The sequence below is a fragment of the Saimiri boliviensis genome, chromosome 13 (assembly GCF_048565385.1).
Source record: "Saimiri boliviensis isolate mSaiBol1 chromosome 13, mSaiBol1.pri, whole genome shotgun sequence".
NCBI classification, from domain to species: domain Eukaryota; kingdom Metazoa; phylum Chordata; class Mammalia; order Primates; family Cebidae; genus Saimiri; species Saimiri boliviensis.
This window is the reverse complement of record NC_133461.1, coordinates 97,838,216-97,950,033: the sequence shown is the minus strand read 5'-3', so window position 1 is coordinate 97,950,033 and position 111,818 is coordinate 97,838,216. Positions and strand designations below refer to the sequence as shown.

Below are 111,818 nucleotides of genomic sequence, written 5' to 3'. Positions count from 1 at the left end.
TTCTCTCGAGGAAAATACATCCTCCACTTTCCTCTTGTGTCCGCATGTCCATTTTGCACCACTCACCTTGTTCCCCATGGTCTTTAGAAGCCTTTATCCCTTGAGGCTTGTTCTGGAGCTGTCTTTGGACAAGTCAGTGTTCTCTCCCTCCCCTTCTTCCTGCCTGCTCTCTTAAAAAAAAAACTTGCCTGGGTTCCTCTGCAGTGCATTTCACATAGGATCTGCCTCACCCAGGTTTAGGGGCTTGGTGTATAATGCTGTGTTATGTAAACGTCTCACCGGATTGTGACTGGGGTCTGTGTCTCGGACCCTGAGGGGCCGACCAGGTCAGCCACAAAGCAACAGAAATGCCATGTCCCTGCTCAGAAACTGCTCTTTGGCACCCCAGGTCACGCCCATCACAGAGAGAAATATGGGTGGTATTTCTGGTTGGCTACAGTTGCCAATAAGTCAAGGCCAGACCTGGGTGGAGGAGGTAGGCTGTGGCCCTAGAAAAGAATGTTTTTGAAGTGAGAGATGAAGAAGGAGAATGCAGTATGGAATCTTAAATTTTCCCACCCACACAGGCAGGGCCACTGGCTGCCATCTTGAATTCCCTTCTCTTATCTCACGAAACTTAAAATTTCAAACTGTGGCTTCAAAAGCCTTCTAGAAGTACCCTTCCTTTTCAGCAAAAGGAATCCAAGGTGGCAGAAGGGTCCGAACAATAGAAGATAGAATCCATCTCTTTGCTGAACTAGATAGTTCCTTTCAGATTTCTATGTGTTTTTCAAGTGACTAGTATGGGAGGAAAATACTGTCCCTGGGTGTCTTCATCGTCATCATCCAGCCCCACCTGCACCTTCTCCAATCAAACCAGGCCTTCAGTGTGATACTTTCATCAACAGTGTACTATGCTGCATGATTAATAAACTCACTATCCATTGGTGGATATTACTCAACCCAACCTGGTTCAACCACTGGGTTACTTGGCAATATGGCAGTCCGCCTGGCTGGCACCAACCCTGTGTGGTGTAATCACTGATTCACACTTTGTAGCTAGATAAGAGTGTCCCAGATAGCATCACACTGGGTTTTGTAAATATGGGGAGAGAAGACTCAACCCTGAAACTCAGGGATGAAGTAGGGAGAAGGTGGAGGGAAGGCCTAGATGGGGCTGTCACAGGAGGGAATCAGTAGAGACTTTGCAATGACCAGGCCCTGGGCCCTGGGGCAAAATCAGGCATCAAAGGATGGAAGGGATAGAGGCATAGCTCCTTCCAAGAACTCCTGGGGTGTTTGGGGGTGAATGAAAGGACACCCTACGCATGCACACACACACACACACACACGCACACGCACACACCCCTTGGGAGTGGTGTACTGACAGTGATGACTGCAAAATTGTACTTGGTGAACTGGGATTGAGTATCAGTGAGGTACTTGGAGAGAACATGGGGCAAGGCATGGCGTATGTTTTTGTGTGATGTGCGGTGGCAGTGGTGGTGGCGAGTGTGTAGATGTGTCTGTATTCACAAGCATATCAAAAAGAATAGCAAGGTGGATTCTGGTGAATGAAGGCGATAGCTCATGGCCAGCTGTTGTTGATCTCCTTTTTCTAATTCATAATTTGCTTGTCATAGATGAGGGCCTTGTGAGCTGCCTTCTCCTGGCCCTGATTGGCTCCCCTGGTGTTCTGGAACAATTCGCCTGGGGAAAGCAGGAGGCCTCTGTGTGTCCCGAGAGCTAGAAATCATACTGACAAAATCTTTAGGACAAACGGGAAATAACTGACTGTCTAAAAGGTGCCATGGGGTTTTAAAAATAGGCCATAGTCCCAGATCTATCCCAAAGGGTTCTTTTCAGAATAACTATTCTTTGTGTGGAGAGAGTTCCCCAGAGGAAGGGGCAGAAGGCCCTTGATCAGAGCAGTCCCCGGGTCAGCCCCGTGGACCACGCAGTCTTATGCACCCGTCAGACATTTGCACAGGCCAGAAGAACCCCTGGCCTGGGAGCCTTCTCCCAGTACATCGGTTCTTGAAGTGTCACCATTCTTTTGGCTTGAACGTTTCTGTCTGCTCCATCTCTAATATTTTTAAAAATTGGTCATTTTCCCAGCCCCATGCAAGAGCAGGAGTAGGCCAGGGTGGGAGGTAGTGTCATGAAGTGTTCTCCAATTTGCAATAAAGCCTCTGATGTGTCCCTGCCCAGGCCTGACAGGACCAGGCCCTGACTCTCCCTGCTCCGGAAGAGTCCTCCTCCCCATCACAGCTGGCTCATCTCTAGCCTGGAATTGGAGCGGTTCCTGCCACCACCTCTCCTGGCTACCAGCAGCCTCTGACCCCAGGCTGGAAACACAATTTCTTCCCCTCTAGCAAACACACAGATGCCCAGAAGGAAGTTTTCTGAGCAATTTTACCAAGGAGCTAATGCAAACAGAGCATGGCTACAGAGCCGCAAACAAGAAGAATGTCAACAAAAATGTTCTAACTCCTAGGATGGGTGGGGGGTCAGACTGTGATTCCATTCGGCTTCTTTCAAGCTGCCTATCTGTATCTGGGCCTTGCCTCCTCCAGGGAGGCCCCCAGTGCATTCTCTCAGGACATGTGTGGCTTCTCTGGTTTACTGAAGAGACCCTATTCTGTTTCTGGGGTCCCTGGATGAGAAAGGCCCTTTCTCTGGGCCTCAGAAATGCCTTCCTGGGCCCCCAGGCACTCCATGCTGCTCCTATCAGCCCCTCCTTCACCCCATTCCTGGGGAACTCTGGGGCTCCACACCCTCTAATCTTGTCCTTGCTCCAGTGGTGCCCCTGAGCCCCACTCATGCTGCTTGGAGCACGATGGCTGTCCTTTCCCTTCCCACCAGGCCTGCCCCCGGCCTGCAGCCTTCTCTGCTTGGGCCTTCTGTTGCGGCCTCATGACCCAACCAGACACAGACTGCTCAATGATTGACTCGCTTGGAGTTCCCTTTTGGGTCACTCACCAAGTTCCTAGCTAGAGTCTCAGGAATGCTTCCAGCTCTCTGTTCCCTGGAGGAATAGGGATGTCTGTCACCTTTGAGTCTGGGGACATCCAAAACCCTCTTTAGGGGAAGTTATCCTCGTCTGTGGGCCTGCATTCTCTGAAATGGCTCGCCCCAGGGGTGGCCATTCACTCACCTAGAACCCATCAGTACCCTGTTCTCACCAAAGAGAGAGAGGTTAGTGGCTGGAACAGAACTGAGCCTTTGAGCCCTTTGATATCTTCTCCGCAACAGGCTGTAAGATCTCTCACACTTTTTATTCCTTAACATCAACTCTTTCCGTTGTCCAGATGCCCGACAGTCTCCCACCCCTCTTCGTTCCCTTCTCTGCACTGCTTAGGAAGGTCAGGTTGGTCCAGCAGGAGGGACGGAAGAAAATTTCCAGTACCCGCAGGCCCCCAAGGTGCTAATGAAAGCCTTCTTTGGGGCACTTGTTACTTAGTTGGGTTTTAGTCCTAAAAATGAAGTGGCAGTTTGATAACCTGGCAGCTACTCTGGTTATTCCCCCAGGGCCCTTAACCCACTTTGGGACCATCACCTCCCTCCTACATCTGAATCTCAGCTCTGCCGCTTTCTGGCAATGTGACTCTCAGCAAGTTCTTAGTCTATCTGACCCTTGATTTCCTCTTGTCTTATCACTGCTGTCGTGGAGTTTAAATGAGATATTGTGTATGGTGCCTGGTTCATGATGGGTGCTCCATCAGTTTCATTTATCTTTCCTGTCCCTTACCCCTTCCCCATCCTCCAAACACAGTTGCAAGAAAACAGGCTCTGTCTCCACCATGGAGGGGTACATCAATTCAAACAGCCAGGGGGCCTCACAGTCCTTGCCACCACTCCCTGCCATCCACTGCGTATCTGTGTTCTGAAAATAGATCCTCTCCACCCTGCCCCCCAATCCACTCAGAGAAAACATGAGTCCTTTCCCCTCTTGGCCAGGGCCAAAGCTCATTGTTGTTATTTCCTGGCCCAATTCCTGACCCTTCCTCGGGTCCTTTTGTCCCATCTCTCTCTAAGACGGGTGGATGGGACACCTTCCTGATCCAGTATCATCTGCAAAGTTAATTAATGTGTCACTGCGCTGTTGCCTGCTTCCTGATCCTTATCAAGCATTTAAATAAAACGCAGCAGCCCCGGTTCTGCCCCGTCCATCTCTCGCCCTTGATCTCGCTCATCAGTCCTTGACCTCAGCCTTCTGGCTAGTCCTTAGCTTCCAGCTGCAGGCTTGTGGCCCTGCTTCTGCCCAGGCCTAGTCTAGGGGCAGAGGTGGCATACAGGGCTTTAATTCTGTGAGAGAATCACGGACATCAGGGTCCTTACCTCAAGGTCCCACTTCCTTGGGCAATTCCCTCTAAATTTTAGTCACAAGGGACCTTAAGATGCCATTTAATCCAACATGCTCCTTTTCGGATAAGGAAACAGAGGTCTAAAGAGGTTTGTGACTTGTCCAAGTTCATACATCTAGGAAGGGCAGAGCTGAGAATTCAGATCCCGACAATCAATGGAAAGTCCCACAGGAAGTTTAATTGCTTGTTTATTTCTTTAAATGTTTGCGAAGGGCCTGCCATGTGCAACACGTTCTTCTGGGCACTGGGGATACAGCAGTGAACAAAAAGGCCTGCATTCTCAGAGCTTATCTTCTCCAGGGCAGAAACAGATAAACGAGCAGATATGAATTGTGTCCAACTGTGATATGTGTTATGGAGAAAAATACAGAAGAGGAAGGAGAATGGGTAGTGTTGGAGGAAGAGGGTTACAATCACATACGGGTGATCAGGGGGAGGGACCTTTCAGCACAGGTCCAGGAAGTGATGGGATGGACCACGTGGCCATCTGAGGGAAGAGCTGTCCAGGCCGAGTGCAAAGGTCCTCATGAGATGTTGGTGTTCTTGGATGTCTGAGGAGTAATGTGGAGGCAGAGTGGTGGGACAGGAAGGGAGCTGACAATAGGAGACGAAGTCAGAGGGACAGTGTGGGACCAGGTCACAGGAGCGCTTTAAAGGAAATGAACGTGTCCAAAAGAAGCAAACAAACGCTGAAGGCTAATGGTGAGGGAAAGGCCTCATGACCCCTGAGCAGAGCCCCGACCTATACTAACTGGACTACCAGGCCAGCCAGCCCTGGGGTGCGGATACCCTGTCATTTCAGCCTCAGCACCCCCGGTCCTCTGCTTGGCCCTGTCATCCCCCGACTGCAGTCTCCTTAGCCTTTCTTTCACATCTGAGATGTCAAAGACCACCAATGACTCCTAAACTCCAGCCTGGCCAAGGAGAGACAGGGGTGCCTCCTTCAGGAACCGTAACCAAGAGCCTTTTCTCTTCCTGTTGACATTTGCCGTGGTGCCAAGTTCCTAATGAGATGAATGAGTCTTCCTGCTGCCCAGCCTAGGAGTGGGAATCTCCCTTGGCCTCATCTCTCAGAAATCGCTCCTGCAGAGCCAGCTGCCTCTTTTGTCTGTGGCTAGATTGACCATGATTTTCCCCCTGGCAAAATGCTGGTGGATGGTCAGGTTCTTCCAATATGGTCACATTCTCACCCATACCCTAGGCCCTGCCAGGCAAGACGGGATACCCTGAAAATCACTTGCTCTGCCATACCATTTGCCACACCCTCTCTATTTCCCTGGATTCTGGCAAATCTCCATCTCATAGCATCATCTCTATAGCCCAGTCTGGGCAGTTTCATGCCTCCTGAGAATAAAACGCTTCTTTCTCCCTCTTCCCACCTTTTTTGGTCTTGCATTTCATGCCTCTCCGAAAGCCCCCCTCGGCCCTTGGCTTTCCCTTGCAACTTGCCATCATCCAGAGCTTCTTCGCATCTCATTTGTTCATCCATGAATTTAACAAAACTATTAAGCCAGGTACAATGTTTGCCGTGGGGATGGGGTGGTCACACAGTCCAAAGATGAACAACACATCGTCCGTGAAGATATACTCTGTGGGGGAAGGCAGACACACAAACAGACAATTTCAATACACCGGAACTTGTGTCATTATAACGGGGCACTCTGATAGGAAGGCACCTAAATCGGAGTTTAGAGGGAAGCGGGGAAGATGGGGTGGGGAAGCTTCCTGAAGGATCTCAGTCCTCTTTCACGTTCCACATCAATAACAAAACCACTAAGCTGCTGAGGATCTCCTATGTGCCAAGTGCTGTGCTCAAGGCTGGACACGAATTATCCCATTGGACTCTAGGTAGAGTGGAACTACCCAAGGGTGTTCACCGGGCAGCCTGTGGGGCTGTTCACTCTTTGTCCTTTTCCTGGAGGAGGAAGAGAAAATCCCAGTGGCCCACAGGCCCCAGGAAACAACAGAGCAGCTTGGCATCTCTGGAGTATGCCCAGCTGGCTTAGTGGAAGTTGTCCAACCCAGATGACATGTCCCTGCGTTACATTCTGGTTGCTTCTCCTTGCTACAGAGCAGACTTTTCTGGGCTTTGGGAAGAGATTCGGGGGCAACCATCTTTGGATTCTTTTGGTTCAGGCACGACATCCTTCCAGGGGACCTCCACCTGCCCTGGCTCTGTAGGAGTCAGTTCCTCAACACGGACCTGAGGTGGCGAGCTGGGAGGAAACCCACCCTCCGTGCTCTTCTTCCTGGGGTGCTTGGAGTCAGGTGCCACAGTTCCAAGCATGACCAACGTCCACCTTTCCCGCTCTCAGCCCATCCACCTGCTTCTCCTTTGCTGCTGGTTGAAGAGCTTAGACAAAAGGCCAAGGCTGTGGCTCCAGTTCCAGCACTGCCTCTCTCTGTGCGATAGACCCTAAGTCAACTTCTTAATTTGGCTGAGCCTCCATTTTCCCATCTGTACCATGGGGACAATACCCTTCTTCACAGAGTTGTTGAGAGGATCTACTGGAATGTAAATTATGAAAAAGAGCTGTCCTTTCCAAAAAGCCAAAAGAAGACTGTTGGAGGAGGGAGGTGGGCGGTGCTCTTCTCCTTCAACAGGTAAATATATTCTGGGGAGATGTTTTTAGGTGGAGCTAGATGCCCAGTCTGAACTCCGTCACTGTTCTTAGTAGGTCAGGTGAGACGACCACACAGGATTCAGATGCCTCCAAGGCGACACGCTCAGGAATAATCCCTGCTTCATTGTTAGAAACTGTATTTTCTGGGTCTTAAGACGTGGAAATCTCCATCCAATGAGGATGTAGATCATTGAACAGATGTACACCCTCTGCACCGCACTGCACCAGGCGTCAGGAGACCTGGCTTCTAGTCCTGGCTCCAACATGAGGACAAAGCTCTATGAGGTCTGCAAAGTCACAGCCCTTCTCTGGGTCTTGAAGTCCCTGTGAGAACATCGAGTGGTCCCACTAGAGCATACATGATACCTTCAGCCCTAAAGTGCAGAAGCCCCAGGATTGTTCCCTCTGTGCAAGACCCTCCCCCTCCTCACAGCTGGGGGCCGAGCCAGGGCTCAGCAATGCTGGGATGAGACTCAGATGCAAAGATCCTGCTTCTCATTGCATTAAAGCACCAATTCTCTCTCTCCATCCTCCTGAGAACCTCCGAGGTGCCATTGGCTTCCTGGGGCTCCGAGTCCTCCAGCCTCTTTCCCTGACTGTAGTTCCTTCTGGCCTGAGCCGATGGGGGAATGTTCTGTGACTTCATTTGCATCTTGGATTGTATTTTTAAACCCATTTTCTCTCATATTTGCCTGAAAAATATACAGAAACTGTCATACAATGCAGTTCTCTGATTTGGGGTCCCATTCAACCCAATGCCAGAAATGCTTCGCAATGGTTTGCAGTAGTTGGATCACTTCCTCTCCATGGACTGGAAAGCCCCAGGGGGTGGTGGGCTCCTGAATGCAGCCCCTCCCCTAGTGAGGGAGCAGCAGGGGCCCCAGAAGGCTCCGAAACTCTGCCTTTGGGGCCCTCTTGAGAATTCCTACTGCTGGGAGTCCCCGTTTTGGGATTTTGGCCTTAAATCTACCATCTGAGCCACTGCCCCACCTGCTAGGTTTTCCTCCCAGATTACCACCGCAGGTCCCTCCTTCATCTCAGGAAAGGGCCCTCCAGTGCTCCTGGAAGCTCATCCCTCTTTTCATCCACAAAACCCGAGTGTGCCCCACCCCATCCTCCACCCAAACTCTGCCCGGAACCAGGAGCCCCTCCCTGCTGGCACACCCCCTTGCCCTTATCTCCAGCATCACCCATTTATTCCAATCCTCACCCCACTGGAGCGTCTGCTGGGTTACTCAACCTCCCCTAGGTCAAGCCTGTGTTGGATGAGTTGAGTCATTACCTCCATCTCCTCCCAGCCCTCCCGGGTCTCAGGAACCGGGCTAGTTTGGCAGGCTGGGAGGGAAGCCTCCGTTCGTTCCATGTAGGCAGCCTCCTGGGACCAGGATTTTCCTGGTGTAGAGCCTACCTTTGTCTTTCCCAGAACACCCTCTGTCACCAACTAGACCACCCAGTCACCCACCTGAGTTTGCTCTCTGCCCATCTCCCACACCAGCTCCTTCTGTAACCAGTCATGAAACTTGGACACAGCAATGAACCTCTCTGGGCCTCGGATGACACATCTGCAAAATGGGGGCTAATGATACCTTTCCTGCCCCAGAGGAGGACATGGGGCTGCTACCATCCCCTGGTCCTCCTGCAGCTCTCCGAGGCTATCATCTCAGCTCCCTCTCTCTTTCACTCTTAGGGCACCTCATCTGCAAGCGATTTGGATTCTTAGGTCACCATACAGCCTCGTCTCTGTGCAACCCGCTGTGCCCTGGGCTCCTACCTCTCTCCCATCCACATCCTCCCACCCTTGGGGTCTTGGCAAATGTGACTGCCACCAAACAGGCACTGCAGACACAGCCCCCAGAAGTTCAGGCCACCACTTCCTTCCCTGCTCCACCTCCCACTGTCCAAAGAAACCCAGAGGTTAGATAGCAAGGTCCAGATTCCCTCTAGGACCAGAAGCCAGGCTCTGTGCTCAGCTCACAAGGCATTCTGGAGCTGGCAGGACCCTGGACGATCCTGTGTGTACAGCCGGGCTCTGCGGCTCCCATCTTTGTGCACGCCCTGCACACAAATGCAGGCAGCGGCCCTACTCGATTCTCCCACAAAGCACACACTTTCCTGCTCTCCCTCCCCCCTCTATTTCTCTCTCTGAGCTGTGCTCCCAGAACACACCCTCCCAGCCCACCAATCCTACACACGCCACTGCGCTTTACAAGCATCAGCTCAAGAATCTCCCAGTTCCCCGCTTGCTCCCTCCACTCTATCTCTCCAACTCCTCCACCCGCAAAGGGTGGGCCCCTGTCTGCCCACAAGACGAAGATGCCTCAGCTTCTCCAGGTCTGCCTTTGCAGGAAGAGGACTTGCTGGCTTCTTGCAGCCCCTCACCTCCCTTTCCCTGCAGGCAAAAGCAGCCCAAGGCCCCCACAACCCAGGCAGCCCCTCCCCAGCATCTGGTGAGGGGACAAGAAGAAGGAAGAACTGTGGGTTCTTTTCCCTGAGACTCCTAGATTTTGTACCAAAATGCAGGGTGTGCTCCTGTTTGCATTTTTTTTTTTTGTTTCCTTTCTGAAAATAACCATGAAACTATCATTTCCTCCCACTGCCTTTTCCCTATCTTATTTGGATTAGCAGAGTTGCTGCAAGAGGTGGTTTGGAGCCACTGACAGCCTCCTTCCCTGACCTGGGTCCAGAGAACTCACAGGTGGCTTTGGAGCAGGTGCTGGGTCCTCTGGGGTAGAAGGAAGGGGTGCAGGTGCTGGGCACCATGGGGTCGCTGTGACCCCCTCAGTCAGAGACCCCTGGGAAACTGGGTTTGAACTTGCCTTGTGCCCACATTAGAAAACATCAGGAACAACCTCAGGCCTGGCTTTCTCTCTGTAGCTTTTCTGGAATGGGGGGCAGCAGCTCGGCCCCCTCCATTGGCTGACGGGTGAGGAAGTTGCAGTTGATACAGGCTCTCCACGTGGGAAGGGGTCAATCCAGAAGAACGGGTGCTTATACAAGAAGAAAAACGGGGTGCATGGCGAGAGGGGGTGCCTCTCTTCCTTTGTTTGTATCCAATGCTTCCTCCAACGCAACTGCTCCGGGCCTTCATGCTGCTCCCTGAGAAGCAACCTCGAAAGGAGCCAGCTTCAGGGTTGGGGGCAGTCAGAGAGACCCCCGAAGGAACCTGCCTCTCATGCCACCCCAGGACCTTCAGGGCACAGCCCACCGAAAACCACCACTTGCTTGAGAAACTGAGAACTTCCCTGTAATCTCAGCACTTTGGGAGGCCAAGGCAGGAGGATCGCCTGAGGCCAGGAGGTTGAGGCTGCAGTAAGGCTGAGACAGAGCAAGACTCTGTCTCAAAAATATAAAAAGAAAAACAAAAGAAAGAAAGAAATGAGGAGGCAGCAACCCAGGCCTCTGTGTCCCAAAGATGGTTCTTTCGCAAAGCCCCTGTCACAGGCCTTCAGCCTCTGAAGCCCACCGCTGCCTGACTTGTTTCTGGTTGAAGAGAACCCTGCGGGAGGGTCCTCTGCTGATGTTGCCGTCCCTGGGGTCTGGCCAGTTGCAGTTCCATGAAAAGCAAAGGATGGCTGACGCTGGAAGAGGGAACATGGACTAAAGTTGCCTGACCTGGCCTTCCTGGCAGAGGGAGTTGGGGCCCCCGGGACCCTTCCCACCCTTGTTTGGCCTCTCTTCCCTCCTGCTGTGTGCCTTCTTTGGGGATTCCTTCCTGATCAGTCCAGAGACACAACAGGCCAGGGCTGGGGGCTGGCAGCTGGCCTGGCCTCAGTGGCACCACTGTCTCCTCCTATCCATCAGTGAGGTTCTGTCCACATGCCCCTCATGCTGGGTACCACCTTTCACTGTGACCAGATTCAGTGGCATGTGCCCCATCTAACTTCTCTCTGCCGACCTGCTGCAGTGGGACCTATCCCTTTCTTTGAGGGTCCTGGCTTGCTCCGAGGGTGCAGGCCTTGGCATGAAATCCTCCCTAAGCCCCGCAGTCCTTCCTGACACATCCACACTATGCATCCCTCGGTTCTGCCTCTTCCTCCCCAGCGGGACCCTTCTCCTCCCTCAGGCTGAGCTGCTGGGCTATTTGGGGCACTGCTGGGCTTGTGGTGTAATCAGTGCCTAGAGATAATTGCCACCTGCCCTGCCGGTGTCTGGGGGCTGTCTCCACCACAGCAGCAGGGGGTGGACACTGGGCAGCCAGGCCAGCAGCAAGGTCAGGCTGGGGCAGTCCTGCCCTCTCACCAGGCCTGCTGCTCATGCGTGGGACTTGCAAGGATTCCCTAGCAAAGCCGTGAGTTCCTAGAAATTATGCCTACCTGGGACACTCTGTGGCTTCAGCTGGGGGTGGATGGCTATCCCAGCCAGGAGACAAAAGTCCTGAGGCTACTCTATGCTCCCACTCAGCCCAAACCCTGTTCTCCCATACTGCCTTCCAAGGTCAGGGGATACCCTGGGCTGTTGGCCTATGGACAGAACAACAGCCAAAGCAATAGGGACTTGGATTTGACCTTCAGCCCACCAGGCGTCATCATCCTCCTTCAGGGAGGCAGCGAGGGCTAACGAGACGACTGTGAGGGTGAGTCTACCCTAAATGTTAGCTCCCTTCCTTTTTGTTATCTTCTTTTCTGCTCCAAGGAAGCTTGGGTTTAGACAGCCTGGGTTTAAATGCCTGTCCTTTTCACTTAGCCGACTCTGTGACCTTGGGCAATTAGTCCAGCCTCAGTTTCCTCATCTATAAAAAGGAGATGATCAGAGGAGCTGCCTCACCAAGTTACTACAGAATACATGATCTAATACATGTAAAATGCTTTGCCCAGTGCCAACAAGACTCTACAATGCTGGGTATTATTATTGGGAACTGCAAAGGGCAGAGAATGGGGGTTGGGAGCATCCATATGCCAGCTCTAGAATGCCCAGGAAAGAAAAGCAGGGCTGAGGGGACAAACCTCAGTCAGCCCCAGGGCCGGACTATTGCAGCTAAGATCCTGGAGGATGGGGGTGGGGCATCTCACAGACCTTCACTGTCTAGGAGGACTCACTCCCACTCTTTTGACCTCATTTCCTGTAATGTGGTGTCATATAGGCTTTTTGAGGCCAGAGCACACCAAATACCTGTGGCTGCTTTATTTTCCGAAGAGAAAGTCAGCAGCAGCAACATCCAGATGAAGTACTCTGATCTTGAGAGATGCAGAAATGGAATTATATTTCTGTCTCTTTCTTTTGTGTTACAGTAAAAAGGTTATTTGTCCTAATACTTGAATTTCTTTACACAAATATTTGTGGGCCTGTCACTTGAAAGTCCACTCACATAAATAAATTTCTGCTTTCCAGAGTGAAGCATTTGGGGGTGGGTGGCAAATGGGCTGAAGGGCTGGGCCTAAAGACCAGGACTGACAGGGTCAGCCCACCCCCAAAGCAACCAAGCAACCCAGCACCATTTCTCCCTGCTTCAGTGCCTTCCCCAGCAGTGCCCAGAGCTCCCACTTCTGACACCTTGTATCAACAGGCCAGACCAGGACAGCACCTCAGCTCTCCAGCCCCACCATCACCAAAGTGGGAGCAAAGAGGGACAACTGGGTAGGAACATCAGCCAAAAGTACTAGATACTGCCCCATGGAGATGGAAAAGAAGGGAGAAGGCCAAAGTGTAGGGAGTGGGGCATGGGCACTAATCTCACCCACCAGGAATGTCTCAACCCCAGTTAGAGCCATGAGGGCCCCAGCTCAAGGCAGCAGCTCTTAGCCACACCACAGCCTGGCATGAGCCCCACATCACAGCCATCCTGAGCCCCATCTCAGGAGCAGTGTCTTCAGTGACTTCCTCTGACTTCCCCTTCCAGGTGTACCCTTCAGCTACCTGGAGGAACAGGCCACCCAGACCCAACTCAGAATCTTAGGAACCTTGGATGCAATGGTCCTCCTGCCAGTTCTCTCCAGCGGGCACCTCCTATTGTGAGTCTGGGGCCATCTTAGAGCCTACCTGTCGGGCGGCTGCCCAGCCTGGACAGCCCTTGGCGTGATGCCCAGGGAACATATCATCCTGGGGGAATTATTTTCCCTCCTGGTGCACTCTCCCTCACTCGCGTCTCCTCCCAGGTTCTGTGAGCTAATCAGAGAGAAGGAGGGGGAGGAGGGGGTGCTGCTTGCCTTCCCCGTTATCTGCAGCAATCCATGGTGACTAATGCTCCCAGTTGGTAAAAAGGCAGTGTAATCAAAACACTTTTTTTTTTTAGTCCTTAAAGTTAGTCATTCTCCCAGAGTGAGGAAAAAAAAAAAAAAAAAAAAACCCACAGCAGGCACCACGAGATGCAAGCTGAGAGGCCCACACTGATGGATGGAACCAAAGCATTGGCTGTGGCAGCTCCTGTGGGTCAGAGGCCAGGGCCCCTCCTCCTCTGGGCCCTTGGCTATCCTTCCTCCACACCTGCATTTGTTCTTGCTTTCCCCAACATCTGGGCCTTCTGATCCCTCAAGGACGACCATGTCAGGGGCTGCCCTCTGCTCTCACCCTGCCCGGTGCTGCCACCTGCTGGCCCGGCGACCTCCGTGCTGGAGGAAGCATATAAAATCTTGCAGGATGAGGCCGAGCCTGGCACCACTGTCAGTTGCCTGGTCCTAGGGTGGCCCTCCCTCCACCCACAACCAAGCCATTTAGTAGTGATGCTTCACCTGGCTCCATCTGCCTGCTGGCTTCCAACCTCACTGTGCCTTGACAGAACCATAGATTGTTGGAGGTGAAATGGCAAACTGTAGTGGCAACAACGTAAGGGTCAAAGTCAGGGTGCTCAGGTCAGAAACCCCACTTCACTGCTTCATGAAGCTGTACTATAGCTTCATGGCTATACTTCAGCTCCATCACCTGTGAAAAGATAATAATGACAGTATCTACCTTATAGGGTTGTGGCAAGAATTAAATGTGAACTGCTTAGAACAGTGCCTGTCGTGTCATGAGCACCCAGTTATTATTAACTTATAATAAAAATAAAAACAAATAATAAAGTGGAATATAAACCATCACATTACCCTTTCTTGTCCAAGGCAGATATGACTAATCAATCACAGAACTTCCCCATTGATGGCAGATTCCCCAGAATACTCAACACTGATTCTAGGCAGTTAATCCAAGCTGGAACATGAGATAATATCCATTCGCCATCCCAGATCTAACCTGGACCTTTCCCATTGTGATCAAGGAAGATGAGGCCCAGAGGAGGAACAAGACTCCCTCAAGCCACTTGGAGACAGAGCCATGGGTCAGACAGGCATTCCTGGTTCTGCCTGCTGCTTGCCGGCCTGGTTTCTGATGTGTCACTTCACCCTGACCTTTGAGCAGTCCATGTGGGCTTCCCACCACTGAAAATCTCATCCTGATTTCCTCCATCTTCTCCCACCCTTGCTCCTCCTCCTATGTCCTTGCCCAATGGCCCCAGGAAAGCTGTTGTTCTGAGAAGTCCTGCTGAGCAGGTGCAGAGCAGGGAGAAGTAGGTCAGTGAGGCCACGCAGAAACCTGAGGCCTGCGTCTGAATATCTGCAGGAGCCTCCCTGAGGCATCAAGACCTTTAGGGCTGCAAGTGAGCTGAGCCCACCAATTTGGCCCGATCACGTTCAGTTCTTCAGCCTCAGCCTGGTGCCCTAATGAAGCCCCTGATAGCCCAGGCCCAGGTTCTGGGAATGCTCACTCTTCACCAATGAGAGGTTGGCATTGTGAAAGACCCGGGGGCCAGCCCTAGACCTCCGTGTGGGAAAGGCTAGGAGAGAACAGGACATAACAACCCCAGAGATGAGGGTCATCAGTGATAAGTACCTGCTTACCAACTTCTGAGTAAAAAACTCCAAGAAAAAGTTGGGGGCTGATGGCAGAGCAGGTTCTGCAGCTGCTTTCCTCTGGTAAACAGCTTTTTCCCAGAAGTAGACCTCTGCCACCTGAACACTCCTTTAACTTCAGGCTCAGACTTCTGGGGAAGAATCAGTATTTACCAGGCTTGAAACCAGGAGCATCCATCCCTACCCAGAGCGCCTCCACTCTCAGCTTCTACTTAGAAACCCAATTTTCTCTTTTCTATTCCTTCCCTGCAGGGGCAGGATCAATCTGTATCATGCTGTCCCTTTAGTTATAAATAAGAAAGACACAGCTCCCGACCCTGCAGGCTGAGTTTTTCACAACAGTGGGAAGTGTTTATGGGTCCCCATGTTCAGCTCCCCGGGGATCAATGCCTCATGGCACAGGAGGCTCACGGAGAAACATAGGACAGCAGGGTGCCTGACTATGCCTCCTCAGCCCAGTGCCCCTCTAGCTGAGCGAATGAGCCACAGGTAAGGAGAGCAGGCAGGCACATTCCAGACAGACTCCTGCGAGGCCACCGTTCTTTTTAGTTACCTCAAAGATCCTGCTGGCTGCATTAAAGATCTGAGGCAACCTGTCAACAGCACAGCCCCAGAAAATTCTTATTTAGCTTTATCCCAAGATATCACCAGTTCCTCAGACCTGTCCACTTATCTGGGCTTGCCTCCCTGTTCACCTGCCTTTCCCATTCTCCTATTTCCCCAGGGCCTCCAGAGTCGACAAGACAGCTGACTTGGAACCTTGCAATGCTGGAGACTTTGGGGATGTTATCTATCCCCTCCATCTTATAGATTAGGAGACCAAGGCCACAAAGGGGATCTGAGGTCAGTTATGGTGTCAAAGATGGAACTGGAAATAGAGCCCCAGATTCCTTCAGACCTGCAATCCAGAACTCATCCATTCTAGTCTTGCAGGATGTGTCTGCTGCCCTCCAGCCATGAAACAGACTTCTCCTAGGATATGACAGTTACCTAGGCTAAAACATTTGGAAATATTTATCACTGTGGGGCAATAACGGAGGAAGGCAGAGTACGGGGAAGGGAGGAAGCAGGTGGGAGAACTATTCATAGGTACTAAATGCCAGAAGGCTCTTTGTTTTCAAAAGACAAAGAAAACCTCCTTCTCTTTTGGAAGGGGCCACAATAGCCCTTCAATCCATCACACTCTCTGCAAAGCAGCAAAATCTCTCTCTCCCTTCACATATACTCTCTGCCCAGGCTGCCCTTTGGTGAATTCTCCTCTTCCTCTTTACTCTTCAAGGCTGCTCTTGCGCTCATTTTGGCCTGTTTTCCAGGGAACAACGTTGTAGTAAAGCTGATCTGTGTGATGGCAACCCAACCTCCATTGGAGACGTCAACTGAGTCAAACTACGGACTCTCAAGAATGGAAACAGAACACACAAATGAGAGACTGCATCCTGTGGCCCACCCTCCTACCTCTCCTGCTAAAGCCCTCTACTCCACCCTAGGAGGTTAGAACAAATCATACACTACTTCTGCTCTAGGTCATTGGTTATATCTTTCACACTAGGTCATTGATTAGCAACTCCCTAAGCAGTCCCTGAAACATTCCCGGTCCATTTGAGGAAGGAGAATTCCCAGAGAGGTCACTGGGGGGCCAGCAGCACCTACGCGGGCCTTACTACCTGCTTGTCCCTCTTCTAAGGGAGGGAGGTACCTAGGGGTGAGGAAACCAAGTCAGCCCAGAACCCCATGCAACTTGTGAGCCACTAAGGCCTTGAATTCTGACTTTAGGAGACTGGAGGCAAGTCAGCTGCTTGCTTGTACCTGTCTGTGTCTTACCATGATAAGTTTCCTCCTCTTGGACCCTACTCACCCCTCATCTCAGATTCACCTGGCTAGCCCTGATTCTGCCTTCATGGCTTGGCTTACACAGGCTCCTCCTGGAAGCCTTCCCTAAAACCCCATGTGCTCCTTCAAGGTCTCCTTCCAGGCGGTCACTACATCTCATTCTATCCCATCATATAGCATCGTTGTAATTGCCTGCTTGTCTCTCCCTCCAGGAAAAGTAACTCTGGGAAGGAACAAGGGCAGAGTAGATACTTCTTTGGGATGGTTGTATCCTAAGATTGGCTCAGTACCTGACACTGTAGGAGTGCAACTAACATTAGTTAAATGAAGGAATAGAAAGAATGAGACAATTTACATCATTTGAGTCCTACAGAAGAGACCAAAGGGAAGGGCTGAAAGGCAGGCAGCAACCCATATTCTGCGTCTTCTTGCGTTGAGCAAATCTACAGAACATTCCAACCTGAAAAGCACCTATCTACTGATATTCAGAGCACTGTGCCATCTCGAAGGAGTGAAACGTCCCTTTGTTTGTAACAGGTAATGCATGTGTGGTGTGCAAACTGTAAAAGACAGGAAAGAGCATTCAGAGAATGTCAGTTTTCCACTCTCTTGGGCCCCAGGGGCTTCTTCTCCCATAGACAACTGCTGCCACTGTCTCTTGATTAAAAACCACTTTGATAGAGAGGACAGGCCAGCTAAGGACCCCACGTGGTAAGCAGAAGAGCTCTTTAGGAGTCAGTGTTGAAGGCAGAAAACGCCCCCAGAGGTCTCACTCTTCCTCTGCTGCAGCCTGAGTCTCTACGTGCTAGACCAGAGCCAGAGAGGGTCACCGGCAACGGAAACTCCGCAGCCAGCACGCGGCAGCGGAAGGGTTAACGCGCCGGGCTCCGCCCTCCCAACAGCCTCTTCCGGGCGGAGGGGCGGGATTACGTCACTTCCTGGAGACTGGCTGAATCCGGAAGTGATCCCAGAGGAACGAGTTGTGGCTGAGGACGCCGGCGGCTGGCCCACGTTCGGGACCATGAGCTGGTGAGTGAGGCCGGAGCGGCGGGAGCTGCTAGAGCCGCGGACTGGCAAGGTCCCTGGCCCTGCGTCAGTGCCGTGTCCCGGCGCCCGCCGGTCCCGCGCGACCCCTCTGCCCCAGAGCAAGGCCCGACAGCCCCTGTCCTAAGGTCGTTCCCTCGGTGCTTTCCCCAGTCGCCGTCTCTCAGCAGGAGTCCCAGGAAGACCGGCGGAGGGTCCTCTCAGCCTGGGACTCAGCGTCTGACTCCTGTTTTGCGAGACCTGTGTCCTCCTTGCTCCTTGAAGTGAGGGACTTCGTTGTTCCCTCCTTTTTAAAACTCCCATTGAGGTGCAGTGTCCTCTTTCTCTCTGTGGGCAACTCTGCCCCTCGCCAATCCCGCCAGAGCTGTGGCCTTCGCCGTGGCAGCCTGGACCCAGTTCACTGACCAAAACCCACTCGCTTTTGGGTAACTATCCTTCGCACGACTTAACAGCCTTCAAAACTCGGAGAAAACTCGGTTGTTTTTTGAAAGGGGCTAGAATTACACCCCGCACCCACCCTCCTACTGTGGGATTGGATTGGTTTTAATCATTCCAGGGTTAGTACCGCCTGCCTTCCCTCCAAGTAGGCGTATTAAACTTCTGGAAACTATCATGCCATGACAAAAGGAGCCAGGGAGTCTTCACGTAATCGAGTCACAACTCCAGTTGCTGCAGAACTACGTGATACTTGGCTCATAGTAGACGCTTGATAATGGTGTGTTTATTTTGTAATATTCCGTTGGCCCAAAAGGCAATCCCCATTTGTTGCTCTCGATTATTTATGTTCAAAGGAAAAAACTATGACTTGCGTGCCTTACTGGGGCTTTGTTAGAGAATGCCCATATGAAGGACCTTCCCTTACCATCAGGCCCAACGACCTGTATAGCCACAACCCTGGACCTCAGGGGATTCAACTATACTGTGTGAATAAATTGATGCCCCAGAGATGTACAAGATAAATCAGCCCACGGGCTTAGGAGACATATTTGCCGCTCTGTCCTCAGAGTCTAGTGTGTTTGTTTATGCAAAGTGCATGATAACTAGTTATAACAAACGAAGATAATAGAACATCTTTAGGAAGGCTTTTGCAGTCTAACTTTTGGCCATCAGTGGAGACTGCAAGCAGCTGATATCAGTCAGTGTGAGGCCTAGCTCTCAAGTAACATGTGAACCATCTGTCCCCTCCCCCACCTGTTTCTTAGACCAAGCTTGATGGACAAATGTCTGACAATCACTGCCAGCACGTGGAGGGAAGCCCGAAGCAATGTCGTAATAAGCCCCAGCAGGATCTGCTCCTTCTCCCTCCACCATTTGCTCCAGGAGGCCGATAGGGGGCTGGAGCCTTAAAAAGCTACCTTTCCTGTCTTGGTATAACCTAGTTACTGGTGGGCAAAGTGGCAGTGCTTCAGTTCCCTTTCCCAGAGGAATTATGTCCTCTCAGTGTCATTCTGGGTCCCCCAGTTTTGAGATATAGATGTCCTCTTAGCTGGTGCGTCTTGAATCTTGAGTATTCTTGCCTTATTTTTCAAAGTGAAAAGCAGACAGTACAGATGCTTTATATCGCTTAAATTGGCATTTACTGAATCAATCCTCACATGCTGGGAGAAGAGTAGAGCAGAAACTAATAAAGGTAAATTATTCTCTGGGTGATTTGAAGCAGATTGTTTCCACCTCTCTCACAGCTGCTCTTCCAGAAATCTAGTAGCCCTTTCTTTAAAGGTTAACCTGTTAGGTTGGAGAGAATTGAAATGGACAACTGTCTAACAAGAGCTGAGATTTTCATCTAGTAGCATTAATTGACCAGTACGTGCACCTCTTCGTACCTCCTTGGACTGAGAGTCAGCCAGAAGGGTGGCTTTGTCCTTAAAAGCTGAGATTCCTTTCTCTTCCTCCTTAAAGGGCTTCTACGTCATCTCTTGCGTGGACCCTGACCCTCTCTCTCAAAGAGGGGAACAGCACCGGCGCCTGGGCACACAATCACACTCAGTTCCTAGCTCAATGGCTGGCAAGGAGACTGGGGCTGGGTCCTTCTGATTCACTCCCTCAGTGGTTTTCCTGCCCCCAGAATGAATCCATCCATTCATGTGAAACTGGAATTCTCATTAGGGGAAGAGACCAGAGTGACGTAGAGCCATCATGGGAGGCTGATGCCCAAGGTCAGGTTCACCAAGTACATGGGCTGTGCCAAGCCATCATTAAATAAGGCCCAGGGGCACATGGCCCATGGTCTCCAGAGGGTAACCATTGTTCTGGGCTAGGCTGAGCTTTCAAAATGTCACAGTGAGAAATGTCCAACATTGATGCCCTTTGCACACTGTGGACTTTGCATGAAGAGTGAGAGGCCTTTGTTCTCTGCTTCCTCTGTGCAGGCAACCCGCCCACCCCCTGTTTGTTTAGTGAGTATCTGCTGCCTTCTTGCACTATCTACCCATCCACTCAGCCACTGCTCATACAGCCATCTGCCTTTCAGCAAGGTGACCCAGTGGTCTGTCCTACTAGGAAAAAGGCATTTAATATTGCCATCTCAGATCACAGATTCACTTCTCGGCCTCAAGCCAGAGGCTTCTCTCTATCCAGCTCTCTTGCTCGCGCTCTCTCTCTCTCTCTCTCTCTCTCTCTCTCTCTCTCTCCTGCCACCCCGCCAACACCTCTCCTTCGCATTTGTGCCCCCAACTTTCTCTCCTCCCATTCAGCCCCTCCCTCCCTCTTTGTCTCTCCCTTTCTCTCTTCCCCGTCTTCCAGTGTATACTCAGGTGGCTTTATTATGGTATGAAGAGAGAATGAAGTAGAATTAAGAACAGTGACCTTAATCTAGCTTAGCTGGCTCCAGGAATTGTAGCCTCCCATTTAACCATGCACCTTGATGATTTTAGGCTTAAACGATGAGAAAGAGAGTACTGAAAAAAAATCTCCCTATAACTAGGGGTCCAGTAGTTTGATGAGAAGGAAGGAAATTAGAGTCAGAGCAGACAAGTGTGAGTAGGAGTTAGGCTGCTGCGTTCAGGTTCTGGCTCAGTCACTCAGTGTGGCCTGGTCAAGCGTTGAACTGTTCTCTGTCTTGCTTTCTCCATCTATAGCATGGACTGGCCATTCCCACTGACACTTTTCCACCTGAAACTGCTGTGAAATGAGTGGAGAGAGATTTTTCTGACCCTTCCAGGGTCTTCTGTCTGCCCTTCACACTTTAGTATTCGTCATGTTTGATCCTTTTTGTTTCGTTTCTGTTCTCACCCTTTATACTCTTGCTGTCATCCTCAGGATAGAGGCCCAACTCTGGACCAGGGCTCCTGAGGCCTTCTGGGCCTGGCTGTCCCTCTTTACTCCGTGTATGCCATCCTCCAGGCTTCTGCTCTCTCATGTCCCTGTGCCTCTGGATAACTGTCCCTTCTGCCTGAAATGCTTCCCCTTCACTGTCACCCATTCCACCAGCCCAGCATCCACTCCTCCTTCAAGAGCCAAGCCACGCTTCACATCCTCTCAGGGTGTTCCCTGAATGGCCCCCCACACCCTGCCATGCTGCATTGGGTGCCCCTCCTCTGACCTTCTCTTCTGACCTTCTTCGGCATCTGCTCGGCTGGTCAGTTTACTTGTCTGTGAGTTCTTGAGTACGGGGACTGTCTTGTGGTCATCGCAATCCCTGGCACTGTTCCTGGCAGTCAGGAAATGTTTATTAAATATATGAAAGGGGCTTTTTTCCCCCATTTCCTAACTTGCCTGAGCTCAGGAAAAATTTTAAGATAAAAACGTGCAGAACTTACAAACCAGTTCCTAAAATGAAGAGCCTCTGAAAGTGCTATTGTTCAATTCACTGACACTAGTGGCTTCCAGGTCAGGCTGCCTCAGACTTCTCCTCCCCACTCCTCTCCTACCCACTTCACACTGCTTTGGTGGTTTCGTCTGTACTTCCATAGTGCTTCTCCTGTAGCACTTCTGCATGCTTCCAGGTATCACAGACATGTACCTCTCTCCCACGTCAACCCCATGAGGACAGGAGGTACATAACAGTTTCTTCATCTTTGTGTAAGCGTAGTGGGTATCTAACAGGTAATTGTTAAAGGAAATGAATGGGATGTAAAGAAAGAAGAAAAAAGGGTAAACTTCTGGGTCAAACAGCCATTACTCAGTTTTTTTCCTCGGTGAAGTCTTTCTCCCTGTGATTACCATTGCTCTCTCACATGTGTAGATTGCTTCTAACTTTGCAGAGGGCTTTCCCATCCTTTGTCTGACTTTGTGCTCGCGTCTGCGCAAGCAGTTCAGTTTCATTATCCCGCTTGGCAACTTTACTAGAATTCCCTTAGCCAGTACCTGACAGAACTGGAACTAAAACCTGTATCTCCTGAGTATTCTGTCCCCGTGATCAGGAATATTGGAAGAGTGGGAGGCCATTCCCAAGCTGATTGAATCGTGAAGGAGTTTCACTTTGCTAGGGTGTGTTGACACTAGCAGGTTGGTAGTGAATCACAGGGAGTTGTCAGTCTTCACACACAAGAGATAGAGGAAGTCCTTGTGCCCTGCAGACCTCTAGGTGTTCTGTAACAGGCTCAGCTGCTTCCACCTATGGGGCCCCTGCCTGGGACAGCCTCACCACTCATGTCCTCTGTGACTTTGGACACACCAAGCTTTTCCTCCTCACTGCAGAACATGGTAATGCCTTGAAGACAGGAGCCCCATAAAGAGGCTGTGAGATTCTGTGTGTGAGCTTGCTCCTACTTCAGGTATTTAATGAGGGGCGAAGGATGTCTTCCAGGTTTCAGAGCAGTCAGAGAGAGTCAAGTGTCTTGATTCCCACAGCTACTTAGTCAGAGGTGTTATACGTATTATACTCTTGAAGGAAATCTGTGCCGGTAATCTTTAGAGTTGGCTGTTAACCTGTTAGAGTTGTTTTCCCAAACCCATTATTTTGGTGGCTAACCCATCAACTAAGGCCCAGGATAGTGTGATGCACATACGTGGTGCTCAACAAATATTTGTTGATTTAATGCTTGTTAAACATTTATAACGTGCAAAGGTCTGTGCTAAATGTTGAGGGACATTTAAAAGACTTGCATGAGTCGGTCTCTGTCTTCAGCCAGTGTACAGAAAGTGCTAGGGATTCAAAAGGACAGCCGATCACTAAATGTCAGTTTGGCATCATCAAGAAAGACTTGAAGCAAGAGATGCAATTTTAACTGAACCTTGACTTAGCAAGTATGTGCTGTTTCAGTGGGAGTGCGAGAAGGATCCAGGTTAGAAGCATGGCATGAAAACGGTGTGTGGAGTTAGAATGCGTCAAGAGTGTTCGTGCGGACTGTCCTGAGGCCAGCTTGGAGGTGGTAAAAATAATGGTTTGGGTAGAGGCTACAATGGGGAGAATTGGCACTTCACCTTAGGGCCACGTTATATAGTGCTTTCAGTGCCATGCTGAGGACTTGAAATTGAGCCTAGGCTTTTGAAAATTGAAGGCTTTTGAGCAAGGAAGTGGCATGGCCAAACCAATGATTTAGTCAGATTGTTTTGGCAGTGGCCTGCAGGATAACTCAGAAAGAATGGAGCCAGGGACGCTAACTTCGACAGTCGTTTCTTTTCTTTTTTTTTTTTTTGGAGGCAGGGTCTCACTATTGCTCTGTTGCCTGGGCTGGAGTGCAGTGGTGCAATTACAGCTTACCACAGTCTCAAATTCCTGGGCCCAAACGATCCTCCTGCCTCAACCTCCTAGATGGCTGGGACAGTAGGTACTAGCCACCACACTCAGAGTAATTTCCAAAATTTTTTGACCACAACTCACAGTTAGAAATACCTTTGATAATACAACTCACACACACACACTTAACACTTGAAATAAGTTTCACACAGTATGTGCACAGTGCACTCTGATATTTTCTATTATGTTCTTATTTGTGGGTTTTTTGTTTGTTTGTTTGAGACAGGGTCTCCCCCTGTTGACCAGGCTGGAGTGCAGTCACACTATCTCAGCTCACTGGAACCTCCACTTCCTGGGTTGAAGGGATTCTTGTGCCTCAGCCTCCCACGTAGCTGGAATTAACAGGCATGCACCACCACTCCTGGCTGATTTTTGTGTGTTTCAGTAGAGACTGGTTTTCACTATGTTGGCCAGGCTGGTCTCAAACTTCTGGACTCAAGTGATCTGCCCGCCTCAACCTCCCAAAGTGCTGGGATTACAAGCATGAGCCACCACAGCCAGCCTTGTTTGTTTTTTCTTAAAGAATGACCCACCTCCATTGACTTTTTTTTTTTCTTTTTTCCTTCCCAAGGTGAGTGCATATAATTTTTTAATTTCATGAGTGATTTCGATTTGTGTGTGCAATGGGAGACTGTGTAGCAGGTTAAATGATCTTTGAGTGATAGGTGTTCTGCAAAGACCTCAGTTTGAAAACCACCTATTTAAGAATATCATTATGAATATCCAGACTATAAGCTCACACCTTTGACTCCAGCAACTGAAGACAGGGTTGCTTGTATATGTGGTTGTTTCACTGGGTTAATAAGAAATACAGAAGGGGCAGCGGTAAAGTACACTAAAAGCTCATTCCATAGATTTGAAAACTGTTGATCACTTTCTAGAAAAGAAAACCCAAGTGAACAAAAGCTCATACAGAGATGTTTGGTCTTATTAGTAATCAAAAAAAAAAAAAAAAAAAAAAAAACAGATTAAACCAAGAATGAGATGCCATTTCTCAGCCATCAGACCAGCAGAAATTTTGAAGCCTCACAATGCAAGTATCTGAGGGTGAAGAACAGTCAGAACTTACATACACTGCAGAAGGGGGTGTAAATTAGAGATTTTGCAGTTGAAACAGTAGCCGTCCCTGACCCCAGAGAAACTCCCGTACCTCCATACAACAGGGGACACATGTGGGAGTATGAGCTGCATCATCATGTGCAGATGCCCAGCCTCTGGAGAATGGGGAAATAAATTGTGATGTCTTTACATGATGAAATATGGGCCAGGCGCAGCGGCTCATGCCCTTTGGGAAGCCAAGGCAGGCAGATCACTTGAGGTCAGGAGTTCAAGACCAGCCTAACCAACATAGTGAAACCCCATCTCTACTAAACATTACAAAATGTAGCCAGGCGGTGGACACCTGTAATCCCAGCTACTCAGAACCTCAGGCAGGACAATCTTTGAACTTGGGAAGTGGAGGTTACGGTGAGCCAAGATTGCGCTACTGCACTCCATCCTGGGTGACAAAGTGAGACTTTGCCTCAAAAAGAAAAAATAAATAATATGTAGTAGTTAAAATGGGTAAAATAGAGCTGTGTGTACCGTTGTGGGCATATCTCAAGAATGTATTGCTGAATGTAAAAAGCTAGCTTCAGAATGATACATTCAAATAAATAAATAAGAATGATACATTCAACGTTGTAGACTGGGCGTGATGGCTCATGCCTATAATCCCAACACTTTGGGAGGCTGGGCAGGTGGATCACTTGAGGTCAGGAGTTCAAGACCAGCCTGGCCAGCATGGTGAAACCCCATCTCTGATAAAAATACAAAAATTAGTCAGGTACAGAGGTGCACACCTGTAATCCCAGCTACTAGGGAGGCTGAGGCAGAATCACTTGAGCCTGGGAGGTGGAGGTTGCAGTGAGCTGAGATTGCACCACTGCACTCCAGCCTGGGTAATAGAGTGAGACTCCGTCTCAAAAAGAAAAAAAAAAAAAAAAAAAAGATACATTCAACATTGTACTGTTTATGTAAGCATTAGACCTATAAGGCAATACTGTATTTTGCATATGGACTTAATATAGTACAAGTATGGGAATAATAAATACTAAAATCAGAATAGCGGTTACTCTAGGGTAACAAAGAGAAGGAAATGGAATTTCAGGGGCCAGGTGAGGTGGCTCACACCTATAATCCCAGCATCATGAGAGGCCAAGGCTGGAGGATCAGTTGAGTCCAGGAGTTAGAGACTAACCTGGACAGCATAGTGAGACCGTCGCGCCAAAAAAAAATTAAAAATTAGCCAGGGCTGGTGGTGCAAGCCTGTAATCTTAGGGTGTGATACTTAGGGCGCCTCAACAGTATCTGTACTATTGTGTTGTTTAAAGAATAATATCTAAATGAAGCATAGCTTCATTAGAATTTGACAAAGCCAGGTGGTGGATACATGAGTATTTATTATATATTCTCTGTATTCTTTGTGTATTTACAATATTTCATATTTTTTTAAATTTTTAAATCATTGCTGGGGCAGACCTCGCTTTCCATAGTAAGAGACTCTTTGCCTCTCCCCTCCCCCTACTGTGCAGGTTGGGATGATCTAGGGAGGGGGCCTACAAGTCATTTTCCATCCAGCCGTCTTCCTTCTACCTCTTGCTTTCTAGGGGCCAAACTTTTAGCAAAGAGGAAAAAGGTAGTGTGAGAGCTCTTTATAATTGCTAGTTGGTAAGAGACAGAACCAAAGTGAGATTAAAGATGGTACCTCAGAAACTAAACAGCCAGTCTGGTGCTCTCAGAGTCTAAGCCACCGCCAGCCCGTCGGAGTGGAGATGAGGCCAGTGGCAGTTCCTTCTGCTTGTAGCGTCTGCAGGACAAGCCTTTCACCTCCAAATGCAAACCATTTTCTACCCCTTCTTATCTCACAGATTAGAATGAGAATAAGTGATTACTTATCTGTTGGATATTAGGATCTTTTTAAGAGGCTGCAAAGAAAAAAAAATCCAAGCTGCCTCTTTGAGTTGCCTGTCTTCCTCTCTTAGGTGCTCCATCAGCCTCCACACTTTAGACAAAAATTCTTTTACTATATAGGGGTAAGTCGCCACCCAAAGTTAGGCAGACTTATCACTTGGACCTGGTGGTAGTGCATCACAGTATAGGACAGCTGCTTGCCCCCAAAACAAAAAGGTAATTTCAGGTTTCCTAACCATTCTTGGTTGGGGGTGAGGATACTTATCTCTGTAACTTCTTGCAAGTCGTCCCTTATGGACCTGGTTGGTTGTCATCATCAAAATACCACCGCCACCTTCTCAGCAAAAAGCAGACTGCTTACTGTATGTCAGCATCTGTTTTAAGCATTAAACTCGTGTAACCTTCACAGTGACCTTAGAAGATGAGTAGATTATTATCCTATTTTATAGACAAAGAGATGGAGGCACAGGGAGGTGAGGTCACTTGCCCAGACTCTCACAGCTGGTACCAGGCAGAGCCAGGGTTTGAACCCCAGCTGTCTGGCTCCAGGCCCCGATCTAGTGCACTGTCTGTCCTGTGAAGTGCATAAGTGGACACTTGAAATAAACTGATGTATCTGCAGCGCCTGTGCGGTCTGGCAATAGTAGATGCTTAATAAATGGTCGCTTTGATGAGATGATCTCCCAGCTCTTGGGTGACTTAACATTGTGTGCTTCATTCTGTCTTTACTTTTCAGAGATCAGCCTGGGGAGCGGTGGGAAAGGAGGGATCACAGCTGAGCTGGAGGATTGTTCTGGTCCAAGTCACAAATCCGCCAAGTCACAGTCATGCCTTTTATTTTTAAACACACGCATAACTCCTCGGACTGATGGCAGGTCGAGGTCAAGTTCTGTGTGTTCTGGTTGGATCAGGCTAACTTGGAGAAAGGACTGAGGCGGGGCTGGAGACAGTGGTCATAGGCACTGGAAAGGGCTGATTTCCACCTCAGTTCATGTCCCCCTCTGCTGGGGTCTCTCCCAGCCTTGCTTGGGCTGAACTTTCCTTGGCCTTTGGCACTGTAGCCAGCTGGCCCTTCAGACAGAGAGGGTGGCATCCAACCAGCAGCTGTTCTGCCGGACCTAGAGGGCTCTCGATAAGCCCTGTCCCGGCTCTGGCCCTCTGTTGTTTCTCTCCGACCATTAAGGTGGTGGTGGCCTTGTGGGGCCTCAGGCCAGACCAGGCAGCAACCCAAGGATAGAATAACAGAAGGCCGGGGGGAGGGGCTTGTCCTTCCAGTCTGCTGGAGCTGCTGCCTCTCGCCCACCTTCCTGCTCTTGCCGAGACAGTGACTCAGGCCTGGACCACTCCCCGGGGAGCCAGGATTTCAGCCACTATCAACCGCCACCGCCTACTCTGTGCTCAGCCCTCCCTCCATTCTCACCTCCCTTACCTCCCTTGCCCCCGGAACTGTGGGTCTCTCAATTTAGCTAGAGATAGCAGAAAGATACGGGGTGGGGCAGACTGAAACGTTTCAGGGTTCTTTCCACCCCCAAGCCAGGCCTAGGCTCATTCACGTTTAGTAGGATTCTGGAGGCCAAGGGAAGACCTAGGAAGCAGGTTTAGGGTTCAGCCTCTTTCCACTCTTTGTCGTCAAAGTAGGGCTCTCCAAAGAAGGCAGGGACGTGAACTCTGCTGGAGTGACCAGGGGATCCCCACCCAGCTGCCATCTGGGCCTGCCTTTTATCTCTGCCTCTGCAGAGGGGGTGAGGAAACAAAAGATGGAGAAACCTAGCAAATTGAAAATGCAAAAGAGCTGTTTTTGTAAATAGACATTACACAAGAGCAGGGGCTTTTTTGGAAAGGTTCTACTGAGACAGACAGAATTAGCCAACTGGCATCATGCTACTAATAGAGATATTTACTGTTTGAAAAAGTATATTTGTAGCTTTGGAGAACATCCTGTTGACTTTTTCTTTATTATGAAAGAAAATAGAATCTTTTCCCCTCTTTGCCCTTCGTACACACAGAACTTTTTTTTTTTTTTGAGGTGGGGCAGTTGGGGAGTGGAGAAGGGGAGGATTGAGAGAAATGTTTTCTCCATTTTGTTGCTGAGACTAAAATAACTCTTCTCCTGCCCTCTGGTGCTCATATTTGTGGAATGGGAAGCAGAACCATGCTAGGACTTCTACTCTGCAGGCAGAGAGCTCAGAACTCTCTTAATTTCTTCGAGAACTCAGAGATGCCCTGGGGAGCAGCCCTGTCTTCACTGTGGGCCTCTGCGCACGTTCCTAATTCCAAGGGGAGCAGTGAGGCAAGTGTGAGGAGGAGGGAGGAGAGTCCTGAAGCCTAGTGGGCCACCTGCCCTGGAGCACTGCCAACCTCGGGCTGGTGTGTCCTGGCAGTGCCAAGGCCACTGCTCTTAGCCTGTGATACTGTCACTCTTGCCCATGCCCTCCAAAGCAGCTGCTTCTCCTAAGGAAGTCCCCTATGCCTGCAGGGGAAGAGCCACAGGGATGAAATGGGGACTCAAGGGGAGAAGAGGCACAAGAGCCTGCTGAAGTGCAGCTGTGTTGCCCTTCCCACTCTCCCTTCCTTGCCACCTTTCACCACTTCCTGCAGGAATGCTCCGTTTCAGCGCAGGGAGAATCTGATCCATCAGGGCACCTGCCCAGTTTTCTGCCCATTTCTCTGGCAGAGTGGGCTGACATCTGCCATTTGGCAGCCTTGGTAGAAACCCAGGAGCCTCTTCTCCTCTCATATATCCTCTTAGGCTCTTTGTTTTCACTTGACCCATCGTACTCCAATAACTTGGTCAGGGTTTGCTTTCAAGGCCAAGGGCCCACTCCATTTTCTTGGTCTCCACTGAATGTACCTTTGCCGGACCCCAGCTCTAGATATTCTTTTTAGGCTTTTGTTTTGTTTTGTTTTGTTTTTTAGTTACCGAAGGATTGGGAGCCCAGAGACCATGATATTCCCTTTCTTTGTTCTTTGTATAGCATTATCTAAGAGTAGTTTTCTTCAGGAACCTTAAATCAGAGCATGGTATTTTACAGGGCCCTTGGGCAGTGCGCTTAAGTCATTCGTTTAATTAATCATCCAGTACTTACTATGTGCACAAAACTAGACTATAAGCTGCATGAGATCATAGAAGGAATCCGTCTCGTTCATCTTGATACCCCTAGAACCTAGCACAGTACTTGGAACAAAGGTGCCCCTTAATAAATATTTCCTCATTCAATGAAAAGTTGAAAATAGCATTGCGCCTAGTACAGTACTTACAAGGGTTGCCAAGAAGCATGACATTCAGTCATGGCCCTTGAGGTGTTACGTGTCATAATCAGAAAGCAAGACATTCACACATCAAAGTTAATTAGCCTGTACCCTTTACCAAGCAGAGTTTACTTAAGTAATGAAAGGATGGCTCAATATTAGCAAATATGTTTACACAGTTCAACTCAGTAATAGGTCATAGGAGAACAAACTGATCATCTAAATGCATGGTGAAAGGCATTGGTGGAATTCAAAAATCTAGTCTATGTAACTTTTACTAAACTAGGAACAGAAAGATGTTTTCTTACTATTAGGAACCTTCCTGGGTGAAATCAGGAATAGCTGCCTTCATATTTGATAGTGAGGGATCAGATGTAAAGCATTCTTACCAAAGTCGGAAACATTTTTTTGTAACTTCAAGCTAATGCAGTAACATAAGGCAAGAAATAGGTGTAAATATTGACAAAGAAAAGATAAATGTTACTGTATTTTCATACTCTGACAGTCTACCTGGAAAGCCTAATTAGTTATTTTTCTTCTTTTCAAATTGAATTTCTTGGGCTATAAATTAAGTATGTAGATATGGCAACTGGTTTCAGAGTAAATGTGCCAGGAAGATAATGTGAAAAAGAGAATCCCATTTACAACATAACCAAAAATAAAAAATTCCATGGAATGCACCTGAGACATGTATAGAGCTAAAACTTAACATGTAAGTGTTACTTTGGGATCTTAATATTTAACAAAATAAATAGAGACGATGGTTATGAAAAAAACTCAAGACTAATAAAAATAATCATAAGGCTAGAATGAATGAAGAAATATGGCTCTGAATAAGCAAACCAAAAATAGGATCTTGAAAAGTTAATCTATAAATATATTGCATTTCTGGTAATAATGTTATGAGGGGTTTTTAGGTATGGGTGGGGGTGACAGCATACAGCTGATGAAATTTATCTCAAATAATTAAAGCAGCCAAGAAATTACCTGAAAAAAATTTAATAAGGGATTTGCTTTGCCAAGTTGTAGGAACTTTTATACATCTTTATTTTACACAATAAAGCTGTGTTATTGTCAAAAGAGTAGATTACTCTGTTATGGAATAGTAGATGCATTTAATGCTTATAAAATAATTTTTCAAAGGTAGAATACTTTTAAAACTGTTAAAACATCTAAGGAGTCTACTCTCAAACTCTAAATGCAGCCATAATTTAAATAGTAAAAAAAAAAAAAAAAAAAAAAAAAAATCACTAAAAGTCATATGGAAAGGCTAGGGACACGGAACAGTCAAAACGATCTTGACAAAGAACAAAGCCTGAGAACTAATACTTCCCAGTCTTAATACTACAAAGCTACAATAATTAAGATCATGTGGTACTGTCATAAAGATAGACATGTAGATGAATGGAATAGAATTGAGAGTCCAGAAATAAACCCTTACATATTTGGACAGTTGATTTTTAACAAGGATGCCAGAACAGTTCAGTGGAAAAGAAATAATCTTTTCAACAGTGTTGGGACAAATGGATAGCCACATGTCAAAGAAAGAAGTTGGACCCCTACCTCACACCATATTTAAAAATTAACTCAAAATGGATCAGACCTAAATGTAAGAGCTAAACTATAAAACTTCTAGAAGAAAAGACAGGAATAAATCTTCGTGACCTTGGATATGTCAGAGGATTCTTAGGTATGACACCAAAAGCATGAACAACAAAAGAAAAAACAGATAAATTGGACTTCATCAAAATTTAAAATTTTTTCTTCAAAGGACACTATTAAGAAAGTGGAAACCCAGCTCATGATGAGAGAAAATATTTCTGATTATGGGGTAATACCCAGAATATACAAAGAACTCCTACAACTCAACAACAATAATAAAACAGTTTTAGAATGGGCAAGCAATTTGAATAGATGTTTCTCCAGAGATATACAAATGAACACATGAAAAGATGTTCAACATCAGTCATTAGAGAAATGCAAATCAGAAATATTACCTCATATCTACTAGGATGGCTAAAATGAAAAAGACATTAGTAAGTGTCAACAAGGATGTGGGGAAATTGGAACCCTCATATATACCGCTGATGGGAATGTAAAATGATACAGTTATCTTGAAAAACAGTCTGGCACATGCTCAAAGGTTAAACATAGAGTGACCATGTAACCCATCAGTTTTGCTCCTAGGTATATGCTGAAGAGAAATAAAAACATATCCACACAAAATCGTAAACATAATGTTTATTACAACATTCGTTAATACCCCAAAAGGGGAAACAGCCCAATTGTTTATGGATTTACATTTTGTTTATCCACTTATCATTTGATGATAAATCCATACACCAGACAAGTATCCAGTGATTAAAAAAAAATAAAAGAATGAAGTACTGATAGATGCTACGACATGCATGACCTTCAAAAACATTTTGCTAAGTGAAGGAGGCCACCACAAAAGGCCACATACAAATATGATTCTACTTCTGTGCAATGTCCAGAAAAGGCAAATCCGTGGAGACAAAGCAGAGTAATGGTTGCCAGGGCCTGGGGGAGGGGAGTTGTTTGCTAATAGGTGTGGGGTTTCTTTTTGGTATGATGAAAATGTTCCAAAATTAGATAGCAGTGATTTTTGCACACTTCTGGGAATATACTAAAAACCCCAAATTGTACACTTTAAAAGGGTGAATGTTATGGTATGTTATTTAAAAATAAACCAGATTCTGAGTAAAGATGACAGATTGAATACATACATCTAATTTATCTCCCTCACAAATCCTACAAAAAGCACAGTAAAGCAATTTTTTTAAGACATAAATCCATAGTTCAGGGAGACTAGACGAGACATCAACAACAAAATTTGGGAATTAGAATGCAGTTACATGAGGTAACTGACTTAGTTCCAAGGAAGTCAAATCCCAAACTGGCATTTGAGAAAACTGAGAGCCATCCCACCTTACGTCCTAGAATTCTCAAAGGTTTGGGAGTTGGTACTAAGTACCTCTAGAAGTTGGGTGAGGCCAAGGGCTAAGATAACAGGGTGATTGGTTGCAAACTCTATGAATGGCTTAGAGCCCTAACATCGCCTCCCTAACTCTGGGAGACTGTCCCCACCCCACCCTAGCAGAAGAATGAAGAGCCCTCCACCCCAACCCCCACCTCCAAAGAGTTTGTACCAGGGGACACAAAGTGTGAATTTAAGGTGTGAAACTTATAAAAGTCAAGCCTCAGGACCCCTGACTTAAATGGACCTTTCCAAGACCCTGAAAGGGACCCTAGGCATCCCTGTTTTGGTAAACTGACACATAAAGTATTTGTATTGCATTGAGTCAGGAAAACCTCTGTCTTCGTTCCTGCTTTTTGTTCTTTGTCCTACCACTCATGTCAGGCAGTCTTGGGGTAGCCGAGGCTTTTTGGGGGGATGGAACTCGGGGAGGGTGAATTAGGAGTATACTCTTTTAACTGTACTTTGTAAATACATCTTTGGAAAATGTTAATAAATCAAGAAGAAATTACAGACTCCTGAGTTGGAAGTCTGTGACGGTTACCTTTTTTGATCAATTTTAAATTTACTTAAAACCTAAGGAGAAAACTGGATTTAAAAATATTGAAACACAAAAATGGTAAGGTGAGTGCTTAAACCAATAGAAATCATTCTGAAATCAAGCAAAGCATAACAAAACATTTTCAAATTGTACCAAAAGTGAGTAATCCATTAAAAGAATGAGATCCATTTTAAATAGGGGTGATGATGGTTTGATAACTCAGTTAATGAAGAGGAGGAGGAAATCAGAGGAACACATTGATAAAACATTTAAATTTCTGATGGATTTAACATGAAAGACATAATGAAAACAAAACTCAAGATACACCCTCCTACAAAGACATTAGTGATGAACTGGTCACTGTCATTACTTCAAAGAACATGTAAGGTTAGTCACTGTACAAGAAATCTTGAAATGTGCCCTGACATCTTAGTTTATCTGCAGAGGAAACATGAGATTTTTCTAAGTTTTACAACAATCCTAAAATTTATATATTACCAGTAAGCTGAAAAAAGACTTTCTAAACCATCTAAAACAAATTTCTAGTAGAAAACAAATTTCAAACAACCATGCCAGAGGAAAGATGGAATTACCTTTTTTACTCTAAGAAAATGATGCTACCAACTCTTGTGTTACACAAAGAGGCAACCAAGCACTAAGCAGCCCAAAGTGTAGGGAGACAAGATAGAGGTGTGTTAGGCAGATGATGAACAAAAATACTCGATTATTTTCTGACGTTCGTGTCATTTGCTAGCTTTTAAAACTTGGCATTTGTTGTGCTCTTTTCTCTGCCTAATGTTCATTTTCATGCCTATTTGTGTATTTGTAATTTTATATTTTTTAAATAGGGCATACAAAATTGCAAAAACTTCAAACCCACCTCTGATAGGGCAGCAAGCACAGCTGAGGGTGGGACTGCCCTAGTGAAGTCAGGAGGATGAAGTGAATTCGCACGCTCAGGGTGCCACGGCACACCCCTTCCCCTCCCCACCACATAGGCACGCTTGTGCACACAAACATGCACATACAACCTCTTCCATTGCCAAGTTCCCACAATGGTAGGAGATCTTCTTTAAAGAATTTTACCCACCCAAGAGAAAAGACTAGAAAGATAGTGACATCAGGGAGTTCCCCACAAAACTGTTCAGCCAGATTGCAGATTGCCCTTCCTAGTAGATCAACATGGTTGGTGTGCTCAGAGCTTCTTGTCAGCTCTTTTTGTCTCCCAGTCATATATGAGAGTAGGCAACCAAGAATTACCACAAATCCAAGGAAAGCACTTAGTATGAAAAATAAAGACAAATGGGGGAAAAAAGCAACTTGGAGGAAAACTAAGACTATAAAGGGAAGAAGCAGCTTTTTAATTAAAGCTGTTAAGATGCTCAGAAAGATAAGGCATCCGTGAAGTAAAAACAGGATACCATTTTAAAAGGACATCCTGAAAATTTAAAGTGGCTCTTGGAAATTAAAAATCTGATAGCAAAAATGAAAAAGGGGGGAAAAAAAACTTGTTAGAAGCATTAGAAGATAAAATTTGAGACACGGAAATTAGAGAACCAGCCAAGGAGGGTCAACATTGAGATTGTAACGGTTTCAGAAGTAAGAAACAAAAAACAGAACAAATCAATGAAATTGTTTAATCCCAGAACTGAAGATTATAAATTGGCAAATTGAAGCAGTCCTATGAGTACCCAGCACAGTGGATGAAAATAGACCTTCATTGTTGTGAAATTATGCAACACTGGGACAAACATATATTCCTATAAGGTTGTATAAAAAATAAAAAACAGGTCATATATAAAGAATAAGAACCAGAGTGTCAGACTTCCCACAGCAGCGGTATTGGGAAGTTAGAAGACAGTGAAGCAACGCCTTTGAAATTCTGGCAGAAATTGTGTCCAGCCTTTAATTCTATACCCAGTCAAACTAGGCTGCAGGTAGAAGAAAAAGTTTTTAGGATATGCAAAGTCTCAAAAATGATCTCCCACATGCTTTGTTTCCACCCAAAATAAGGGGTAAACCAAGAAAGAGTAGGACCGGGGAAAAATCATGAGAGGTAAGTCAAAGGAATCCCAGAAAAGTTGGTGAAGGGAAAGCTGGGGCTGAGAGCCGCACAGCCAGGGAGCAGGCAGCCAGTCCAGGTTGGAGCAAGGCAGCAGCTACAGAGCAGACTGTTCCAGAAGATGCAAGGGAGAGAACACCCAATACAATGAATGTATCAAAATTAGAGTTAGACCACAGATTGAATTGGGGATAAATATGTAGACAATTAAGTAAATGAAAGAAAAGTGACAGTTATCGATTTTAGGGAAAGTGAAAAAGCATACATGTTATTAATTATGTTTTACTGCTGCATGACACGTTCTCCCACAACTTAGTGGCTGAAAACAACAATAAATAGTTTCTGTTGGTCAGGAATTTGGGAGTGGCATAGCTGGGGCTTTGACTTGGAAACTTTCATGAGTTTGTGACTCAGTACATGGGCTGGAACTGCAGTCTTCTAAAGCTTTGACTGAGGTGGAACAATCTGCCAGTTATCAAGGACAGTGGGGAAGAAAAATCATAATATCCTCCTAATAGTTGACTAAATAGTGAGCCAGCCAAGTTATAATGTAACTGTATTGAGAAGAGCTGCAGGTGTGGCTTCGTGAGGTGAGAGATGGAGATGGACACCCAGCAATATTTTGTTTAATTAAAGCCTCATCTTCCAGAGTAAAAATTCAATAGCTAACATAGCTGTTTAGTGCCTAAAAACCAAACAGTCTACAGCTAGCAATATAAGCATTTATCCTTAGACATGGAAAGGTAAATACCAGAAATTCAGTTGAGTTGAAAGTGGTCGATTCTGGCAAATGAGATTAGGGAGTCCCGGGAACGGGAACGTTTTACGTAAGAAATCTTGTTGCCTTATTAGACAATGCACACTATAATTTTGATACTAATAGAGTTTAGTTTAACAAAAGGAAGCCATGAAAGTAATAAAGTAAATATAGGTGAATAGTTGCAAGTTGATGGAAGCAGGTCATCCTTTTGATACCAAAAGAAAAAAATCACAAAAGAAAAGACAGATTTAGTAGATTTGATTGTGTACTAATCAAAAGCTTCTGTACATGAAACACAAACATGTACAAAAGTGAAAGGCAGACACTAATCCAGGAAAAAAACCCTGATACACAAACCAAAGGGTGGTTAGTGAAATGTAAACTGTTTCAATGTTTTCAAAAATATTAACTGTTTAAATCTGTCTGGAGGGCAGTTTGGCAAAATGTATCAAAGCCTTGAACACTATGCAGAATTGATCGCGTATGACTAATCCTTGGTGTGCACCAGGATTTAGCTATTAGAGCTTTTGTTCATAATAGAAAAATTTTGAAACAGTTGAAATGACCAGCAGTTAAGTGATGAAGTTGTAGAAATAAAACAAGTGGTACATTTTCATTATATACCTGAACCACTCATTTTACTTCTGTAGCTCTTAAAAATCAGGAGAGTGAAAATGACACATTCTCATATAAAACCATCCGTGATACATGTTTCATTTACTTTTTTAATTTAAAAGTTACACAAATATTTACACATACACATGCACACACGTGTACACACTGAATCGGTATTACTGTCAGTTTTTTCCTTGGGGGTGTATGTGTTGTCCTTTGTGTTTTTCTATGTCTTCCAAGTTTTTAACACTGATGAGGTGCTATTTTTGTAGTCAAGAAAAAAACAAGGTTTTTTTTTTGTTTGTTTTTTGTGTGTTTTTTTTTGTATTTGAAAAAAAAATACGGAAAGTACAAAGAAGAAAACAGTAATCATATTCTCACCACCCAAAATTAGCCACTACCAACATTTGGCATATTTGCTTCAGTTTTTCTTTCTGTCAATTTAAAAAATACAAATAACAACACTAAAACATGAACCTTGGCCATCTTTTAGATATGAAATTATGGCTGGGTTTTTTTTCCCCCTCATCTTTTCCTCCCTCATCCCCCCAAGTCACTCAGTCCCCTTTTATTTCTCAAGTTTTCTGCAGTGAGCATGTTTTTCTTTAATAATTGTTTTAAAGTTACTGTTTCTCATGAGAATACTTTTTTCTTTTCTTTTTTTGCCCACCTCCAACTGTCTTGATTGAGTTATAATACTTTTTAAAGGAATAAACTGTAATTAACTGTAAAGGGTAGAATTTTTAAAATGCTAAGTAAGTCATAGACATTTAAAAGACGGTGAGTTTTCCTGAGAGCAGAGAGAGCGTTCCTTGTGGGGCGGTAGCCATTTGTTCCAGTTGCCTTGGGCAGTCCAAATTGTCCTGATGACATGTGCTCCAAAATGTCCCAGTTTGGGACAGGAAGCCATAAAGAGTCTAGATTTAGGGGATTAGTGAACAGCCACTTGGCTTAATCATGGCAGTTGTACTGAGTGAATAGGAAGGGAGTTAAAGGTAAGGTTGAGACCATATTACAGAGATAAATTGAATACTTATGTAAGTTCTTCCACTGATTCGACGACTGGAACAGGAAATACATAAGATGCACTTGGTACATGTTGTAGTGCCAGAAAGTAAGGAAATAACATGCACACATACATACACACATACATACATACATACATACATACGTATGTTGATGTGGATATGTCAAAGGGACACAGGGGCCAACTGAAAAAGCTGCCAGTGGCCAAAGCTGGAACAGTTTGAGCATCAAAATAATGTATTAGGTTATAACCCAAAATATAAGATAAATATGAGTCCATACTGATACTGAATGGTTGAATAAATAAGATTTGGGGCTCTGTGTGATGGCTTCCTCCCAAGGAGTACAATAGGGAAAGGGGGAAGGGAGAGTAACTTTACAGTAGGAAGCTGGTGATCAAGGGTCTCATATCATCAGGGTAAGGCATGTTGACATCGTGGACCCTGGGTATGACTTAGGGAGAATGGCTCTTCTGCTCTGTGATCTTCTATCCCAAAAGCCGTAACTCCAGTCAGGAGAAGAACATCAGACAGATCCAAGTTGGCATTCTATAGCATGCCTGACCAGCACTTCTTAAAACTGGGATGAGGCTGGGCGCGGTGGCTCAAGCCTGTAATCCCAGCACTTTGAGAGGCCAAGGCGGGTGGATCACGAGGTCAAGAGATCGAGACCATCCTGGTCAACATGGTGAAACCCCGTCTCTACTAAAAATACAAAAAACTAGCTGGGCATGGTGGCGCGTGCCTGTAATCCCAGCTACTCAGGAGGCTGAGGCAGGAGAATTACCTGAACCCAGAAGGCGGAGGTTGCGGTGAGCCGAGATCGCGCCATTGCACTCCAGCCTGGGTAACAAGAGCGAAACTCCGTCTCAAAAAGAAAAAAAACAAAACTGGGATGGTCCTCAAAAGCAGGGAGAGATTGAGACACTCTCACAGCCAAGCAGAGCCTCAGGCACATAGCGACTGAAGGTGATGTAGTGACCTGGGTGGGAAGCTGGAACTGAGAAAGGGCATGGGGAAAACCGAGGAGCTCTGAAGAAAGGATAATCTTGACTCTATCACTGTTGGTTCATTGATTGTGATCAGCGAACCACACTAATGTCAGGTGTTAATAAAAGGGGAAACTGAGGGTGGGCCACATAGGAACTACACACTTTCTTCACAATTTTTCTTTAAAACTTTTTAGATGAAGGGTTTTTTTTAAAGTGTTCTAATAGGGCTTTTGAGCAGGTGAGTTGAAAAATAATCAGAACAGTATGATAATTCTCTGTGATTGTATCTGTGGTGAAAATACAAGGAGACACCTGTTCTATCTGCGCGGTGTACATAAACTCTCATTGTGCCAGAGCCCCCAGTTCAGCCCCTTTGAATTCCATAGGACTTCAAGACTAGGTATTTTGATCACATACTTTATAACATATTCATGTGGAAAGAGTATTGAGCAGTGGGTAGCAGAGAGAAAACTGGACTGGACACCAGGGGCCCTGGTTGCTTCTTCTGGTTCTCTGGTGACCCAGCAGAGTGACCCTGGGCTTGTCACTGAACCTCTCCGGATCTGCTTCCTCATCTACAAAAGGAGAGGGTTGAACTGGGGAAAAAATTTCTATGGTAACTTACAGTTCTAAAAATACTGTGCTACTAAATTAAGGTTTAGAGGGAGGCTGTAGCACCACAAATAATGGAATCTATGTTTCTGATTTCTTAGTCCCTTGTCTGCAGTACTAAACTCCAAGAATCATTTTGAAGACCACTCTGAGACTTCTTTAGAATTGTCATCCTACTCCCCATATTCTTGGAGTGGAGATGCAGTTTAGAATTCCAGTTTTAGATGAGCTGAAGGGATTCCAACTCCTTTGTTTCATAGTTTAAGAAACTGGGCTACAGAGAGATTGCGATTTGTTAAAATCACAAAATGAGTCGGAGGCAGAGGCCAGGTTTTCTGATATCTGGTCTAGAGCACTTTCCACTGCAGTGTCCTTCCCACAGAATACAGGCTGTCTTTTGCACTGCCACCGGGACCTCATTTGCTCTGTTTCCAGAATGGTCCTTGAGGGCAATTGCTCACTCTCCAAAAACTATCATGTCCATCAGCTCTAATCAGTAAGAATGGGAAAAGTAACCAGGGTGTGGGGACAGAACACATCTCCCCATGAACTTTTCTTCTTTAGGTCTGAGAAAGGAAAACAACAATTTCATTTTTTCTTTTCCTTTTCAGTCCCAGACCTTACCTTTCCTCCCTGGTTATTATGTAGCCAGAAATTATTTATTTACAGAAGCCATGCGAATCAGCCAGCCCTCAAAGGGTTAACACTCACAAATTATGGGGCTGGGTTAACAATAAACAGGATGTCCTCCAGAAATTAAATTTAAACCACTGTGACTCAGGCTGGCCCACCCCCTTTACTGGATTGCTGTCTGGGGTCATTATCGGTGGTTAATTATACCGTTGGGTTTAGCAACAGTGTGTTGGTCAGTTTGGGCCAAAGGAAAGCAGGCTCAGGGAGAAGGGGGTGTGGAGGGAAGGGTGGGGCCTGGACCTGGTGGAGCGGGTCTAGTGTGTTCTGGAAACGGGAGGTTTGAATGGAAGAGCCAAAAGGAGAGTGATGAGCATGGCTAGCTGAGAGCCCTCTGCCAGAGCTGATCCCAAGGATTCTCAACTCAATTCCTACCTGGGATCAAGAGCCTACCCTTTCCATAGCCCTTGGGATGCACTTTCTAGCCTGGCTGCTTTTATTCCTGGAGTCAGAATTGTAGAATGCTCAGTGCCTCAAGGAAGCTTCTAAATGACCTAGTTAATCCACTCATTTTATGGAGTAGGAAATAAGTCCCAGTGCAGTGGTTACCTGCCAAAGGGCAGCCTCCCCTCCCCTCCCCTCCCCTCCCCTCCCCTCCCCTCCCCTCCCCTCTCCTTTCCTCTCCTTCCCTTCCCTTCCCTTCCTTCCCTTCCCTTCCCCTCCCCGCCCCACCCCGCCCCTAGGTTTTTTTATTGTTTGTTGGTTGGTTGATTTTTGTTTTGTTTTTTGAGACAGAGTCTCGCTCTGTCAGCAGGGCTCTGTCAGCAGGCTCTGAATACCGTGGCTCAATTTTGGCTCACTGCAACCCCCACCTCCCAGGTTCAAGTGATTTTCCTGCTCCTGCATCAGCCTCCTGAACCCAGCTAATTTTGTATTTTTAGTAGAGACGGGGTTTCACCTTGTAGGCCAGGATGGTCTTGATGTCTTGACCTTGTGATCTTCCCGTCTCGACCTCCCAAAGTGCCCGGATTACAGGCACAAGCCACTGCACCCATTGATTGGTTTTTGAGATAGGGTCTTGCTGTATCACTTAGGCTAGAGTACAGTGGTGCAATTATAGCCCACTGTGGCCTCAAATTCCTTGCCCTCACCTTTTCATTGTCTTTAAATGACAGACTATCAGTAGGAAAGATGTTCTGAGGCAGAACAACCTGCATCTGACACTGTAGATGTTTGGACCTCTCTTTCTCAGAACCAAGCTCAGATGCTGACGGTTGCACGCCCACCAGGGCACATGGTCCAAGTACCAAGTAGCAGGCCATGGCCATGCTTCCTCACCCTCCTGGGGGAGGGTGGCCTGAACTGTACCGATACTTTCAGCTGCATCCTTCCCCACTTCTCACAATATCCCTCTTTATCTCTTTCTCTTGTAGGATTCCTTTTAAGATTGGGCAGCCCAAGAAACAGATTGTGCCCAAAACAGTGAGTAACCTGATTGTTTTGCTGTGAGATTCTGTTCTGTATCACATGGCCTTAGCATAGAACCAAAGCTTTGAATCAACACATCTTGGGGCTGGGAAGACAGCAACCTGGGCCTCTTTCCACTTACGCGGATCCACAACCTCGCATAGACTGGGGCTTAGAGGAGCCTTCTGTCCCGGGACATTTCCCACAGTAAGGTTAGCCTGGGCTCTTCACCGCCCTTGGGCAGGTGGAAGAGGTGGATTACCAAAAAGTAGAGAAAGATACTGCTTCAGAACAGTCCCCCTCTAGGGACTGGCTTGCGGTCTACATTTTTCCTAAGAGCGTTCCTGAAACAGAGCTCCCCCCACCAAAGATACTGCCCAGGCAGTTACCTCAGTTGCAGAAAAGACCAAGAAGCTTTTCCCAGTGCCCTCAGCCTGTTTCTCCCAACTTCCAAATGCATTCTTGGCCATGAGTCACTCAGCAGGAGGGGAAGATTGAATCCCCCCACCCTTTAACACCCCCCTCCCCTCCCTCCAATTTTTCATCCCTATTTTATCTCCAGAATGGGAAAGGAAAAGAATCATAGATTCTCAGGAAGTTAGAGCTGGAAGCTCATAGAGATCAACTAGTCCAACCTCCTGATTTTTCCTGATGAGGAAAACGAGGCCCATGGAAGGTTGCAGTGACTTTCTTAAGTTAAAAAAACCCCACACTGGCAAAGCTGGAGTTAGATCTCAGGTTTGAGCCTCTGGCCAATACTCTTTCCGTTGCCTTATGCTTCCCCGGGCTGTGTAGCCCTCCCAGTGTTTTGGAATCCCAGTGCAGAATAGCCTTTTCAACCCCCTGACCCACAAATCTGAATGGGTCTCTTGGTTTTAACATGGGAGACCACAACTGTAGTGCCTCTGTGACGTGACAGCTACAGAAAGTCCAGCGCTGTGCTGGCAGCAGAGGTCCTTGTCTGTCATCCCAGCCCCTCACAGTTCTCCTTGTCTTACTAGCTTTTTCCCCTCCTTGGCACAGCTCTCAGAAGCACAGGAAAGAGATTGCTTCAGTCTGGTGAGAAGTTTGGCACACATCTGACCAATGGCTCCATCTCCAGCAAATCCAAAGTTAGGTCGCTTGAAAGGAAACAGGCGCAAGTTAAAAGCTCCCTGACTGGGTGCAGTGGCTCGTGCCTGGAATCTCAACACTTTGGGAGGCCAGGGCGAGAGGATCATTTCAAACAAGGAGTTTGAGACCAGCCTGGGTAACAAAGTGAGACCCTGGCTCTACAAAAAAAAAAAAAAAAAAAAAAAAAAAAAAAAAAAAAGAGTGCCTGTAGTCCCAGCTACTTGGGAGGCTAAAGCAGGAGGATCACTTGAGCACAGGAGTTCAAGGCCACAGTGAGCTATAATTGCACCACTGCACTCCATCCTAGGTGATAGACTGAGACCCTCTCTATTTAAAAAAATGGGGGCCTCTCTGCTTCACGCAGAGGCAGGTTGCTGACCAACTCAGTGTTGATCACCCATGCAGAGGGACCATCTGTGGAGGCTCTCAGCTGAAGTCCAAAGAATCTGGGTGTGCACAGGTTGGGCTCTAGCCGGCTGCAGGAAGTGGGAAGGTGTGGCTTTGAGTCTCCAGAGTTTAATCCAGGACAGATCTGAAAGGGAAGTGGTTTCAAGAGGGGTCTTTTGTTCTGAATGCTTGCTACAAACAAGCAAACAAAAACCCTCCCGGCACCCCAACCTTTATCGAAGTGGACTTTGTTCTCCACAGAAAGTGTAGGCAAACAAGCTGCTTTGCCAGTTTGTTGGCGGCAGAATCTCTGGCTCCATCCATCTAAGGAGTGGCAAGGACTCGCGAGGAGGGCAGATGCACTCAGGGCGTCCCTCTTTCTTCCTCGCATCTGTCTCGCTGGAGATGGAATTGTGGTCCTCTGATTACCGTATCTGCTCTCCCACATAGGCTGGGGATCAGGTAGGGGTCAAGAAACAGGCTCAGGAGGCTGGCAGCCTGGGTCCCCTTCCTGGCTCTGTGTGTGCCGTCTGTGACCTTGGGCAAGTTCCTCAGCCTCTTCAGTCTTTGTTTTCTTATTTGTAAAGTGAGGATAATGACAGTACCTGTGTCACAGATGTTACTTGAGGCTCAGACAAGGTAGCACATTGAAAGCACCTAACACGGTGCCTGGCACAAAATAAACCCCCAATTAATATTAATGACATCATAGGAAGTTGGTTGACTTGACCCTCTTTATGAACCATCAAGGACTCAGCCTGTCCCAGGCAGCCGGATTTCACAACACAGCAAAGTTGGTGGGGCCTTTGATCTCTCACAAGGAATCACAGCTGAACTACAGCTTGGAGTAGAGTTATTTGCTTCCCTGGCCTATACCCCTCTGCTCCCCAGAGGCACTGAAGTCGAATTAGCAAGACCCTGCCTTTTCAGTCTCATTCCCCACCCACTACCTCCTTCCAGCCCCCAAAACAGGCCTGGGCTGTGCAGTTGTCTCAGCATCTCTGGCAGCTACCCTTCAACAGCAGTGACGCATTCTGTTGTTCTTGCCCAGGCACTTTCAGGGAGGGGAGCAGCTGTGGCTCTTTGGGTTATTGGAAGTCATGGAGCCCCTGTCATGGGAAGAAATGCTCATGTTATCTTCAGGGAGTTTCAGGAGGTTTTTGGCTCAAGGCACCCAACTGTCAGGCACAAAGAAAGCATTGTGTCCCTACCCTCAGTGTTCTCCTTTGCCCAGGTTATTCACACAAATTCCATTATTGTCAGGGCTTTGGCTGGAATAGCTTGTTCCTGCTGGGGCTGACCATTAGAACTGAGATGGAGGGAAAAAAGCTCCCCACTATCCCAATCCTAATCTTCCACCCAGTCCCCTCCTGCTCCCCAGGTCCCATAAAGTGGCTGGAGCATCTTGGCCTGGAAAGAAGCTGCCGTAACTTCCTGCATAACCAGGGAGGATGGAAGAGGTCTTTGAAGCTTTGCTGTTTGTGTCCCTCTGAATCAGGGGTTACTCTGGGTCTTAAACACAAGGAACACACACACCAAGGTTCCTAGCCAGGTGGATGCTCTGCGAAGTCAGGGCGAAGAGAATCTGGCCACACAAAGCCTCTCCACTGGAGAAGGATTTTCACCTGCCAGGCGGTAGGGCCCTCAGCCTCATTAATCCTGCTTAATCCTGCTAGAACATTCCTTCAGGGAGCCCACATTCCACCCAGAGCATCCCTTGAAGGAGGAGCTTCCCACAGTGCTGCGTTTCTGAGCTTCTAGATTCCGATCAGATGCACCTCAGCCCTGGGATCAGAGCCCCAGGCTTGCCTTCTGGTTTCCTTTTTCACTTCACCAGGAGCATAAGTTGGGTGGGAACTCAGCCTGTTCATTCACTTAGCAAATACTGGGTTTCCACTCTGTGCCAGGGCCTGACCTGGGCACTGCCAGTTGAGCAGGGAATAGCACAACCCCTTCCTCCCACCCTGGGCCTTGGAGAATGAATGCAGGACGTGGCCAAGGGTAGTCGTCTGGGCCTTGGTTCTCCCTACACTAACCTCGCCAGCCTGGCCCAGCCTGCCCTGATCCCCTGATGGTCCATGCACATGTGTTTACACTTGCATTGTTGACTGGGGTCCAGTTGCCTTTTTGGCAAAGGCATCAAGCATTCAAAGATGTTCAGATCTTTTCTGTTTGGCTCTTTTCCTCGGAATGAGGCTCCAGTGTGTCCCTTTAGTCCCTTAGCCATTATCCGAGAGGCTAGAATTCTGGCAGTGTCCCTGTGCATCTTTCCCCAATGGAGCAGAGAGCTCTCGGAGCAGTGAGCTAGAGAAGCCACCCACCCCGGCCGCTGGCAGCAGGGGAGGTGAGATGTTTCCGAACTCCTCTCAGGCTGTCAGATGGCCTTCAGTGGCACCGAGTAGCAAGAGCATACTCCCGCCCCTGACCTGCTCCTCAACTCCGTTGTTGAGACCTCAAGCTCCTCAGCTTCCAGAGTGATCCACCCTAGCTAAAAACCTGAAGTCCCTCCAGGTGCAAGTCCAAGCAGTCCCCAGCCAGGGAGACCAGGTGTTCTCTGACATCCCACACACCGGCACATTTGGGGGATTGCAAAAGAGAGGAAGGGAGCCAAAGACTGGGGCCCCAGGGTTCAGCAAACTCTCAGCTCCCCTCCCAGAGAGCACCTCCTGTGTGTTCTGGATCTCTAGATGAGCTTGGTTTGGGCCAAGTAGTGCTTCGTTTTAATTTTCTCTTTCTGGAAAGAAATACTTTTTATAAGTGAAGATGCTGCTCATCTGTCATATCCTGCAAGGTTAGACAAAAGATGTGTCGGCTGGGTGCGGTGGCTCATGCCTGTAATCCCAGCACTTTGGGAGGCCAAGGCAGGCAGATTACTTGAGCCAGGAGTTTAAGACCAGCCTAGACAATATGGTGAAACCCCATCTCTACCAAAAAAAAATTTTTTTCCAAAAATTATCCGGGTGTGGTGGCTCACTCCTGGAGTCCCAGCTACTTGGGAGGCTGAGGCATGAGAATTGCTTGAGCCTGGGAGGCAGAGGTTGCAGTGAGTCGAGATTGTGCTACTGCACTCTAGCCTGAGTAACAGAGTGAGACTCTATCTCAAAAAAAAAGAAGAAAGATGTGTTTAGCAAAGGGAGCTAGGGCACTGTCACAGCACCGAGGCATGGGCCTCCACCCTTAGCCAACATCAGGGTTTCCCTAGCTGCCAGTTTCCTAGGTGCTTGGGGCAGCTTCTCCTCTCTGCGAACAGGTTTATAGCCCAGTCTGCAGCCCCAGATTGCTCTGGTCTTCCCAGAACCCCAGTGAGCAGGAGAAAAACACGGAAACTAACATTTAGTGAGCACTGCCATGGGCCAGTCACCTGCAGTCTGTTCTAGGTACTCTGCCTCTTAATCCTCAGAAGGAGCCTCTGAGGTAGATATTATTGTCAACTATTTTCTTATAAGCCACCTAAAGTTGGCTGGGTGAGGTGGCTTACACCTGTAATCCCAGCACTTTGGGAGGCCAGTACAAAAGGATCACTTGGGGCCAGGAGTTCAAAACCAGCCTAAGCAATATAGTAAGATCCCGTCTCTACAAAAATTTAAAAATTAGCCAGGCATAGCGGCATATTCCCATAGACTCAGCTACACAGGAGGCTGAGACAGGAGTATTGCTTGAGCCCAGAAGGTCAAGGCTGCAGTGAGCTATGATGGCAACACCGCATTCCAGCCTGGACAATAGAGCAAAACGCTGTCTCAAAAAAAAAAAAAAGTCCGCAGTACTATCAAGGCTCCACAACTAGTATCAGAGTTCATATCTTAGCTATCTCTGCTCATGCCTCTAAACTGCATTATTCTGTGGCCCTGCTGGAGAAAACTAGGCTGACACCAAAGTACAGACTTTCAAGGGCCCTGGCAAGGCTCCTTCACACCAAAGCAGATTTCCACCTGCAGTCACTGCAGAGCCTTTCCCTTCCTTTAGCTGAGTTTTTTTTCCCCCCTGCTAACTGGAAACCCCCTGGGACAGGCAGCACTTTAAATGCTTATCAAGCATTTGTGCTTTAGTGGGAGTGAATTTTGAATTTTTTTCTTAAAAGTAGCTTTTGCTGGATCCTAAGGAAAGTAATGATAAAAATAATGGGTTGCTGGGTGGGGAAAGAGTCTGCTGAAAAGAGGAAGAAGGATTGTAGGATGGGAGGCTGGGGCACCCGTGGTGGATTTTACTTCACAGTGTTGTAGAAGGTACTAGATGCCACGATCATAAAGTAAGTAAAAGACCGTTTTTTCCCCTGCTTCCAGATTTTACAGTTGAAATGAGGAAGGCACAGCTATCTCCATGCAAGGGAGTCTGTTGTCATGCCCTGAGGGCGGGCCAGAGCTAAGCAGACTCTGTCCAACTCTCTCTGGCCTTATCGCTGCCATCCAAAAGGCCCATCAGCAGGCAGATTTGTATCTAGCCGTTGTTTATGTGCACCACCAGGGCCCATGTCTGTTTGAATCAACCAGGGTATCCCCAGGGCCTGGCAGAATGCATCCCACTTAATACGTGCTCAATACATGTTTGTAGGAATGAATATTGTTTACATTTGAAACAAAAAGAACCTGAACCAAGACTCTGGATTCTAGCCTTCCATTGCCACCAGAATGTCCCGCATCCTTAGCGAAGTCACTTCCCTTTCTGGGCTTCAGGCTCCTCATTTGTGACATGACTGCTATTTTGTCATTCCAGGGTTATGTTAAATTAATCTAAATCTAAATGTGCAGTGTTAAGGTTGATGAGCTCAGAACACACTCAGGTCATTGTTGCCGGATGGCAGTGATGGGAACAGCTTGGCTCTGACAGTTTCTGCAAATGTATACTGCCTGACCCTCAGCCTGTAGCGTAAGCAGAAGTCAGGATCTAGGGCTGTCAGGGGCAGAAGTCTCGGGGAGCAGCCAGGAAGACTGCTTTCTTAGGTCAAGGCTTTCATTCATCAGAAAATGCCTTCTAGGAGAGTGATGGTTACGAATGCAGGCCGTCGGGGCAGGCTGCCTGGGTTCCATTCCCACTGTGCTCAGCTCTGCCCTTCACCAATGCGATGACCTTGGCCAGGGTATATAACCTGGGTCTCGGTGACCACCTCAGTACTGTCACCTGATAGTCATGCCTGCCTCGGAGATGAGTGTAGAGAACTTTATTCTTGTAAAGCACACAGTGAGGGCTCTGTGAATGTGAGTTAGCAGTTTTGACTGCTCAGAGCACGAAGCCCAGAAGCTGGTCCCTGACGTCTACTGCTCTGGCCAGGGAGAGAAAGAAGGACTGGCCTCTAGCTTAGTCTCTGTCTTTGCCTCTTGATACCACTTACTTCCCATACCACGCCCATAAGAGACCCATGCTGAGGCCCCTTTTTACAGATAATGAAGTCTAGGCCTAGAAGAAAGTACTAGATCCCTTAACTTGCAAGTCCAGCCCCAGGTTCAGGACTCACCCATTTGGTTTCAGTGTTGCTGGCTCTCAAGAGTCGCTGTCTGGTTGGGAATGGAGAGAGCCTGCCTGAATAGTTGTAGTGTTGTAGTGTCTGTGTTTGATGCATCCCAGTCACAGAGCACAGGAGCATGCTTGTTCCTGACCCACCCCGAGCCCAGCAGGGGCAGGTGGCCCTGAGAGGAGGGCACGATAGGAGAGGAGGCGCTCTGCGTGGACCTGGAAACTAGGAAGAGCAGAGACAGCCCCCACCTCCAGACCCGCCCTCTCCTCCGCACCCTGCTGCCTCCCTGGATGGGATCCAGTCACATTCTGAGCACCCTGACCACCTCCAGCCTGGGGTGAGGAGGGCACGCAGTGAGTGCCTTGCTCCCAGCTGGAAAGAGCACAGCCATGGTCTGCTGCCACCTGCCTGGCCGGCCCCTCTGGGAGGGGAGCCTTCTTCCCTCAGTCAAACACTTAATTAACTTGGGAACACAAGAATACCATGTGAGGAGCGAGCTGTCGGTGCTTGTGTGAACCGGACCCTGTTGTTTTCTGCGGACTGGGGCAGGTGTGGAGAGAGTTTCAGGAGCCTGGGAGGTTTTTCCACCGTGCTGTCATTTCTCCAATAATTGAGTTCTCTCTCTCGTTGCAGGTGGAGAGAGACTTTGAAAGGGAGTATGGAAAACTCCAGCAGTGAGTGTCAACCCCAGAAGGCTGAGGTGGGAGGCAGGAGGGACAAGGGCCCTCTGCCAGGTCTCACCTGTCTGCCCACCGCCCTTCCCTGGGCTGCCCCTCTGCCCCTTGAGCACCCTAGAAGCAGAGGGCAGCTCAGGTCACCAGGCTGCTGGAATCGTTGCCCAGCAGTGGCCGCACGAGAGTCATTCACTCGAAGCCTTTGGGTGTAGCGGCACTTAAGACAGCGGGAAATGTCCCCATGGGGAAGGGCCCCTTCTCCTCCTCCCTGGCAGGCCCTCCAGAGTATCTGGGTTTCCCTCAGGGAAAGGGAAGGGGGATCCCCAGCAGCCTGTCCCCTGCCTTGCAGGCTGGAAGAGCAGACCCGGAGGCTGCAGAAAGACATGAAGAAGAGCACCGACGCCGACCTGGGTAGGTGGCTTTCCACCCGCACCACTGGCTAGGCAGGTGAGGCAGAGGTGGGCACCCTCCCTCAGCCCCCCCAAGGGCTAACTGACGTTGTTGCACTCAGAGGATGCGTACCCAGTGTCCCGAGAAGCAGCCTAAGGACGGACGGTCACTCACTAGTCAGATCCTACTTCCCACAGAGCTCGCACAACCCCACTTTGGATGTGTGTGCCGGGGCAAGGCTCTCCTGGGATTCTAGTCAGGGCAGTACTGCAGCTGGTGGAAGCTTCTGGTAGTAGATGTTTCCACTGCCTCAGAATCTGGTCCGCCAGCTGAGGCTGTCCAGAGAGAAAGGGAAGCACATTCCTTCCTGCAGAAACAAGACTCCCTGGCCGCTGGGCCAGGCACTTCAGTGGCAACAGGAATGGAAGCTGTGGTGTGTTAAAACAAGAGGTTGGGTTAAAGTGTAAGGCCAGAAATGCCCCAGATAATTCCGTCATAACAAAGGACACTGGGAGGTCCATGGGAGGTGGGGGCCAGCCGGTGCCGGAAAACAGCTCGGGCCCTTGGGGGAGGTTTCTTGGCTGGAGAGTTCTTGTTTGAAACAAGGAGGAACAAGGCCCAGGACACCAGAGCCACAGGCAGGTCTGGGATAAGGGAGCATCCAGAGCCCTTGTCACAGGTCATGTCCCAGGAAGGAGGCGACGAGCAGCCGGGAGAGGTGGAGAACTCCTTGAGGTTGTTTCTCCAAGGCCTTGACTTTTCCACCGCAGAGCAGCAAGCACTTGACCAAGGGTTGATCAGTGGCTTCAGCACTCCGTGTCCACCTCCGGACAGCCAGCTAAGCTCCACCTCAGTTCACTGACCCGGGAAGCAAGCACTGGGAATGCCAGCCCAAGTGGCACGGGCTGGTGTTGAAGATGAAGTCACCTGAGCAACATGAAGCACTGAGAACGGCCTGGCACAGGTCAGCTCTCGGGGGATGTCAGCTCCTGTTGTCACCATCATCATTGTTGGCAGCAAGGCTCCCTGACTCGTTGGACCTCCACTGCTCCTTCCCTGGGTTCAGTCGGAGGGACATGTCTATATACCACACTGGGATGGGGACTTGAAAGAGAGTTGGGTCTGGCCAGGACTGCTCACTTCCTCTCATTCAACAGATACTGAGAACCCACCTGTGCCAGGCACACTCAGTGCTAGAGAGTCAACAGCAAGACAGAATGAGAGCTTACATTCTAGGAGGAAGGCCCGCAAGAGATCCAAGAGAATAATTATAATGACATGTCATGGTGAGCACTGTCAAGAACAGTCAGGAGGTGGAAAGTGACCAGGTCCAGGGAGGCCTTTCTGGGGAGGTGTCCCTTGGGCAGAGTCCTAAAGGAATGAGTAACCCACACAAGTAGAGCCAAGGAAAGAGGGCCTGAAACACAGCAGACAGCAAGCGTGGAGGCCCAGAGGCCGGGGACAGCAAGCGTGGAGGCCCAGAGGCTGTGCACGCTGACCAGAGATGCAGAAGAGCCAGCAGGACGGGGGAGGAGCCATCTTCAGTCCCCTCAGCCACTCCAGCTGCTGAATAATGCTGTTACAGTTGTGAAGAAATTTTTACCTACGTGAGCTCTTCTGACCTTGAGATTGGCAGGGCACATGACACGCCCGTTTTATGAAAGAGGACACTGACATGTCCATTTGATGAAGGAGGAAGAGTTCAGCTCCTCTGCTCAAGCCCAGGGCCTTGTCTCCGCAGCGAAGCCTGCCCATGCCCCGGTCTTTCCTTTGCCATGCCACCCCAAACTAGAAACAGCCCCACTCCGGAACCCTGGCCCATCCACTCTTGGCTTGGCTGTCTGTGAGCCTAGTGCAAATGGGGGCAGTGTCACTGTCTCCTGACACCATTCAAAGGGCCATAGGGCAGTGTGCACCTGAGGGTGGAATTTGAGGACCAGCTGGCTCCTACTTGGTACTGCAGTTAAGAGGAAAACACTTGAAATATCCCTAATGGAGTTAGTTATTTGAATTTGTTCCCGTTTAATGCCAGTTCCTAAGCCTCAGCCAGTTACTGATGTGTAAACAAACACCTTTCCTACCAAGCACTGATCACAAAAGGAAAACACTCCTTCCCTGGGAGCCGCCGCCACCACTACCACCACCGTGCCCTGGTGAGTGCTGACTGCCTGTGCAGGGACTGTGCCCGTCTTGGCCTGTGCCATAAATTATCATGCCAGTGCTAATTCCTGGGCCGTGGGCTGGTCTGAACATGCACCTTGCTCCTGGGCCCTAGTGTTGCCAAACTGTCTGTGTCACAAGCCAAGGACCGGATTTGGGAGTTTGTGTGCAGTTGTTTGTTTTCTCGTTACTTCAGGTCTGAGTTACTTGGGTTGCATTTTTCTTGATCGGTCCCCACTGCCTTTCCAGTTCTGGAGCTGCTGTGACCCATTGCTTCCTTTCTTTCCTGCTTCTACAGACAGCTGCATTGTCAGAGCAGAAATGAAGCTAGGTTGTGCTGTGTTCACAGCGGCTTGCTCCAGAACCAAGGAGGGCATCAGGGGTCCATGAGGCGCCGTCTGTGGCTGTGGAAAACTTAGTTTTCCAGCAGAGAAACCAGGGTTCAGTGGGTGACTACGGAAGCTTAGGATTACTGTCCTCAGTCAGGAGTGGATGTGGGCAGAGACGGCACCTCTGGAGAGCAGTGGTGCTGGTTGCGGGGCGGAGGTGAGCCTGACAGCCACAGCAGTCTTCCGCACAGGGCGGGCGTCAGCGTTGTGGGTGGGTTTGCTGTTCTGCAGGCTGTGGGGCCACACCTCCAGCCTCGGATTCATGGGCTGGGCGAGACCTGAAAATGTGTGCCCCTGGAATTCCCAGATGATGCTGGAGACCCACACTGTGAGCACCACTGATCCGGACAATTGAGGGGAATGGAAGGTTGCCTTTCCTGAGTGTGGAATCTCCTGAGCTCCCCAGCAAGGTGGAAAATCCCCAGTTATTCTAAAAAAAGATGACCTTTCTTTCAGAAACTTAACATTACTTTCACAGTGCTCTGGTGGATCTTTGAATCTTACATTCCAGAGGCTGCATCAGGACTTCAGAGATCCAGATGGGATCCAAGACTCTTACTTTCTCTAAGGTTCAAAGATCACCAGCCTCCCGATGTGGGCCAGGCTGACTGTGCCCCTCTCCCAGTCCCTGCAGGGAACAATGAGGAGGGATATGTGCCAGAGCAGGGACCACAGGCCCAGTGGGGCATGGAGACCTGCTGTTTTTTGTTTTGAGGGGAAACACGGTCTTGCTATGTTGTCCAGGCTGGTCTCGAACTCCTGGGCTCAAGGGATCCTCCCGCTTCAGCTTTCCAAAGCACAGAGATTACAGGCATGAGGCATCACGCCCAGCCAAGGCCATGGTGTTCTTGGTGTCATGTACCCCAGCTCTGCTCTGCGCGCATGAATCAGGGGCATCACTGGGCAGGGATTCCAGACCCAGTTCTGCCCAGGGCCGGCCACTGAGTCCACTCAGTTCCATGACTTCATGACAATGCAACAGCTTTAGGAAAGAGTGGGGGAAGTGCGGCTGGGCCCTGTGACTCATGCATGTAATCTCAGCACTTTGGGAGGCCTAGACAGGTGAATCACCTGAGGTCAGGAATTTGAGACCAGCCTGATCAACATGGTGAAACACCGTCTCTACCGAAAATACAAAAATTAGCAGGCGCCTGTAATATTACCCAGCTACTTGGGAGGCTGAAGCAGGAGAATTGCTTGAACCCAGTAAGCAGAGGTTGCAGTGAGCCAAGATCGTGCCATTGCACTCCAGCCTGGGCGACGAGAGCAAAACTCCGTCTCAAAAAAAAAAAAAAGTGGGAAGAATGTCTCCTCTATCCTCTGGCTTTTTGGATTGTTTTCCTCAGATATTTTAAAAAGAATAGAAGACATTTTTCAGAAACATTTCCAGCTTTATCTAGAATTTTATTATCTTTCTATTATGCCATTATGTGATCATTTCATAATCAAATCAAGTTACACATTTGTTCCTAAACCTACAGTCACTTCACAGAATTTAAGAGGTGTCTGTTTTCCTCCATTTCCTCAGCATTTCTGGAAAGTTTACATTTCCAGCCTTCTCCCACAGTTTGCCCTTTTGCTGGGTGACTGTAGCACTCTCCTAAATTCCAGAAAAATCCCAGGAGGATGCTCCAGGCTGGCTAGTTGTCTACTCAGCGCTGCCTTGCTGGCTGGTGAAGGAGCCTGGGGGAGGTGGTCCCTTCCTCAGGGAGAGCACGGTCAGGGGTCGGGCTCCTGCCCTGGAGTGCTAGGCAAGGCCACATCTGTAATTAACTGGGAGGCGAACCTTATGTCATGGGTCAAGACAGTTTCCACAGTTAACATCTCTGAAATCAAAGTACTATAACACTTGAGAGTGTAGCCTGGTTTGACTGACAGCAGTTTTTTTTCTTAGTAGTTTTTAAAGTGAGTGTCTTATAACGAAGAGCATCTTAAATTCAGTAACGTGTAAATAAAAGAAATTCCCTTGCAGTGTGTCTTCTCTCCTGAGACCTGCCCCAGACACACTGACACTGGTACAGACAGCAACAGGCCAGCATGGCCCTTCTCCATGGCCTCTTCCTGCCCCTCTAGAATTTTGTTTCTAGACTCTAGAAATAATGGATGCCTGAAAACATGTTCAGGACCAAGAGCTCCAAAGCTGCCAGCAGGTCTCCAGCCCGCCTCTGAGCCGCCTGTGACTCCCAGGCTTTCCATCTGCCCAGCAGGGAATGTCAACACAGGAGGGAGGAGCACAGAGGGGTGGGTGGCACATTCGTGGGGACTGGGTACCAGGGCGCCTGAAACACATGAGTGGATGCCCCATCAGAGCCTCGTGGACCTGTCCGCCGGCTTCCTCCAGGCCAGATCACAAGGAGAGCAGTCAACAGGGAGGCAGCTGGCCAGGGTCAAGGGTCAAGGCCCAGCTGGCGCTCACAGCCATTTGACCTTGGAGACATTACAAACCCTTTTGTACCTGATTTGCCTCCTCTCTCAAATGGAACCAAAATAATTTCCCCTAGATGTTCCCTGGGTTGTTTGAGCTCTAAATGAGAGTGTATCCGAACCTTGACAGAATCCCAAGATGGGGACCTGCTGAAAGCTTTGGGGCTCCTTGTCCTGTACAAGTTCCCAGATCTCCATTATTTACAAACAAAATTCTGGAGGAGCAGGAAGACACCCTGGAGGAGGGCCATGCTGGCCCAGTGCCGTCTGTGCCAGCTGCAGAGTGTCCAGGCGAGTCTCAGGGGAAAACACGTTTTCCAGTGTATCTCGTCCTACTGGATATCCAGGAAACTAGGGGTTGGCAGGCTACAGCTGCTGGCCAAATCTGACCTAGTTTTGTCAATAAAGTTTTATTGAAACAGCCACATCCATTTTTTTTTTTAATGTGTTGTGGCTGGCTGTTTTCACAGCACAAGGCAGAGTTGAGAAGTTGAAGCAGAAATCATACGGCCCACAAAGCATGAACTGTTTACGGTTGGGCCTTTTGTAGTGAAAGCATGTGTAAACTGGAGTACTGTTACTCTTGTCCATGTGGGAGTCCCAAACCAGGCTTTACGTCCAAACCACCTGGAGATGCGGTTTTAAATGCATATTCTTGGGTTCCAGCTTTACTGAATTAGAATCTTTGGAGCCAGAAGCATTATATTATAGCCTCCCACCCAGATAGTCCTTTTCTAACCCAGGGTTTGGAGAACAGGTAAAGCTCCTCAAAAGAATCGCCCAGAACAGTGTCAGTATGGGGAATGAATATTAAACCAGGGGATCAGCAGCTCATGGCTGTGTGGCACTCTGCCATTCGGACAGCCGTGGTGGTGGGAAGAGGTCATCAGGGTGCAGGCCTCTGGCCATAGGAGGACAGGGTGCTGAAGAGAAGCCAGTGAAACCTGTCTCTTCACAGGCTCACTGAGCTTTGACTTTTTACAGCCCTGTCAAAATCTGCTGTGAAGATATCCGTGGATTTACTCTCCAATCCCCTCTGTGAACAAGACCAGGACCTTCTGAACATGGTGACAGCCCTGGATACTGCCATGAAGCGGATGGATGCCTTCAACCAGGAAAAGGTAGGTGACTGGGTCTTGGTTTGGGGTGGGCCTCTCCCTGGAGGGACTGTGTGGGGAGGCCTGAGTGGACTCCCTCTGCTCTCAGGGCACTTAGCCCTCCAGCCTCGTGTGCTGCACTGTGCCGCAGGCCCACGGGGCTCTTCCCAGACCGTTCTGCCCTGGCTCTCCCTGCTTCCTGAGGCTCCAAGAGCTCACATCACTCACTGTGAGGGTCGCCTATGGTGGTCCTGTTCATGCAGCCCCTGAGCCTTCTGTGGCTCAGGCCCAGGACAAGGAGAGTACCCTGTGGTCCTTGGGGCTTTTTGGTCCAGCAGTAGTTAGGGGCCCGGCCTTGCCTATTGTCCTCCCCTCCCCAGCGCCCCCAGTTGTAATGTCTTTGGGCTTTTCTTTTACAGGTGAACCAAATTCAGAAGACTGTGATCGAGCCCTTAAAAAAGTGAGTAAATGTTACCTGGGGGCCTCGCGGCACTTTCGGGAGAGGCAGGTCAGCGGCCACTTGGAGCTTGAACAGCATTTCTAACAGCCTGTCCCCAGATTCCCATGGGGACTAACAAGAAACTCTTGGGGACGTTAGCTCTGTGACCTGTGGCCTAAAGGTCTGTGCTACTGTGGGCTCTAGAGCACCTGCATGGCCCAGGTGAGCTCAGGTGACCCCTCCTCGCCACCCCCCACAAGCAATCGGCCACTGCTCCGGTGGCCATTTGATGGCTTCCTTTGGATTGAGAGCCAGTGGGGCCAGGCTTGCTGAATGGAGCTAGCAGAGATCTTGGCCAGCCCTCAGCGGACATGAGCAAGGCCTTTCATCTTGCCCTGCCGGATTGGGAGAGCAGCTGCCTGCAGCACTCGGCTTTAGAAATGTGGGGGTGGCCGCACACAGGGAGGGGTGCGGCAACAGGGTCTGGCCTGGGAAGGTCCCCTAGCTTGTGACCTATCAGGGTTAAGAATGCTTCTGTGAGACTCATCTTCTGTCAGGCAGGCCCTGGTCGGTGATCAGAGAGGCCTATTCCCTCGATCCCCAGGGCGGGGAACAGGCAGAGCCATGCCTTGAAGCCCCGAATCACTTCATCTTCCCTGGCCTCTCCCGAGCAGGCTGTGACCTAGAAAGCGCCTGCTTGCCCAGCTGCACTTCCTTGCCTCTTCTGTGGTGGTCCTGGGCAGTTGCCTTGCCAGGGCCGGGTAATGAGGCTCTGCCTAATTATCACTGGCCTGGCCCAGGGCCCAGAGGGCGATGAGGGGAGCAGTTTTGATCCTGCATCCCCTGGGGTTTGGGGTTGCTGAGCTGTTCGTCGACTGTGCAGGCCTGAAGTATGGGATTAGGAAAAGGCCCGCCTGTCACTAGCAAGCTGTTGTTGTTTTTTTTTTGAGACGGAGTTTCGCTCTTATTACCCAGGCTGGAGTGCAATGGCACGATCTCGGCTCACCGCAACCTCCACCTCCCGGATTCAGGCAATTCTCCTGCCTCAGCCTCCTGACTAGCTGGGATTACAGGCACGCGCCACCACGCCCAGCTAATGTTTTGTATTTTTAGTAGAGATGGGGTTTCACCGTGTTGACCAGGATGGTCTCAATCTCTTGACCAAGTGATCCACCCGCCTCGGCCTCCCAAAGTGCTGGGATTACAGGCTTGAACCACCGCGCCCGGCCAGCAAGCTCTTGTTTCTAAGCCAGTACTGTGGAGGCTCAGTGATGGCAGGGAGGGAAGGGGCTGCACCTCCCACTCTGGGCCTGGCCCCGCAGCCTCCTTAGAGGGTATCCACCACCCCCTGCCTGCTGGTGACTGGTGACAGTGCAGCCCTGTGCCACGGGGTTGTATAGGGAGCTTGGGTGCAGAAGGAGCTCCATGGCTGTGGTTTTCAGTCCTGGGCTTCAGGACAGACGGTTCAGGTCTGGTTGGGAAGGACGCAAGCCAAGAAGACCCTGCCCACAGAGGGCTCTTCTGTGCCAGGGCTGCAGGGGTCCCAGAGCCGGACACAGAGGCTGCCACAGGCACCCATGGCTGGCAGAGTGAGGCAGGGACACAGCTCAGAGAACTGGGGGACTGACTCCCACCTCGATTTCAGTGCCAACAAGGCGCCCTTGAAATCTGATCCCTGGCTTCTGGAGCCCAAATGGAGAGAAACCCCGGCCTCTTCCCAACACCCTGGTGGCCCACCACCTGCCAGGAAGGTGGGGGCGTGGCAGAGGGGGCGCACCATCTCCGCTGCAGATCCGCTGACCTCTGCGTGAGCCCTCAGGCCTGCCTGGCTGACTTCTCCCTGCATCCCCACAGCTGACATACGATCTCCCCCGACCACATAAAACCGCGCAGCCTGCAGCCTCCTCCCCATTGGCTTCCTCTTGCCAGAAGAGAAGCTCCCAGGGACCCCAGCACCAGAAACAGGAAACTGCAGCTTTCCTGTCCTCTGATGAAGATCATGGCCACATGGCCACCCCACCGCCCCCAGCCTCCCCGCAGGGGCTCGGCCTCTAATCCCATCTCTGGGCTGTGTTCACATGTCGGATGGGGATGCTTTCAATTTCCCTTTCCTGGTGGGTGGAAGCTCCCGGCCGCGTGGGCACAGACCAAGGCATGGCAGGCATTCCCCACCAGTGCTGGCTGCGCCCAGCCCACCTCCCAGCCGGCCTCCCTCTCCCTCCCTGTTCTGCTTCTCTTTGCCCCATGTATCCCCAGGGGAGTGAGTTTGATATTGAGCCTTAAGACAGGCAAGAATTGGCAGTGATCATGAGTGTTGCTTTGATCACTGGCCTGGGCCCAGCCTGGCCCTGTTATTTGAGGATAAATGTAAAGGAAACTTCAGGAGCTTACAGTGTAGTGGACAGCCACGATCTGTTCTCGAGTCAGCGGTGGGTGTGGCAGTGCCAGCGTGGTACAGTACTATGGAGGAAAGCATGCTGGGTGGCCTGTCCCACCTGCCCCCACCCAGCCTGGGAGTCTGTTTCCTCACATGTGGAAAGAGAGGGCCAAACTGACTTCTCAGAATGGGACAGTCAGCATCTAGGAGTAGGAGAGGAGGTTTTGGTGGGCTGAGGTGGGCAAGGAGAAAGGAGGGGTGAAGTGCGCTGGGACAGCAGAGTGAAGCCTGGGTCCTGGCCTTGCTCCTGGGGAGAGGTCCCCACCATGTGATTGGGTGGTGTCAGCAAGGCCTCTGTGGTGTCCCGGGGGCATATCTGAGAGGGGTCAGCACAGGGGCCTATCCTGTACGTGTCTCCACCTCCCCTGTCGGCACCCTGAGCCCTGAGCTGAGGTCCTGCGCAGCACCATGGCACATCCACCGTCCACCCCTGGGCTTTGGCAAAGTCTTCCATTGCTGAGAAGTAGAAAACAGACAGATGGGGCCTCAATAGGTCAGTGACCAGAGCAGATGTGACAGAGTCCTGGTCCCCCACGTTTCAACCACCTTGAGGCAGGCTTCACCCCACCCTGACTGATGTGAGTTTTCTCGGAATGTAGAAGGGTGTGACCCTTGTCTCTACCCCTAGGGAATCCCAATTCCAGGATCCAACCTCCCCTACCTCGGTGGTAATTTATCAGCCATCACCTCCAGTGGCCTGAGCAGGCAGAGCCTCTTGGTGACTGAGGGTGCTGTTGCTGTAGTCAGTGCTCCTGGTGGCTCTGACCCTGGCCCTGAAAATAGTAAGTCCCAGCTGTGGGAAGGGGGCTCTGAGAGGGCCGCAGGGATGTTGGGGGTTGGGCTGCTGGAGCAATGAGCATGCAGCTCCTCCCATCCTGCGCTGTGGAAGGTGCCTTGTGTACACGTGGCTTCATCCTGTGATGCCCTCCTTCCTGCGGATGTGAGCTCAGCGTGGTGGGATTGGGGCCAGGGCCAGAGTCCTCCACCTGCTGCCTCCTGCCTGCTTATGATCTTTGCCCTGTCCCGGTGCTAGCACCCAACCCGCAGCTCCCAGGCACCCACAGGGCCGAGGTACTGGGACCATGCAGGCAGCAGGTGGCTTCCAATACAAGGTCCAGGGTGAGGACTGGGGTGGCTGCCAGTGGTCCGTTGGCCATTTGGGGCGGAGGGAGAGGTGGCATGGTAGCCTTTGAGGCCAGCTGCACCTGCTGCCTGAACACGTGCCTCTCAGCTGCCCAGGAAGGGGGGCGGGGCGTCCCAGCAGCTGCAGATCCACAGCAGCTGCCCTGGGTGAAAGCATCAAGCCCAGCTCCTCCCTGCGGTCTCACTCCAGCCCACGCCATGGGTGGCCATGCGTCCTGGTGGTGTCTGCTTCCTCTCAGTTCCACAGTGCTGAGGGGGCCTGCGTTCTCCATGGGCAGTGCTGGGAGGCCCATGGCTTCTGCCTAGCAATTTGTTCAGATGCTGGTTTGATGACTGTGTCTAAGGGCATGGCTGAGGATTCAGGGCACTTTGGTGGCTTCACCCACTTAGCACTTTTTTAGGCAGGGAGCCCATGACGGATACTTGAGATGGAGGATTCATGTTAGTGGCCTTTCTTAGGGATAAGACCTTTGTTTCATCAAAGTCTACTCCCTGGGTCTGTGCTTTAGTTTGGGGCATTTAATGCTTTGGTAAAGTTTATATCTTACTCTCTGGCAAAATTGTTCATTACTCTTAACTCACCTGGACACTTGATTTGCTGAGGCTTTTTAAAACCAGGCTCATGACTGCAATCCCAGCACTTTGGGAGTTCGAGACCAGCCTGGCCAATACAGTGAAACCCTGTTTCTACTAAAAATACAAAAATTAGCTGGGCGCGGTGGTGCACACCTGTAATCCCAACTACTCGGGAAGCTGAGGCATAAGAATCACTGGAATCCAGGAGGCAGAGGCTGCAATGAGCAGAGATAATGCCCCTGCACTCCAGCCTGATGGAGAGAACAAGACTCCATCTCAAAATCAAATTCATGGTCATGTTCCTTTGAGAGGCAGATCTGAGAAGTCCTGCTCCGCCTTGTGTCTGAGCTCCTAGAAGCTGACAGTGAGCCTGCTGGCATCCTCTCAGCTCTGAGTGCCTGTGAGAGGCTGACCCCAGCCTCAGTAACTGCTTCCTGCCCTCATCTTTCCTCCTCTCTGGGTTCATGGTAAAAACCTCCAGGAGGAACCAACTCTTCTGGTACTGGCTCACCTCCAAATGGCCACGGAGTCACGGGCTCCCTGCGCTGCACAGCTGGACCCCGAGCACTCCTGGGACTCGGGCTTGCCCTGCTGTCACACTGAGGGCCAGCCCTCCAGCAGCAGCGAGAGCCTCAGGAGAGCAGTGCTCCTGGTCGCTAAAGGCCACATGGGTCACAGATGAGGCCCCTGGGGACCTGCAGTGCTGCATCGTCCACTGCTGCTGTCTCTGGGGGCCACTCCTCTGAGTCTCCCACGCGGTCCCTTCTAGTCATAGTGGGGTAGGAAGAGGTCCTCAGGGCATTTTCCTTAAGCAGCTGGTTGGCGCTTTGGCCATTCTAATCAGTGGCAGAACTATAGGACTTCTGCTTTTTTTTTCTGAGACAGAGTCTTGCTCTGTCGCCAAGCTGGAGTGCAGTGGCACAGTCTCAGCTCACTGCAATCTCCGCCTCCCAGGTTCAAGCGATTCCCCTGCCTCAGCCTCCCGAGTAGCTGGGACTACAGGCATGTGCCACCATACCCGGCTAGCTTTTTTTTTTTTTTTGTATTTTAGTAGAGACAGGATTTCACCATCTTGGCCAGGATGGTCATGATCTCCTGACCTTGTGATCCCCCCACCTCGGCCTCCCAGAGTACTGGGATTACAGGCTTGAGCCACCATGCCCGGCTCTGCTGCTTTCAAGTTGCCAAGGACGCCTTGAAGGAGAAGGTGCCCTGGGCCAGAGTAAGATTTGAGCTCTGTCACCTGCCATTGGAACTGTGAGGGCTGGAAAGGGTGCCACACAGAGAATGTGGACACCTGTGCTCTCTTCTGGACCTTCTCTGCCTCCTTGTGACCTTGATTGAGTTACATATCATCTCTGTCCTCAGTTTCCCTCCTTTTTAAAAGTGAAGTGTTGGCCAGATGACTTCAAAGCACCCTCCCCACCATCTTCTAGTCATTGTGTGGTGCAGCTCACAGGAGGTGGGGGTCAGGGCCCTATGCTGCCCGGCTCCCGGCACCTGGCCCACAGCCCTGCCTCCTCTCATCTGTCCTTAACTCCACGACATCCTCATTCGCACAAGCTGCAGGGGACAGAGCCTCATCTGTCTTGTTCACAGTGAACTCCCCAAGACCTAGAGCAGGGTCTGGCACTTAGTAGGTGCTCAGGACATATTTTTGAATAAGTGAGTGCTGGTCAGGCCACCCCTCCAAGAGCAGGCCCACCTCCAGCCAGCTCGTCCCACAGGTTTGGCAGCGTCTTCCCGAGCCTCAACATGGCTGTGAAGCGGCGGGAACAGGCCTTGCAGGACTACAGGAGGCTGCAGGCCAAGGTCGAGAAGTACGAGGAAAAGGAGAAGACGGGGCCAGTGCTGGCCAAGCTCCACCAGGTACCAGGGAGGGCAGGCAGGCAGCGGGTGGACGGACAGGCCTTCATGATCGCCTGTGGAAAGTCCCTTCTTTCACCTGGGGGCACCAGGACCGAGACTGCATGTCCCCACCCCACCCATCCTGTATCCTGCACCAGCAGAGATAGGGTCTTGTTCCCTAGGCACGAGAGGAGCTGCGGCCCGTGCGGGAGGACTTTGAAGCCAAGAACAGGCAGCTGCTGGAGGAGATGCCGCGCTTCTATGGCAGCCGCCTTGACTACTTCCAGCCCAGCTTTGAGTCCCTCATCCGAGCGCAGGTGAGGCTGCCGGGCTTGGTGGACGTATCTCGTGCCACTCCCTGTGACCCATGCTGGAAGGGTGGCTTAGTCATTCTCCACCCCAGGCATGGCCCCGAAGGAATTCATTCCAGTACCAGAGTGCCAGGCTTGGCAACTCAGGGGCCCTGACTCTCTGCTCTTTTGAGTTCTGACATTGCTCTCTGATGAATCCCAGACCAGGAATGGCTGAGGTACCCCTTTGCCTAGTCGTTCCTCCCTGGGTCTCCCTGCATTTCACTATAAGCACCCCCTCCGCCCCACACCCTCAGGTGGGCAGGCTCCTGGCCCAAGTGGTGCAGAGAAGGGATATGAAGGGTGGAGGCCTTTTCTGAGGACCCAGCTCCCTGCCCCGCCCACCCCTAGCATGTCCTCTTTTTAGCAGGAGATGGCAGAGTCCTGCCTTGGAGCCACCAGGGAAGGGGTCCCAGAACCCTGGGGAGAACCACACTCTGGGCTGCTGCTGGGAGCATGGGGCCACACCACTGGGGGTCAGACATGGGCCAGGCCCCAGCGTCTCCTTCCAGTTGGGGTGGGAGGACACAGAGTGGCAGCACCTGTGGCTTCTGCCCCCCTCACCCCCCCTACCCTGCTCCCCCTCCTCCCCCACTTCCCTCTCCTCCCCCTCCTCCCCCTCCTCCCCCTCCTCCCCCTCCTCCCCCTCTTCCCCCTCCTCCGTCTTCAAGCCTTTAGCAAGGATTGTTCCCCCAACTGGGAGGGTGGGCGCCCATGCCAAGAGCAGGTCCCTTCCACGCAGGACCCCACTGATGGCTTGTGCTAAGCGACAGCCTCGGGACGCCAGCACCTGTGGCACCCCTTGGTGCCAGATCCTCAAGCCACAGGCTCTGTGCCTCCCAGCCCCTGCGGTGTGAGCATGGCTGGGCGTCTGGCACCCTCCTGTGGCCGCGGCCATTCCTGCAGGCCCTGCTGGGCCAAATTCAGGGTGACCACCTGCCCCAATCAGGACGCCTGGGCAGGGTTCATGCCAGGGCTGGGCCTTGTCAGTTACCCACATCCTTGGTCCTGTGCCATCTCTAGGGGACAGTGAGAACTAGAGCCTCATGCAGGAGGGGTGAGGGACTTCTCCCAACACTTCCTCCTATAGTAAGGGCTCCCTCTCGCCACCCCGCTGGGTTCAGTGGAGACCTGGGCCTGCCCCTTCCTCACTGTCACCTGGGTGTTCCCCTGCACCCTCCCTCCTGTTGCCAACAGGGGGAAGCCACAAGGTGCCAGGCTCCCGCGTGCCCAGGTTGGAGAGGATGGGAGGCCAGGGATGCCCTGTAACCAGGCAGCATCACTGGGGGCTGTTGGCTGCCTCCCAGGCCCCAGCCTCCCCCTCACCCGCCCGGCTGCCATTAGTCATGAAGAAGTAAGCATTCCCAGTGACTCACCATGCAGTGGCTTGGGCAGGGAGTGGGGGTAGGGTGGCCCACCCCCAGCCCAGAGGTGACAGTAGTGTGTTGAGACCTGCTCACTTTAGCCCCACCTTGGCCAGTGGAAACTTCACTGTGGGGGTCACGGCCATGGGTCCCTGCCCCACCTGGCATTTCCCACAAGGTCCCCTCCTGTCTAGAGCACCTCGTGTGTAGAGTATAAAGCGTGGAAGCTTTCAGGAAAGTGCATGCTTTCATTGGTTCATGAGGTAGAAACTGAGGCAGTAGTAGCCCCTATTGTCCTTGGAAAAGCGCCTGGTCCTCAACCATCTGGGGATGCTGACGGGCTTCCCCATTCCTCTACCCACCCCACCCTCATTCCTGTGCCCCATCCCCCTGCCCCGTTTCTGGTGCCTCCCTAGAGGGACCCCTGGCAGTGAGCCTGGCCTCTGAGCTGTGCCCCTGGCCACGCAGCTCGGGCCATGAGCAAGGGTGGAATACGAGTTGGGAGGCAACGGAAGGCTGGAAGGGCATCCCCTTTCTCACCTGTGCTTCTAAAGCTGGCTTAGGGCTTTGGAAGCCACCAGCCTACCATGCCCTCGTTCTGCCATGGACAAAAAGCCTTGGATTTGGATTCTCCCTTAGCTTACAAAAAGCAGTAGAACTCCAGTCACGGTGCCCATCATTCCACAGCCACCCTAGGAGGCCAGTGCCTTCCTGCACTGCTGCTGGGGGAACCAGGAGCCCGAAGCAGGTGCGCCTCCATCTGCAGCCAGAGGCCCGGTTGCTCCCTGCCTCCTTTTGGTTCAGTCACAGCTAGTGCCTTTCCATGTCTTGCACATCCCCAAAGGCACGCTGCTGCGCAGCTCCAGATGGGTGAGAGTGGGCAGGAGTGGCAGCCTCTGGGACCCTGAAGCACGTGGTTCCCTGGAGGCAGCACATGCCAACCTGTCCCCTCCCCCAGGTGGTATACTACTCGGAAATGCACAAGATCTTTGGAGACCTGACCCAGCAGCTTGACCAGCCAGGCCACTCGGACGAGCAGCGGGAACGGGAGAACGAGGCCAAACTCAGTGAGCTGCGGGCCCTCTCCATTGTGGCTGATGACTGAAAACCCATCACTCGGAGGACTTCTGTGACACGGTCAGCCTTGCTCGTTCTTGCCCTTCTCAGGGCTAGGGTCCCACTCTTCCCACAGGCTGGGGACAGAGGTGGCCCTGGTTCACTTGCCAGCCCTTTGCAATGAGTGACTCTTCCCGAGCCCAGCATCAGAAGCCTTAGGCAGGCCGCCATCTCCCCATTCACAGCCCCAGCAGGTAAGCAGTGTAGACAAACCCTGGGGGCTTTCTTATTTGGAGAACCGTCCACTGTGCATCCCGGCTCATGGCCTGAGCAGGCGGCAGCCCTTCCAAGGGCATGGCCTTCGTTGGCTCAGGTGGGGGTCTTAGCCCTGCATGTGTGGTGGGGAGCAAATCTACCTCCAAAGGACTCATCCTGGGGAGCCTACTGGCCCCTTGTTGCCTTTTCACTTCAAAGCTGCTTTTTTCTGGGAGAGCCCCTGAGCCCTACCAGGGCGAGCTGGTCCTCCAGCCCTGGCAGGCCCTCAGCCAGCTTCCCAGCAAGACAAAAGCTACCCTCGTGGCTTTGGGACCCACGTCCCAAGTCCCTGGGGTTCCCAAGGTAACAGAACTGTTACCTCGGGAACTCAAACTGTCAGCGCAACTGTCCCATGTTAATTCTTAGGCCTCAAAGCAAGAACATTGGGTTTGTGTCTCACTGGAATATCTGGAATTTTATTTTTTCAAGTAAAGTTTTAAATGAAACGTCCACATGGTATTGTGCTGTTAACTTAGGGTGAGCAGAGGAAACCCTGTGGCCTCATGCAGGGACACCCTCCAGCCCAGCTATGCACACCTCCCCTGCCCTGCTCCACCTTCTGAGGCAAACTGCACCATGGTCCAGCAAAGACCCTGGGCGGGAGGACATGCAGGCAGGCCTGGAAGAGCTGTGGAGGACACGCTCAGTTTGTTTTTGACTTTGGTTTATTTAAAAAACGAAAAGCCAAAAAAAAAAAAAAAAAAAAAACCCAACTTTATATACAGAGTCAAACTGAAACCACGGATTATGGAAAGAGGCAAGAATTACGGGGAACAGGGGAGAAGGCTGGGCCAGAGCCAATACCACATTCTGAACACAGGAGCCGCGGGAAAGAAGTGCTGGTTTCTTCCGGTGAGTCTGGGGTGACTGGAACACAGTGTTCTATTGGCAAACAAAGCCCAACACTGAGTGCTTTCTAGCACGGACTCCATTCCCGGGATGGCCAAGGGAGACCCTTCCCCCCGAAGCCTGCGTCCGGAACTAGCAGGGCCTGTGCCATCCGGAGGAGGGGGCGCTTAGCCCCAACCAGGCTCCACATCTGTCTCTTCAGTTCAGTTCACTGACAGCAGACCTTGTCACACACTTGAAAAGCCTTTTTCTCCCCTGTCTTATTCTAAACTGGAAGAGGACAGGAGAAAGTCAGCACAAGACTAAAAGGGCCCCAGGAGAAATTCCAAGGTGGAGGGCAAAATGACATTCTAGGGGTGCAAAAGATGTTGTATTTAGTTGTAAGTGGAACCGGGATTCCTCACGCATCCATCCCACATAGCACAGCCCCCAGCCTGATGGCCTGCCGTCCCCTAGAGGCTGAGCGCAGGGTCAGCCACCCCTGCCCTGGCTCCTAGGTCTTGCTCCCGCTGCTTTCTGGTACCGCAAGGGCTCCAACTTTGCCAGGTGCCACCGCTGCCCTCACAGGATGGCAGTTCCACGCAAGGCCGTCAGTTGCTAGGTGCCGGCTCCTCCTTCTCTACCCAGCTGTCAGCCTGTTTGAAACAGATGTACCCAGAATTGGTCCTGGCAAGGCAATCTGAGGACTTCGTACTGCCTCCTGCTGGGAAGCTCCCCACTGCTGACTGCTCAGTTCTCAGAGAACCTGCAATCGGGGCCACACAGCCTGACAAGCAATGGAAGGAAGAAGCCGGTGCCTGCTGGCCCTCTGGTAACTCCGGACATGGTGGCAGGCGCCCTTCCGAGGGCTTTTGGAGCTCAGGTAAAGGAGCTACACTGCCTCCTGGTCCACCCCACCTTACCTTTTCCACTACCCGCTGCATTTCCAGCTGCAAGGGGGCCAGGCGCCTGCGGAGCTCCTGCAGCAGCCGCTGGAGCTGGCTCTTCTGTCGCTCTGCCATCCGGGCGGTCTCCTCGGCCTCCACCAGCCGGGCTCGCAGCTCCTGCATCTCTGCCGCCAGCGTCTTATTTGTAACTTCAGTGGCTGAGAAACGGTTATGGCTCTCCTCTGTGAGGTGGAGAAGGAAAATGGACACTGCTCGATCAAGTCCCAGAGCATAGGGCAGAGCCTAAGTGGTGGCTTCCCCACTGGTCTGCACGTGCCCCCGTGGTGGCCACAGCCCCAGGCCCTCACCCAGCTTCAGCTCCAGTGTGTGGATCTTGTTCTCCAGGTAGAGCCGCCCACTGTCCTGCTGCTCTGCACGCTGTAGCAGACTCCCCACATTGATCAGGCTGCCATTGTGGGACACCAAGGCTTTGTGTTCTGTGGGGGCGGCACCTGGCTTCGTGCTTTTCCCAGGAGGAGGCAGCAGATCCAGGTTTCCTAGAGGGAGCCATGCAAAAGATTTCAGGATGGGGCCTAGGAGGAGACGGCAGCCTGCCCTGCCAGTTCCCCAGGAAGGCTGCAGGACCCCAGGACATACCGAAGAGCACCTCCTCTGGAAGGCCACCATCCAGGCTCTCTTGGCGGCTGTACTGAAGGCTCCGGTACTGGCAGATGTTCTGGGTCACCACCCTACTGACCAGCTGCTTGGCCTGCAGAAAACACACCCTCAGATACCTGCCAATCAGAAGGCCTCATCTCTGACCCCAGCGGTGTGCAGGAACCTGGAGCAGGAGTAAGTGCAGGCCTGTGCCCGTGTGCTGGGGGCAGGAAAGAGAAAAAGGTACCTGCTCTGCACTGAGCCGGATCCCAAGGGTAAGGAGGATCCTCTCCAAGTCTCGCCGGTGCAAGTAGCCGCACCAGTTGGCATCAAAGAACACAAAAGCAAGCAGACAGTCCAAGGGGAGCACAGCAGAGGGATCCAGCTCCTTGGGCTGCAAAGAAAACAAGGATGAGCAGGATTTGCAAATAGGAAGTTCCCTCAGTGGCTCTACTGCCCGGATTCAGTGGCTCAGGCCACGTGCAGTGATGCACTCCTAGAGTCCCAGGTACTGAGAAGGCTAAGGCAAGAGGATCACTTGAGCCCATTCATGCCTGTGAACAACTATGGTGCTCCAGCCTGGGCAACATAGCAAGATCCCGTCTCTTAAAAAAAAAAACAAAAAAACAAAAAAACAAGGCCTTGGTTGATGATGTTCATCACACCCAAGCCAGCCTTCCTCTCTGGGGCACTTTCAAAAAAGAACCTCCTGTGCTCCTCTTTCAAGAGAGGATCAAATACTACTCTCCGATTCACTAACCGACATGGAGATGTTCTCCTGGCCTATGAACATGCCCTTCATAAGCCAAGGGCCACACTGTGTGTTGGGTCCATTGAGAAAAGTCACTGGTAAGCATCCTTCCCCCAGGAGCACCCCTGCAGCCCAGAGAGGTTGACAGGAGGACTCACCATGTCCTGAAGTGAAGAGAACTCCATCTCTGACTGGTTTGAGGCAACGGAACGGACCTCGGAATCCTCCAGCTTTGCTCCTGCTACAGAAAGCCCAAGATAAACGGAGAGCAGGGCCCACGACCGCCCCAGTCTGCAAATGAAAAGCAGCTAGGCCACAGGAAAGCCACATCCCGAGCCTGCAAGTTCCCCTCCCACCACTCTACGTACTGAACTCCTCCTCTCCGTCATCCCTCAGAAGCAGCAGTTCTGGGTCCAAGGCCATCTCACACAGGTCTTCGGAAGCCTCGCCCCGGGGTTTTTCTTCTTCTTCTCCCCCAGCAGAGGGTGGTTTGGCCAAAAGCCCATCTTCCTTCTAGGGAAGCAGACCAAGGTGATGAGAAGGCAGGCAGTTACCGTAATTACCAACAGTAATCATGGCTGACACATGAATATCAACTATGCCCCAGGCACTGTGGAGGGCTCTACAGACACTCTCTCATTTCATGTATTTAATTCCATTACTTGTCATTCAGAGCATGCCAGGGCATCACCAAACACCTGGGCTTTTCCTCAGGTGTTGATCTTGGTCCCAGAAGAAATTATATTTACTTTATTGTATTTAAACAAGCAGCAGCTGGGCACTGTGGCACATGCCTTGTAATCCCAGCACTTTAGGAGGCCGAGGCAGGTGGATCACCTGAGGTCAGGAGTTCAAGACCAGCCAGGCCAACATGGTGAAACCCCATCTCTACATAAATAGAAAAATTAGCTGGGCATGATGGTGGGTGCCTGAAATCCCAGCTACTCCTGAGGCAGGAGAATCACTTGAACCCATGAGGCAGAAGTTGCAGTGAGCTGAGATCGCACCACTGCACTCCAGCCTGGGCAACAGAGCAAGACTCCACCTCAAAAAAAGAAAAAAGGAGACTCATGTTTTAGAAAACGTTTACAAATTTTCTAGTTAACCATCAGACAAGCAAAGCACCCCACTCTGTCAAACCCTTTCAGTGACTGGGGTTCCTGTGCAGTCAGGCCACTCAGCCACACTGCCCTGTACTATCATCTTCCCTCATGCCACATGTGCCACTTGCTAGCTATGCAGCCTCAGTCCGTGCTGAGCAAGGGAGTGGGTAATGTACTAGGGCGCGGGAAGCAGTGAGAACAGAGCCCGGGGTGAAGGTGCGTGGTCATGGCAAGCACTATGGCAGCCTGGGGCAGGAGGGTACTCACCAACTGGGGCTCTGACTCCGCAGCCGGGCCCTCATTGTGTACCTCATCCTTGGGCTCCTTGACCACCTCCTCTTTGATGGCTTCTTCTTCCTTGGTGGCTTCCTCCTTGGCCGCCTCCTCCTTCTCAGGTTCAGGTGGGGACACGACCTTTTCAGGAAGGCTTAGCAGCATCTTATAAACCCTATAGCCAAAATCCCTCTGGAGCATCTCCAGAAACAGCTCAGCCAGCACCACCACCTGATGGGGAGGTGGCAGGGTCCATGAGCATCAGAAAGAAAGGCTCCTCCAGGCCCACACATCCCAGCCCACTGCCTCCCCAAGACTCTGACACCTGCCTCAAAAGAGATCCTTTCTTTTGGCCTCCGATCCTCCACAATCCCATGGAGGGACAGGTTCACACAGCCAGGGCGTGCAATGACAGCAGGTTCTAGTGGCGGTGGAGGGGCCTCTGGAAGATCAGTGTCCGTTTCCTGCTGAGTGGTGGCCTCTAGAGTCTCTGCATTCCGTCTAGAAGCATCTGCCACTTGCTCTGAGGCGTCAGGTGCCTGTTCAGTAGGTTCCATTTCCTGTGACAACAGCCGAGATGAGACCCTCTGGGTCCTGGGATCAGGGCACCTACTTCCCCCGCTGCTGGCTAAGGCAGAGCCTTACCCCTGGCGCCTCTTGGGTTGAGGGAGCTGCCTCTGCAGCTTTCTGCTGGCACAGGGCCTCCCACTCCTCCAAAGTAGGCATGATGGTCCAGACATCCGGCAGGTACACCACCACTGTCTGCAGCCGCCGGGGGGGCCCTGGCTGCAGGTACTGAAACTCAGCAAAGCGCCACCTGCACACGGCAAAAGGAAATAAATATTAACTTCCTGAGTGACAACTCCACGCAGACACCACGTTCAGAGGCCAGGGCTTCAGTTTCCAATCAGCACTCAGTGAGCACACACTGCGAGCCAAACTTGAAAACACAACAGCAAAGTTACAGACCAAGTCCTCAAAAAACAGTCAGTCAGTGGGAAGGCCATAAGGACACAGGCACCGTACAAGGTGCAAGGACAACACAGCCTGGGGGCCTAGCTAGCTTTTCGCATACACTCCACCCTAGCCTGAGGCAGCAGAGGAGAGGGCAGGAGCGGAACTGGGGGGCAGTAGAGAGCTCACTGGCAGAAAGAGGCAGGGGCCAGGCCTCCCCAGCAAAACCCCTCCAACCCGGTGGGCTGGTGTCGCTGAGGCTCGGGAAGCCACTCACCACTTTGTGCAGCCACTCAAGTCAATGCCAGTCTGGGCCTGCGCACAGCGGATGGCGGTGCGCACCAGCACCTGAGGGTCAGCCTGGGGGTTGAGGCCATCCAGGGAGGGAGACCATTCACCCCCAACCAGCACTGCCTCCTCTTCTTTCCTGCCCAGCAAAAACTACAAAAAAAAGAGATCAGGGATATGAAACAAAAAACTACATTTCCTGGGTTTCCCACTGCAGGGAAAGGCTGCCACCCAGCAGAATGAAGGCAGCAGGAAGCAGTGAAGTCCACCACACAGCGGGGTCTTGATCTGCTAACATGAACCAGCCACCTAGTTCTGACTAGTCACAACAGCTCTGAGCTCCTCCTTCCTCCTGGGTGAAATGAGGGGCGTTCGGCTCCGAGATGCTTTGTTTCTGGGGTGAATGCACCTCCTGCCCTCCAGCTCTTACCTTAATCTGCTTCAAAGGATGCTCTGGCGTCTCCCTTGGCTCAGCCATGTCATCCACAAAGAGCATGCAACAACGATACAACTCCTCCAACCCCGGGGAAGAGAGCAGCAGTACCTGTGCAGAAGGAGACACTCAGAGCTGCCTTCAGCCTCCAGAAATCAGATGAAGCAGCAGACGCCTGTCAGTTTACCTTGGAACTATAAGCAGGGTCACTGTCTGCAGGAATGGGCTCAGAACCAGCATCTGGAGCTGCCTCCTTTTCGGAAGAGACCTGGATCCGGCTCGGATGATGGAGGGAAAAGGGCTGGCTCAGAGGGAATGCTGACAGCCAGCTCAAATGCACGGACAGAAAATCTGAGGGGACCAGGAGATTGCGGTAACGGCGCTGGAGTTCTAGGAAGTCACAGATGGGGCTACAGGAAGACAGCAAGAGAACCCAAACTGAGCAAAGACTAAAACATTAGAAATGAAACAGTCAAAGACTTGAAAAAAATGGACAAATTATTTTTCAGTCTGAGAAAGAACTTTTGAAATAAGGCAACTCTCAAGGAAACTAGATCAGATCTGACCACTTAATTTACAACCTCTAGATGGCAGAAGTCAAACTGGGAAAGGGAAAAAAGAAAACACTTATAATACATGACAGAGAAATGGGTCATTGCTTTAATATAAAGGAACTCAAAAGTCAGTTAACAAAAAGTTCAAAAGCCTGAGAGAGAACAGAAAATTGACATCCATAGGTTCTTCAGAGAAATACATTATAGTTAAAAGCCCATGAAATATGCTCAGTCTCACTTATAAGTAAAGAAATGCAAATCATGGCCAGGCACGGTGGCTGACGCCTGTAATCCCAACACTTGGGAGGCTGAGGCGGGCAGATCACCTGAGGTCAGGAGTTCAAGACCAGCCTGCCCAACATGGAGAAACCCCGTCTCTACTAAAAATATAAAACTAGCTGGGCATGGCTGTGCATGCCTGTAGTCCCAGCTACTCAGGGGGCTGAGGCAGAAGAATCGCTTGAACCCAGGAGGTGGAGGTTGCAGTGAGCCAAGATCACACCACCGCACTCCAGCACGGGCAACAAAGCAAGACACTGTCTCAAAAAAAATAAAATAAAATAAAATAAAATACAAATCACATTATCCTGTGTCACCAACTAGACAAAGATGAAAAAGTCTGCTAACAGTGTTGGCACAGGCGTGGGGAACAAGGACTCCACACCCCACTGGGGAGAGCAGAATGGGCACAGCAGCCTCTTCGGGAGCTAGGGAAGCTTAAAGCAAAGCCTTTGAACCAGCTGTTCCATTTTTGGGAACTGATCTCAACAAATACATAAGGTGTAGATAGAAGGATGTTCATTCCAAGAGAATTTAGGGTAATCAGAGGGCAATGGAGAACTGGTTAAATAAATAATGGTTCATCCATTCAATGAATACTGTGTAGTTGCTAAAAAAAAAAAAAAAAAAAAAAAAAAAATGGATTTAATAAACGTTCACATGGAATGAAATCTAAAGTACATTCAGTGAAAAGGCAAACCACCAAACAGTATGTACAACAGGTTTCCATGTGTTTTTTGTTTTGTTATAAAAGGCTGTTAACACACACATGCACCTGCATGGACCCCATCTCATTTACATAAGAAACTGTTATCAGCACCAACTCTCAGCCCGCCTGAGCCTCACCACTCACCTGTCCACAGTGTAGGGAGTGAGGTGGACCCGGTAAGGAGGCAGGTCATGCCTTGGCTTCTTAGCACCCCAGGGCTCTCCGCCAGCCCGCTGTTTGCGTTTCTTGGAGTCATAGTCATCACTAGAGTTTGACCCATCACCAACAGTAAGAAGCCACATTGTTACATGTATTCAATACATAATGAACCAAAAGAACTGGACATAATCTAAATCCCTCACATCCAAGAAATGGATAAAGAAGCCATACTAACAGCCATATGACAGAACATTACAAAGGTATTTAAGTGGATATCTACACTTAATAACATAGAAAAACATTCCTGTTAAGCAAAAAGCACACTCCACAACACTATACACAGTAGGCCTCAGCTACTCTAAAAACAGCTTTAGAAGACTGAAAGAAAGTATTAATCGTGGAAGCCTCTGGTAAGCTTACAGATAATTTTCTTCTATTTTTCTTTGTAAATAGAAATAAAAAAATTTATTTTTTTTTTTGTAAATTATAGTTCTGTAAATTATAGTTAACGTGATTTTTTTGAAAAGAGAAATTGATTTTTCTTTTAAAAACAAGAGACATATATATATATGGATCCATGCTATGCATTCTATAAATTTTGTTAGAAGAGACAGTTACAAGGCCAGGCACAGTGGCGCCTGTAATCCCAACACTTAGGGAGGCCAAGGCGGGTGTATCACTTGAGGTCAGGAGTTTGAGACCAGTCTGGTCAACATGGTGAAACCCCCGTCTCTACTAAAAAATACAAAAAAGTACCCAGGTGTGGTTGCACACATCTTTAATCCCAGGTCCTCAGGAGGGTGAGGCAGGAGAATCTCCTGAACCCAGGAGGCAGGGTTTGCCGTGAGCCAAGATTACCGCTGCACTTCAGTGTGGGCAACAGAGCAAGACTGTCTCAAAAAACAAAATTACAAATCTTTAAAAATGCACATTAAAGTCATAAAAATATTCAAACCAGTAGCTCCAATAATTCCACTCTTGAAAATTTATCCAAGAAAGTTAATTCAAAAGAAGAAAAAAGGCTACACATAGTGGGAAAATACGAAGCAGCATAAACAGAGTAAAAAAGCCAAATAAATATTCAGCAGTACCCAAATTTTCATAGTAAATAAAAATAATCGCCGGGCACGGTGGCTCAAGCCTGTAATCCCAGCACTTTGGGAGGCCGAGGCAGGTGGATCACGAGGTCAAGAGATCGAGACCATCCGGGTCAACATGGTGAAACCCCGTTTCTACTAAAAATACAAGAAATTAGCTGGGCATGGTGGCGCATGCCTGTAATTCCAGCTACTCAGGAGGTTGAGGCAGGAGAATTGCCTGAACCCAGGAGGCGGAGGTTGCAGTGAGCCGAGATCACGCCATTGCACTCCAGCCTGGGTAACAAGAGCGAAACTCTGTCTCAAAAAAAAAAAAAATAATAATAATAATAATAATAATCATGCAGCCATTAAAACAATCAGGACTGGAACAAACAATATGGAAAACTTTATAAATACAGAAAAATAATCTAAACTCAGATTAAAATTGCAAAAAGTATACACGTGTATAGATTAAAAACTAGAACACAGGAGAAAAGTGGCAAGAGTGTTTCCTTTTTTTTTTTTTAGACAGAGTTTCACTCGTTACCCAGGCTGGAGTGCAATGGCATGATCTCGGCTCACTGCAACCTCCGCCTCCTGGGTTCAGGCAATTCTCCTGCCTCAGCCTCCTGAGTAGCTGGGATTACAGGCACGCGCCACCATGCCCAGCTAATTTTTTTTGTATTTTTAGTAGAGATGGGGTTTCACCATGTTGACCAGGATGGTCTCGATCTCTTGACCTCGTGATCCACCAGCCTAGGCCTCCCAAAGTGCTGGAATTGTAGGCGTGAGCCACCACACCCAGCCTGAGTTTCCTTTTCAAAATTTTCTAAAATTATTTCATACCTACCTGTTAATAACAGTTACCTTTAAAGAGAAAGGTGAAAACTGTACACACACACACACACACAAATGTGTGTGTGTGTATTTATTTTATTTATTTTTTGTCTTTTTGAGTGCTGTCTCACTCAGTCACCCAGGAGTGCAGTGGCACAATCCGGGCTCACTGCAACTTTCGCCTCCCAGGTTGAAGTGATTCTCCTGCCTCAGCCTCCCGTGTAGCTGAGATTACATGTGCCCACCACCACTCCCGGCTAATTTTTGCATTTTTAGTAGAGACGGGTTTTCGCCATGTTAGCCAGGATGGTTTTAAACTCCTGACTGTAAGTGATCCACCTGCCTCTGCCTCCCAGAGTGCTAGGATTACAGGCGTGAGCCACTGTGCCCAGCCTACATATTTATATTATTTTTACATAATAGCATGTACTACTTTACACATTTTTATAGTAAGTCATTTACTACAATATCATACTATATGTTATGTGGTGAGTACAATAGATATGGGTACAATAAATAAAAATAATAGAGAAGAACAAACCTTTAACCATTCATTATAAAGTGTCAGACTGATAAGAGGGAAACCGCCCCATGACGCATGACAGAAATAAAATCAACTCTGTGCCTTGGTAACTGACTTGATTGTATTTACCAGAGGTTTCTGTTCTGCCTTTTACACCTGCCTGGGCCATTTCCCTACTCATCACACCCCCGTGGCTAGGCTCAACAGATTTACCATAAGTCCTGTTCTTTTCTCTTCTGTTGGCCTGGGTCACTTCCATGGGCATAAGCATCTCCATCCAAAAGTGGCCTTCCTCTCTATCCCTAATGGGATGTCAGTAGCCCATTTCTAACAACACCCATGCAAAAGCCACTGTGACAACTCTCGAGCACAGAGCAATGCTGTCGGCTTCCAGCTAAAGTGTATGTTCCGCTCAAAGCTGTACACTGTGTGGCCACTCTCCTCCCCTTCATGTACATTATGGGGAGGTCATAGGGCAGCACTGGGGGCTGACCTCTCAGGACCCGCAGCAGCAGAGCCCAGCTGCGTACACCTGTCTAAAAACCTCAGCTCAGCAGTAGCCATTCAATGGAGACAATGTTCTCTGCATCCCAAAGCCAGGAATTCAAAATAAAGCTTGGCTTCCATGCAGAACATAAATGTGGCAGAGTCCTTCATAAATGAAGAGTTGCGAAACTACATAAAAAAATAAAAGTCACTGCCCCAGAGTGGCCTACTTCCTACTACCCCTGGCCCCACTCTGCACATTCTCTCTACTGACCGATGGTAATAGACTATCTCCCTCCCAGTGGTAGTACAGGTTGAGTACCCCTTATCTGAAATGCTTCGGACCAAAAGCATCCTAGGTTTGGAATTTTTTTCAGATTTTGCAATATTTGCCTTAAACCTACTGGCTGAGCATCCCAAATCCAAAAATCCAAATCTGAAATGCTCAATGAGCATTTCCTTTGAGCACCATGTCAGCACTCAAAAGAGTTCTGCACTTGGGAGCATTTTGGGTTTTAGGATTTCGGGTGCTCAACCTGTACCTCCTTTCTCCAGAAGCTGTGCCACTGAAGCATTATGGCCAAAGTAATGCAACAGACTTTGCATGGGCCTCAGCACAGCCAGGAGAATCCAATGCAACTGACTAGAGAAAGCCTGAAATTAAACCTAAAGCAGAAAGTCCACAGCAGCCACAGAACTTCACCTAGGCCACGTTATCTCAGAAGGCACCTGCTGTGATTTTGTAACAAAACCTTCAATAAACTCACACATGTGAGAGGTAGAAGGTCTTGGAAACTGAGGACCAGGAAGATGCAGAGAACAAGAGTAGGGAAACGCAAAATATACACCAGAGACTGGCAGATGCTTATATGCTTATGAATATGGTGTCCATGATAGAGAATGGGACACAGGGTTTCAAACAGTGGAAACTCCATGGCAAACAATCCCAAAGCTTCCCCCTACTTAGAATTCACAATGGGCCGGGCATGGTGGCCCATACCTGTAATCCCAGCGCTTTGGGAGGCTGAGATGGGAGGATCACTTGAGCCCAGGACTTTGAGACCAGCCTGGGCAACATGGCAAAACCCTTTCTCTGCCCCCACAAAAATAAATAAATTTCTTATTTTTTGTAGAGATGGGCTCCCAAAGCACTGGGATTTATAGGCATGAGCCACCGCGACCTACAAAGAATGGCTTTAAAAAAGTTAGTTGGCCAGGTGCCGTGGCTCACGCCTGTAATCCCAGCATTTTGGAAGGCCGAGGTGGGCAAATCACCTGAGGTTGGGAGTTCAAGACCAGCCTGACCAACATGGAGAAACCCCTTCTCTACTAAAAATACAAAATTAGCTGGGCGTGGTGGCACATGCCTGTAATCCCAGCTACTCAGAAGGCTGAGGCAGGAGAATCGCTTGAACCTGGGAGGTGGATGTTGCAGTGAGCCGAGATTGTGTCACTGCACTCCAAACTGGACAGTAAGAATGAAACTCTGGCTTAAAAAAAAAAATTAGTCAAGCGTAGTGGTGTACACCTGCAATCCCAGCTACTCAGGAGGAGACTTCAACCAGGGAGATCTAGGCTGCAGTGAGCCATGATCATGCCACTACACTCCAGCCCTTGTCTCAAAAAAAAAAAAAAAAAAAGGGGGGGGGCGCGGGTAACGGTTACATGAGATTTCCCACTTGTCGAAATTGTCTAGTTAAGATTTCTGCATCTCAGTCTACGTAAGTTCCACCTTAAAATTTTTTACCTTAACAAAATCAAGTGCAATCAGTGAGCAGACGAAGGTAGAGATGAAAAACGGTAGCTGATAGCTGAAGAAGCTGGGTAATGGGCATATAAGGTTCATACCTTTCTGTTTACCTTGCATGTACTGACATTCTCCATTGTAAGAAGTTTAAAATGAACTAGACCAGGTCTTAAATTAGTCTAGAGCTTAACTTTTAGAGATACAAGCAAAACGCTCTCAGAGTGAGACTGAGAAAGGAACATGTGAACTGGAGAGGAGACGGGACAGTATGTTCCTGGTGGTCCCCAATGCTACAGATGAGATAGGATCACCCAGGATACCCTAAAGGCCCAAATCAGCCATGCCTGCTCCTCACATGGCTGAGAAAGGTAACTGAGTATCCAAGGCATGGAGGCCCAAACTCCCAAACAGAGTGCAATATACACCTTCCAAGAGCATACTTAAGAATGTGTCTATAAAGAAACATTTTAAACAGACAACTAAAACAGACACTGCAGTGTTACTTTTGATATGTTACTACTAAAGAGTTTCCATTCTTGGCATCTCAACTTAGGGACCAGTAACAAGAGGATCATATTTAAGAAGTATCTCAACCTGACATTTTGAAAGATGAACTATATCGACTCCCTGCTTACTAAACCACTGTATAAAGTTCCAGTGTTTGTATATGCATTTTAATGTGTCTACATACTTCAGAGAAAAGGGCCTAACATCTAGCTGCAGACAAAGAATGTTAGTGGTTAAGCATAGCCACCTTCCAAACAGTTGACCTGGGTTCACCGCCTGGCCAACGCAAAAAAAATAAAGAGAACATTAGTGTCAAAAAGTGGACAAAAAAAGGGACATCATCCTCTTACCTTCGGCCCTGATCCAAACGTCCATGAGGGCCCCGGGCAGGAAATCTGTTGAGGTGGCTCAGGTGAAGTGTGTGGGATGTTTGGAAGAGACTCAGAGCTGCAGAAAGGAAATGGCCGGTGACTGAAAAACCCTAAAAAGTTGTCCAGATCGCCCACCTTTCTTCCAGTACACAGAAGTACCCACCACTCTGCTGAGAACAACCTGAAAGTGACAAGTCCACTGATCCAGAGTACCCCATAAAGCCACACCCAACAACAGTGCCACTCATACTCACGCTTCTGAGGAAAGAGTGGGGGAATCCGGTGAGGCTGGAAGATCAACTGAGGCTGAGCTCCCAGAATCCCTTGCTTCTGGCCCAGGGCTGCTACATGCAGAAGGGGAGGTGCCGGAGACTTCAGTAGGGGCTGCAGAACAGGAGCCAGGAAATTCAGAAGACCCCATGGTTGAGGCACTCACTACCTTGGAAAGATGCAGTCCTAACCCCTTGACAAAAGTCAGGGTTTTGCCCCACTGTCGGGGCACAGGGGCTTCCATCCCTCCCCTTTCCAACACACGTGCTAAGGAAAGATGAATACCTGGTTGGAGAGCGTTTGCACCTTGACAGCATTCCAGGGCACTGCCTGGCCTGGGTTGTATGCAGCCTTCACCAGCACCTTCTCACCCAGCTGGGGTAGCCGGCCCTTCACCACACTGCCAGCACACAAGCCAGGAGGCCCGGTCAGGAGAGGGACCCCGGCCAAGCCACCCTAACTGTCCTATGAGGCCTCTCCCATCAATATTTCCCACACCTTGCACAAAAACAGCAAAGCAATGGCTTTGAGTGGGGTGGGGGCAACACCAGCAAGGTAACAGAACTGAACTCAATAAGCATTTCCAGTAGGGGACCAGCCTCAAGCCTACCTTAGCTGAAAGAAGACCTCTTCATCCACAACCCCAAAGTAGTCATGCAAGCTGGTAACGATACCAGTGAAGACCCGCTGTTTCTCCCCACCCTGTAAGAGAAGAGGGCAGTAGAAAAGTAAAAGGGAGGAAGCTGGACAAAATCAAACGGTGCCATGAAGGTCTCATCTCGATCCATGCCCTGGCTCAGCATACTGCATCAAGAGTTCACACAGAGTGAAGCACAGGTGTATGCTGGGCGTACTCCATCATTAGGGGCTGGAGTAGATTTGAGCTGGTTCTTGACCCACAAGCTGCTTCTGGGATTTCCAGTTCTTTAATTCCAAGAGGTGTGCTATAAAGATTTCCCTGGCATCAAAAATGAAGATGCCCCAGGCTGAAGGCTATCTAATCAACCCCACACTAGCCCACTTCCAGGAGAAGGGTCAGGAATGATAAACACTATCATATAAGAGATGAGGAGCACCAGGCCTCCACGCATTCAGTCCAAAAGGCTTGAAATTCACTACGAGGGATGCCCAACCTACCTGAAGGTGCCTGGCATTCTGGGACAGTTCTGTGGCCACAGGAGGAGTGAGCAAACCAGGAGGAGGTCCCAGAAGAGATGTTGAAGCTGTGCCTACGGGGAAAGAAAAGCAAACTCCAACTCCAAGAACCTCACCTACCACCTTAAGCACTAGAGTCAACCAAAGGGCGCAGTAAATCCAAAGGCTAGAGCTCCAGCCAGCTCCTCCACAGGGCTTCACTGGCAGCCAATGCAGGCATCTCCTGTTTTCCAAAGGAACATCAGCAGCAAATTGCTCTCCACCAGGGAAACCCCAAGCTAACTTCAGAGCACATACTTCCCAGTATGAGGCTAGGTAGGGAGGAAAGTGATCACCTGAGAAGTTGCGTCCCCCTGGAAGCGGGTTGATCCGCTGGCGCTTAAACTGGGACATTGGGAACGCTGTCCTCTTTCAGAGTCGTGGGGAAAAGCCTTAGATCCAAAAAAAGAGAAGTTAACAGCTCATACGGGAAATTTCCATCTACCCCTGGAAAGGTGGGGAATCTGAAGTAAGGATATTAACGCAAGCAGGGAGGTGGGTAATGAGAATGAATGAAGGTAATGGATAGAGAGAATACAGAGAAGTAAGAAACCAAACAACAAATTACATTGTTCCAGTTTGCCCTCACAATAACTTAGTGGTGGGTGATACTGTCATCCTGCTTTACAGAAGAGAAAACTGATGCTCAGAGAGAATAAGAGACTTTGCCGGGGCTACATAACCAGGTAGTGACAAAACTGCTACTCACACCCAGGTCTCCCAAAAACTTAGCGCTCCTCTCACTATGCCACGCCACCCCTAGAGTAGTTGGTGGGGTGAGGGGCTGGAGACAGCCCCGATGACATTCTTTCATTCAAAAACATCCGCCAAAACCCTCCACGAAGGGCCCGGAAAAATGGAGGAGGCCGGTGCGGGCGAGGAGATGTTGCGGGCCCTCTCCCCGGAAGCCCGACCCGTTGTTTCCCCGACCGGCTGGTGGGAAGGCAGCTGCCTGGCCGACCGAAGGCGAAACCGGCTGCGTGCCACCCTCCTGCTCCCACGCTCCTGGGCCCTCCGCTCCGGCCTCAGCAGCCGCCAGCGCCAGATCTCCCGGCAGGGCCGCGGCGAGGCCGCCGGGGGAGGACGGAGGCGCGCAGTTTCTCCTCCTCCCGCCCGCCCCCAAGGCCGAGGCCGTTGCCAGGGAGACGGGACTTGCCGTCCGAAGAGGGGCTCGGCCCCTTCCGCGCCCAACGCATCTTCGCCGCCCGGCCCTCGCAGCCCCTCGGCGGGCGGAGGGGCGGAGGGGCGAAGGGGCAGAAGGGCGGCGGGGGGATCCTCCAACCCACCTGCGGGCCAGGGCCGCGACACCGGGGGGACAAAGACACCCGGAACCACCACAGCCGCTGCTGCCGCCGCCACCGGAAGCTCCTCTCCGGAAGCGCGACCACTGGTCGGAAGCTGCCACTCTCCCGGATATGGTCCCTCCCTCTTCTCCACCGACCTCTCCCTTCCCCCACGCCGGCCTGCCAGCCCGCGGCTGCTGGGGAGCGGAAGTGCGCCTTCCCGGATCGGATGCTCGTTAGGAAGTCGCGCGTCGGTAGTGTCCTCGCCAAAGAATTCCCATCAGAAAAGACGGCCTCGGATCATTGGTTCCGGGATCAAAAGCGGCGGGAGCTGGGACCCCCCAAACACAAAGAACCCTCGACTGCCTACCACTCCCGCCTCCCTCTGGCAGTCGACACTGGAACTGCCATGAGAACCAGCCCCCGCTGACTGTAGGAGGAGGATGCCTATCAGTGGCCATTTCTAAAAGACATTCCTGTGTCTGACTCAAGCCTGTGACCTGCATGCCTAGACTGCTGTTCCATTGACCGCACTCCACTCCAACCCTGGTGGGTAAGCAGTCAGGAATCAGTGCCCTAATTATCAAAGATGAAACCTACGAGGCCTCAATGAAATTACCTGCTCAAAATCTTGCCAGGAGACTGGCCATTTTAGTCCCCATTAGCAATCCCAGGCTCCCCTTATCCTCCAATCTCATCATCCCTCCAGCCCTTTCCTATTTAGTCCCCATTAGCAATCCCAGGCTCCCCTTATCCTCCAATCTCATCATCCCTCCAGCCCTTTCCTATTCACTTAACGTTCACAAAGTACTTTGAGGCAGTTTAATCTCACTTTATCCTCATAACAAGTCTGTGAGGTAGGTAGGGCAGGCATCATTATTCCCAGCTGGAAGCTGTGGCTCAGAAAGGTTAACTTAGGGTCTAAGAACTAGTAGAGGCACCTGGTTTGAGTTAGGACCAGTAAACGCTAGTACGGAGCAGAAAAGCTGAGCACTGGTTTTGAAAGTTATTCTTCTGTTCCCATCTTGTTCCTGATGTTCCTCATTCCTGGTGCAGTCTTCAGGGCTCCTGGGCGACTCCATGCAGAGGCAGCCAAGGCCACACTGTTCTCTGTCCCAGGGCTGCCTGGCTCTGGGGAGGAAAGCTCAGTAACTGCCCACTGGGGAATAAAGGTCAGTTCCATCCTTCTGCAGTGACCTTACCCATATTATCAACCCTTTGGATGTATTGAATCAGAAGAGATGGTTGGATCCAGCCAGCTTACAACACTGACAGTCACACAGAGATGTGCATACCATTGTGCATAAATACACATCTGCAACATGCTGGGCCCAGACAGGTCACCGTGCCAAAAAACACTCCACAAACACCTGATCATGAGCGAGTTCACATTGTGGAAGCCCAGGGATTTCTGGTGAGGAGGAGGAGCCCTGCAGCTGCTGCATCTCGGGAGGCTCACAAGAAACCAGGGCTCCTGACCAGACTGCTTAGAGGACAAAGATTCAGTCCTCGACTCAGAGAGGAGGGCAGGCATCAGCAGCTTTTCCTGGCAGTGCAGAGAAGCAGCAGCAGGGCAAAGGGCGAGGAAGACTTCGCATCAAGTCCCCTTCACCCAGGGTCACCAGGTGCACCGAGAGGTCTCAGCATACAGAAAGGTTTTTTGCTCGTTGCTTCTTAACCACTAATGATGGCATAAAGGTCTTCCGGTGAGGGTGGCGCTGAGGCCTTTCAGGGAGGTCCCTGGACTTGATCTTGTGGAAATGAAAAAAAGACATTAGGCCAGGAGGAGGAAATAAAACAACGGCCCCAGAGTTGACAGAACATGATTTATGTATTGGCTGAGAGGCAATGGGGGGTGTGGCCTGGGGCTGTTAAATGACTTGGTACTTCTTCCCCCTGGAGAACTCTTCAGTATATAAGCCCCTCAGCATGATGGCCTTTACCCACTGTGAAATCCTTTGTGCTCCACCTTGCTCTCCCCAAAAACCTGTCAGGCGACCTAAATGTCAGCACTGAGGGGTGAGGGCTTGCTGAGCTAGGGTAGGCAGGTTTCCCACATTCTGGTCCTGACTGTTGCTGACTCTGCACGTGGCTTCGGAAGAGAAACTACCCCCCACCCCACCCAGAACCCAGCCTCCTTATCTGTAAACGGGGTGTTTTACCTACTTTCTGTTTCTTCCAGCACCCCCTTCCAGACTGCCTCTCCAGTTTCTCAGGGGCAATAATGGTAACTGGCATAACAATCTCAGCATTCTGGCTCATCAGTATCCTCTCCCTGCCCTAACCTGGCTAGGCACGGGGCTCACCTGGGGCCAGAGCCATCAGGAGGGGCAGGGGGCTCAGGGTGCTGGTGGCTTCTCCGGCAGATCCGGTTGAGCAGGCCCTTGACCTTGTCCCAGTGGGAGAAATCCCGCTGAGCAGAGGACGAGGGGTCACCAAGAGCCCCTCCCACACTCGGACCCCTGACCAAGCTCCCAGAGACAGCTGTCACCACAGCTAGGATGAGTCGCTTGCTCCAAACAGGAATCAATCCTGTCACTTTACCAGAGTTGCTGGCCCCCAGGGTGCCCATGCATCCCCACCACCCCTCCCCCCCACCCCACCACCTGCCCACATACACCCGTCCCCTACCTTGTATCCCTGGGAAGATGGCAAGTGGTACATTGGCTCCACTGGGGCTTCTGGCAGCCTGAGAGGGTTGGCACTGGGCACCTGCACCTTTGGGGGTGAAGCAGCCTTTGCCCCTTTAGAAAGAGAGTCAAGTTACCCAGGGCGAGGGCCAGAAAACCCCCCATCCAGCTTCAACTCAGAGGACCTGCTGGTGGGACCCCAGGCAGGCAGGACAAAGGGAGACACGGTGGCCCCTCACCTGTCTGCTCTGTCTGGCTTAGCAGCTCCCATGGCCCCTGCCCCCCATTGCCTTGGGTGTGTAAGGGGGACGGTAAAGGGGCTCGGGCCAGCTCCTCCCCGTCGGGATCCTGTGCACGGAAGAGACAGGTGATCAGGGTCTGGCTAGAGGGCTGAGGCTGTTCTGAGCGCCTGATAACCTCAGAACAGGTTCCCTGACGGCAGCCCCAGTTCCCGGGGTCCCGTCTGTCCTCTGCCCCCGCCCCCACTCACTGGCCTGTCCCCACTCACATCTTACTCACCCCTGGGGGCCTCTGGATCCGAAGCTGCAGATAGAGCTGCTGGAGCCTCGCCATCTGCTCCAGCACGAGGCACAGGTGTTCAAGATATCGAAGACCCTGCCCGGGGAGGCAGGCCCAGGCTCTAGGCCCCAGGCCCCCCACCTGTGGAGCATCATGAGATAGGGGGATTTCAGCCTGGCTCCTGTCCTGCCCCAAGCAGCCAGGCTGGGCTCATTCAGCAGATGGGAGCAGAGTGGGCCCCAAGGAGGAACACACGCAGCCGGCTTCCCCACTGCCCAGGGGGGCACGCCAGGCAGGGCTTGTAGCTGCGCAGCTCCTCTGTGGGGGTGGCTGTTCACAACTGGAAGTGGGGTGCAGCAGGAAGCTATGACATAACCCATCAATTAGGGGCAGGGAGTGCCCCACCCCGAGAGCTCCAGGGAGAACCAGAGGAGCTAGGCTGTCCATCCCACTCTTAAACCCAGGCTGAGAATCGGCACTCACAGCCTCTTCTTCCAGGCCTGACTCTAGGTCTGTGTCTGCCTCCGTGGACTCCTGTTCCCCTGCTCCAAAAAGGGGCACTTCATGCTCTGGCTTGCTTGGCGGCTGCAGGGGGCGGTGTCCTGATAAGCCGGCGGGAGGGAGCCGGTGGGACCGCTCCAGCACCTGCTCCAGCTTCTGGCTGGCCAGGAGCCCACCTACCCGGGCTAGGGGCTCAGGACTCCCTGAGGATTCAAAGTCCAGGGAGTCCTGAGAAAGGCGCGGTAAGGCGGCCAGGGAGCTGTCCCCAACTGCCATCTCCACTCCTGAGTCCCGGGAGGCCAGTTTGAAAAACTGTTCCTCCCTGCCGACACCACTGAGCTTGTCACCTCTCTCCCAGGATGAGCACCCGTGGGCAGCCTCTGGGATCCGTCTGTAGGTGCTGGTGACTCCAGGCACTATGCAGCCCCGTGCCAGGCCCTCGCCAGCCCCATCTGCAGGGAGAGTCAGTGTCAGGCGGGGCAGGCCACCCCCAACACCCCCAGCATTCCTGGCGGCTGACAGGACTGCCCCAGGGAGGAGTGTCCTAGACCAGTGAGGAAGGACGGCCACTGGACAGCCACGGCGGCCCGGACATGGCCACGGCTGTTTGGGAGATGTGTGGATGGAATTCCCTTCACAATAGGTGTTAGCGACAGGGAACCCCTGCTCTGGGCTGTGTGGCAGGCAAAGCCCTGGCAGGCCACGTCCATCAATCCCTTAGACGGCCTGGCCTGTGTCCCCCACCTAGCTAGGATCCGCCCGCGAACTCCAAGTCAGAAGTGGGGAGCCACAGGCTCTTCCACTGCTCCCCAAGCGGGGGTGGGACTGTGCCCAGCTTCAGGGAGAGGTGGGGGGTACAAAGAGGAAAGCGTGGGACCCAGTCTGCTCTGGGGGCCTCCGCGGGATGCCAGATGAAGCCGCTCCTGCAGCTCACGGGGAGGAGGATAAAAGTCACAGCTAGAACCGATTTGGGCTTTTGTTCTAAGTGAGAAATAGTGAAGATTTTGGCACCTCCGCAGGCCCTCTGGCAACGGGGCGTCCCGGCGGAATGAAGGGTGCGGGAAACGGGCTTGGGGGGGACGAGCTGCGGGGCACGCAGGAGCCGGATGCCCACCCTGGCCCGTCTGAGCAAGGAAGTGGGCCAGGAGGTCACTGGGCGGGAGAGGGGTCCGCAGCCACGGAGGGGGCTCTGCGGAACTGCCGGCTGGGGCGCGGGCGGATTCCCACATCCTCAGACGGAGCGGGAAGGCTAGGGCAGCGGAGGCTGAGGAAGTGGGGCGGAGGCGGTGGTGATTTAACGCCAGAGCCCAGGGGGGCTCCAGCCTGCGAGGCGTCCCCTGACGACCGCCCCTCCAGAGGGAGGCGGCGAGGGAGGGGCGGCGGGGCAGGAGCTGCCCGCAGGGTGCGCCGCGCTGGGCGAGGAGCTGAGAGGGGCTGGCCCGCTTGGGGGCGGGAGGCGGCTCCGGGGCAGAGGGGTCCCGGCCAGCCTGGGGGTGGGCGACTCACCCCGGCCGTCCACGGCGAAGGCGCGCCGCCGGCCCAGCATGGCCCGCTCCCGGCCCCGGCCGCTGCAGCCGCCAGAGGATCCCGGCCCGAAGCCCCGCCGCGCTCAGGAAGCTCAGCGCTCGCGCGTCCAGACCCAGCTGGGCGCGGCCCCCCGATACTCCCAGCAGGGCTGGGGGGCGGAGGGCGGAGCGGAGGGGGGCGGGGCCTAGGGGGAGGGGAGAGGAGGGGCGAGACGAGGGAAGGGAGGGACGAAGAGAGGGAGGGGAGGGGCGAGGAGCGAGGGGGAGGGGCGAGGGGAAGGAGGAGACAGAGGGGAGGGGCAAGGAGAGAAAGGGGCGGGGTGACACGAGGGAAGGGCGGGGCGAGGCGAGAGGGGAGGGGCGAGACAAGGGAAGGGCGGGGCGACAAGAGGGAAGGGCGGGGCGAGGGGAGGGATGGGCGGGGCGAGGGGAGGGATGGGCGGGGCGAGGGGAGGGATGGGCGGGGCGATGAGGGGGAGGGGAAAGGCAAAAGAGAGAGGGGCGGGGCGAGACGAGGGAAGGGAGGGGCGAAGAGAGGGAGGGGAAGGGCGAGGAGAGGAAGAGGAGCGGCGAGGCGAGGGATGTGAAGGGCGCCAGGTAGAGGGTGCAGGCGGCGTGGTCGCCAAGCACAGGCAGACTCGACCAGCACCCCGAAGGCACGCACTGGGCAGCGCCCCCAACTCTGGCTGAGGCCAAAATAAGGGTCCAGATCCGCTGTTCTGCGAGGAGCTGGCCCCCCGGGTTCACACGCAGGGTCTGTCTTCCTGCCGCGGGCTTGGAGCCGGTGGGGCTGGCCGGAGGACTGGACAAGAGCCCGGAAGGAAATGGAGCCCCACGTCCCGGCCGTGGGAAGAGCGCTGAACAGGACGCGGGCACCTGGGCCTCCCCAGCCTTGTGGCTTGGGGCCGGTCTCTTGGGCGCTTGGAAACCTGGGCGATGGGAGGGGAAACGATTCCTGCCCACTGGGAAATCCTTTACAACTGCAGGACGCGCGTGTGTCCTCGGAAAGATCTGAACCCCCTCCCGGTCCCGTGCCTCTTTCTCGTCCCGGGTTCCCTAAAGCTGCGGACTGGATACGCCTCAAGGTCTGGAAAGACGCGAGCCAGTGGGGAGCTGCCTGGACACTGGGCCAAAGTGTAAATGTCCCCCAGTTCCCACCTCTCCCCTCCCCGCTTTGGCTCGTGGTATTCCACCACTCACTCCCGCTCCTAAAAGGAGCCCAAGCAGCTACTGAAAATGAGAGAGAGATGGTGGCCAGACTGGGGCCCATGGCCTCTAAAGGAAAGGGCCTCCGCCAGAGGGAGGGGCCAGGGTTGGAAAAATCCCAGCGGGACCCAAATCCCCTGAGGCAGATAAGGGAGCAGGCGGACGTGCAGACTTGCACCTGGGAAGGGGGAGGCTGGAGCCAGAGCCACTGAAAGGAAGTGGCTGTTAACTGAGAGGTATAAAGCAGTCTGTGCACCCCCTTCCCTTTGCTCCTTTCTAGAACCTGTCCCCAAACACCCACTGTGGGGCCTCCATCCGAGAGCCACAAACTATCAGATTTTAAAATTTTATAAAACGGGGAAACTGAGGCCCACAGCCAAAGCTCTGCGTAAGCCGGCAGAATAAGAGCCAAGTGCAGGAATTGCTGGCCATGTCTCAGCACTGTCCTGCTCTAGCCCAGGCCCTTCCCTGGTAGCCATGGGTCCTCTGGGCTGCCCCCTCCCAGCCCGGTCCTCCTAGACAGTCCCCAGTCTGCTTCCTCACAGGCAGAGGGAACCAGAGTGCTGGGCCTCCAGGAACTGCCTCATGCAAGGCCAGCGAGATGTGTGGCATCACACCCCCGGCCGTGCCAGAGCCCTGCCAGCCCTCCCTGGGTAGGAGGAAGCCCAGACTCCCTCCAAAGTAAAAGGGTGGGGAGGGAGCCTTTGCCAGATCGCGCCCTGAATTTGGAGAATGTGGGGCAGGATTCCAAACAGTCTCCGTGGTGACTCTGGGGCAGGAATGCATCTGGAAACAGGAAGCCCAGCCAGCAGGAATGCAATGTCTCAGCACAACTCTTTGTGTGTGACTCAAAAGAACTTACACACACACACACCCCTCCAGGCTGTGGCACACCCCCCCACCCTCCCACTCCCACATGCAGATGTGTCCTGGCTGGGACCAGCTCAGAGCAGCCTGAGCCCTGGAGGTGGGCAGGGATGGGGGCTGGGGTGGGGGGAGCGGTATCTGATGGATCTCACCCAACACTCGTAGTGGGGTGGCAGCCACAGCCCCAAGCCAGAGCTCTCTGTGCTTGAAGGAATGAGAGGGGCAGCACAGCCAGTCCCTCCACACGCTCCTGACAAGGGAAGCCACCACCATGAGTTCCTGAGACAGACAGTGGCCCGAGCAGAGTCAGCCCTCAGACAGAGGCCAGCAGTGCCCAGCGGCCCCTGCACTTCCCATGGTTAAGTTCTGGCTCCAGGAAGCAGGTTTCCTGCAAGCTCAGCTGGAGCTAGTCCCTGTGGGAGGAAGCACAAAGCTAAGAGCCTAGAGAGGGCTGGGAAGGGCTCTCAGGTGGCCTACAGTTGTGACCAGAAGTGGCCAGAGCTGTGCCTGGAAGGCTGCCTCTGATGACAGAGGGATAAACTCTGCCCCCACAAGCCAGAAACCCCGGAGGTAGGCTGTAGATCCATTTTTAACTAGGTAGGAGTCCTTGGACCAGTTACGGACTCTCAGTCCTTGGTTTCCTCATCTGCAGAGAGGGTAACAGTACCTATCTCCAGGTTGTGAGAATTAAGTGAGTGAAAGCCTTGAAAACAATCCCTCCTAGCACACCAAAACTTCTCCCAAAGCTTTGCCGTTATGACTGCCCTGTGCAGCTTTGGAAAAGTCACTTTCCCTTCTCTAACCAAAGGGGGTTGTATCAGATGCTCCTTTGGGCCACTTCTAACTCAAATCTGTCACTTCTGCAGTTATTCTCCTCAATGCAGGGAGGGAAGAGGGCACTGCACGGGACAAAGTCCAGGAAGACAGAAGAGGGAGAGGGAGCATTCAGCTAGCTGGTTTAGGGTGGGGATGAGGTCAGAGCTGAAAAACCAAAGACTGCCTGCCCCAGCCTCCTCTGCTGACCAACTCCTAACTCCATTCCTCTGGGGGAGTTCCCTCCCGAGCCTGGGCTGATTGTGCAGCTGCAGAGAACCTGGTGCTGAAATCCTCAGGACCCCTGGAAGGAGAACCGGCTGCCACACCAAACAAGGGCCAGAGCAGGATTTGAACTGGAACCTAGCAAAGCCTTCGGAAAGCATCCCACAGCTCACTGGAATACTCACCATTTCACATGTGCCCTCTCCCCACTTCTCCTCCGCTCCTCTGACACTTCGGGCCCAGCAAGGCCTGCTACATACAGGTGGGAATCAGTCCACATCAAACGTCCAAACCATCTTTTCCAACCTGTCACTTCTCTGCTTAAAACCTTCCAAGTGGAAAGCCGGGCGCGGTGGCTCAAGCCTGTAATCCCAGCACTTTGGGAGGCTGAGGCGGGTGGATCACGAGGTCGAGAGATCGAGACCATCCTGGTCAACAAGGTGAAACCCCGTCTCTACTAAAAATACAAAAAATTAGCTGGACATGGTGGCGCGTGCCTGTAATCCCAGCTACTCAGGAGGCTGAGGCAGGAGAATTGCCTGAGCCCAGGAGGCGGAGGTTGCGGTGAGCCGAGATTGCGCCATTGCACTCCAGCCGGGGTAACAAGAGCGAAACTCCGTCTCAAAAAAAAAAAAAAAAAAAAAAAAAACCTTCCAAGTGGAGCCAGGCGCGGTGGCTCAAGCCTGTAATCCCAGCACTTTGGGAGGCTGAGGCGGGTGGATCACGAAGTCAAGAGATGGAGACCATCCTCGTCAACTTGGTGAAACCTCGTCTCTACTAAAAATACAAAAAATTAGCTGGGCATGATGGCTCGTGCCTGTAATCCTAGCTACTCGGGAGGCTGAGGCAGGAGAATTGCCTGAACCCAGGAGGCAGAAGTTGTGGTGAGCCGAGATCGTGCCATTGCACTCCAGCCTGGGTAACAAGAGCGAAACTCCGTCTCAAAAAAAAAAACAAAAACAACCTTCCAAGTGTTCCCAAAGGCCGAGTGAGGTGGCTCAGGCCGGTAATCCCGACACTTTGGAAGGCCAAGTTGGGAGGATCGTTTGAGACCAGCCTGGGGAACAGAGCAAGACCTTGTCTCAAAAAAAAAAAAAAAAAAAAAAAAAAAAAAAAAAAAAAAAATCTAAAAATTGGGCCAGGTGTGGCCCAGTGCTGTAATCCCAGCACTTTGGGAGGCTAAGATAGGCGGATCACAAGGTCAGGAGTGCAAGACCAGCCTGGCCAATATGATGAAATCCCGTCTCTACCGAAAATACAAAAATTAGCTGGGTGTGGTGGTAGGCACCTGTACTCCCAGCTACTCGGGAAGCCACGGCAGGAGAATCGCTTGAGCCCAGGAGGCGGAGGTTGCAGGGAGCCAAGATCGAATCACTGTACTTCAGCCTGAGCAACAGAGCGAGACTCTCTCAAAAAACAGACAAACAAACAACTTAAAAATTGGCTAGGTGTGGTAGCGCTCACCTGTAGTCCCAGCTACTTGGGAGGCTGTGGGAGGATCTCTTGAGCCCAGGAGGTGGAGGCTGCAGTCAGCTAAGATTGCACCACTGCAGTCCAGCCTGGGCAATAGAGCAAGACCCTGTCTCAAAACAAAGTGTCCCCAGAGCCTCAAGGTGAAGTTCAAACTACTTCTGGCATTGACGGCTCCCTTCTGATCTTATCTGTGTCCCCATCAGCCACTGATCTGAGCGAAGCATCCCCGGGCAGCCACCCCATCACTCAGCATTCCTCTCCTCCACCTGTCCAAGACCCAGCCCTCCTTTCGCATCATGGCCACTGCTTTGAACTCACCGGACGCTCCTCTGGGCATTCCAAGGTAGCCCTTAGCGCTCACTGACACATCGTCTTATTCATTCATACCCTGTATTCCTGCTGTGCCCAAAAACCCAGTGGTTCCCGGTGATTGAGATCTTTTCACGGCCCCGTCATGGGCTGCACCGGACACTAGGTGGCGCCAAAGAGGCTACCCCGTTTCTGACCTGCTGCCAGGGGGCCCACAGGTTCCTGAGCCCGACAGCCTTGATCTTTTCCATAAAAATAAAGACACGTCTCAGGCAGCCATCCAGGCAAAAGATTAGACAACGATATCAAGGTGTAAATTATATCAACAGGTGCCTGAAGAGGCAACACAAACGTCTGCGCCAAGATTCCTTCCATAAAGAGTCAGAGAGCACAAAGCTGCCAGCAGGGACCAGCCAGGCACCCTGGGAAGCCCAGATTTGATCTTCTCTGAAAAGGGAGCTGGGGCTGCGGCCAAGCTGGGCTGATGGGGATGGGGATGAGTCCCCAGCATCCTCTCGGACTACCACTAGGGGTAGTGGGGGAATCAGGCCCAAATCCTAGGCTAGCGGGGAGACCCCGCTGTCTCCTGCCTCAACTCAAGTGCACCTCCAGGCAGCTCACCTGGCACTGGCCACATGCATTGGGTTGTTTTTGGTTTTTTTCAGAGACAGATCTCTCTCCCTCCCAGGCTGGAATGCAGTGGCACAATCATACCTTAAGGCAGCCTCAACCTCCTGAGCTCAAGTGCTCCTCAGGCCTCCTGAGTACCTCGGGCTACAGGCCTGAGCCACCCTACCTAGCCTGCCTTTTTCCCCCCAAATCAGTCACCAATTAAGGCAGCAGAGTTTCCCAGGAAAGAAGTGGAAGGTTTCACCAGGCAATGTAGCTCACGCCTGTAATCCCAGCACTTTGGGAGGCTGAGGCAGGTGGGTGGATCACAAGATCAGGAGTTCGAGACAAGCCTGGCCAACATAACGAAAACCTGTAATCCAAATACAAATTACAAAAATACAAAAATTAGCTGGCCATGGTGGCGTGCACCTGTAGTCCCAGCTACTCAGGAGGCTCAGGCAGGAGAATCACTTTAACTCAGGGAGATGGAGATTGCAGTGAGCTGAGACTGCACCACTGCACTCCAGCCTGGGCAACAGAGAGAGACTCCCTCTTAAAAAAAAAAAAAAAAGAAAAGAAAAAGAAAAAAAAAGAAAAAGAAAAAGAAAAACTTGCAGAAGCAGAAGTTATCAGTAGATCAACCTGGCCCCAGGGGCCCAGCCCTTGGTGGGCCAGAGGTTGTCTCATTGGCTTGGCTGGGTGGATCTCCTGGCCTTCCACCAACCCCTCCAAAGCTCCCAGTGACCACCTCATTCCCACCATAGCACAAGGGTCCTCTGGTAAAACAGGCATCTTTACAAAAGGGTTAAGGAAAAACACGACTCCATCCCAAAAGAGGCAAGGCCCTTCCATAGGAAAAGTCAGGTGCAGGCAACAGCAGTGGTGGGATTTGAGGGAGGGAAAATAAGAGGAAATGCATGTTTCCTAAGTAAAGACCCTCCACCTGGTGGTGGGAGCAGCTCATACCCAGGGCTGGTGGTGGGAAAGAGAAGGAAGACACGTCTACTTTGTTGTGTCCATATTCATGCATTTATAGAGCTCATATGTCAAAAATGTTACACAGTGACACCGTCAGCCCCTGACCCACCTCTCTCCTTCCCACTTCTGTGTTCCACCCTGCTTAGACCCTGGCATACAAAGGTTGATGAAAGGCAGCAGCCACCTCAGACTGGCACAGTGCCAGTCCTGCAGGGGACAGGGTCCTGGCAGGGTGAGGGTGAGGCTCCTGCAGCCCAAGACAGGTCCCAGACCTTGGCCCACCCAGTGAAGACAAAGGGGCCTCAGGTCCCCAAACTTAGCTCACGTAAGAGCAGATGCCCACAATTGCCCCTGCCATGCCAACTTGTATGGGCACGACCCTGGCCCGGCAGTGCAGCAGGCTGAGGGCATGGCGGGCTCAGGCCCGGGAGCTGAGGGGGGTGGGTGCAGAGTAGCGCTGGCGGGCATGCTTCTCACAGTACAGCTCGTCGCCCACCCAGAAGTGCCCTCGCATCTTCAGGTTCAGCCCACAGTCAGTGCAGGTGTAGCAGCCGGGGTGGCGGTACCGGCCCTCCTGGATGCGCACGGCCTGGTTCCTGCAGGGGAGGGAGAGGCTTTAGCTCAGAGCTGCAGCACTAGGCAGAAGGCCACCATTTCCCAGGGGGCATGGTCCCCACCCTAGCATCACGACCTGGGAAGAACCCAAAGCCTTCTTAGAGACTTGATTTTTTTTTTTTTTTTTTAATGGGGTTTCATCCTTGTTGCCCAGGCTGGAGTGCAATGGGGCAATCTCGGCTCACTGCAACCTCCACCTCCTGGGCTGAAGCGATTCTCCTGCCTCAGCCTCACAGGTAGCTGGGATTACAGGGTTGTGCCACCATGCCTAGCTAATTTTTGTATTTTTAGTAAAGATGGGGTTTCACCATGTTAGCCAGGATGGTCTCGATCTCCTGACCTCAGGTGATCCACCTGCCTCGGCCTTCCAAAGTACTGGGATTACAGGCATGAGACACCACACCAGGCTGGAGACTTGACTCTTGAAATGGCATGCAGGAATCTCACTTTGACAAAGCCCCTAACACACACACATCCCCACCACCACTGCCACTGCTGGGATCTCTAATTTAAAAAAAAAAAAAAAAAAAAAAAAAAAAAATGGGTGGCCAGACACAGTAGCTCATGCCTATAATCCCAGCACTTTGGGAGACCAAGGTGGATAGATTAAGGCCAGGAGTTTGAAACCAGACTGGGCAACATAGCAAGATCCCATCTCTACAAAAAATTTAAAAATTAGGCAGCTGTGGTGGCACATGCTTGTAGTCCCAGATACTAATACTCAGGAGGCTGAGATGGGAGGATCACTAGAGCGCAGGACTTCAGGGCTGTAGTGAGCCATGACATCGCTACTGCACTCCAGCCTGAGCAACAGAGCAAAACCCTATTTTAAAAAAACTAAAAATTGGCCAGGTGCAGTGGCTCAAGCCTGTAATCCCAGCACTTTGGGAGGCCGAGGTGGGTGGATCACGAGGTCGAGAGATCGAGACCATCCTGGTCAACATGGTGAAACCCCGTCTCTACTAAAAATACAAAACATTAGCTGGGCATGGTGGCGTGTGCCTGTAATCCCAGCTACTTAGGAGGCTGAGGCAGGAGAATTGCCTGAGCCCAGGAGGCGGAGGTTGCGGTGAGCCGAGATCGCGCCATTGCACTCCAGCCTGGGTAACAAGAGCGAAACTCCGTCTCAAAAAAAAAAAAGAAAAGAAAAGAAATTCTCATTCTCAGGCTTGCTGGCCTCCTGGAGCAAAGGCTCTGGGGTATGGCCCAGCCATCAGCATTTAACAAATCCTCCAAGGGACCCAATGAAGGATGGAAAACATATGCTTTTTTTTCTTTTCTTTTTTTTTTTTTTTGAGACGGAGTTTCGCTCTTGTTACCCAGGCTGGAGTGCAGTGGCGCGATCTCGGCTCACCGCAACCTCCGCCTCCTAGGTTCAGGCAATTCTCCTGCCTCAGCCTCCTGAGTAGCTGGGATTACAGGCACGGGCCACCATGCCCAGCTAATGTTTTGTATTTTTAGTAGAGACGGGGTTTCACCATGTTGACCAGGATGGTCTCGATCTCTCGACCTCGTGATCCACCCACCTCGGCCTCCCAAAGTGCTGGGATTACAGGCTTGAGCCACCGCGCCCGGCAACACATGCTTTTTTTTTTTTTTTTTTTTTTTTTTGAGACGGAGTTTTGCTCTTGTTACCCAGGCTGGAGTGCAATGGCGCGATCTCGGCTCACCGCAACCTCCGCCTCCTGGGCTCAGGCAATTCTCCTGCCTCAGCCTCCTAAGTAGCTGGGATTACAGGCATGCACCACCACGCCCAGCTAGTTTTTTTTTTTTTATTTTTAGTAGAGACGGGGTTTCACCATGTTGACCAGGATGGTCTCGATCTCTCGACCTCGTGATCCACCCACCTCAGCCTCCCAAAGTGCTGGGATTACAGGCTTGAGCCACCGCGCCCGGCAACACATGCTTTTTAAACACGCATTTCTTATCTCTATCCAGCAGGGCAAGTGGATATTCTCCCACTCTGCAGATGAAAACACTGAAGCCCAGAGAGGTTAAGGGATTTGCCTAAAGTCCATCACCTGCGCCTCCACGCTGCACACTTCAGAAATTTACCTGGGGGAGGGGTCAGCAACCTTCCAGAGAATGTGGTTGCATTATAAATGCCACCTACTGAGAAAAATGAGCCCACCTTGGCTGGGTGTGGCGGCTCAAGCCTGTAATCCCAACACTTTGGGAGGACGAGGCAGGCAGATTATGTGAGGTTGGGAATTCAAGACCATCCTGGCCAACACGGTGAAACCCTGTCTCTACTAAAAATACAGAAAATTAGCTGGGCGTGCTGGTGTGCACCTATAGTCCCAGCTACACAGGAGGCTGAGACATGAGAATCCCTTGAACCTGAGAGGCAGAGGTTGCAGTGAGCTGAGATTGCGCCACTGCACTTCAGCCTGGGTGACAGTGTGAGACTCCATCTCAAAAAAATAAAAAGGAAAAAAAAGAAAAAGAAAAATGAGCACACCTCGGGAAAATCCAGCCTGCTCCAAAGTGGGAGGGAGGGAAAGAGGAGGAGTTTGCGGGAGGAGGTGCTGCACCTCAGGACAGATCTTTAGAGCAGGCGTCCCCAAACTACCATTCGGCCCCCTGAGGCCATTTATCCAGCGCCCCCCACCACCGCCGCGCTTCAGGAAGGGGCACCTCTTTCATTGGTGGTCAGTGAGAGGAGCACAGTATGTGGCAGCCCTCCAACGGTCTGAGGGACAGTGAACTGGCCCCCTGTGTAAAAAGTTTGAGGACACCTGCTTTAGAGGCTTTAAAATTATTCAGAGAGAAATTGAAAGGGAAGGGAAAGGAAGAGAGGGAGGGGGGAGATGCAGCCGGAAGCAGTTAGCACAGGCTCCTAAGAAGCCTATAACTAACGCCCCCAAGGCTGTGGGGCACTGCTTCCCCTAGGGTCCCTGACTGTGTGCCCAGTGCTAGCCCCGATGGGCCTGGCCCTTCCTGAAAGCATCCAGTGCTATGTCCCCCTCCCCACCCCCCTGCCGAGGCTTCCCCCACACCCACACTCACGAGATGCTGGTGCTGCACTTCTCACAGGTGTGGAGTTTGGGAGGGGGGGCCAGGGTCCTGGAGGTGGGGAATGAGGACTGTGGGCTCAGTGAGCTGGGCAGGAAGGCTGGGGTGCCACCTGGGGGCGGGGCAGACAGACACATGGTGAGAACCCACCAACCACAGCCCTGTCCCAAAGCCGCTTTGAGGAGGTGGTCTGGGAAAGCACCCTGAGTCAGTGACCTAAAGTCACACTGAGGGTGGGACCGGGTAAGGAGGAAGGTGATCTTGCCAGACCTGTGGCTGAGGCTGGACAAGGGCCTAAAAGAGGCAAGTGCAAGGCCTAGTGTGCCCATCTAAGGCCACGCGGGGCCATCTGTGCTCAGTGTGTGACATGGCAGGTGAGGCAGGTGTTCCCACTCTAGTGACCCGGTAATGACAGTGTGAATAGATAATAACCCAAGATGGTAACAGGAGTGTAACGCCTTGGTAAATCTTTCAAAGGGCTTTTCCATGCGTATGGCATCTGAGCTCTCAAGCCACGCTAAGATGAAGCTTGGGGCTGTGGGGCAGCTGTCAACCCTGTCTGCAGCTAAGGACGCTGAGGCTCCCTTGGTGAAGGCACTGCCCTCTCCCTGTGCTGCCTCCTGGGACCTTCTGAGGCCCCAGGGTCAAAACAGACAAGATGTGCTCCAAACCTTCTCACCGCACCCCCTATCCCTGTGCAAATGCCCCCTGGAGCTAAAAGTCAGCGTTAGAACCAGCCACACGGGCCCTCTCGGATCACTCTCCTGCCTGTCCTGTCATCTCCTCCCCTTCTCCCCGCTGTTCTAAAGGGCATTGGTGCGCAGCGCCTGCAGGAGCTCCCGCAGCAGCGCACACTTCATGGGAGCTGGCCAGGCCCATCTGCCCCAATGAACAGAGCCCAAGGGCAGGTGTGAGGCAGGACCACCTTCTATCCCCACGCTCTGCACACACCTGCTGCATCGATAGGCATGGCACCTGTCACCTGAAGAACTGAACTCTGGCAAGCCTCCGTATGTCTTGCTCACCTGGCACTGCATTTAGTGCCTCTCCTGCGTCAGGGCACTCCTCGCCTGGTTCCCGAGGGCTCTCACTACAAGCACTCGGCCGCCACTGGCACCCTCCATGCTACCAGGCCCCCTTCTCTCACTCTCACACCCCAAAGCCCTCTGGCTCCCAGCATCCGCTTTCCACAGTGCTTCCTGCCACCGTCGTCGTGCTATTTAAGTCTTGATGGTTTTTTCTGAGGCTAAGTCAGATCCCTCTTCCACCAAGAAGCCCTCCCTGGAGGCCCAGCCCCAGGCCCCACCACCGCCTTTATCATTCAGATGGCACTTTCCCATCCCAGCCGGCTAGGCTACTGCCCACTACCGTCTGGGAGCATGCTGATGACCCCCAGACTGTCAGCTTCTTACAGGAAGGGTTGGGGCTTAGAGCCTAGTCCCGGGGTGAGCGCTTCACAGGCGCTTAAGAACACTGGTTCATTAAGGGAGCCTCCTTTCTCTCCCCAGCCCCCCAACCCCAGTGCCTCACCTCTCTCCTCAGCCTCCAGGGCTTCCTGCAGGAGCCGAAAGGAGCTGGACTGTCGGGGGGCCACCCGTCCCTCACGATTTTCCTGCAGCATCTTGAAGACTTCCGAGTCCTCGTCCAGGAGGAGGCTGCCCCCTTCTGAGTTCACACTGGGGTGGGAGGCAGCCAGGAATGAGGGTACCTGGCTGGGGCTTAGGCAACCAAGAGGGTGGGGGGCAGGAGAGGAGCATGGGGGAGGGGGAGGAATCTGGGAGGTGGAGGAGGAATCTGGGAGGTGGAGAGCCATCTGGGCTTGGGGTCCCATCCCTGTCGGGGAAGCCAGTCTCCCTCCTGCCCCTCCCAGTCTTCCAAAACCCCACCCGACCCTCCGGGGCCTGCTGGTACCTGGGCCTGGATGAACGAGGGCCAGGGCCCGGGGAAGGCGGCAGCACCAGCACCGCTGAGTCGCCAGCTCGGCTGAGGCCAGCCTGTGGGGAGGAGGCAGCCGGGGAGGAGTCAGGGCCAGAGCCTTGGTCCAACACACCCAGGAGGGCCCAGCCCGACTGTTCCCCGGCCGGACACCAGGGGGCCCCCGGCCCTCACTGACCAGCGGGCCCCCTGCCCCTGCCCTTGGAGCCAGGGCACAGGGACGGCCAGGTCCAGAGCGGGAGGGAGCCATGTGGGTTCTGCCGGGGACCAGGCAGCAGGAAGGCACCAGGTGACAGCTAAGCACGGATTCCTATGCCATGCATGCTATTATCTGTGTGCAGAGACACTGCACACTCGGCCTGGCCAAGATCCTACGGAACCAGCAGAGAAGAAGAATGCTGCCCTTTTGCACTAAGGAGATGGAAACAAAGGGATGAATCGTGGGGGTCGAGGCTCCCTGGGAGCCAGGGCCGGCCAGGGCAGAGGCACTCTTCCCAAGGAGAGCTGGTTCCTCTCCCGAGAGGTGGGGATCCGGGCTGACCAGCCTGTCCCTGCTGCCCTGGAAGGTCTGGGCCTGCCCCATGGAGCTTTGGGGAGCGAAGGCCTCCCTGGGCCAGGCTCTGGCGGCAGTGCCCCTCCCCAGGCGTGCCCTGTCCATCGGGGGCTCTTACATTTGCTCCCTGCATGGAAATCTCACCTTCAGCCTCACAGTTGTTCCTGAAGGGCAGTTTCCAGCCTGCATCTCATACTGCCCGCTCCCCTGCCCCCTTTCCATTGCCACCCCAATGGGACTCCACTGAGCTCCAGGAGCCCGCACCAGCCACCGGGAAGGAGAGCCTTGGAGACAACCAGGCGGGCCGGTGCCCAGGGCCAGGGGCACTGTTTCCTGGGAAGCCAGCTTCTCTCCGTTTTAAAATTCAAAGTCATGGATGAATTATGCAGCCAGATGAAAACTGCACAGAGATCCTTAAGCTAAAGTAAAAACTTCTGGGTTTTTAAGAAAACAGCCCTTGGCCAGGCACAGTGGCTCACGCCTGTAATCCCAGCACTTTGGGAGGCCAAGGCAGGTGGATCATGAGGTCAGGAGTTTGAGACCAGCCTGGCCAACATGTGAAACTCCATCTCTACTAAAAATACAAAAATTAGCCGGGCATGGTGGTGTGTGCCTGCAGTCCCAGTCCCAGCTACTCGGGAGGCCGAGGCAGGAGAATCACTTGAACCTGGGAAGTGGGGGTTGCAGTGAGCCGTAACCATGCCACTGCACTCCAGCTTGGACAACAGAGTGAGACTTCATCTCAAAAAAGAAAACAGCCCTGGACCCTCGCCCCACCAGGCCTCTTCCAGCCTTGCAGCCCTCTGCTCTCAGGGTTCTTCGGTAAAACGTTCTGTAGGTAAGGGCAAAATGGCCGGGCCAACCACCTGGAGCATCAGAGGCAGGGCCGGGACTCCACACCTGGACTGCAGGACAACCTGGGGGCTACTCGGTCACCTGGAGGACCCAGAGATAGTTTCCGCAGGTACTCAACAGCCACATCACATCCACAGACAAGCCGCCACAGGCCCTGCCTGGGGCGCCGGCCCAGGATCCCTTCATGAGCCAAGTCCTCATTCTCGGCCAGAGGGAAAGGGGCTTTTTCCACTTGGCCTCTGCTCACCAAGGCGTGTGCCTACCAGCAGGGGGAACTTGCCGTTTCCAGAGAGACCGTGAGGGCGTCCTGTGCCTCTGGCTCTGTGGCCCTGGGCATGTCAGGAGGCCACAAGGACACAGCAGCCCCGACCCTCCAGCTCACAGCTTTCCTCCCAGGCACTCCCGCCAGACCACCAGGCCCAGAAAAGGAGCCCAGCTTCCCCGCTGGGAGAGGCAATGCCTTTCTCCTCCCTCCATCCCTCCCAGGCGATTAGGGGTTAGGGACCCTTGCCTTCACAGAAGAAACCTTTTATCTCCAAATCTAAAAAAGCCGCCCATCAACAGGCTGTCTGCAGGCAACACCTCTCCAGAACACAAGAATGTTCCTGGGGGTGGGGCAGGGGGCTCAGGGGGAGAAATCCAGGAGAAATTCTGCCATTCAACAAGTTTAGGATGCAAAGGAAAATTAAGGCTAGGTGTGGTGGCTCACGCCTGTAATCTCAGCACTTTGGGTGGCTAAGGTGGGAGGATCACAAGATCAGGAGCTCAAGACCAGCCTGGCAAATAGAGTGAAATCCTATCTTTACTTAAAATAAAAAAAATAAAAATAAAAAAAAAACGAAAAAAAAGTACAAAACAGCTGGGCATGGTGGCGCATGCCTGTAATCTCAGCTACTCTGGAGGCTGAGGCAGGAGAATCGCTTGAACCTGGGAGTTGGAGGTTGCAGTGAGCTAAAATCACACCACTCCACTCCAGCCTGGGCGACAGAGTGGAACTCCATCTCAAAACAAAGAAAAGAAAAATCAAGTGGATTTCTTTCTCATGGGACTTCTTAGAGCCTTTAAGACTCTCAAGTGTAAGTGACTTTTAAGAGATAGGGGTTTCATTATGTAGCCCAAACTGGTCTGGACTCCTGGGCTCAAGCAATCCTCGCGCCTGAGTCTCCAAGTAACCCAGACTCAGGCGTGTGCCACAGCACCCAGCTTCACAGTGATTCTCAGGAGGCAGCTGTGGGACCACAGCCTCATTTGTAGACTAGAACGTCAGCTCCAAAGGGTCAGAGATGTCACTCTGTTTTTCCACGAATGCCTCCCCAGAGCCCAGATGAGCGTCTGACATGAAGCAGCTGCCGAAAGAATGAGCAGAGTCATCAAGGTCAAAGAAGGGAGCTCAGAGTGTCTAGTCTAACCTGAGGCCCAGGGAGAGGCAGAGGGATGAAGCCATCATGGCAGAAGTGGGACCGACCAGGTGGGTCTTCCTGCACCCAGCCCTGGGCTCATGCGCCGCAAACACCGTACCCAACTCCGTGGGTGTAGGCTGGGGCCTGGGAAGTTGCATTTCCAGCAAGTTCTCAGGTGTTGCCTCTGGTTTGGGGACTGTGCCCCTGTGCCTCCCACAGCCTTCATTTTCCTGGACCGGGGACAACGCGAGGGGGAAGCTCAGCAAGGCTGCCCTTGAGCACGTGGTCCTGCTAAGACCATAACCCGACAGAGGCTTCTCGGAAGGGAGCCAGGACTGACACTGACCAGCCCTCTTCAGATGAGCTCATTCCTGGCTTATCTCTGAACAAAATGTCCCCCTAAAACATCCCCAGCCCCACACACCAGGCCCCCCAAAACATCCCCAGTCCCCGCACACCAGGCCCCCCAAAACATCCCCAGCCCCACACACCAGGCCCCCCGAAACATCCCCAGCCCCCCACACCAGGCCCCCCGAAATATCCCCAGCCCCCCACACCAGGCCCCCAAAAACATCCCCAGCGCCCCACACCAGGCCCCCCAAAACATCCCCAGCCCCCACACGCCAGGCTCCCTAAACATCCCCAGCCCCCGTATACCAGGGCCCCTAACCCACACACCAGGCCCTCTAAACATCCCCAGCCCCCGCACACCAGGCCCCCCAAAACATCCCCAGCCCCCACACGCCAGGCTCCCTAAACATCCCCAGCCCCCGTATACCAGGGCCCCTAACCCACACACCAGGCCCTCTAAACATCCCCAGCCCCCGCACACCAGGCCCCCCAAAACATCCCCAGCCCCCGTACACCAGGGCCCCTAAAACATCCCCAGCCCCCGCACACCAGGCCCCCCAAAACATCCCCAGCCCGCACACGCCAGGCCCCTAAACATCCCCAGCCCCCACACGCCACCTCCCGAGCGTCCGGCCTCCCTGAACCCTACCCGCCACCACCTCCAGTGTCCAGGAACACTTTTGACACAGCCTTCCTGCCCACCGCCCACTCCTCCCTCCCCTCCCAGAACGCCTCTTGCCTTTGTAATTAATACCACACTGCTTAGTGCTTAATTGCTCCAAAATTGTTTTGCAAGTTTGCCTTATCTCTGTAACTACATTTTCAATTCCTTAATGAAGGGGACCTATGGAATACATCTGTATGGCCATGGCACCAGGCTGGCCCCTGGGTGGGCATGAAGTGAGTCACCAGGGAGCCCCTCTTGGGAGGCCCCCTCCCCCAGAAAGATCCTGCTCCTTCTTCCTCCAGAGCCCCCAGGATCTCGTGCCCTCCCTGACCACCCGTAAAGGCTCTGCTTTCTGGAATGCAGAATCAACCCGAAGATAGGGCTCAGCAGCTGGGCTGTGTCCCCGTCACCCCAAAGGCTGCACTTGCCCCCCCAAGCCTTCCCCAGGGCTGTTGGCTGCCTCAACTCCTTTACCATCCCTCGCCCTTGAAGAGGAGAAATACCACCCAGGAAGGGAGTTAGGCTGTCACCAGTGGTCCTGGGACCTGGGTGGAGGAGAGTCTAGGGTGGCAGGGTTGGGGGTAGGGAGGAGGAGATGGAATGAGCCAAGAGCATCTCCAGGCAGAACCGTGGTCCCACTGGGGCATCTCTGGGCTGAGTCAGAGGAGGAAGAGCGGGTGGGGGTGGGAGTTGGGCAGGCCCGGGGCTTGGAATGGGGAGGAATGTGTTCAAGAGCTGCAGCCAGAGCCGAAAGGGAATCATCCCAACAACAGCAGTGAAACTATTTCAGCCGCAGCCCAAAAGAAACACACTGGGCAGGGAGGAAGTCAGCAGGATGAGAGGGGAGGGGACTGGGGGGGAAGGGGGGCAGAAGGAGAACAGGAGACGGATGGGCCACTGGGCACTGCCGGGCAGGGCTGGGGTACAGCACAGGTGGCCCACGACCAGAGCACGGCATCTCTGGCTCAGGAGCACGCCTGTTGCCAGGAGAAGGAGGCCCTGGCTGCCCAAGTGGGCCTGACCACCTGCAGCCCCTGAGCACTGGCAACCTGCAGGAACTGGGGGTGCTTCTGTTCCTCCAGCCTGTCTACCCCCAGGCACCCTCACCTGTTGGCTTCCAGGGCGGCTCGAGTAGGACAGGCGGTCAGCAGCGGGGAGGCCTGGGGAACACACCAGACTCTGGAAACTGAAAGCAGGAAAAATGTGAGCGGGGCCATCCCCACCCTGCCCAGGGAGGATGGTGCCCCAGGCTCCCCTGAGCAGAGCTCCAGAGACTCTGAAGAGACAGCCTGGAGTTGGCAGCCCAGGTGACCAGGGTGCCCACCCATGGGCGCACTTACCTGCGGCTGATGGCCGCCTCTCCAGCGAGGGGGCTGCTGGGGGGTGGCGGGGAGAAGGGGCTGCCGGCCCTCGGGCTGAGGGAGGTTGGGCTGGAGTAGGAGGACCGTAGGGAGGACTGACTCTCAGAGTGTGTCCTCACGGAGCCCTGTGGAGAGTGGCGGTGTCAGGAAGAGCAGCCTGGGCCTCACTCTCATGCACCAGTGATCTGGGTACCCAGGCTCCCAGGGGAAGGCGCCAGCTTACCTGGAAGCGAGTTGCCAACACTTCCAAGGAGCTGTCCCCATTGGTCTGCCCTGGAGATGCAGCCTGAGACCTGAGGAGGCAACAGAGGGAGGAGAGTGTCACAGGGGCCCTGCACCCCGCAACCCCCAAAAGAGTCGACTGTTCTCAGATCTAGTTCTCAACACCAGTAAAAGCTACAGAAAATTTGGACCTCAGGTTGTCAACTTTTCACGTTGCCAAACTCGAGACAAACAACTATCATCAACAACCACCATGGTTCCTTAAAAGAAAGGACAGTTGCCGGGCGCGGTGGCTCAAGCCTGTAATCCCAGCACTTTGGGAGGCTGAGGCGGGCGGATCACGAGGTCGAGAAATCGAGACCATCCTGGTCAACATGGTGAAACCCTGTCTCTACTAAAAATACAAAAAAATTAGCTGGGCACGGTGGTGCGTGCCTGTAATCCCAGCTACTCAGGAAAGCTGAGGCAGGAGAATTGCCTGAACCCAGGAGGCGGAGGTTGCGGTGAGCCGAGATCGTGCCATTGCACTCCAGCCTGGGTAACAAGAGCAAAACTCCATCTCAAAAAAAAAAAAAAAGAAAGGACAGTTGGCCAGGCACAGTGGTCCATGCCTGTCATCTCAACACTTCGGGAAGCCAAGGCAGGAAGATGCCTTGATCCCAGGAGTTCAAGACCAGCCTGGGCAACATAGCAAGACCTCCTCACTACTCAAATTTTCTAAAAATTAGCTGAACATGGTGGTGCATGGCTCTAGTCCCAGCTACTCGGGAAGCTGAGGTGGGAGGATCACTTGAGCCTAGGAGTAGGAGGCTGTAGTGAGCCATGATTGTGCCACTGCGCTTGAGCCTGGGTGACAGAGTGAGACTGCCTCAGAAAACCACCAAGGCTGGGCATGGTAGCTCACACCTGTAATCCCAGCACTTTGGGAGGCTGAGAGCCAATCTCTTGAGGTCAGGGGTTCGAGATCAGCCTGGTCAACATGGCGAAACCTTGTCTCTACTAAAAATACAAAAAAAAAAAAAAAAAAAAAAAAAAAAAAAAAAAAAAAGGCAGCAGGGCCATAGTGATGCATGCCTGTAGTCCCAGGACTCAGGAGGCTGAGGCAGGAGAATTGCTTGACCCTGGGAGGCAGAGGTTGCAGTGAGCTGAAATGGCGCCACTGCACTCTAGCCTGGGTGACAGAGCGAGACTCCATCACACAAAAAAAGGATAGTTTGGTTCTAAAAGTTAGAAAATACACATCTTCAGCAGAAAGTTCAAAGATTCAGTTTTATTAGAGAGTCTTCATATTTACCCTGCCTTTTTTTTTTTTTTTTTTTTTTGGTCTGGACTTTGTCACTGTCACTGTCTCAGATTTGTAGATTAATCTGAGGGGAAGACAGAAAGACTACTGATTTTTTTTTATTTTTTAGATGGAGTCTCGCTCTGTCACCCAGGCTGGAATCCAGTGGTGCGATCTCAGCTCACTGCAACCTCCACCTCCAGGGTTCAAGCAATTCTCCCTGCCTCAGCCTCCCAAGTAGCTGGGATTACAGGCACCCACCACCATGCCTGGCTAATTTTTGTATTTTTAGTAGAGACTAGGTTTTGCCATGTTGTCGGCCAGGCTGGTCTTCAACTCCTGATCTCAGGTGATCTGCCGGCCTTGGTCTCCCAAAATCCTGGGATTACTGATGTGAGCCACCTTTCAGCCCGATTACTGATTACATAGAAATAATCCTTTATAGCCGGGCATGGTGGCTCACACCTGTAATCTCAGCACTATGGGATGCCAAGACGGGCGGATCACCTGAGATCAGGAGTTTGAGACCAGCCTGGCCAACCTGGTGAAACCCCATCTCTACTAAAAATATTAAAAAATTAGCCAGGCTCGGTGTTGGGCACCTGTAATCTCAGCTACTCAGGAGGCTGAGGCAGGAGGATCACTTGAACCCAGGGGAGGGGTGGGGAGGAGTTGCAGTGAGTAAGCTGAGATTGCACCATTGCACTCCAACCTGGGGCAACAGAATGAGATTCCATCTCAAAAAAAAAAAAAAAAAAAAAAAAAGAAGACGACAACAAAGAAAAAAATAAATAATCCTTTATATTCCTTTACATTTTAACTCATGGAGAAACTGAAGCCCAGAGAGGGAAAGCGAGCTGCCTGAATTTCTAGAGCCCATGGTGACTGGTAGCCCTGCCCACCGGAGGCCAGGGTGCCTTTGAGAGTGTCACCCCTGATCCCTTCCTCAGGGCTCTCCCCAGTTAAACAAAGGGCAAGACCCATCCACTTCCTCCCAGACAAGCAGACCCAGGTCTCCACCAGCGGGAAGGGCTCCTCGTCCCAGCTCCCTGGGTATCCTCCTCCAAAGTGGAGCCCAGCTAGAGCCCTGAGCGGGATGCCACTGGAGTCTGGGCTGAGGGACAGCCTGCCTGGTCCCCTCCTGCCACACATTCTTGGCCATCAGGCTACTTCTAGAGACAGAGGGCAACAGGACCCTCGGCTTTCCCAGGAAAAGTGAAGGGAGCTCAGGCCCTGGCTCCAGCCACGAGCTCTGCTTCCTGCCTCAGGGCTTCTGAATGCCAAAGAGGTCACCTGGGGACTAGGAAGCGGGAGGTGGGGGGCGGGCATCAGTAAAAGTTAAGAGACTGGAGTCTGGGCTTGCCCGGTGAGGAACCAGAGGCCTGAGCCCTAGTCCCTCCAGAGAACCCCAGTGGAAGAAACATGTCCACAGCTCCCGCCCTTCCCCCGTCAGGCCCTGTTGCTTTTGGCCCCATTCTCAGATGCCATGAGATGCTCTCTACCCTCCTCCTTGGGATCCCGATCCTGCAAACACCCAGGGACCTGAGGGACAAGAAGGGAGCCAGCTTCTCCAGCAAGGCAGGGCAGGGCGGAGCAGTTGGAGGAGGAGGGGCTTGGTAGAGCTGGAGAGAGCTGGGCAATGTGGGGGTGGCCAGCACGCAAAAGGTGTCTGACTCAGGTTCCAGGTCCGTGCAGAGGGCTCTCCCGACCCGGGAATCTCCTAGCATTCCTGATCCATGACTCACCTCCATGCCCCACCCAAGGGAGCCACCTGTTCCCCCTAAATCTTGGCCTCTGGGCCCCACCCTGGCCCCACTGTGGCTTATAGGCTCAAAACCACAGGAGTAAGGCCGGGATGAGGAGTCCTCCTTCACCAGCAGGGTCCAGAGCCGCAATGGGGAGGAAGGGGCAGGCTCTGTGAGGAATGAGCACCCCAGTCCTCACCTCCAGCTGGGGACTAAACAAAGGTCATGCCCTGTTGGAGGCAGGAGTCCTAGGGGCACGACCTCAGGCGTACCTTTCCCAGAAGTTTCCCCTCTTCAACCCACTTCACGCCCACGCCCTGTGCCCTGCACACTCTTGGGAACCAGTCAAACCCGGGCTTCCAGGTGGCTGCTGCCAGCTCGCCCTGCCCAGCCTGTGGCTGCATGCCCAGCTTGGTGCCCACCTTCACCCAGCCAGGCACGAGAACACCCCTCAGCTCACCCTATTGCAGGAAGCAGAGCCCAGGACATTCTCCCCAAGGTAGGAACAGGGCCTGAGAAGGATGCGTTAGGGCTGAGCTCCAGGCTGTGAGCAGGAGCGAGGGCTGCTCCATGGGCTAGCATGGGAGGGGGAATGCCCAGACTTAGCGGAGTGGGAGGCCCTACCGGTCCAGCTGCAACCGCAGGGGTGAGGGGCTCTGGCGGATCTTGCTCTGGGCCTCGGCATGCAGCATGCCCTCCGCGCTTTCCCCGTTGATGGCCACAATGATGTCTCCAGGCCGGAGGTCAGCAGCCTTCGCTTTGCCCCGCTCAGCCACCTGTAGGGATGAGGAGCTGGCAGGCTTAGACCGGGGCCCACCCCAGGAGGGGGGACTTCCCGCTCTGCTGCCCAAGAAACACAGAGGCTGGTCTGACCAAGGCCAGCCTGCTACCTCCTGCACGGCCCTCTGCCTGCTCATGGTTGGCACCCAGCTGATCAGCCGTCCCCTCCACGAGCATGGGTGGCAGCCGCCCTCCTCACGCTGGCATTCTAGTGGGCCTCCCAAAGAATGTGCAGCAGCAGAATTTCAGGAACTGTGCTTGGAAATACTTTTGGATAGAGAGCCTTGCCCGTGCAAATCACACGTTGCAGGTGGCTGCCTGCACACCCTCCTGAGGACACTCCCAGCCTGGGCCCGGGTCAGGCAGAGACTGCCAAGAACTCCGGGGCTCTCGTTCTAGTAACCACTCAAAATGGCTGCCTGCAGGTATGGGGACAGCAACTGGGAGGCAAGAGCAGGCCCTGTCCTCGGCCCAGCTCCCTTTCACTCCCAAGGTCCGTTCCTGAAGTGGCCGCCACATCCCTGTGTCAAAGGGTTATGGCTCCTGGGCAGCCAGCATGCCAGGCAGCAGCAGGTCCCCAGCTCCAGAACCGAAAAAGCCAGCCATCTGCGCAGACGGGGATGGACAGGGCTGGCCTCAATTCTGAGGGAACTCCCTGTCTCTTGGAGCTGCCACCCTTACCTTGGTCACCATGATGGGCGTGTGGAAATCCCTGCCCCCTGTGATACGGAAGCCCCAGGGAGCCGGCCCGGCCACATCCACTGTCAGCGCCATACCTGAGGAACAGAGGACCAGGAGGTGAAGTCTGTGTCCCCACTCGGCCCCGGGGGCACTGTAAGGCGGCAGGAGAGGAGTCGAAGGGAGGAGAGGCACAACAGCTCCTGGGGTGGGTAGAGGAAGTGGCTAACTCCCCCCCTTACCCCTGAGTTTCACTTCCCCCCACCCTGGGAAGCCATGCCTCTGGGTTCTCCGTTCATCTTCAGCCCAGGGAGTGACTCCCAGGAGGGGGCTGTCAAGCTGCTGGAGGGGGAGCTTGTTGAAGCATGGGGGGCAGGGGCTGGCAAGTGGAGGAAAGGCCAGCACCCCCCGGCCACCCCTCCTCCACCAGCAGGGCTCAGTCCCGCCAGCTCTTGCTTCCTGTCCCCGAAACCCACAGAACAGGGTACTTCCTCTCCACTCTGGGGGAGGGTGGGTGAGTGGCCTGGGGAGAGCAGGGCTCAGGGAGCAGGAGTGACAAGTCAAGGAACCAGGTGGCACCAATACGGACTACGAAAGTCCCTGGCCAGGTGAGGGGTTGGTGGGGTGAGGCCAGGTCTTCACTGGGGCCTCCTAGCTGCCCACCTCTTTCGCTCTTGGCAACGTGGCTCACATGGACAAAACCAGGCTCCCCACCTCCCCCAGGGGCCTGCTGCCAGGGCAAAGAGGCCAGAGCTCATCTGTCAAGCTGTGCACACCCACTCCCCAGATTCCCGATGCTGCCTGCCAGCGCGGGTGACAGGCCTCCCATCCAAAAGCTCTCGGCTGGGCAAGGGAGTGCCCCTGCAGGCAGACCCTTGTGGGATTTCCTGAGCCTCTAGCTCTGGAGCCAGGAGCCAAACCGGGCAGGAAGCCGCGGTGCCAAGCTGGGCACCACCCTGCCCAGCACCCATCCTGAGGCTGCCCGCGGGGGACGCAAGTGCTACGGGACTCTATCAAGAGCACCAGCAGTCTGCCGTCTCCATCCCTGGCCGGCTTCCCCTTGGGCCCAGGCCCGGCCTCTGTCCCCAGCACCGCCCCCACCCCAGTCCCCGAGGCCGGCACTGGCGGCTCACGGCAGCCCTGAGATTCCCAGACCTTTGAGCCGGTCAGTGGACTCCGCGCTGCGGGCGCCGCGGGGAGGTGCCCAGCCCGATGGCCCGGCTCTCCCAGTTCTGGAGCCTCCTTTGCTCCGAGGGCAAAGTACCGTGCGGGTCGAAGGCTGGAGACGGAGCTCGCAGGCCGGGGAGAGCGCAGCCCGCCGGGGCGCCCCCGCCGAGGCGAGGCTGCAGGGAGCCGGGCCGCGGACGAGGCCGGGTTCCCGCGCCGAGAGTGGCGCGGGGACGGGCCCGGCGCCGGGAAGGGCGGGCTGCGCGGAGGGGCGCAGGTGGGCGCGCTCACCTGGCTGCCGTTCACCTGTCGGGCTGGGCGCCCAGGCCGGGGAGGGAGGGAGGGCGAGGAGACGATGTCGCTCCTGCTGCCGTCTGCCCGACTCTGGGGAGAGCCCGCCCGGGGCTCCGGGACCTGCCTCCGCCCATGTGATCCCGGGGCCGCCCCTGCCGCCGCCCCTGGCCAGGGAAGCCGCCGCCTCCACACGACGAGCCCGGGCGCTGCCACCTGGCCCGAACCCGTCGGGGGGATGGGGCGGGCTGTCCCCAGGGCTCCTTCGAGGCTGCGGCCGGCCTCTCGGTGGCGCCCGCATCCTCCCCGGAGCGCCCGCACTCCCCCGACCGCCCGGAGCAGAGAGGAGCCGGTCCAGGGACGGCCCCTCGCCCCACTTTGCAGACGGCCCAGAGGGCAGCCGCGCTCCTGAGCCCCGCATCCCCAGGTCTCGGGCAGGGTGGGCTGGCTGGGTACGTCTGCAGTCCGCCTGGCTCCTCCACCCACTCCAGGCTCGGAGGCTGGCGCAGATGCGGCCTTGACACCCACAAATCCCAAACCAAGGCCGCCCTCCTCCCCGCCCCCCGCAACTCCCTTCCTGAACGCTGGCTTCTCGGCAGCACAGAACTTTTCTGCCTGGAATGCCAGCAAAGTGGGGCCCGCCGGCGTTCTAGGAGACGGGGAGAGGGAGAGCCCCCTGGCGGGGGGTCCACTGGGCACCCCCACCCCCGGGCTGCTACCTTCCCGTTCCTGCCCCGTTCCTGCGGGCCCTCACCTAACCCTCTCTGCAGGCCTGACCCCCCTCCGCCCCCTCCCGTTTTCCTGTCCTCCCCACCTTCCCCTGTCCTCTGTCAAGCACCTGCAGCCCAGGCTGTAAGGATGAGAGGACAGCCGAGGAGGGGACCCAAGTGACAGCTCTTGGAGGAGGAGCCGTACCTGGCAACCCTCTCCTCGAGGACCTCAGGCCCACGGAGCTGCCTCTCATCGTGTCTCCACTTGGCCTCTGGCTGTGAGGTTTGCTGTGTTTTCAGGGACGCTTGAGGGCGCAGCTGTGCCTCACCTGCCTCAGGTGTGAGTCATCCCTCCACTCTCGCCCTGTGAAGAGTGCCCTCCCCACGCCCTCACCTGCCTGTGTCCACATCTCAGCCTCCGCGAGTTCACACTCCAGCCCCGCTCCACCCACAGCCTCTGTCCTAGGTGTGCACATTGCTCTCCCGCTGGCTGGTTCGGGGCTCCTGGCATGGCCATCTGGCCTGATGCACCTGTTCTACCTCCCCGACTGGGCTGGAAGCCCCTTGAGGGAAGAGGCAGCTACAGGCAGAGTGAGCACACGGACCTAGCCCCAAGCACACAGCTGTGTCTCACCAGCTGTGTGACCTTCAGCAACTTCCTTGGCTCCTCTGGGCCTCAGTTTCCCCGTGTGGAAAATGGGGATAATGTACCGCTTAAAGTCCTGTTCTAAAAATTGCTCGGCCGGCCGGGCGCGGTGGCTCAAGCCTGTAATCCCAGCACTTTGGGAGGCCGAGACGGGTGGATCACGAGGTCGACAGATCAAGACTATCCTTGTCAACATGGTGAAACCCCGTCTCTACTAAAAATACAAAAAAAAATTAGCTGGGCATGGTGGCACGTGCCTGTAATCTCAGCTATTCAGGAGGCTGAGGCAGGAGAATTGCCTGAACCCAGGAGGCGGAGGTTGCGGTGAGCCGAGATCGTGCCATTGCACTCCAGCCTGGGTAACAAGAGCAAAAACTATGTCTCAAAAAAAAAAAAAGAAAAATTGCTCGGCCACAGGCAAAAGCCAAGGCTGGCACAGAGGTGTCAAACAGAGTCTCTGACTCTAATGGGGAGGGGACTCCTAGGAAGGGATGTGAAGGAAGGGACGTTCATCCATTCAGCTTTTCCATGCATTCATTCCAACAACATTCACTCAGTGAATACTGAGTGCCAGGCACCGTGCTCGCCTCTGGGACTGGAGAGTGAACCAAAGAAAAGCCATAATTTCCTCAGAGAACCCCTCCTGCAGGCCTTGGAGACTCTACAAATAACCCCAGGTTCATCTGGCAGGGCTTTCTGATGGGTGGGTTGTGAATTCACAAAACGCACCATAAAGACCAGTCAGCAGACCCAGGCAGGGCACGACTCTGTGGCACAGAAGGGGCATGTCCTGCTGGTAGCCTCTCTGCGGCCCTGAGGAGGCCACGTTGCCGCCCGCCCCTCTCTAAAGGGTGAG

The 111,818-nt window shown here is 52.1% G+C and overlaps 4 protein-coding genes across 21 annotated transcripts; 1 reads left to right on the top strand and 3 right to left on the bottom strand.

Annotated features, from left to right (window-relative positions):
• Positions 1-17,560: 17,560 nt before the first annotated feature.
• Positions 17,561-72,524, top strand: BIN3 (bridging integrator 3). Of its 5 annotated transcripts, XM_010347723.3 has the most exons (10): positions 17,561-17,649; positions 41,214-41,262; positions 48,830-48,870; positions 49,220-49,281; positions 55,218-55,354; positions 55,750-55,790; positions 61,653-61,794; positions 61,956-62,090; positions 64,446-64,624; positions 70,817-72,524. In XM_010347723.3, the coding sequence occupies exons 1-9, from the start codon at positions 17,642-17,644 to the stop codon at positions 64,590-64,592; spliced, it is 762 nt and encodes a 253-aa protein (XP_010346025.1). In that variant the 5' UTR covers positions 17,561-17,641; the 3' UTR covers positions 64,593-64,624; positions 70,817-72,524. The 5 variants fall into 5 exon arrangements, with proteins under 5 accessions (XP_010346025.1, XP_003937214.1, XP_074240154.1 ...); XM_003937165.4 differs by lacking the exon at positions 70,817-72,524 and having other exon boundaries at positions 64,446-65,590; XM_074384053.1 differs by lacking the exons at positions 41,214-41,262; positions 70,817-72,524 and having other exon boundaries at positions 17,562-17,649; positions 64,446-65,590.
• CCAR2 (cell cycle and apoptosis regulator 2) lies at positions 65,506-81,206 on the bottom strand. Of its 4 annotated transcripts, none has more exons than XM_074384051.1 (21): positions 81,034-81,206; positions 80,044-80,139; positions 79,691-79,782; positions 79,164-79,255; positions 78,839-78,953; positions 78,538-78,667; positions 78,263-78,359; positions 72,719-72,838; positions 71,220-71,442; positions 71,030-71,143; positions 70,589-70,752; positions 70,003-70,174; positions 69,687-69,917; positions 69,352-69,588; positions 68,350-68,494; positions 68,140-68,219; positions 67,478-67,624; positions 67,231-67,342; positions 66,942-67,130; positions 66,610-66,815; positions 65,506-66,342 (listed from the first exon to the last, which is right to left on the bottom strand). In XM_074384051.1, exons 2-21 carry the CDS (start codon positions 80,099-80,101, stop codon positions 66,298-66,300), a joined length of 2,769 nt encoding a protein of 922 aa, XP_074240152.1. In that variant the 5' UTR covers positions 80,102-80,139; positions 81,034-81,206; the 3' UTR covers positions 65,506-66,297. The 4 variants fall into 4 exon arrangements, with proteins under 4 accessions (XP_074240152.1, XP_003937212.2, XP_074240153.1 ...); XM_003937163.4 differs by having other exon boundaries at positions 68,140-68,222; positions 81,034-81,204; XM_074384052.1 differs by lacking the exon at positions 81,034-81,206 and adding an exon at positions 80,457-80,950.
• A 632-nt stretch (positions 81,207-81,838) lies between these two features.
• C13H8orf58 (chromosome 13 C8orf58 homolog) lies at positions 81,839-86,360 on the bottom strand. Of its 7 annotated transcripts, none has more exons than XM_039461197.2 (8): positions 86,187-86,360; positions 84,663-85,132; positions 84,180-84,320; positions 83,900-84,008; positions 83,662-83,774; positions 83,337-83,443; position 83,112; positions 81,839-82,781 (listed from the first exon to the last, which is right to left on the bottom strand). In XM_039461197.2, exons 1-8 carry the CDS (start codon positions 86,224-86,226, stop codon positions 82,671-82,673), a joined length of 1,092 nt encoding a protein of 363 aa, XP_039317131.2. In that variant the 5' UTR covers positions 86,227-86,360; the 3' UTR covers positions 81,839-82,670. The 7 variants fall into 7 exon arrangements, with proteins under 7 accessions (XP_039317131.2, XP_039317132.2, XP_039317125.2 ...); XM_039461198.2 differs by having other exon boundaries at positions 83,337-83,419; XM_039461191.2 differs by lacking the exon at position 83,112.
• Positions 86,361-92,717: 6,357 nt separating this feature from the next.
• Positions 92,718-110,577, bottom strand: PDLIM2 (PDZ and LIM domain 2). Of its 5 annotated transcripts, none has more exons than XM_010347715.3 (10): positions 110,522-110,543; positions 108,152-108,246; positions 107,315-107,466; positions 103,665-103,734; positions 103,421-103,566; positions 103,188-103,266; positions 98,231-98,313; positions 97,850-97,995; positions 96,314-96,431; positions 92,718-93,285 (listed from the first exon to the last, which is right to left on the bottom strand). In XM_010347715.3, the coding sequence occupies exons 2-10, from the start codon at positions 108,242-108,244 to the stop codon at positions 93,108-93,110; spliced, it is 1,065 nt and encodes a 354-aa protein (XP_010346017.1). In that variant the 5' UTR covers positions 108,245-108,246; positions 110,522-110,543; the 3' UTR covers positions 92,718-93,107. The 5 variants fall into 5 exon arrangements, with proteins under 5 accessions (XP_010346017.1, XP_039317123.2, XP_010346015.2 ...); XM_039461189.2 differs by lacking the exon at positions 110,522-110,543 and adding an exon at positions 109,304-110,067; XM_010347713.3 differs by lacking the exon at positions 110,522-110,543 and adding an exon at positions 109,607-109,684.
• Positions 110,578-111,818: the final 1,241 nt, after the last annotated feature.

What these genes read in the sequence shown, in the direction of transcription:
- BIN3 (XM_010347723.3), top strand. An exon ending in AACAGATTGTGCCCAAAACA is followed by an intron (nt 41,263 to 48,829) that starts GTGAGTAACCTG and finishes CTCTCGTTGCAG; the next exon opens with GTGGAGAGAGACTTTGAAAG. An exon ending in ATGCCTTCAACCAGGAAAAG is followed by an intron (nt 55,355 to 55,749) that starts GTAGGTGACTGG and finishes TTTCTTTTACAG; the next exon opens with GTGAACCAAATTCAGAAGAC.
- CCAR2 (XM_003937163.4), bottom strand. Translation starts at nt 80,101, where the DNA reads ATGTCCCAGTTTAAGCGCCAGCGGATCAACCCGCTTCCAGGGGGACGC. An exon ending in AGAATGCCAGGCACCTTCAG is followed by an intron (nt 79,256 to 79,690) that starts GTAGGTTGGGCA and finishes CTTCTCTTACAG; the next exon opens with GGTGGGGAGAAACAGCGGGT. An exon ending in TCCAGAGGAGGTGCTCTTCG is followed by an intron (nt 67,131 to 67,230) that starts GTATGTCCTGGG and finishes GGCTCCCTCTAG; the next exon opens with GAAACCTGGATCTGCTGCCT.
- C13H8orf58 (XM_039461197.2), bottom strand. Translation starts at nt 86,226, where the DNA reads ATGCTGGGCCGGCGGCGCGCCTTCGCCGTGGACGGCCGGG. An exon ending in CAGGCCTGGAAGAAGAGGCT is followed by an intron (nt 84,321 to 84,662) that starts GTGAGTGCCGAT and finishes GATGCTCCACAG; the next exon opens with GTGGGGGGCCTGGGGCCTAG. An exon ending in AAGCCAGACAGAGCAGACAG is followed by an intron (nt 83,775 to 83,899) that starts GTGAGGGGCCAC and finishes CTCTTTCTAAAG; the next exon opens with GGGCAAAGGCTGCTTCACCC.
- PDLIM2 (XM_039461189.2), bottom strand. Translation starts at nt 110,027, where the DNA reads ATGCGGGGCTCAGGAGCGCGGCTGCCCTCTGGGCCGTCTGCAAAGTGG. An exon ending in GTCCACTGACCGGCTCAAAG is followed by an intron (nt 108,247 to 109,303) that starts GTCTGGGAATCT and finishes TCTGTTCCTCAG; the next exon opens with GTATGGCGCTGACAGTGGAT. An exon ending in CGCCCATCATGGTGACCAAG is followed by an intron (nt 107,467 to 108,151) that starts GTAAGGGTGGCA and finishes TCATCCCTACAG; the next exon opens with GTGGCTGAGCGGGGCAAAGC.